The sequence below is a fragment of the Fringilla coelebs genome, assembly GCF_963513975.1.
Source record: "Fringilla coelebs genome assembly, chromosome: 7".
NCBI classification, from domain to species: domain Eukaryota; kingdom Metazoa; phylum Chordata; class Aves; order Passeriformes; family Fringillidae; genus Fringilla; species Fringilla coelebs.
The window spans coordinates 14,493,871-14,638,049 of record NC_140035.1 but is presented as its reverse complement, the minus strand read 5'-3'; the positions used below and the strand labels follow the sequence as shown (position 1 = coordinate 14,638,049).

General features: G+C 47.7%; 2 protein-coding genes across 2 annotated transcripts; one reads left to right on the top strand and one right to left on the bottom strand.

Moving 5' to 3' along the window:
• The first annotated feature begins 33,096 nt into the window (after nucleotides 1-33,096).
• On the top strand, nucleotides 33,097-56,158 carry IGFBP5 (insulin like growth factor binding protein 5). The gene is made up of 4 exons (XM_084209670.1): nucleotides 33,097-34,397; nucleotides 50,995-51,221; nucleotides 51,375-51,494; nucleotides 51,883-56,158. The coding sequence occupies exons 1-4, from the start codon at nucleotides 34,067-34,069 to the stop codon at nucleotides 52,012-52,014; spliced, it is 810 nt and encodes a 269-aa protein (XP_084065796.1). The 5' UTR covers nucleotides 33,097-34,066; the 3' UTR covers nucleotides 52,015-56,158.
• Nucleotides 56,159-57,990: 1,832 nt separating this feature from the next.
• IGFBP2 (insulin like growth factor binding protein 2) lies at nucleotides 57,991-115,547 on the bottom strand (the record flags this gene model as incomplete). The annotated part of the gene is made up of 4 exons (XM_084209258.1): nucleotides 57,991-60,536; nucleotides 62,350-62,490; nucleotides 63,909-64,132; nucleotides 115,148-115,547. 4 exons carry the CDS (start codon nucleotides 115,545-115,547, stop codon nucleotides 60,369-60,371), a joined length of 933 nt encoding a protein of 310 aa, XP_084065384.1. The 3' UTR covers nucleotides 57,991-60,368.
• Between the last annotated feature and the right edge of the window lie 28,632 nt (nucleotides 115,548-144,179).

Sequence of the window (144,179 nt, the reverse complement as noted above, 5' to 3'; positions counted from 1 at the left end):
CTTGAACAGCTGCATCTCATTCTGAGACGCAGAAAAGTCCCCGGTGGGTGGGAAGGATGTCTCTTCATTGTGATCTAACCTACTGTTGTCTTTTGACACCTGATTGCTTCTCTTCCACTTTCTAAATGCTGAATCCCAATGGAACTAGCCCTGTACTGCCAGTCATGTCCTGTTCTTGCACTGTTTCACAGACTGTACAACACTGACTTAAAATTTATAATCCAGCATTTAAAAAAAAAATTAAAATAAAGAATTAAATATAGATATGTCAGCATAGGTCTCAGTTGGTTCCTTAATACTTTTTCTATAAAAAAATAATATAAATGTCAAGCACTTGTCTCATACCTGTTTTCAGTGGTCAGCCTATGCTTTCTGTGGGCTCCTAGGAACTTCCATGGTAATACTCTATGAGATTTCTGTGGATAGATGCAGTCCAAGGTCTCTTGCAAGTCTGATTTTTAATGACATCTACTCAGACATGCCTCTGGGACATCAGCAATATTAAAAAACAATCTAGGAATCTCTCTTTCAGCTAGAAGTGCAATGGGAGGGGGTGTTTATGTCACAGGGATATCTGCCTTTCCTGAGCTTCTAAATCAGTTACTCCCATCAAAAATTAAATCACAGCCACCCCCAGTCTCCAACAAAGATGTAGTAACAAAGAACTGTTAGACAGATGTAGTAATAGGACAAATCCTATTACTAAGGATTTATCTGTGTACCAAAACAGGCATTACCCATTATTCTCTGGAATCTATTAAAATTACACATTAGATCCAACTTGACATAACTTTTGCAGATTTCAAGTTTGGAGCCAGAGAGCTAAGAAAAACTAGAGCACAAAGCCCAAACACCTTCCAATCTGAGAGAAGGCTGGAAAGAGGTAGGAACCCACAGTCACACATGATTTTTAATCATTTTTTCCTAGGTAAGGACATATTCTCCTTTATAAAGTAAACTCTGAGTGACTTGGGAGACCAATTCAAGTTTATCCACTATTTTTCTTATTTTGTCTACAATGTTTCTGAGATTAGGTTGTTGGGACTTTCTTCTTTCAAGAGCTAGGGTATCCATGCACACACCTAGTTTTTACACGTAGAAAGGAAGAGCCTGGTTCCAGTTTTATGCTCAGAAGAAAGGCAGAATACCAAACAAATTCAAAGATGTTGAGAAAATGTTGCTTTTTACATCTGACACCTGACTGAAGCACACCAAGGTTTTTTTTTCCTTTACCAGGTCTTTTGTCCTATCAGAGTTTCTCTGTTTCTTGGAATGGGCAATTCCAATATTTGAGAGCAGGCCATTTAGTGCCAATGGGCAAAGGGATATGCTCCATTTCTGTTCCCCTGGGATATCCATTCTCCAAGAGAAGAGACCTGGCCAAGAGAAAACTGTGGACATTCTGAGCAGGCTAGAGCTTCACTTCTGGGGTTCACAGCAATTCAGTCAGCTGCACTGTGAACTCTGCCTGGGAGGAGATCCCTGGAGAAATGTCTTCATACATGGACAGTATCAATGTCTACAGTTTCTGCCTGACACCCTTTTTCCTGGATGACCAGGCACCTCCAGCTCCTCATGCCATCAGTCTTTGGACCCTTCTCCTATCTTTTCCTGAATGAAAGAAGCAAACGAATGATATTATACCTAAAGAAACCAGAGGTGATAATTAATGAAAGAGCAGAAATCAAATCTGTGTGAGGCAGGGGTAACTTCATGTAAGGCAGGTCTAAGGGGTGATCAGCTCCACACTCCAGAAGGGACCTCACAGCTTCTGCAACAACTTTCCCCCAAAATAAAATACTTGAAAACTACACTATATTAGCAGGGGTTAGTCCTTATTTTAAGGTGCTTCCTCTCCCTTCAAAAACACAAACAATCCACACCTTCATAACTTGAAGAGTTGAGTTTGTGGAGGAGAAGTTCAGGTTTTATTTTGTCCCACCTCTATTTGAAGGGTTCAGCCATGGGTTAACCTCCATGCCCTGTAACATTTCAGAGCAATCAGGGAAGACAGACAGATGGAAACACCGGGGGATGGAGGGAAGCTGATTTATATGCAGCTGAAACACAGCCGTGGGGCTGCTGCCAAGCCATATAGATGTGGTGGCAACACAAACAGAGACACGCAGAACAGCCTGTGCAAATATAAACACTGCCACACGTGATGAGGGTTCACCAAGTTCATGCAAACACCAGGGAAGGAAAAGAAAAAAGATACTTAACTGGGGAGGCAAGTGTAAAGATTATGTCAGGCACAGGAGCTCTGTAAAACAAGAAAACAAAAAAAAAGTCCCTCTTTTCTTGTTCTGAAGAAAATCACACTAAGATAATAGGAATTTGCAACAGATTTAAAGGACAGAGACTGCCTTCTTGTGTCATCAGGAGATATTCTTAAGACTCCTGTCAATAACAGTTGTTATCAGTGATAAGTTTTCCTCTTCTGTCTAGATCTGGTGGCCTGGTAGTTCTTTAAATCATATGTCTCAGATCGATCATTATGTTTGTTACTCTGTCACTTCAGGATTGTTTCCAAATGTTGGAGGCTCATTACCAAAAGCTGGCCTGGCACTTTCAGCGTCACTCCAGTGAACTGGCATTTCTTCTCCAGCTTTCCCACGTGAATCTACACCAAGCTCAGCAGAGAGTAGAAGTCATCATCCTGCTACAAGGGGCCTGCATGGAAGAAATTTGTGGAGCTGGGTATAGTGCCTAGAGGTTATGAATTGCAGGGTAGAAACCACTAAAGTAATTATTGCTGACTGCTATCCTAGGACAGAAGGGACATGGAAACTAAATACTCAGCCATATCTAGGACATCTCCTCCACCACCACGAATCCTCCTGGCCACACATGTAATAACAAACCGTATTCTTGCTTTGGGCTATCGTGTTGCAGAGATGCCAGTGCAGCATTTTTTAGCAGCACTAAACTGCAGAAAATATTGTATTCCAGATAATTTGTCTTCTAAGATAGTATGCCTTTCTTTCACAGAAAAAGCAAATCCAGCACTTCTTCTTCTGCGCATACCCCCTCTTTTCACATCCCAATGTCCCTCTAACGCCTGCCTCTTTGCTGCCATCCTTTGGCAGCCTCCAGGTAGAAAAAGGGCAGAGAATCACAGACTGCCATCTGTGAAACCTTCAAATATCCCCATCAAAAGCTAAGCACTCAACAAACAAAGCTGTGGTGTCTTACCAAGGGCCCAAAGGGACACCGCAATTTCCTCTGGGCTGAGAGATTAGATGGTTAGAGTGCAGGACTGCAAGCCAGAAGGCTTCCATCCAAGCCCAGCCACTGACTCAAAGTCCATAACCACCTACAGGCCTTTGCCAAATACAGCTGCAAGCAGAAAGTTATAACCATGAGACTGATGAGACACAGTGTCCTCTTGTTTATTGCTGTCCATAATATTGACCTGAACAGACCACACTGGTTAGTTGAAACTGGTTGAGATAGCCTTGAACAAGGGGCCCTCCCATCATACCCATAGCTGCAGAGACACTCTTGGCTGTTGGCACCCTCTCTTCACCCACAGGAGTCAGCTCCAAGGGCGCTGAGAATATTCCAGCCTTTTAGTGAGCCCTGCCCTTTCCATGGAGTGAATCTCCTCTGGAAGAAAAAAAAGGGTGATGAGATTATGATGCTGAAATTCCACCTATTTTGTATCCTATAGTTTCTTGTTTCAATGGAATGTTTATATCCATATGGGGTTAGTTGGATACTAACCATTTGCATTCTCTTTTCCAGATGGATGAGGCTGTGCTGGAATCTCTCATGTGCTAATCAACCCACCTGCAATAATATATAAACACACGCTATTTCAAGATCTTGATCCATCATGGTGCTTTCCTTCACACTCTTACTTTCTTGATAATTCTTTCCCTTTTCTTTGGTGTCCTAACCTCTCCAAGTCTTTCCCAACAGTTGTTAGACACTGTTGTTAACTCATCTACAAGATGACTGTGCCTTTTGCTCTCCAGACAGATTGAGAAATGGAAATGAAGTGACTATTGCTTTTTGCATCATATTTTTGATAAGGAGATGGGGTGAACTCTAAAATATGGCAGCATGAAAGTCATTTGTCTTTTCAAAAATGCATCAAAATGTCTCCACATCTGTTTACATTCTCCAGTTCTACATCTCATCTCCATAGGGACTGAACAACTCTGTTTGGTCTCACATTGAAGTCTGGATATTTGTTCTGACTCCTTGTGAAGGCTGTACAACCCAAAGCACAGTCCTTTTGGATGCCTCCCCATTCCAGCAAGATCACATTTCACTTTTTTTTTTTTTTTTTTTTTGCATTTATTAAGTGCTCTCCATAGTGTGAAGAAGGTTCAGTTGACAGCCCTGGAAATGGAGGTTCTCTGCTCAGATGTAGTAGATGCAATATATGTATCACCACTCCACCCACTGGAAATGAGACTTCATCTTGAAACCTCAGCAAAAAGAAGCAAATTAAGTTCACTCTCCACGACCAAAAGTTAGCTCTTCTGCTGTTGCAAGACATAAAAGTGGCAGTTTTGAAGAAAAGGCAGATCTGGCCAAGTCTTGCTTACCCTCTTTGGATTAGATCACAGAATCATAGAATCATTTCAGTTAGAAAAGTCTTTTAGATCCCTGCTAACTCCTGTGCAAAGATCCCTCTACCTCTTTGAGACAGGTGTACCTTGGGTTTACATGACATCAGCAGGCCTGATGTCATGTAACCTGACCCATTATCAAAAGGGGTCAGGCTCAGAGCCAGGTATTGATCTGCTGGGCTCTTCCAGTTTCTTTCCTCATCATTCCCTCCAACTGGAAGGATAAAGAACACTAGTTGCACTCCTGATCTCTTAACCAGTCACCCCAAGATCCTTAGGAATCTCTTAACATCACCTATTCTACCTCTTCCATTAACAGTCAGCCAAAACCTCACATTTCACCAACTTTCATTGGCTCCAGACAGAAACCCTGCCAGCAATGAATCAGATTTGCTTCCAAAATAATCACCAGCATCAACCTCAGCCCATGCAGTACTTTGAAGATCTGGAAGGGCAATATGAATCCACATTTCTCCTGGCTGCCTTATGCATACTGTTCAGTTCTTGCAATTCCCCAGCTCAGCTGGAATTCACAGCCAAGCCAAGACTAGTGCCAGGATGCACTGGGCACATGGGAGGGCCAGCAGTGAGCCTGGCAGCAATCATGGCCTCAAATAATTTAAATAAAAAAAAAAAATATGAAAGAGGATCAGCTGCTGTATAAAGCTTTTTCACATTTTCAGCCATCTCCTTCCATATTTTGCTCCCACATATATTTAAGGAGTCCACTAAGAATATACAAATTTGTGATGTTATCCTCCTTGAAATCTATCTTTAAAGCTTCCCTTCTTTATGACATGGAAGGCAGTCTCAGCACTTGTTAGAGCTCTGAACTCCCGAGGCACCTGACAGTTACATTTCACAGTTCTCACTGCTCAGTATCTCTATGCATTTTTTCTATCCCTTCTCTTTACAAGGGTTATCGTTTTGCTTATGAAGTTTATTGAATAATCTAATGTTGACTTATGAAAGAACTTCATGAACACCAATTAGTATAAATAAACCCATCCATTTTAAACGTGATGCACTTTTATTCTCTGTCTCACTTTCAAAAACAGAAGATCCATTCTGTGGAAAAAGGAAGGCTGGGAAATGTCTTTTAAGGAATAAAATGGTCAGATCAGGTTGGGAAACAGCTACAAGTTACTCCCTCTTTCCTGGAAATGGCCTCTAAAAGGCACTAGTGTTAGCACTGATGCTACAGTTCAATAAAAGGAGGCCTTTGATTGCCCACATCACTTCTCTTTTTTTAAGAATTGTGTCTCACACATAAACCATAGAACAAAATAAAAGCTGAAGGAGGACTCTGAGCTGTCCTCCTCCTGCTGTATAACTTCTGAAACCCATTGGATCTACTTCTCTCTCCCTCCCAGAATCATTGTTTCAGTAATCAGAAAAGAGTGAGGATGGTTGTGTGGTATTTACAGCTGTCACTGATTTCATGAGCTGTTGTAAACATCCCTGCCACTTAAAGCATGTTGAGAATATATACATATTATATATATATATATATATAGTGTTGAGAATATATTGACCATATACTGTCACGGTCAGTGCCATTTTAATAGAAATGAATTGTACTTAAGACCCCATGGCTGACTGTGAGAGATTGGTTTCCATCATAAAAACTGAAATGCTTTATTGATAACATGTTTTATGAGCCTAGCTGTTAGCCTAGGGGGTGTCATCACACTGTAACCTTCCAGCTCTTTCCCTCTGGAATGAATCGAAGGCGGCTGGGGCACTAATTTATTACAAAGACAGGTGCTGGAGCAACAGGAGAGAAGGCAGACAGCAAGAAAGCAAGGAAGAAAGGAAGAAAAAAAGCACAAGCAAGATGGAGAGAGCGACAAACTTAACTACAAGACAGTATTTGCCTGGGCTGTAATTTGTTTGCATGCCAGATGTCCACACGGCTCAAGCTGACAGCCTTGCAGAGGGTGGGAAGCCCAACACTGCCCAAAGCCAAAACCAAGAAAATTTAAAAACATAAAAACAAAAATTACTTTGCTGTTTATTTCCTTCACCAGTGAAAACTGTGTCCCTCCAGATCATAGCTGACCATCCCATGCACTAACACTTTCCCCTGCAAACGTGTGACTGGAGTCCTCCTCTTTAGCCAGACCAGCTGAAAAAATGGATTTTAATGTAGTAGGGTGAGGGAATTGAAAAATACACCTCTCTAATTAGTTTATGAGTCTGAGAGCGAAGGACTTGGGTGAAGAAATGTCATGATGTCACTTCTATGATATTTGAACAGGCTTATTTATATTCCTCACCTTAGATCTTTTCCTCTTGCACCCATCTTCCTTTCTTCACCTCTCACTCCCCCCCACCACCACTGTTTCTCTCTTGCTTCTTGCCAAGTCCATCACATAGCCGAGGTCAAACAGACAGTTCTGCAGATGGGTTGATGATACTGCAAAACACTCAGGATGAGATGTTTCTGTCTGGCCTACAGATGGGAGACTCATAAACACTTGATACACCCAGTCCCCCATTACTGGTTTAACAGCTTTTCTACTGGAAAGCCAAGAGCTTCCCCAGGCAGTGCAGGGAGTTGCCATGTGTTCGGAATACTAATAATTCCTCTAAAAGCTCATGTGTTTTCAGGCTAACAGAAGAACTGAAATTCTTTTCTTCTTAGTATGTTTGCAGCCGTTGCAAAAGGATCCATCTGGATGGGCTCTTGTGTGGGTATTGGAAAGCCCCGTCAATTGGATGTGTGTGAGTGTGAATGATGCTTTTTGTCTTAAGTTGTAGATATTGATTGCATTTAAAATGTTCTTCATCAGGATCTTCTGTCCCTGATGATTCCCAGCTCACCAGAGACACCACCACTTCATCTGCCTGATTCTGAGCACTGTGTTTCTGAGAGGTGCATATATCCCTGCAAACACCAAGTGGGAAAAAGAGGCTGTTCCATACCTCCAGAGCGCTACTCCATCCTCCACAGAGCAATGTACCTCTTTGAAACCAGAATGTCCTGGAGCAGGACATAATTAGGAGCTTCCTTTTTTACTGTGAGATTCAAAGTTTGATCTTAAGGCATCCACATCTGTCGGAAAGTCACAGGAGATTCTTCCTGGGTGAGGCCTAAAAGTGTTTGAGTATCCTACTGGAAGAATCAGTCTTCTTGAATTCCTTTGGCTAGCCTGAAATGGAGATGGTCAAACAGTGATCAGGTGCCACGAGGAGCAGCGAACATGATAAAATAATCCTTTATCTACCCTACTTTTTCATGAAGTGCTAGGAAGAAAACACCTTGCCTCTGTCTGATGACACCCGAAGGACTGAGGGCTTAAGTTTAGACCACATCAGTCTGCAACAGTGAAGGATTCCAGTCTGCATTTAGTAGGAAAAAGCTCATTAGCCTTGCTTGTCTGGCTGAGCTATTGAAAAGAGAAATTGCATTCTTCTTCCTGAATCCCTTTTGTGGTTTGAGATTGACAGAGCATCCTTCTTTCCACACCAGAAATACTTAAGTAGTGTTGTTCTGTACCACCTCCTGTCCTAGCTATAGTCATATTTTTTGTATATTATATATGTAAATCCCTAAAGAAACTGTAAAAAGTTCAGCAGACCTTGGTGAAAGCAAACTGGCTTCTCAATGAGACAGAAATGAGGTGTGCTGAGAAAAGAACACCTCTAAAGGGAAATTCAGAGAGTTGTTCCCTGTGTCTTGTGCCAAATTCCTTTGTAGCCTCAAAGTCTTGGTGTCCAACAGAGACTACATCACTCTTAGGAAGAGGCTAGAAAACATAACTGAAAGTGCTAAAATGCCATTGTGTACACAGCCTCTCTCCCTGACCTCAAACATATTTTGAATCACCAGCTCTCAAAAGATGTATAACACAAGCAAGAAAGATCTAGAGCAGAAACACGGAAGGATTTCCTCATAGAAAACACTCAGAAAGAAACCCTCTGATTTAGATCACTGTCAAATAAAGTACAAGAAAGGAATATAAAACTATGACTAAAATGTACCTAATGCCCTCATCACACTCCTAGAATGAGGGATTTTCACCTCTTTCTGCAGCACATGTCGGGCTTGAAATATGCAAGCTGCTCTTGTCACATCTTCATGCGAACACCTTGGACTACTCATAAGGTTTAAATGTTGGCACCCTGCCTCAGTATGTTCCTGAATCAATTCCCCAGTGTGAAGAACTGCAAGAGGACAGGACTGCCCTGTTCAAGGCAGTGAGGCTCTGTGGAGAGCAAAGCAGCTGTTGTGATATCCAATCCCACTAACTCACTCATCCTACCTTCATTCTTAGAGCCATAGCTAGTTCAAACCAGAGAGTGTTATTCCTTCAGCTGAATTCAATCCCTGTGACACTGGATCCAGGCCATGTATGCTGAGGATGCCTCTCTGTCCTTCCCTCAAGAGCATTTTAGACAAAGAATAAAGTTCTCTCTAGCTGTGCTACATTGAGCAAACTAACAGCCCTCAGTTGCTCCAGACCGCACAGTGGTCCCCGTCACTGACGTGAACACTTCCAGAGAAAATCAGGGTTTTATTCAGAAGAAGCTGATATTTGCTGTAGAACTTACACAAAAGCCATTTGTGGTGAGATATTTGTATATTGAAGCTGCTTTTAAAAATCTTAGTTTCATAAAAGGCTTTGTCATCTCCAAAAAAAATACTGACATATTTACATTAAAACCAGAATTCTTGGAAAACTGTTTCGTCTTCTGTTAGCTGCAAATGAAAGAAGAAAAAGTCCACATTGGTAATTCTTTTGTCAACAATACAACACAAAGGCCTTGGTGTCTTCTGAAGTCTTGTCAAGTACTTACTGTTACTCACATGGTGGAAAACAATTTTTTTTATCTTCTTTAATGGAGTACAGAAGAATATTTATGTAATTAATCAGATGGAGAAGATTGGAAGGGCTCATTCCTATCTGCATTGATGTTCATCCCACCAACTTTAGCCATTTGTAAATTAGATGCTTAAATTAAATACCTGACTAGATTATTCTGTTCATGAAGAAAGGTAGACATTTTCAAGCAGGAATAGCCTCCATCTTTGGGACAGGCTGGGATATTCCTTAGAGACACACATCTTTCCCCAGTGCCTAAACTGGGATCTGTACAGAGTGCTACAGCAAATACCTAAACACTAGACAGTTTAAATCTAGAGGAGATAAACCACATCTTGAGACTGCCCTCCAATATAACATTAACCAGACCACTCACTGGAGGACCTCCTTCATTTTATCCTGCTTTTTAACCTTCTGGGTGGTTCTCTCTCTGGTAAAGCTGTACCAGACACTTATGGGACAGCCAAGGGATTTTGCCAGCCTATCACTGTGTTCATAGATCCTGTTGTTTCATGTCACCACAAGAGCACCCTTTCTACATCTGTCCCTTTTGCACTCTGGTTGAGTTCTGGGGACTTTCCCATCCTGTGTCACTTCATCTGGTCACTAAGCCACAACCCTGCCACAGCCTCATTTGCCAAATATGTTGCATAAGGTTCAACTTTGTGGGTTTCCTCCAGAACAAGAATACAAAGATCTTCTGTGGCAGCAGAAACAATTTTCTCTCTCAGGGTGCACTAGCCATGGGCTTTGGCCTCTTAATTTCCAAGTGAAAACAGAGTTTAAACTTGAGCAGGATCCTGGAACAGGAGAAAGGTGCTCAGAAATCCCTGAAAGCACTAAAAGGAGATTATTTCAGTACTAAGTTCTGAGCTAAGAGCCAGGGTATGCCCGGAGATACTGCCAGCAGTCTCTCCTAGCTGCCACTCCAATAATATCACAGATGAGGGGGTCCTGACCCTTGCTTGGTGCAGGTCACATTTCCCATCACCCAACACCTAAAATCCCTGCTGTGTCCCCCGACTGTTCTCCCTGTACCTTTGGCAATCCCAGTGGTGCCTCTGCATGGCAGTGACAGGTCCAATAAACGAGCCAGGGTAACTTATTAATTTGTGTCTTGCTCCACACCTACTGTGAAGTAGGAGACTCTGGATTAGACTCAGCTGTCTGGACAATGGACACATCTAGTCTGGTGGGAGCACACTACCAAAAAGGTACTGAGGCTGTGCAGTCACAGCATGCCATTCAGCCCATAGCAGGAAACAGCCTTTACTGCACACACTTTGGATGTGAGGAACCAAGGGAGAGCATTTAGCTCTCATGGTTAGCTGTGTTCCCCCAGTGTGTTCAAGAAACAATGTTTTGAGGACAACATCTAGGCTTATCAATGAGCGACATTTCTCCCCCTCATTCTGTTATAATGGCAACCAAGAGGGAAATATTTGGTATTCTCCATGAGCACCCATGGCAGTTCCAAGAAGGGCATACTTAAGGTCTGTGGCCTACCCCAGGCATTGTTCAGCTTAAGGCAGCTGCCAAAAAGCTGGAAGATTGTATGAGAACATTTGGCAGCTGGGCTGGGTCTGAACACATCTGGCACTGCAACCTGGGGAAAGTAAGAGCAGGATAAGTAACTATGCTGTTTCCCCCATGTTATCTAAACATGTTACCCTCTGCAAATTTATTAATCACTAGGGAATTTCTTCATTAACTCATCCAGAGTTCCCTGGAAGCTCGTCTCCATCCATGTCCATCTGACAGATCAACTCCATGCCACAGGAGGAACTGCATACTTTGATTCTGACATGGACCTCCCAGCCCCATTTGGTGTGCACCTCACAAGTGTCTTCCTCTGTCCTCCTGCATCCTCAGGGATGGTTTTGCATCCCCCTGCACCAGTACCCTCACATTTGGTAGCTGTGACCAGTGAGCAGGTGGCTCCTTGTCCATCCTGCTCCAGCCCCTCTTTTGCAGAGTTAACACTCCACACATGGTCTGTACCAGACAGGTATTTGAGACAAGAAAGCGATCCGCTGATGCATTTGGAGTCACAAACTGGCTGGGAGTGCTGGTCCCTGGGCTCCCCTCGAGTGCACCAGGAGGAGGAAAGGCACTGAGCAAACTGGCTGGGAGTGCTGTTCCCTGGGCTCCCCTCGAGTGCACCAGGAGCAGGAAAGGCACTGAGCAAACTGGCTGGGAGTGCTGTTCCCTGGGCTCCCCTCGAGTGCACCAGGAGGAGGAAAGGCACTGAGCGTGAAGGGAGGGGACGGCTCAGCATGTTGGAGCATGACGTCTGCTCCTGCTTCTCCTCGGCACCACTCAGGAGGAAGTAAGAAAGTTTTCTTCAGGCTTTCCTAAATCAAAAGTGTGTGAATAGCTGAGGCTGGGGAAGAACTTGTCCCCTGCCAACAAATACTTACATACATAATCGTTTCTTCCATCCATATCTCCTCAGGGCAACTGAGTTTCTGGTTGAGCCCAGTGCTGAGTCACTGAGGTATAAATTCAATGAATATAAAAACCTTCCTCTGTGACAGCAATCCAAGAAAGCACAAATGTGCAGAAGAGATGGAAAGAAATAAGAAAGCTAAGAATGTATCAGGGCTGATAGCCCTAGAGAAAGTCCTACAGAAGATAGCTCAGCACCCTCTCTCTGCAACAGCTTGCCCCAGCAGCCCAGAGTCATCCCTTTCCTGAAATCTCCACAAAAACTAATCCAAAAGATTAATGCTTGTTCCAGAGTGGTGCCAAGGAGCCCTCCTACTTATATCAGGAGATTGCAGAGAGCTTTGCACCTGGCAGGATGAGGTCTTTTGGGTCTTGGAAGGGAGATCCCATCCCTTTATGGCTGGAGGTGAATGACAGCCATCTGAGCCCTGGTCCCACACTGTGAAGGGTGGCAGGGCTGCTGTCTGAGCTGCTCTGGCCAATTTTTACAATGGTACCATTATCCATCAGCCATCTGGCAGGCGTAGCCTTTATTTTTTCTGCATCCAGCCCTGTGTTGGCAGATGTTAGGTGGAAAGGAAGGTTGGCAGGGGGAGATTTGACATCTTGTCCCTTCTCCCCTTTGCTAACATTCCTTTGGCTTGTAAGTCTGATAAACCAGTGATGGGAGAAGATTGTTATCAGATAAGTTCTTTGCAAGGGCACAGTTTTTCATTTCTTTTAAGACTTCAATGGCAACATACAAGCACATTTCCCAGGAACCAGCAAGGAAAAGCCTGACATGAAAAGCAACTAGGGAAAACCCTGGGTTTAGGGTTTTTGTTCATTAGTAGGTAAGAATGTCACATCCTCCAAAATATCCTTGAGGGTCACTGATGTTCTTGGTTATTAAAAAACCTCTCACAAGTGTCAAGGGCAATGCAGGGGGTGTAGTGCAGAGGGAGGATGAAGGTCTTCAACAAGTTACTGTCACACAGGTTTTACAACCAGCGTGCTGACAGGGGCTAACCTGCTCCACAGACTCATTTCCTGGAAGACAAGAGCTGCATCCTCCCCAAATATGGCTTGACTGCCTCAGCTGAAGATGCTGTTATTCATTACTCCAAGACCCAAAGCAGGGACTGAGGTCCCATTGTTCTCGGCACTGCATTAACAGAACGAGGACGAGACGGGCTCTGGTAAGCAAACCCAGCAGGAGAGGGGCTCCATCACACCCAGCCCCACCACTGGGTGGTCTCAGCAGAGCTTGTGCTCTTCTGGGGTGACTGGACTTGAGTGGCCAACATTTCTCTGAGTGGCTCAGTACTAAAAAGTGAAGACAGAAGTAAAAACCAGCAGGCAGAGGAGCTGCCCAAGGCACTTGCCTGCACCACAGAGCAGTGCTCCTCTCCAAACGGGCTCAGTGGCTTCTGCCAAGGGCAGACTCATCGAGAAACTTGTCCAAAGACAGCGTGTCTCGTTCTCCGAGTTTAACGTGATGCCTTTTGGTCTCTGCAATTCCCCTAGCACCTCTCAAAGGCGAATGGATTTGATTTTGGCAGCTGTTCAGTGGGCCACATGTTCAGCTGATCTGGATGATGTGATTGTTTTTGGGAGGACTTTCCAGGAACATTAAAATTGCCTGGAGGATGTGTGTAGCTGGCTGGAGCAGGCTGGTCTGAAAGCAGGAACCCATCCAACTGTGACAAGTTACAGTCCCAGGTGCGGTCGGTTGGTCCTGTCGTGTCTTCAGCAGGGTGTGCCTCCACCTCCAGCCAGGACAGACACCCTGGACACACACAGCCCCTGGGAATGGCAGCTGAAAGGAGACACTCTGGCCCTGCATGAGCTGTGTGAGTCCTGACTTTGCTCCGCATTAACAAGTGAAAGAGAAGGAGCAGGGCTCGGTTTTCAGATGTGGGAAGGAAAGGCAGGCTGTGTCCCTGCTGGAGCAATTTCAGAGAGGTGGCACAGAGCTGCACACCCAGCACTCAAAAGAGCCCAGAGGAACAAAACATGAGGATTTTGTTTGAGTTAGCTGATGGTGAGGAAAATAAAGTGTTGCTCTTTGGAGTGAGATGCAGGGCACTTTTCCAGCAGAAGGATTTTGAGCCTGAACCTCAGCCCAAGGATCCGTCGTGAGTAATGGTTGGGTGTCACACTGGCTACCGGCAACCAGAGGCACTGAGACCCCTGGTCTGGCAGGAGCACATTCAGATCAGACTCTGCTCCTTGCAGCAGAGACTTCAGTAGATAATGCAACATAGAGATTTCCACTGTCATATTTATCTGATAACACACCAAAAATAGGTCTCCCTGTCAGGATACTTTTTTGTCCTCAGAAAAAATAAAAAGCAGACAGTACTACACCAGCTTCTCTAGACAGTATGGAAAAACAAATTTTAAAACCTTCACATCTGACTTGTGAGATTTAAAATGACCAGCAAGTGAAGAACTTCTAAGTAAGGACATCTGAGTAAAATGAACACAGTCCCAACTGCCTGATCCTTTATCTCACAGTCAAGTCCTTCCTTCAGGAGACTTCTTCTCAGAAAGCTCCCTCCTGTCCATCTCTCAGCACCCACCTACAGAACTGTTCAACTGGCCACCTCAAAGGAGAAGCACAGACAGACCTTTCAGTGGAGGAATACTGAGCTCACATGAGGATTAGTCTTTAGTAATGCAAACCTTCTTACACAAACACTCAACACTTCCTTGGAGCCTCGTCACATTTCTTCCTTATTTGTAATGGGCTTCAGCAAAACTCATTGTCCATCAAATCCATGTGTCCGAGATCATGTAGTAGGAATCCCAGAGTGTGTGTGAAAGCAATTGCATTTTGCTGCTGGATGTCTTAGCTAAAATGCAAATTAGCTGTCACTCTTCAGTAAATTATGTGGTACTAGGCTTTACTCTGCTTCCCTTTTTTCCCTTGAGTTACAAATAAACACGAGGGAAGGATGGCCTCTCCTACACATCTAGAGATGCTGATAGCTCCATCAGGCAGCAAGATTTGGCTGGGCCTTTCTGTTTATAATAGCTTACAAATCTTGCAGCTTAAAAACTACAAACCACATGAACATGCAGCTTAATCACTCAGCTCCACATGACTGAGGGAACCCACCAAACCTAAGCACAGCAGAGGAACCCAGCAGGAAATGGACGTCAGGTGGGATATGAAAAGAGAACTGACAGTCTGGGGGGAGCTGATCCCTCTACAACTAGAAATCTTTTCAAAACTGCCTCAGGTAGGAGCCATAGCCCGTTTCCTTAAAAGTCTTTGCTAGAGAGATGTCAACTCTCATCTTTCTTTGTTATCACATGCTGGTTTTAGCACCCTCAACTCCAGGGGCACTTGAATCTCAAATACTATGTTCTTCTCTGATGGGTTGCCACAACTGCTACAAAGACTGCTTGCATCTTGCCCTGTGACCTTCTGATGAGTGGAAATAATGTTTTACTACCAGCAATTACAGCAAGAGAAAACGAATTACTCGTCACAAGTTTGAACTACAATAAAACAGTGGATGCTGGGTCTCTCGAGACAATTAATACAGCTCAGCTTGGAGAACAACATGACTGTGAGAGCTCAAAGCCAGCTGGAAGACTGCAAACAGACCAGCAAAATGGCAAAGTCAGCAGTTACTACCTTTTCCTGGCTAGTTGTGTATCTCATGCCAAAGAGAGGTGACAACCTGCGGTCACTTTACGGGCTTTAATCACAAACAGTGCTCTCAGCAAGAGAACCCAGCATCCCACAGCTTCCCTGCTGCAGCCCCATAAAGCACCAACCCAACACAGACAGCCTGCCAGCACCCCGGCTGCACTAAGTGGGTGTATCAAACATCAGCTCAACACTGTTTCTGTGCACAACAGGACATTTGTTCCGAGGTTCAGTCACCTCTATAGCTTGATCCAGCCTTTGAAACACATGTGAATGTGGTATTATCACTTGGGCTTGAGCATGACCTCAGGCACGAGGGAATCTGACTGCTGGAAGGATGACCTGGAGCCAGCACCAAAATCAATGAGAGCAAATGGCTGCAATAGGCCAAAACTCCAGAGAGAGGCTGGGAAAAAAGTATCAAAATCTTGGGCTGTCTCATGCATATCAGCCAGCAATTGGTGGGCAAAGCACCATTCTCCAAGGCTACTAGTCCTTCTCTCTGTCTCAGTGTGACTAAGTGCTTGCTGAGGAACTCTGCTCCTGGGGTCAAAACCTGAGCTATAACACAAGGCAGAAAGAAACATAACACACGGCACAACTGTCTACCAGGCACATCTGGATGCAGTGTAAACCTCACCTCGCTGTCATTTATTGCTCCCTCTGGGAAGTTCAGATCTGTGCAACAACAACAAAAACCAAAACAAAATTGTGATTAGTGATGTGGAAATGCTGCTGCAGGTTGAGACCCTGCAAAATGTGGACTGGTTTAGATAATGCAGGTGAAATGCCCAACTCTCTCCAAAACAGAAGACCTCTTCAAGCATGTTTTCCTTCCTCCAGAGGAAGGAAAAGCAACGCAATGAACTGTGAGACTTTTCTCAATGGAGATTACCCCACCTGCTCCCTCCTGGATAAAACCCTGCAAGTTACTGTCTTTCATAGTTTCAATGGACTTCCCATTCTCCTCTCTCCCATCCTTGTCACCTGTGATGCAACAACTGTGACAGCTCCTCAGGTCTCAGCTTAGGAAATATTCCATATCCCCACCAATATATCTTCTAAGATTCCCCACTGTGTCCTTTCCCAGCTGTTTTGCTGGACATGATGTCACTCATATGACACTGTCCACTCTCACCCTGCCATAAGCATCCCAAAAGTTTATCCTGCTCTCCTGCCATCACAGTAGGTTTCACAAGAGGCTGACACCAGGCTCTCCTCTCCTCACATGGCCCATATCTAGCAGATTATGTGTAAGCACAGATGGCTCTGCACCGGCTGCGAATTAGGGATTGTTCCTTTTCATCTGGTCACTGGGGCTTGTCATGGGCAGGGGCTGCCTGACTCCTTCCTCTTTGATTTCAGAGGGTTTTGTAAGAAGTTACCAGGCAGAACTGATGGTGGATGAGGTTTTCATGAATGCCTCCATTTACATGGCCTGCAGGGTGATCTGTAGCTGAGCAAACACACCCATCACTCTTCAAGGAAATTTTCCTGTTTACACCAGGCAGCAGGGCTAAGCAGAATGTCCAGAAATGTGACCCAAGTCTCCAATCCCCAGCACGAGGATGGAAGTGGATTTAGAGCAGGGATGGCTATGTTCCTCCTACCAGCTCACTGGCTCTGTCAAGTCTCTGAGTACAGTGAGTGAACAAGCTCAGCATGTGACACAAGTCACTGCAAAATTAGCCATTTTTATCACCCCCTTCTCAGAGGTACATAACATTCAGGCACCACTCTGCCCTGCTGGGAATGATGCACAAGAAAAGTTCGGCACAGAGCAGCTTATGGCTCCATATAGGCACTTTCTGCATCACTGCCTGCCTGTGGCTGTAGAGCATGGGCCAGACTGGTGCACACAGATCCCTCCTGGGTGCCTTTGAACAGCCTTTTCAAGCTACTACAACTTCTGTCTCTCTGCTCTGCTTCCCTCCCTCCCCACTCAGCCTCTGTGGTTGAGGTAGCCTAGGCCACAGAGATGGGGCAAACAGTGGGCAGCAGGAAAACCTAAAGGACACCACCTATATGGACAGAATGCCAAGAGTGGACACTGCACTAGAAAAGCTTTTTTGGAAGTGTGGGGAGAGCAAAGAGAGTGCCCCAAAAGCCATCAGTGTCACAGTGATGGAGCAGTGCCTCCCACAGCAAGGCAGATGAGAGGAGGAGATGATTTCAAAGCAATGTCAAGCTCCAGCTCCACAGGAGGACCAGCTACAGGATGAGCAGTCTCCTCATGCATGTTAACCCCATAGCAAAGAGCAGGCTTCACAAACTCCTCAGCACATCTGGTCACGCTCTGTAATCCAGCATGGCTCATCCCACTGCCTCCATTCCCCTCGGGAACATGGTCTGCTGGCAGTTCATGGGAGGGCTGAGCTGAGGGTGTGATTCTTTCCTACATTAGCCTTTAAGAGGGAAAATAACCCTCAACTAGGACATCCAACACCTAATAAAAATTACCTTAAAGAGACTTCTGACAATATTCCTTAGACCTTACATTTCAGTTACATGTTTAGTTATTTCTGGTGGCAGGGGCAATTCCTGTGCAAGTGAGGCATTTTCCAATGTGGAAACACCTCTGTGGGCAGAGGAATGAACTGTCTGGTTGCAATATCTCACGCACATATTCCTTAGATGGCCATGACCAAGCCCCTGCCGACTTGGAATACGTGAGACAAGCAAACAGACCTTCAACTCAGCTGTGGAGTAGCATCTCAGCAGGCGAGTGCTCCTTTGCCCTTCCCATGAGCATCCTGGCATCTTCAGCATCCCTGGCCTGCAGAAATTCCTCCTCATCAAGAACATGACCTCACTGTTTCAGCGGCTGCACAAATGCAGGAAGGAGATGGCCTCTGCCCCCAGAGAGTCCATAATAATGTGTAAAATGCTGGACAGGGAACAGAGTTTGATTGAAAGAGAGTGTGAAGGAATAATAAGATAATACTGTAATATGTCCTTGGCCTGACTCCCTTTCCTCAGTGCGTTACTCTCTCAACCCTGATGATGTGGTGTCTCATTTACAATTCTGGAAATGCAGGCCATATATATCCTTGTAACTAAAAGATCAAGGACCGTACTCCGAAGTCTGCCTGGCACAAGTCAGTCCAGCTTGGCTTATAACTAAATTCTCTTCCCTCCTCCATCCTGTAGTAGTCACCTCTAGAATCCTTACTGGGAATGAGACATGCTGTTCCCCAGGCCAAGCTTCAGAAACAGAGGTATGAGCTAGCCAAGTAAAAGGACATGTTTATCATGCCTAGTGTCTAAGACTAAGAAGTTGAAGCTAACACTTGTCTATGACTGTGGGGAAAGTCAGTGTCAGAAACTAGGCTTTCCTGTCCAGAGACCATGCCAGGAGATAAAAAGAAGTGGTTTTTCAGGTTAGGATTAGTCTTTACTGTATACCTGTTACATTTTTTAGCACACCATTCAGAATTAGTTGTCACCTAAGGCTCAGCTTTGTGAGAGTGTGCAGGCACATACATAATAATGTCCTGTGCTGTGTGCACTTGTGAGTCTTGACGAGGTGTGAGGCGTGTTGGCTGCACATGCAAACAGCCACCGTCACGCACAGGGGAAGCCTTTCCAACAAACATAAATGTTCTTTTTCAACCAGTGCGTGGCTGGTGCTGCATACAGTGTCCTGGCAAAAATGACCAGTAGAAAATCACTGCAGCGTTCAGCAGAGGGCTTCTGGTACTGTGAGCTTGAGGAGGATCAAGCTGGCTCCCACTGAGCCGCAGATATTTACCCACAGCTTCTTATCCTACACTCACTACCAAGCTGGAGAGAAGTTGATATCTTCACCAGTGGTGTCTTTGACCACTTTGGAGTTACAGCTTGAAGTTAATCCACTGGAGGCTTTATCTTCAGTGCCATGGTGCGTAGTCTGAGGAACTTGGACCTGGGAGGCCTGGATAGCCCAGGGTTCCTGTGAGTCACTACTCCTCTGAATTAGGAGGTAGCAATTATAATTAGCAACTTCCAGTTACATGATCACATTGCCCAGACGTGTCTTTACTGTGTGAGGCTGCAATGGCAGAAATGTCACGTTTGTTTGCTTGCGCTTCTGTCCTTCCCCTCTGCTGCCGTGGAGTATCTGCAGCAAGAGCAGGGAAGGGGGTTTATTTTTTTTGGGTGATATAAAGTGAGCGGGGAACAATGAGACCAGAACTGCGGATTTGACCTTGAGTGCTGGGAGAAAACATAACACACAGTCTGTATAAAGTTTCCTCTTGAAGAAAAATAATAATAATAATAAAAATCTTTTTGTTCCTCCACCAGAGAAGACTGTAAAAATTTGCTCCTGCAAAGCTGAAGTGGATTTCACAGCCAGATCGAGGTCATTCAGAAACTGTTGCCAGGTCAAGTTTTCACTTTGAACATTTTCACAGTTAAAGGATGATCCAGAACGTGTGAGAAAACACAGCCCCAGATTTTCAACTTTAAACTGCTTGTTGCTTTAACTATAAGACGCAAAGAAGAGAGGAGGACTGGGGACACTGGAGTGGCAGGGCTTGGGTGATTTGTTTATCTAGAAAATTTGTGCATCTGCTCTTTTGAGTGAAGTTCTCATTGGCTTTTTTTTTTTTTCCTTTACTCAATTTTCCAGCTGTGTAGCACAAAGCACGAGCAGGTCAACAGCTTTGCCGAAGATCACAGAGTGAGTCAGTGGCTCTGGAGAGATCAGAGCCAGGACCCCACTGTGTGCCAGCTCTTTGTGCTTCTCTTCTGCTTTTAAAATTCATTTCAACCCCAGGTGCTAAAACAAGGTGAAACAGGACAAATTCCAGACTCTGACTTTGGCAGAAGCTTAAGAAGGACACAGCGAAAATGCCACCACAATGCTGTGACACCAGACACCACAGACTGAATGGTGCACAGTCATATTTATTCTTAAGTGTACGGGCATTTCCACGTCCCCATGACTTTACAGTAGCTTTTCAACCCACTGGCCCATTTCAACTCAATCTGACAGCACTGCAGGGTGCTCCAAGATGCAACATTTCTACAGTTTTCCTGAAAACTGGCAACCAGATAAAGAAGAGAGCTGGAGATTAACTACCGGCTATAGGAAAAAGTGACTCGTTCATAGAATTGGCCACCAGCAAACCATCCCAGAAAGAGCAGGGAGGGTGCAGGGGGCACAAACCAGAGGTTTGTGACTGCACTTGCACTAAGGAAGCTGAAGAGGGCTGGGGCTCAAGCACTGGCATGGAACTGTGAGCACACTCCCCAGCACAGCTGTCACAGCATCTCCTAAGCCTTTGGATAGAGACCTCAGGCAAGAGACAGGCCCAGGCACAAGATGGGTTACATCCTCCTCTTCTGGGGTGGGGACCACACTCTGCAGTTCCAAAGGTGTGATTTGTGACTCGGATCCTCCAGACTGACACTGAGTGTTCCTTCTTTTTCCTAACTGGACAATTAATCCATTAAAAGTGATCTCTGCCTTTTCCTCCAAGTTACTATTTCTTTGTGCTCAGGTTAAACCTTTTAATTTCTGAAATGGATAGGGAAAAATTATTTAGAGAGCCATTTTGAGGTATTTGGGGGTGGGGGGGGGGGGGAAAGCCAAGCTTGACTATTTTGCCAGCAGTGGATCTCGATTTGTTATTGTAGGGTCACTTGAAAGTAATGGCTGGCAAGGGTGAAAGTAATTTGCAAGCCCAGAGCTACGCTGATTAATTGTGGCCAAGCTGCGCAGCAATAGTGGGGTCTTTTATTGGGAGGTCACCAAAGGGTACAGGGCTGAACAGAACGGATCATTACTGGAGGGCTGCTGGTTAATAGGAACTATAGAGCTGTTTATGAACAGGGGGCTCGGCTGGTCTGAACAGGATATTCATGAAGACTGTGCTACAAAATGGTTCGTTGTTGTGGTCATGCGCTCTGGGCTGCTCATATTCGTGGGTGCACTTGTGTGGGCATGTTCGGTTTATTTAGAAAATAAGGGCATTGAAGCACTTGTTTTCTGAGGAGGAAAAAAAAAGTACAGAGTAAGAATTACTCCAACTGTGCAAATATTGAAGAGAAAGAAAGGAGAATGTCTCATTGTCCTTTTTACAAGTCTTTAAATGACAAAGCAACGATGTGAAACACTGGGCAGAGCTGTGCTTGCCATCGCCTGGGGTCCCCAGCACAGCAGAAGGCTGCTAAACCAATAATCTTGCTTTCCTGACCTTGCAGCCTCCTAACAAATCTTTTCTACTTTAGCAGAATTGGTTTCAGAGAACTAGGCTGTGTCATCTGGTACTCTGGTAATGTCCCCATTTAACAGATGCAAGGCCAAATCCTGCTCATGCCTTCACTGGCAGAGTCCCATCACTTTTGGTGAAAATGCTCTGGCTGAGAGCAAACCATGACACTTTTCCCATTAATTTCATTCCCTCTTCCTACTGTGTCTGATTTTACGGTGCCCTGGAAACTGAGAAACCTGTATGTCCTCAGACATTTGATGTACAGGAAATATAGTCACTTTGCTAATCTTTTCCCTCAACAGAAAGGTTTTTTTGGCTGGTATGTTTTGGTTTTTGGTAGATCTTGCCTTTCAGTGCTTATGGAAACTGGTTAAGGCAGAGAGGAAAAAGACTAGTGATTGGAACGCAGCAGCCACACATCATGCTTGGTTAAAATGGTTGCCAGGCAGCTCCAGGGACAGAATTCCCAAGTCCAGGCAGAAGTGGCCCTTCTGGTTCATCCACCAGCTGGAACAGATGCAGTCATGACTGAGCCTAAGACATCCCGTGCAGGCTGCAGCTGTCCCAGGGTGACTGCAGCCACCCGCTCCTGCCTGGAAGCTGAGCAGCCATCAGCCAAAGGGCTCACAAGCCTGCTGGAAAAGCTGTGGACTCCAAGGCACAAGAGCCAGGCTGTTTTAGAGGAACACTGCCAACACTGAAGCAGTCACCACTTGGTCAACTGACCCTGGAAAGGGCAGGATTTCTCAACATCCACCAAAACTCTCTCAGATCTGGGAACATCTCAGATCTTCCACACCTAACTTTAACCACAAAATAGCTCCACAATGACTTTCAACCAGACAACCAACTTTTAAACATATAAGGACAGATGGGATGGAGTCTGCAAGGACAGGCTATTGCATTCATATTTTTCATTTCTTCATGACAAGGGTGGTAAGGCTGCCCAGAAAAGTGGTGGCTACCTCATCCCTGGAAGTGTTCAAGGCCACAACGGGGCTTTGAGCAACCTGGTCTAGTGGGAGATATCCCTGCCCATGGTAGAGAGTTGGAATGAGATAACTTTAATGCCTCTTTTGACCCCAACAATTTTACTGTGCTATGCCTCTATGAATGTCAGTAGAGGATGAGGTGAAGGTCTTATACAACTCTAACTGTGATCTCCTCCAAAATTTTCCACAATTAGACTTGAAATATGTTTGGATTTTGGAAGGTTTCAGCAGAGAGTGTGACATACAAGATCTGAAAACTCCGGCCATGCTTTGGAAAGATGAGATTTTAAGAGGCAGACAAGAAGGACATCAAGAAAGAGATGGGAAATCAGTCAATGTGCTATTCACAGACTTGGAGACCTCAGAAAAGCACCAAAGATCTGGCAACAAGTAGTGACTTCAGGCAGAGCTAGAGCACAGAGAATAGCTACAGGAGCCAGTCACCTGGGAAAGCTGCTACAGTAAAGTTTATGTTGGATCAGACTGTCCTCAGGGATTTCTGCAGGAAGATTGAAGAGGCTGCTGAAAACTCCGGAAAAAGAGTGCAAATGGGCCATAAAAATGAAGGCACGTGGGAGGAATGATTTTTTTTCCTTTGGCCGAAACTTAATGCAGAGACTTTTGTTCACAGATAAAGTTCTTGTCCTGAGGAAGAATCCATCAGTCTGGTACATGAATGCTGGCAGAGATGGCATCATTGACAGAATGCCTATTAATTGTGGTCCTTCCAAAGGTGACCAAAAAAGGGTTCTCCAGTTTCCTTGTGTGACAGGAGAGGGAGATCTCTGCTCCACTTCCTAACTGTTACAAATTGCCTGCTCTTCATGGCACTGTCTGCTGAGTCTACCCTGTCAAGCTGGTCTACATTTGACTTGAGCCCTCAACCACCAGTTGCCCATTTTGTACTCACTGGTTCAATCTCGTGTTCCAATCTGAAATATGAAAATTAACTGCCCTAGAGGAAGCCAAATATTTTAAGGCATCATTTATACCAGACTTGTTTCAGACAGAGGGATGGTGACCAAAGTCCACAGATCCCAGTGGAATGTGCAGCCCACAGCTATGAAGCAGGTCTCCCAGAATTTTCTTTTGTAGGAGGGCTGTGCTTTCTTGCCCTGTTGCCTTCACTGTCCTCTTGCCAAACAGCACAGAGTTGGCTGGCATTTTCCCGGGACCACTGCGAGAAGTGGCCTCAAAGACGCGATGTCACCTGTGCCGGAGCATGCCTTCGGTCCGAGCGAGTTCCTGTCAGCCTGATATGCAGGGGAAAGGCTGAATTAATTCCTGAGGCCGACACATGCTGATCCCAACACAAAGATGTCACCCACTGGCACGAGTGTGTTGAGTCACAGCATTTCCCCAGGCTGCAAAAGCACAACACTCATATGCTCCTGCTGTGAGACCCGTGTGCTTCACTCAGCCTCCCAGTGACTCTTCTGAGGAGTCAGGACCAATTCAAGGCATAAGTGGCTCTGACTTTCTCTCTCCCTCTCTCTTAGCCTACCACAGGCACAGGTGTGAAAGGAAAACAGGAGAAGTGCAGAGAAAGCCACATGCCCCAGGTTGTGAAACTTGGTTCATAGGAGGCTGTGGAGATTCCCTCCTCAAGAAAAGAAAAAGGGAGGAGGGGAGGGGGGAAAGAATAGAAATGATGGCTTGGACCAAGTTCAGGCCTTTCATGTGTGCTCTGAGTCTGAGATCCCAAGAGACACTTGTACGTTGAAGGCCTCACTATTTCTGTGCTGGGCACAGACTCTGCCTTCCCTCAACTCCTTCCTGGATTGTTGCATCTGCTCTAATTTCAACTGCCTCTTTAGGCATGTGCTCTAATACTACTTTTTATGCATCTAATTTAATACCACTCATTATTTCCTTTACCATGGAGTGAAACAATCATTAGGGCCAGTCTCAACCCTATGGACCAGTGTGTCCCACGGCTGTTCATCAGATGGTGGCAGGGACTCTGCTGGGCTATCCATGAGCAATGCCAGGCAGCAAGAAGGGCAGAAAAGGGAGTCGGGATGCTTCCTAGGGAAAACAAAGGGAAAGGATGTGTTGTTCAAAAGGTGAAAATTCCTCCCCTCACCAAGGAGGTAAGGGAGTTGAGGTGGCAGACTGGCAGTGAGGCCCTTCAGCTCTTGCTCTGTGCACTTTTGCAATTACTGCCCAAGTGAGAGAACAAGGGGACCACTGCTGCAAGCCATCTGTCGGAAGGGCCAGGGAGATCTGTCCCTGGCTCACAAACACCACCTGTGTCTCTTTGCTGTGATGGCCATGCCTGTCTATCTTAAGGGAACCAGCAACTGGAAAGCAGAGGAGGAAGATGGAAAAGGGAGGTAAAAAAATCTGTTGGTCCTGGGTGGACAGACGGACAGAAAATTATTGCCTTTAGAATCCTGGGGGACAGGTAAATTGCAGGGGAAGTTATAATAGGCCATAAAATTAATATCTCTAGTTGAGGCTGTGATTTGACACAGGCAGGAGATTTATGAATTTTAGTCCAAGAGTCAGTATTACTTTAGTTGACCCTTGAGGATCAGGATTCACAGGCAGGAGGCAAAGTAGATGTTGTGCAAAAACGTTTCCCCACTAGTAAGAGGGTGTTTCTGTTCTTCACTGAGGGGCCTGCGTAATACACAGTTTTAGGTAGCGCATTTGGTAGAAAACATAAAATGTATCACATTACAGGTGAGACTCTACGGGATCCAAAGTTTTGATGTGTCTGAAGTAAGACAGCCCTGAAAATTAAGATAACTGGGTCAATGACAAAATGTGTTTAATGCCTTTGAGGTTTTGCTTCTGATGAGTATCTGGGCCCTCACCCCTCTGACTTTGGATAGGAGAGGGGGTGTCAAGCAGGAAATGTCAAGCAAAGGCAATGAGAGCAGGGAATAACCTCGGCTGCAGCGCAAGGCAGACACTAGTCAGGGATTTCAGCACTGCAGGAGACTGGGGAGGACAGTGGCCTCAGAAAGAGGCACCAGAAGAAGGAGCTGGTTGGAGAAAAGCCAAGTGCCTTTTGACATCTCTGTTCTCTTCCCTAATTGCTATACCCCTTTAAATAAATAAATAAATATCCTCTGACACATGAGGAACAGTCTGACTTATGAGAGCTACTCCAAATTGCTCTGTTTATCCACTAGATCCACCCATGCAAGAGCATGTTCCCAGGAGATCAGGAGGCACAGCTCAGTCCAGAGCCACAAGAGAGCCCCCCTCAATACTTCTTTGCCTTGAGCAACAGCTTTAGACAATTATCCGCAGTCCTGTGTCCTGCACCCCACCTCTGCTGTGCTCCAGACCATCAAGATTAACAAAACAAGGCACTGAAATTCAGCCTCAGAGGAGGTGGCAAATGGGCAAGCCAAGCTGGGACCTGCTTGTGGGAGCAAGCTCTGTCATTGAGGGAGTGAAGCCATCCACCCTCCCTGCACACACACGTTGTCCCCTCCATCACACTGGGGACAGAGGTGTCCCAGCAACAGCTGCAAGTCACAAAGGATTTGTTGTAGAGGAAAAGCAAAGGCCAAAATACACACACAGGTTGCCCTGCAAGAGCTGATCCTCCTACTTGTCAGCAGTGTAACCGTCTGGAATAGTATAATTATTATAAATGTAATTAATAGTGATCTGGGAAGATTATAACTTTCTCTCCCTATTCTTCTTTCTCCTTCCCCACCCCCCCTTCCAAACTTTCTGGTTGTGCTTATTTTGGCAACCCTAAAACAGTAATTTGATGCAAACTCTGGCCACAAATCCAATGGAGCTTGATAGGCTTTAAACGAGGGGAGGGGGGATAGGCAGGGGTGATGGCTTTAATAACTGTTCTTGGAGAAAGGCCATTGATGTGTTTTCATTACTCGGAAGAAAAAGAAAGCCAGAATGAAAACAAGTGGTAGGACAGGCATTAGAAAATAACTATGAATAATTATAGAGTGGGGGTAAGGAGAAGTCCAGGGAATTACTTCAGGGATATAATCATGAGCCCACATCCAGGCCAGTTACTGGTGGCTGAGAAGAGGATGTATCCAAGCAGGGTTTGAGGGCCTCTCTGGTTTGGGACCATTTCCATCCAGTCTTGCATGAGCCCGCACACCCATCACAGAACCTGCTGTCCCCAGAGTTTCAGCAGGACCCTGAAATGCTTCATGCATTTCTGATCTTACAGCACTCTGCAGACCTTCAGGGATGAGGCTCCATGCACGTGTCTGGGATGGGACAGCGTCAGGATATACTTTCCTTTCCCATCAGGAAAGCTGAGGCTCTAAGCTGCAGCCTGGATTAATTTGGGGAGGACCTTAATCGTCCTTTGAACAACAGAACTGCTCACTGTGGGTATTTAATGAAGGCAGCTGCACACAGGCATCCCACCAGCAGAAAGCTCTGCAAGAAATCAAGGTGTGATAGTCACAGGCAGGAGAGTTCTCCCTATTTAAAAGAGCTATAAGTGGTAACAGCCAGCACTTGCTATCCACAGATCCCAGAGTAGTTTGGGTGTCCCTGGAAACTTCTGCAGCACCTCAGCAGAGGAGACAGGATGGTTTCTGAGAACTCTTCAGAATCAGGCTATAGGGATGATGTTTCCTCATCCCTAGAAAGCCTCCTAACCATCCATACTCACTCCTGTCAATGGTGCAGCCAGACACCCATCCATGAGTCTCTCCATGACAATCAAGGTCCCTGCCCTTCAGACAGGGGATTTGGTGTGTTCCTGGTGGTAACACTGATTAAGGGAAGAACACTTTCAGGCACATGGCATCACAAAAAGAGATGAAAAGCCTATATCCATCTTGGCTCATGCACAGAGCAGAAAGGAATCCAGAGTGGTTGAAAGATGAAAAAAGAAAAAATGAAATCAGCAGGGCTCCAAGAGGGGATTTTCATGCCAGCTCCTCAGGCACTATGCAAAGGTTCAGGAATGAACGTGCACAGAGCAGGCTTGGAGGGAGGTCACAGTCAGGAGTCATCTCCTCAAGGTAAAGTACTCCTCACTGCTGTTCATGGGGCCAGCAGCAGGTACATGACCACAGAGGCAAAGGACATCCCACCTCAACACACCCTGTAAGGGACTTCAAGATTCTCATTCAACTCCAAACATATTTTCTACCTTGAATCATTATCCAAATACTCAGAACATGTAAAACCTTACACAGGCAGAAAGGAGTATCCTTCTTAGGACAACTCCTTCTTCCAGGAGATGCCCCTCTCCTGCCACAGCAACAATCTATTGTATTTCTGTGTCACCCATCACCATGGCACCCATGTGCACAGCAAGGTTTCTAGAGCACCTGAGTCTGTGCTAGAGAGACAAGGCAAGCCCCTGTATTTTATTTCACTACAAGGTAAATAATTAGCCAATACCTCCAGAAGACAGCAGGCTAGGGCATCTGTTCAAGTTTCCCAGAGACCATCTGAATTTATACTCTTTCTTTATTTACACTACTTTTTCTCCTGGTTATTGATGATGTTTCTCATTTGTTTTTATTAGATGCAGGTGTTTTCTGCACTTCAGCTGGGAGCACTTTCCCTTTTCAGCCAATTTCAGATCTACTTTGTGTCTCAGTCACCTTTTGACTGTGATACTGGAGAGGCAGAAAAAGAGAGAAGGAGATACTGAGTTTTGCTGCCTCAGCAGATGTGTGTTAAAGTGTTTTAGTGATTCAGCCAGTGCGTCTGCCTGAGGCCAAAGGAGAGGCATTGTCTGAATCTAAAACAATTAATAACAAAAAAACAATGTGGGCAGCAAGAAGCGGGGGAAGGTGGAGGTGGAAAGCGAGTGAATCACATGGATATTTCCAGCCTGCAGAGCACCTTGACAAGATCTCCAGCCACTTACAAATACAGCCCTTTAAGTTCATCCCGTCCCCTCCGAGACACAAAAGCCTCAGCAGTCCTGTCGCACAGATAAGGGAAATTGAAGCTTCTTTTGCAACTCACCCCAGTCATGGAGCACCTCTCCCCAGAGCCAGACTGCACTTTTCCAGTGCCCCAGGGAAGCAGGTACATATGTGGCACCACGGCCATGGCATGCATGGCCATTGGGGCAGGAGACTCACAGCCCCACTTGTTGCTGGGCCATGCACGGTGCTGCGAGGGGCACCGAACTGCTCACCCCACACTCAGGTCCTTGAGAGAGCCACCAGCAACACAATGACCTCTGCTCTCTGTTCCAGCCAGGAAGGTGCAAAGGGGAACCTGTGTTGTCTGCTCACGATAAAACATCTGTCTTTTCCCTCTTAGCAGAAGAAATTAATTTTATCTGTGCTCAGGCAAGAGGAATTTGTCCCCTGAGCTATTTCTGCCTCTATCATTTAAACATCCAGTGCAGCCTTTATGCTTCAGTCCTTGTGGAAGTCTCTGAGGAAGGACCTCCTGTTGCCCAGGATCTGATGTCCCTTGCTTTCTGAATCCCCCCACTTTGCACCCCAAGCTGACCCGTGTGGGCCACTGGGAGGCGGAGGCAGCCAAGTCACCCATCACCACTGGAAATCTTGGCAGCTGAGCCCTGATAATGTGAAACAGAGCCAACACGGCCCCACAGAACACCCAGGCGCTGATCTGGTGGGGGGAGACTCCATTCCTACATGCGGTTTAAAATTGATACCCCCATGAGGCGTGTTAGAAAGCAAAACATTGATGCTGTCTTCACTGGAAGCATCGGCTGCTTTGTTTTTTTAATGACACAGAAAGCTGCTTGCAAAGAGATAATTTCATTCAGCCTAGCCCTTGCTGGATGTGGAAGGAAGTCCTTAGAGGTGACTCTCCAACGTATCCAGTATGCCACCTAGCCCTCGCTAGCTCTACTACATCCACTGCTGCGGGATGGGCTGCGGGGTCCTGCTGGAAAGGGGCTCCCAGCACGAAGCTGCAAACACTTGTTGGGGTTATTGTCGCAAGCAAGAAGGCACTGTCCAAGGGAAGAACAAATATCTTGGGAAGAAATCACATTTTGCTTTTGGCACTCAACGCAGTCTCCATGCAAAGTGAAATACTGTGTCGATATCTGCACCTCCTGCTGGTGTTCATCTCTCCTTTCCGCACTTCTGTCTCAGACTTGTCCCATCAGTTCTACTTCTGTTGCTTGTCGTTTTTCCCTCCAAGCTTTGCAGAAGTACTGGCTTTTTCTTTTTTTTCAGAGTGATGCTTCAGATTTCACAACTATTCACTGTTTTTTAACACTTGTTCATGAAAAAAAAATTATACATCCTCCTGTATAAGCATTATTTTGCTAATGAGTTTCAGATCTACAAAAATCGGACAGTGGTTTTGGAGGGAGAAGAAAAAAGTACCTTAGTTTTGTATCTGTCATTCAGCTCCTAATCTTTCTAGACAGCCTGAACTTTTTTTTATGTTCTAAGTGCTTCCAAAACACACAGATTAGCCCAAACTGATTAAAGTATGTGTTCCATCCTCTTTATCATACCCAGGAAAGTCAGTGCTTTTGCATATTACTGAGGTTATCATAATGAAGTGTAACATATCTGATATGTTAAGAACAGTAACTGCTTTCCAAATAATTATTTCTCTTTTTGCAGCAGAGCCATATGTAACACATACAGCCTATAGCAATGAAATACTCTAGAAGACACTAACAGAAATGTTGGTTTCCTCTGAACGCTCTCTGTTCACTCCCTCGAAATAAGAGAGCATGTCTTATAAACATAAAACATGATTGTGATCTCCCCTGAAGAGCACAAGCCAGGAGAAATGTGATCTTTGTTAGCTGCAGGCTCTCCTACAGCTCACGGCCAGCCATACGCTGCACGCTGTCCCGTGGCTGTCTTATGTTGCCAGGGTAGTGGGCGTTTTTTGGTGTCAGCAGAAGATGCCATAAAGACAGACCTTGTGAAAAGCACGGAGAGAGCACAGACCAGGGGTCGCCCGCAACTCCATCCCAGCTGCTGGCCTCGGTGGTTCAGTACAGGTGGCAGCCCTAAGATCCCCATAGCTGAGACCTCTTTCATAAAGTGGGGGGAAACCTGCCAAGAGGGCACCTCTCGCGGCTAAAATATTGTCATTTCCTGGCTGAGGATACAACTCAGTTTCCAGGCAAGCTTTTGTGGATGAGCGTCCTCGCAGGACAGCACAGGAGTGAAATGAGGGTGGCTGCAAGACAACTTCATGTGACCTGGGTTTGGCCCAAGAGAAATTTCCCGGACAGCCCTGAGTTAGAGCAGCTTCCCCTGGGATCCCTCGCAGGATCTCTGCCCCGTGGCAATCCAGCCGTGCCCAAGCCTCCCATGCCAGGGCTTGCAGCTGGGCTTGATGGAGGCAGTTCTCTACATGCCTCACCATTTTGTGTCTCGCAGGTAGGAGTGGGAGTGAAACCTCTCCTCCACCCCTCAGATACTCTCACTGTCTCTGTACCAGGTAATACAGGGCACTCTGTTTCTTACAGAGCAGATGAGAGAATGAGGAAAGCCATTTTTCTCCTGCCCTAAGCCCTCTCACAAAGTGTTTCCAGATCTCTAGGTGAACAGTGCTCACTTTCTGCCTGGTGGTATTTTCTGCAAAGCACCCATTCAGACCAGTGGCAGATTCTCATAAAAAACAGTGGCAGGATGCAATTAATATGCTGTAAAAGCCCTAAGTGTCAAATGGAGAAACCATTTTAAAGCACTTCAAGATAAAACCCCTAGGGTTTTTCTTACCTTAAAGGTGCCTCTTTTTTTTTTTTTTTTTTTTTTTTTCCAGTTAACTGTGATCTAAGCAGATATTCAGGTAGTAATAAAACCTCTGGAAAAAGCTCTTGGTAGAAGGAAAAGCAAAAAACCACCCAACCAAGCCTAGCAATGTTGTTTTCTTTTTTGAAGGGCAAGGGGTAAGAACAGGAGGCATTTGATCTTTACTACTGAGTCCACATGGGGTAGAAAGGCTGTAAAACAAGGAACACCTGAGAGGTGCAAAGAAAGGCTTAAGCTGGAAATTTTGGAGAAGAAGGAGTTAATGCTTTTAAGCAACCATCCGTCCTCTTACCATAGATAAGGGTGCATTCTAGTGGCAAAATCCATGCAATGCAGCTGCACAGATGACTGATCTAAAAAGAAACCTGGGGAATATGAAGCTTTGGAGGAGTGTGTGCCTGTGTGGAAGGGGGGTTGACTTGAATCGCACATAAACCTCACTCAGAATTAGCTGATCCCTTTGAATTTCCCCCTGCCCTGGTAGATACCCCCGTGCTTGAGCTTCTGAGCAGACTCCCACCCTTGGTTCTGCTCACCCCCGTGCTCCAGGTGTAACCCCTGAGCACAGCTGCGGGGGCTGCACACCCCGCTTTTGGAGATTCCCTCTCCTACGCTTCCAGCTTCCTTGCTCCTAGAGATGAATGAGAACTGAGGGAGGCAAGTGAGAAGGACCAGGGCCGGGAGAACTGTAACCCTGAGGAATGCAGCGGTGGAACAAAAGACAACAAACCCCAAGCTGCCCAGGACAGGGGATGAGCACTGCAAAGCGCCTTTTTTTTTTTTTCCCTTTCTTCTCCCTCCCCATCTTGTGCAGGGCAAGAGGCAGAAGAATGAGCTAAAACGTGCAAATTGGACTTCATATGGCAAAATTCCCCTTCTTTTCTGGCATGCCCTAAGCAACAGCGAACTTTTCCAAAGAGGAATCTAACACAGGGCTTACAAGCAGCCCAGCCCTCCCTCTGCTCACTGTCCGGCCGTGTTAACCCTTGCTGTTTAGGGGTGTCAGGGGCGCACCCCGGCACAGGGCAAAGCCTCACTGCGGTTTTAAACCTCGCCCAGGGGCAGAGGGAACACGAGAGGAGGGCTGGGCACCCTGCACACACAAAGGCTCCTTCCTGGGCCCGGGCGGGGGACAGTAGCTCCCTGGCAAGCACCCAGCCATCTCCTCCTGCGCTCACCTTTGGAGCGCACGGGCGCTGCGCGGGCTCCCGGCCCGCGGTGGGGTCCGCACCCCACCAGCACAGGGTGCATACAGCACGTAACATCAGGCCCTGCTAACTCAGTCTCCCATTTCCTCCCCAAACTCACAGCCCTGACCTCTCCCATCCAGACTCCCCGCAGCCCAGGCTGCCCTGCAACCCAACGGCAACCACTTTGCTTTTTTTTTTTTTTTTTTCTTAAACCGTGAAGATCTGAACTTTCCCCCCACCCACCCCCCCCCTTCCAGTCCTCGGCTTCCCCTTCCCCCTCCTCCTCCCCTTGTCTCTCCTCATAATATTATCCTTGATCACTGCCCGGGGTTTGAAGCCCAGAAGTCAGGAGCTGCGCACCCCACCCCCACGGCCCGAGCGCGCACTGATAGGGCCCTCGCTGCTGGCACCTAGTCAAGCTGAGGTGTCATTGGGATCTCAAATTGCAGCGAGGGGCTGGCAGGCAGCCAGAGGCAGTCTATTTAAAAGACAGCCTGTTCTGCAGTATTCAGTCTCTTTAGAAACTTCTCCAGGGGAAAAGTGTTGGGAGATCTACAAAGTGGATTTTTTTTTCCTCTTTTTTCCTTTCCCCCTGATTTTTTACCGCTCCTCTGCCGACTTTGCAACAAAACACTCCAACTTTGCAGAAAACTTTTTTTTTTTTTTTTACTCTTTTGGTCTTTTTTTTTTCTTTGCAAATCTTGGAAGAGGAAAGCGGGAGAGTTGAACTGAGCCGATCGAAACACAACTTTGCTTCATACCAAGCTTCCCAGCAGCTCGCTGCGTCGGGATAGACTTTTCCTCCTGCAGAAGAAGAGGAGGGGAGGGGAGCTTTGCATCCCCTCTTCCTTCTCCTGCGTTTTCTTTTTTTTTTTTCTTTTTTCTCCTGACTGCTTTGATGCATTATTAGCAGGACACTGGTTTTCAAGGAACTTTGCTCCCTTCCCAACCTGCCTCCTCCCAGCCCTTTGGGAAGAGTGTGTGTGTGTGTGTGTGCGCGCGTGAGTGAGCGAGTGTGTGAAATCGCCGTCCCACCTCCCCAAACACCCCTGCTCCCCCACGCCTCCCCCTGCAACCTGTAGGCTGTGCTACCCCTGCAGGCTTCTCTCCTTTTCCCCCCTCCTTCCCTCCCTCTTTTTTTGCGCTCCCGCGGATCGCGGTGCGAATTCCCCCTTTCGAGGCGAGAAAAAGCTGAAAGGAGAAACGGGGGGGAGAAAAAAAAAGACAAAAAAAGGAAATCTAGACGTCCCCCCTCTCCCAGCGCCAAAAGAAAAGCAGGAGGGTCTCGCACCCCGAGAATAACCCCCAGAGTGGGGCGCCTGCAAGCAGGGGCTACGCTTTCCTTTTTGAATTTAATTTTTTAAAATTCTTTAATTTTTTCTTTCAATTTTTTCCTTTTTTGTTTTTTTTTTTTGGCCCCCGAAGGGGCAAGCGGAAAGCCAGCGCCGCCCGCTCCCGGCAGCCCCCCACGCCCCGTCCCGCAGCATCCCCGCCGCGATGCTGCTGCGGCTCCTGGTGCTGCTGGGCGCCTGCCCGGGGCTGTCGCGGTGCCTGGGCTCCTTCGTGCAGTGCGAGCCCTGCGACGCCAAGGCGCTGTCGCTCTGCCCGCCGTCGCCGCTGGGCTGCGAGCTGGTGAAGGAGCCGGGCTGCGGCTGCTGCCTCACCTGCGCCCTGCCCGCCGGGCAGCCCTGCGGCGTCTACACAGAGCGCTGCGCCCGCGGGCTGCGCTGCCTCCCGCGCCAGGGCGAGGAGAAGCCGCTGCACGCCCTGCTCCACGGCACGGCCGTCTGCCTCAGCGAGAAGAGCTACCGCGAGCAAGCCAAGGCCGGTGAGTGACCCCGATCCTCCATCCGCAGCTCTCCCGGATGCTTATCCGCTTTGCCGGCTCCTTTTCCATCTTTCCGCCTGCTTTTTCCACCCCAGCGCCAGCTCCCGGCTGCGTTTTCCCTCGTTCCGGGTGCTCTTCCATGACCCTCCGCTTGCTTTTCCGTCTTTCCGGCTCCCTTTCCATCTTTCCGCTCGCTTTTCTGCTCCCTCCCACTGGCTGCCCTTCCCTGCCCCCGCCGCTGCTTTCCCATCCCGCCGGCTGCTTTTCCATCTTCCCAGGTGCTTTTCCATGCTCCCACTTACTTTGCCGCCTTCCCGGCTACTTTTCCATCTTTCCGCCCGGTTTTCCATTCCCCCTCCCCCCCTCCCCCGCCGTGTGCTTTTTCGCCTTCCCGGCTCCTCCATTCCCCTGCACCACCACCAGCTGCTTTTCCATCTTTGTGGCTACTTTTCTGCCTTTCTGCCTGACTTTTCTCTTTCTCTCACACAATTACACACCCTGGCTGCTGTTCCATCTTTCTAGCTATTTCCCCATTCTATCTCCTCCCCACCCCCTCCACGAGCAACTTTTCCAAGCCCCCGGTTGCTTTTCCATCATTTCTGTCTGCTTCTCCACCACCAACACTTCTCCCGCTGCTCTTTCACCCCCCCTATTGCTTCCACCTTTCCAGCTACTTTCACATCTTTCTCGATGTTCTTCCACCCACACCCACAGTTGCTTTTCCATCTCTGTGGGTACTTTTCCATCCCCCTAGCTGTTCTTCCATGCCCCCTGCCACTTTTCCCATCCTTCTTTCCATCTGTGCTCTGGTCAAACCTCCTGTTGCATCATCTCACAGCCCCCACCCTGCCTTCCATCATCGCCTCTTGATTTTCCCATCTCCAGTGGAAGGGCTTTCTTTCCCCACTTCCCAGATGCACCCTTTTAGTCACAACTGCATCCCAGTCCTTCCCCCATTGCATCCTTTACATCTTTCCTGCATCCCTGTTTTAAACCCTCTCCCTGACAACTTTCTATCACCATATCCTCCACCTTGCTCTGGGGCCCGAGCTGATCTCTGCAGATTAAAGTACAGAGGAGAGCAGGGCATCTCCTTTCAACCAGCAGCCCATTCCCAAAGTCCTCAGCCACCCCCAGGTTTGTGCTCTGCCTCACACTTCCTCCTTGGAATCACTACAGCCTGCTCTTTCTGTCTGCCAGCTGCTGGACATCTTTGTTGGGCGATGGGCTTTAGCTCAGGGAGATAAGAGAGCAGGTGCATTAGGGACAAGATACGCGTTTGCAAAAAATAACGGTGGTGTGGCTAATAAGGGGCAAGAACAGGTTAAAAGCAAGCATGAAGGCGAGCATGGCAGCACCAGTGCAAGGCCAAGCTTCTGAAATGTTTGTACCTTGCACATGACAAAAGCATGAAAGAAAGTGCTCCTTCATTTTGACACTCATTTGACTCCCATTTCTGGATTCTGTAGCTCACATGAGGACAGATTCCCTGTATTCCTCCAAATACATCTATACTTCTGCCACGGTGTGAAGGGAGGTAGGGAGCATGTCTGCATGGCCGGGAGACCACTTGGCAAAAAAAAAAAAAAACAAACCAGAAACCCTCACATTTTTTGGTCCATGAAACAGTCATTTCTCCTTGTTAGCAAGCGTCTCCTTATACCCATGCAACGGGAATCCGTTTCTCCTTTCTAGCACCTAATAAATTGTGATGCTTTTATTATTTTTCCCCTTTGCTGCTTGCAGGCAGTGGTTGCGTTGCTACGCACCATCCTTCAGAGCAAAACCAAATTCTGGGTGTAAAAACTTCCCCCCTCCCTTGAATGACATCAGATGTCCAAACTCCCTTTAATCAGCTAGAAACAGCAAAGCTGAGCTTGGTTTTTTGAAGGGCAGCTGTAAGATATGAGAGATGGGAGCTGACCTGCACAGGGAGCAGAGGGTGAGGCCAGGAGCCACGTTCCTGCTGGGGAGCCCGGGAAGCTGGGCAGTAACCACTGTCAGCAGAGATAGGCCAAGTATCCCGGAGTGCGTCATCCTGGTGTTTATTTACTCTGCACGTGTGCGTGCGTGGCCAGGGGCAGGCAGTGTGGTCGGGAAGGCAAAGCCATGCAGCTAAAACCCAGCAGGAGAGCAGGGCCCATTCCCTGTGCCTGTGCTGAGGGTGCCCCATACAAACACCTGGAAAAGCTTTGGCACTTGGCTCCCGGCATGAATATCCTTCCGTTTCACCTGCCTCGCGCTTCCCAAGGAAACTGGTCCTTTAGCAGGTGCTTTGTGTGAAAACTTCAGCCAGGGCCCTTGTAATTCCGCTGTTTTTGATTGTCTTGGGATTCAACACCCATTGAATGAACAAGGAGAGGGACAGGAAAGCGGTGGCAGGTTTGTCGTGCAAACCAACCCCGTGGCACTACCTGCGCTTCCAGTTTGGACTCCCCAAGTGCCGCAGGGGCCTCTTTTCAACAGGTTTTGTTCACAGACAGCAGATGAGCCTGGATTGGAAAGGCTGCTGCAAGAAGCCACAGGAGACCAACAGGCTCCTCTTGAGATTTATGCAATTGCAAATAGAAATAAAAAATAAATCAGGAATTCCTGAGGATGGGAGAGGGGAAAAAAAAGTCACTTGGCATTCAACTGGTAGTGTGTGAGAACAAAGTATATTTTCATAGGCATGTTTCTAAGCAACAGGGCAAGAAAAGAAATTAAGTTTGACTTGAACTTTCTGGCCTCTGCCAGTTTGGCCAGCAGCACAGGGACTGTGCACTGGGGAAGCTGGCCTGGCCCTCCCATCTATCAATGACCAAAATTGGTTCTGAGCTGCGAACCGCTGAGAAAAAATCAGCACTCTGCAAAATAAACTATGTGACAGTGGTGAGGACTAGATCAAACTGCATTTCTATCTATTTCTGCCCTCGTGCTGGCCAAGTTTAAAATTGCAGATGCTTTCCTCCTTATGGACAAGGTAGAAATGCATTGAGCAGCACTGCAAGAGCCAGAGCCTGGGAGGCCAGGCTTAGCTCTCCTGTAGAGCAGATGTCTTGCCTGGGGACAAGATGCTTGCAGGTAGCATGCCTCAGTTTCTTCATATGTATGCTGGGCAGTGGTACTGAGGAATGCTAGAGGTAATGAGCTGAATGTCCTCCTGGTTTGTTCAGAGGTCTGAAAGGAAAGCAAGCGTGGGATTAAAGAGCCTTAGTAGGACTTGTTTTAAGTAGATGGATATGTAGGTACTGACAGGATGGTCCCTGTAGTCCTTCCTCCCACAACAGTCAGACACTGTCCTTTACAGAAAACCAAACATCACGTCTGCAATTGACTGTTCCTGGTTAAAAAAACATGAATGAGCTTCATTTATGGCACAGGCTGCAGGATTCTGGGTTTTCTCTGTTTTGTTTAGGTTTCCTTTGAAATATACCATGTCGTTCCATTTTTCTCCCCTGTGCTCCTGGCAGACTTCCTCCTGCTGAGACAGCAAGGTCAGGCTGAGCACCAGGGAGCGGAGGGCACAGATTGGAGCCTGCTGCCCTAAAAATGCTCATGGAAAAACAAAGGTTGTCAAATATTTCCTTCTCTCTCATTCCTGCCCTCTTTCTAGAAAGCGAGCAAGACTTGGCAAGTTTCCTTATGAAACCGTGAGCCAACGATAACCAGGAGGGGAAAGGGGAGGGTTTGCAGAATTAGCCCTAAGAAAATCATCTTTGCAGCGTCAGCTGAAAGGTGGAGGAGGAGAAGTGCTGCTGAGCAGAGATTTCCTGCAGCTTGTGTTTGATGCTGTCCTTTGTTGCTCCCCAACATATTTTCCCCCAGCCCATTCCCCCTTCCCGTACTCGCCTGCTCTGCATTTGGGGATGCAGGGCTTCAGGGGTGAGCAAAGGGGATGTGGTGAGGCAGTGGGCAGCTCCATGCCGAGCTCGGGGTGAGGGCAGGGGTCATGGGAGCAGGGTGCTCGGGATGCGCTGGCTTGTGCACATGTCCCTGCGGGAGGGACCCGGCTGGTGTGAGCCGCAGGTCCATTGTGCAAAGCAGCTCCGAGCTGTCAAGGCGAAAGCTAGTATCAACAGGCCTGCAAAAACTCAGACACAAAACAGGAAAATCTCCATTTTTCTTTTGATCTGGAGTTTCAATAACAATATATTTAAAAAAAAAATAAGAGTGAAATCCATCAGGTGCCAGCAAGAGAGCTGGGTTTCTGCGGTGTGTGTGTGTGTACGGGGGAGGAAGGGATGGGGTGGTTCAAACAGGAAAGGAGGGGCCTTGGCTGGAAGGATTTTTCAGCAGCCTGGTTTCTAAGGAAGGAGAGAGAATATTAAGTAGTTGATCCAAATGAAATTCCTGCCGAGTGCCAGCAGAGTTCACGGGAGAAAAGACGTGGCTCTGTGCGTGCGTGCGTGCATGAGTGATAGAGCTGGCCCCGAGCTTCCACACAGCCCTGGACCCACTCCAGGTCAGTGCAGGGAGCCCCTCCAGAGCTTGCACCACACAGCGGAGAGCAGGCGCTGGTCTCAAACAGCAGGAGCCTCTGCAAGCTTGAGGGATGCTGGAGGAGGCCATTGTGCCTCCTTGTGTCATACTTAAGCAGCAGCAGCATCCTGAGGCCAGATGATCGTCGCGGCTTTGGCACGTCAGTGACTTGAGCACAGTCGTGTGCGACTGGAAGCGTTTGCTTCGCTGCGGGGTGCCCCTCGGGCCTGACAAAAGGGGGCAGGAAAGACTGGGCACCTTCTGTGCCAGCTTCAAGACATCCCCCAGAGTCTCCTGTCGCTTAGTTTGTCACACGTGTCGGGGCGGAAGAGGAGGAGAGGCGGCACCCGGCGCTGCCGCACACGGAACGCGGTGCTCTGCTTCCTCCTAACGACGGCTGGAAGCGCTGCTCGCCGCCGGCCCGGGGAGGCGCCGATGCGGGAGCAGTTGCGGGAGCCGCTGCAGCAGCAGCGCTTCCCTAAATTCTTCATGCAAACTGAAAATCCTGGGAGCAGCCTGGGGAGGGTGGCGGGAACCTCATCCCCTCCGGGCTTGCCGTCCTACTCTCAGCTGGGTGAACTGCTAAGAACGGTTGTAGCTCGTTTCCCTGTGCTCACTCAGAGGGGAGGTAAAAGCGCCCATGGCACAGCAAATCCTGCCCCCCCCCGTTATTTTTTAATTATTTTCTTTTTTTTTTTTAAACCCAAGCACTTAGTAGTGCAAATTCAAGGCCAGACATAAGTAGAGAATTTGGCTGGAGCACACCTGCCCCTCGATGTGGGCTGCAGAGCAGCAGCATTAATATGCACAGGGAAGATATGCGTGTGAGCATATGCACACACGTACCCGTGTTCACACGCCCACACACGCCTGCATAAACATTTAATGTGTGCAAGCACACACACGGAGCATTCTTGTCTCTGGAGGCAGAATGGTTTCCAGGCAGCACACACAAACCTCTCTTAGATGCAGGGGTTCTGGTTATGACTGGCACATCGTATTTTGCCATGAAGATCAGATACTGGCATACAGATCAGCCTACCCTGTCCTCCCACTGAGGGCTCAGAAATGAGATGCACCAGGTGAGCATATCAAACAATGGGAGGTAAGGAAGGAGAGAGATGCAAAATCTATCCTCCTCTCAGCCAGCTGTGTGGATCCAAACTCACCCCCTCTGTTTGGAGGCGGCTTGTGTTTTCTGGCTAGACTATGATAATACACTGAGAGATTTCTTGAGGGCAAATTTTCCCATGTCGAACAAGCAAATTCTTCCCAGTGAAAGTGTGAAGTTGTGCCTTGCAAATGACAGCCAGTCCACCTGCCAGGGCAGTGGTCGCCTGTCATAGGTGGAAGGAGATGATGCCAGGGGCACTGAGGTCTCTGGGATCCTGCAAACTTCTCCATGCCCAGGCAGCAACAACTGGCCTTCAGGAGGGTGTGAAAGAAGAACTGAATTGGGAAAAGATGGCACATTTGCTGAAATGCAGCAATTGAGGACAGGAGAAAGAGCTTCCAGCACTGAGCAGAGAAAGCTACAGGACCCAAAGACATGATGCATGCAGAGGTCAGAGGTGATCCAAAGATCATCTTTAGCCTGTGTGAACTCACTGGTAGCCAGCCTGATAACCACCTAGTTGTTTTTAAGGAGGGTTTTTACAGGGAAAAAGTAGATACTTTCTGTATACCATCAGGACTGGAATAGCCAAAAGTATGAGGAGGCTCTGCTGGTGAGGAGAAGGATACCTAACCCCCCATGCTGGAATCCCCTAAGACCTGGCCCACTGGGTCCAGTGAGCATCAGCCTCCACACTGGGTATCCCCAGGGTGATACACCTGGCAAGGACATAGAATGGGGTAACAGTTGTGCCAGCACTCCTGGATCCTGGGCTGCCCATTTAAGAACACTGGGCACAGTTCATGATTCATGCCTCAGATCATCCTGGAAGGGTCCTGTCATATCTGGTGACATCCCCCATCCCCTTACCACTCAACCCCCACAAGACACTGTGTTCCTTCAGCTGTGTAGCCAAGGCAACTCTCAGCAAGATGTTGTTATTGAGGTGGCTCTTTGATGCTAGTGATCTGAGAGGACCCCTTAGTGTTCATGTCAATCCACTGCTTGAAGTTAATCTCAGCAGGAGCCAGCATAATGTGTTTGCAGAAATTTGGGGCTCTTGGTGATTTGCTGTGAGCAAATTTGCTCTCAAGGAATCCATTTCTCAGCATGTTTTGGTAAGTCTTCTGTCTATGATGTTTCCAGGACAAGTTTGAGAGAGAGGCTCTGGTCAACAGATTAAACTTTGAGATGGCATGTTAAATTTATCCTTGTGAAGTCAGTGGGCATTTCTTGTGTGCAAGTGCACAAGGTTTTGCTCTCACTATTGCCCTTATTCTCCAGACCCCTCTGATATTCCCATCATTTTCCATTGTAACTCCACCCCGGTGGTCCTGTCTCTTCCATGCAGAATGTGGGAATGGGGGGTCAATATCTCCCCCAGCAAACTGGCACACTGTTCCCTGTTAGCCTGGCAGACCTTGATCCTGCAGGATGCTGAGCACCTTTCCTCTAGAGCCAAAGAATCAAAGGCTTTTGGGCACCTCTCCCCTCAGTGGGAACCAGGTGCCTCAGTCCTCGAAGGACTGTGGGGCCAAAGCAAAGGCTGTTTGCTCTGGTAGAGCTGGAGAGCTCTTTGCAGCTTTGGGCCTGGAGGGCTGTTGTTGCAGTTTGGTTTGTTTGCTTGCTGGATGGACACAGCTGGCTTGATGATGGAGATAATTGTTATGTTGATGGAGATGACTTGTCTGGTTGCTATTTGAGGGCAAGAAAGTTAATCCTGACAGATACTTAGGGAAATGATTGCCTAGCTAAACAGAAGAAGGAATGTTTCTTAAAGGTAACTTTGGGGGCAAAGTTGGCTAATATTCATAATTCTTTTTTGTAGAAAAACAGTAGAAATATTTCATTTTTCCAAATACAGATGGGATTCATCAGAGGACAATTAAATCAACAGAGCCATTTATTATTCATGCTTAAGAAATCAGATGTTATGTGTTAGACTAATGATGTTAGACTAATGATGAAAATCTGTAATTAAATAAGCCAGTGAAAACTATGGAACCTGGCTTTCACTTCCTAATTTAAAGAACATGCTGGAAAAGAGAAAATTTTTACTAGGGAAGAATTGCAGAAGAATTGTCTTATACCTGTCCTATAGCTGTCCAGCAGTCAACGATGCTGCTGCCACAACTACTATCTTAAGATATTATTACATGTTTTAAGATATTTTATCTAAATACAAAGTGACATACAGTCATTGCTCTTGTGTGTCCTTCTTTCCTGATGAAATAGTAGATGTGGGTGAAATTTTACTGGAAAAATTTTACATTTCATAACCATTTCAGTGGCCAGTTATTTGGTTTTGTAAAAGCAGCAGTGGCTTGAGGTTGCAGGAGAAACAACAAAGTACAACAAGGATTTTGTCAGTCCAGAAAGGCTCTAGATCTGTGGCAAGGTGTGATCAGTTGTTTTTCATGGAATTTCAGACCCCAGAATGGAGGTCTATACCCTTTTGTCCATAAAGAGACCCATGAGGATTTTTTTAAACATTCAAAAGCATCTTTGCATCGTGTTGGACCAAAAGAAATTGCCAATGTATGCAGTGGTACAGGGTGGAAAATCACTGAGAGGCAAGAGTCACCCATTAGGATCAAGCTTGGGCAAATTTCTCCTTATCAGTATTGTCTGAGTGTGAATGTCAAGCTTCTGGTACTTTTTTGTGGTCCTGCTTAGGTGGACTGAGAGATTAAAGAACACCCAGGCCTACTGCAGGCAAAGGCTTTCTGAGAGAAGGAGTCCTGAGGGCAGAGGTTGGAAATTTGATCCCTCAGAGGTGCTAACAGTCAGGATGGACAGTACATGTGATGATGTGTCATCTGGTGCTAACACAGAGATGAGCAATGGATGATCTCACACAGCTTTTCCATCTGGTTTAAGGCAAAACTGTGACAGTGAGGCTGAAGGCCTAGAAGTTAATCCAGGCTAGACTGGAACTTGAAATCACAGCTGCACACCTGAAGTACTTTTGGTGTTGTAACAGTTCTTGTCCAACACCTCACACGGGTGCATCTCCACGCTCCTTTTCCTGTCTCTTTGTGGTGAGCAAGGGGCAAGCATCCTGGCAGCACCTGCTTTTAAGTCCAGATTTCTTGATGTCTCATGTGTATTGGCACCGCTCTTCACCTGAGTTTTAAAGATAAGCCCCATGGAGTCCAGGAGGGCAAATTACTTATTCCATCTCCCTCATTACACTTCATCCACTGCTGATGTTGAGCTACCTTCATCCAAAAAGTTCCCCTGCCTGCTTCTTTTTCATGCAGTAATGACAGTTAGTGGACACATCACACCTCCTTCATTTCTCTGGCCACAGGAAGATTTTTTCCCAAGTCATCTCAGGTGGTCAGATGATCAAACAACCTTTTGTTTTCATTCAGAAAACCTTAAAGCACGTGTGTTCTCATCTTTTTGTCACAAATAAGCCCCATGGAAAAACTGCTGGTAAACAATTCAGTGATGCCTTGCAGAAGCTAAACCAGATTTTCCTCACCCTTAGTTAGGCAGAGACTGTCATGCAGTCTCCTCTGAGTTTTTCTTTTTTAATCTTTCCTGCTCTTAGTTTCTTGGCAGCTTGGTATGGGTTTTGCCTTCTTTATTGCAACCAATGAAATCTGCTGCTCCGGTGGATTTATTGGAAAAGATGCAAGACTAAGAAAGTCTGAATTACTTCATCCTTTCCAGGATGGAAGAATATGTCTTGGTCACTCTGATATTGAAAGATGATTTATTTAGATTTCTGTGGGTCATAATTCAGCTCTCAGCTTCTTCTGCAGTTTCAACATATGGAATGGTGAACATCTGCAGTCTCCAGATGATGTGAAGGAAATACGTTTTATCTTCCTATCATCAGTGCATCAGCAACAGGAGCTTCTTGATATAAATCTAATCCTGCAATACTTCCTTCCCCTCCACTTGCCAGTTCAGTTCTCTGGAAGATGATAACTTTGTTCAGGAAATGTCAGGCTGATATAAGCAGCTATCTAGCAACAGAGTGTCTGCAATTTTGCAAGATGGTGCACATCAGCATCATTTAATTGAAATGGATGTTTGTTCATCATCTTACTGGAGGGTGAAACTCTGGAAAGTTTCCCAATTCTTTTATTGGTTAGATCTTTTGGGCTCTCTGTTGGACATTGGCATGAGAACCCAGAGTCTCTGGCTATGCTGCCTGTTGACTCAGACTGTCACCGGGTCTTGGTGTGTCTTGTATGTGCATTGCAAACTCCCACATCTGCCTGCTTTTCTCCTTGCTCTACAGAGCTAGTCTCAGAGAGTTTTATTTTGTGACTGCAGTAAAGAAGGGCAACTCAGGAAAGTACCATGTGCACATAGCAACACAGATCCTTCCTTAAGCTTCCAGTTCCCATAGCTGTACCTCTCCCACCTCCGTGGCATTTGCTGGCACCGCGAAGTCATGCTGACCCAGAGATCCACTCCTACAGATAGCTCCTGCGCTTCCAGAGCAGACCAAAACATGAGTTGGTTCCCTTGAGATCTCCTTTCCCACATGCTGAGCTGCATTTCTCCCCCATCCAGATCTGTATGAGGACACAGAGGTCATCAGGATGATGATCTTCCTTTCCCATGAATCCTGTGTGAACCTGGGGGCAGCCCAAGCACCTGATATTCACGCTCTGCAGGTGAGCCCTGGCTGATACTGCAGAATCTGTATCCACAGGTTTCTGCTGAGGAGACATTAATCACCTGAGAAAGAGCTGGTCTTCCAGGCTAGTTCAGCAAAGCCCAAACAATTACTTTAAAAAAAAAAAAAAAAATGCCATGGAATAGCACATCCCTCTACCATCAGTGCTTATTCTCTGAGGTTCTTCAGGTATTCTTGAGCTGTTCCCAAGCATCCTCCTGGCTCTTGGCTTAAGGAAATGGAGATAAGTCCTAGCCTTCCAAGCCAACTCTCTGAATGCTTTTCCATCTCTTCTCTGAGCTTGGCCTTACTGATCCATATCCTTCCCTTAAAAGGTGTCTGAGTGGAGCAAGGGAGTGAGGTCTCATCAACTTCCACCATGTTGTCACAGGGGTATAGGATACTGGAATACCCTGGAGCTCCTCTTCCAAAAGCTTGCGTGGCTTTTGAGCCATGGACTGATTGGATTCTGATCATCTGTCTTTGGTAGGTGACTGGGTGTGGTGGGGCAGAGTGGGCGTTTCTGGGAGCACTTCACAGTGCTTTGACAGCTAAAGACTTCCTTCCACACTCTGCAAATCACAAAAGTGTTTTGCTGCTTTTGGCAGCTATTGAAGTTCCTAATTCCCAGGGAATGAAATAGGGTCTGTGTTTTCTTACTACTGCTCCTGTGTCTGTAAAACAGCATGGCCCATGGGAACTACATCACAGGCTTCAAGGGGACCAAGACTGAAGAGGTGATGGGAGTTACCTTTCTTAACTTCAGACCTTTGGAGGCCTAAGTGTGATCACTGGAGTCACAGGAGAGGAGACTGGACTTTAGTTCCACCCTAAAATCATAACCCAAGCCAGATGATGGGGCTGGTCACAATTTGGAGGGTGCAGCATCTCTGCAATGACTTACACATGGAGTTTGGCCATTCAGAACACCTCAGTGTTAGCATTTGGGCGTTATGTGACATAGATTTAAGTGTCTGTTGCACATTGCTGAGACTTGTGAGAGGTGGGGTGGCAGTCCCAGCAGGGCTGCTGTTATTCTGTCCTTCTTGGTGTGCGGTGTCTCAGTTGAGCCTCTCATCACCTGCAAGCATTACCAGCGTGCTCCCTCACCATTCCCTGCCAGACAGACTGCACCGGCTTGATGCCAAGACCCCACCAAAGCACAAAAGTTCGTTCAAAGTCCAAGGCACATTGCAGCTGGCTCTCCAGCAGACAACACCCTGGGCTAGTGGAGGAACTGGCTGGAGCCTCCATGCTCAGCCCTGGCTGCTCCGCCTCCAGTGGGTGCCAGATGGCCTCGGGCTGGGCGGCCGCCTGAGCTCACTGCCTGACCTCACCGGGGCGGTGGTCTCAGCAGTGACCCCAGCACAGGCACAGCGCCTGGGCCGCTCCACTGACCACCCCAGCAGGGCTGGGGGCCGTCACCACCACGCTGGGGGCTGTGCCTGGGACAGGAATGTAAGTGAGCTGTTCTTCATTAGGCGGGTGAAACCTCCTGGGCTTCTGCCTGGGCTGAGTGTTGGCCTCTGGGGAGCTCAGGAATGCTTTTGCTCAGTTGTACTCTCCAGCTGCCAAAGGGTGCAAGATGAGATGACTCTCCTCTCTTTGCATCTCTTCCCTGCCTGCATTATCCCTTCCCTGCCTGCATCTTGAGAATGCAAACACAGTGGCTGTCTCTGTGTGCTGACCAGGAAGGAGGAATTTTTATTTTCCCATCATGGCCACAGGTGCAAGTCCAGGTCAGGGACAAATTTGCCTGCCAGTACTAGGAAGTTTTGATGTAGGTCAAGCATGTCCCCTCCTGCGGAGTGAGCAACAAATGGGAAGGGCAGCTGGGGAAAATACTCAGGGTTTTTTCCAGCCAGGATCCTAAGAACAGAATTCCTGTATAAGCCCCATATGCAATGAGAACCTCTGAACAGAGATGGCTGAGTTTGGGGCAGAGGAAGGACTGGACAAATTCTCAAAGTCTCCACAAGTGGCATTTGTGTTATTCTTGTGCTAGAGGTTTAACCGAGATCCCCATTGAGTCTTTCTCCAACACCTTTCTGCTTAAGTGGTGTATTTTGTTAGTGCCTATGCTGTAAATAATAATGATCGTGATAATAATCAAGAGGGCTGTTTAGCAGGGTTGTGCTGTGGTTGTGCATGTACTTCTTGGTGCATGTGGCTTTTGGGGGTGGTGTTGAACAGGACAGCAAGTCCCGTAGCAGTGGGCTGTGGCTGTAACGAGCACGGTTCATTAGGAGCAGCAGTCAATAGATCCTTTCTGCCAGAAACCAATGAAAATGTGTTACAAAAATTTGAGCCTCCCAGCCATTTGGAAAAAGTTTGTGTTCCACTCTGTAATGTCAGCAGGCAGGGATGCAGTGTTCCCACACACTCCGCTCCCCCATGTGAGTGCACCCACCGCCTTATGGGTCACAAGGCTCCAAAGCATCTGAAGCCCAGGAGCACCAGGCTGGGTTTTGATGCAAGGCAGAATGATGTGTAGTCTGCTCTGGGTGGTATCTCTTAAGGACAGCAGGCAGCCAGACAGGAGCAATTTGTGGCTTCCCAGAAACAGTGCCTGGTATTTTGCTACTCCCCTTCCCTTCTGCAGGGAATAGTTGGAAATGGTTCCTGTTAGGGAGTTTCCACTGGCTAGCCTGGAGTGGGGAAAAGACACTGTGCCTCAGCCCAGGGCATAGGACATCCCATGATCTGCTGTGGGTATTTTCTGTGTCCCAGGGCTCATCAACAGCACAGTCCTTTTGGCCTGGCCTGCCTCAAGAGCCTTTCCAGATGTTTGCCCCTCTTTCCCTGGGCAACAGAGGATCAGACCAGACATGACTCCATGGAGTGGCTCTGAGTTGAGTTCAGTCTCCTGCCTTGGCTGTAGGGTTGACATCCCTTTGAGGTGGCCTTCCTGCCCATGTGTCACCTCCAAGCTAGCCAGGCATCCTCAGCTTGGCTAGCAATGTCATTCTTTCGTGTCATTTTTCTGTGACAGTAAGCTTGGGACCTCTGGTGGGATGTGATCCCCTCCTGAGTTGTGGGGAGAAGGAATGGAGCTGTGTAAGCCACCCACCTTCTGTTTCCCACTGTCCCTATTCTGGGGACACAGTGAGTAGAGCCTTCCTGCCCATGCCCTAAGCCCACACAGATGCAGCGTGTTTTGCCCATGGCTTGTGTCCCCAGACAGGCAGCTGTGCCTCTGCAGGTGGCCACCAGGCCGGCAGGCAGATGGGAGGAGGTGGGAAGGGGCTGTGTGGCAGGCCACAACCTGACAGGGAGGAGGAACTCCAGCCTGATCTCCTTCCTGAATCTTCCACACAAGTAGGGCTCATTTGGCAAAACTGGGCGTTGCTCCTGCCAGCATCTCCTCAGGCATGGAGGCAGAGCGGTGCCAAATGCTGCCTACCGTGAGCCAGCCTGGGGGCAGACAGAGGGTAATGAATGAGCTGGTGGGTGAGGATGGGCAGGTGAGTGCAGGAGCTCTGGGGATGCTGATGTGAGTGTCTGGTCTGGCAGCAGTGGGCAGCTGCAGGTTAAGGTGGATGGGCCAGCCGGGAAGAGAAGGGAGGGGCTGCATGGGTGCTGCATGCCTCACTTCTGCTTTTCTCTCTCATCTTGGCACTGGGAAGGCCCCTTACCAGCTGCCCAGAGCTTGTCAGGTGTTTCTGTTAAAGACCTCTGCCCAAATTGGCTTGTTAGAAGAAGGGGTTGCATCAGCCTTGTTGTTGAAGGAAATTAGGCTATAAAAAACATAAGACGATGGAGGAAAGGGATCCCTTCAAGGCATCCATAGAGTTATCACTGGGATATAAAGACCCAAACTAGACACCACTGCTGAGTCACAGATGAAGGAGCCACATCACTTCTAACCCTTGTTGCATGACATCCCAAGCAAATATTCCCCCTTCAGGGGGAACACATGCATACCAGGGAGAGCAAACGGGGTGAGTTCCAGGTGCTTTTTCAGCCCTGCAGAAAGCACCAGACTTGGGTTGGGATCTGGGCAGCTTTTAGTGCACATCAGTTATCTGCAAGAGCACAGGGCTCCTGTGGCTGCCATCTATCCTTGCAGGAAGGGCTCCACATTAGTCTCCAGCTCACTCTGGCTTGCTGGCAGGGAGAGGAGGGATAAGGTGCTTGCTAGAGGGTAAAGCTGCTGACCATGTGAGCAGTCTGAGCTGCTGCAGACACCCATTGCATGCTGAGTTCTGGGGACTGGACACCCTGTTCTGTTTTTCTGACTGAATCCTCACTGCCTTGTATCCTTTATTTGTTACTTGTTTTTATTTGTTAGGATTGAGCAGCTGTGCCTCATTTATTTGTTACTGTGGAGGTAATGAGTTGTGCCCCTCCTGGGTTACAGGGGGCTTGCCAGCACCAGTGTGAAACTTCCCTTTGTTGCTGTAGGGCAGCCCAGGGAGGTACCCTGGCAGCACCTTCTCCAGCCCTGGACGTGGGTGCCAGAGGGGATTCCTGGGACAGAACACTGCGTGTTTTACTGCTATAAGAAGGGCTTAGTCACTGCAGATGCCTCTGTTCTTCCTTCAGACCTTGAGTTGCCACAATATCTGTTGAGGCAAAGGATGTACTTCAGCTGCACCTTGTATTGTTTCATTCTCTGGGGAGTAATTTCCAGTTTACTCAGTTTCTTCTCTATCCCCTGTCTGTCATCCTCTTAGAGGAGAGGAGCCCTGATCTGTGCAGGCAGTTGAGTCCTGCAGCAAGGAATAAAAACCCAAGCATATAAGCATCATGGGGTAAAATGGCAAAATTATCCTGTCCTGGAGAGCCACATGAGTCCTGGGGCTGGTACAAGGGATTGTTTATGTTGCTCTTGGCAGTTAGGAGGGTGTAGAGTTGGGGATGCTCATCCAGTGCTGTTCTTGTGGAAACAGAAAAAACAAAGGGCCACTTTAATAAATAAGTGGCCATGAGAAACTTTCAATTTTTTGCTGGGAGAGTGCAAGGTCCCCTTGGCAAGGAGGGATAGGAGACTTGTACCTGTAGTTGGCTTGGGCACCCAGTGACCCAGTGACACTCAGTCACCTCCAAACCCCCCAGCTGAGGTGTGTGTGACAGTCTGGCACTGCCATCTGTCATTAAGGATCTCGTCTGTCCCCCCCACTGGGCATCCTCAGGCATCCCTGAGCAGCAGTGGCATCCTCTTCACCTTTCTCCCTCCTGGTGCTGCATCTGGGCTCCAGGAAGCAGTCAGTCTGCAGAAAAAAATCCTGCTTGCCTTGTTGGGGGCGTATATCTGCTTTTATTTTAATCCTGAGCCTTTTTCCCTCCTGTAGGAGGGGATGATCTGGGTTCACTGGCATAGAAACTTCAAGGGATGCTGTTCAGGGACAGATTTCAGCTACTCTGATACTTCTGCTGCAATGAGTTTCCTCATGGTCACTTGCTGGTCCCAGCACAGACTTGTCATCAACACCAGACAGCTGGGGATCCATGGGTCAGGAGACCAGGAACCTCAGGACCTTTAAACTGCATTCAAATTTAGTCAAGAAATAACCCTTTTTCACTCTGGTGGTTGTACTAAATGTCACAAGTCATCTAAGTTTAGACTGTCACCAGCTTGCTCCTATATATAACTGCTCAGGGCTCCTGACTGCATTCTGCCAGCAGAGGTTGTGCTGGGGGGTCTACAGGACAATGGGTGCCATGGACAGAACCTAAACATGCTGCTGTCAGTACCATCAGTGGCAGTCAGGCAGCATTACTTGACAGTGTTACCCTTGGCTTTGCTGGCTTCTGGGTGTGCACCAGCAGATGGGAGCTGGTTTGATCCCATGAGTGGGGCTGCAAGCTGAGGACCCTGGAGATCCTAACACTTGTCAGCCACATCTTTGGTATCACTGCTGAAATGTCTGCCCAGCCACGTGGTGGCTGTGCTGTGTGATTGACCTTGGCTTTGGAATTGTCTCATCTTCAAGCATTCCTGGCTTGTGCTCTTGCCTTCTTTAGGCAGGGTGAAGTATGAACTCGTCACTTAATCCTGTCAGCATGGATAAACAGGGGCTTCTCTGCCTCATTTATGTGTCACCTGGCCCTGGAGGTAGGATGACCCTCACACTGGTCTTTTTCCACAAAAAAACAATGATGGCCCTCATATGTAGAAATACATCCTACACCTCTGACTCCTCCATGCTCTCTAGACACCTTCCTGTCCCGAGCTCAGAGGTCACACAAAAAATTTGTGAAGTCCTTGATAAAGCCAGGGCTGTAGGCAGCAGCTGGGAAAGGGATTCCTTTGGTTATTTGTTTTTATCCTGCCTGGTCCAAAGCCCTCCATGGGGCTGGGCAGGAGGGTCTCTGTGCAAAAGCGAGCCCCACTCATCTCACGGAGACATGACAGTTTGGTACCCCATCCTTTGCAGAACGGGAGTCCCGGGAGCATGAGGAGCCGACCACGTCAGAGATGACAGAGGAGACCTACCCGCCCAAGGCCTACCGGCCCAAGCACGGGCGCCTGTCTGAGCTCAAGGCTGAAGCCCTGAAGAAGGACCGCCGGAAGAAGCTGACCCTGGCAAAGTTCGTGGGCATGGCTGAGAACACGGCTCACCCTCGCGTGGTCATCCCCGAGCTCCGGCAGGAGTTTGAGCTGGTGGGTGCCTTCGCCTTCCCTCCATGAGGCTCCCATGGGAAGGAGGGCTTTTACCCCTGGGAAATGGGTACTACGGGGGGCGACCAGGGGGTTTTTCAGCTGGAAGGTTCTGGGAGGTGCTCCCCTTCTCACATTTGATCTTCCTGCGTGCAGGGCCCGTGCCGCAGGCACATGGAGGCGTCCCTGCAGGAGCTGAAGAGTAGCCAGCGGATGGTCCCCCGCGCTGTCCACCTCCCCAACTGTGACCGCAAGGGCTTCTACAAGAGGAAGCAGGTAAGATGTTCCCCATCCAGGAAAGATTTTCTCTGCCAGTGCCCTGGGTGGGAAGGATGGAGGTTTTTCCTTTGCTGGGTTAGTCTGGGTGGTGCTGCAAGTATCTCCAGGCACATTTGGTGGTGGGTGGCCTTGCTGACGGCTCCAAGTGCCATCTGGCCTGAAGCAAGCATCCTGAAGGAGCTGGTGAGGGAGGGGGAAAAGTCAGGGAACCCTGGGCTGGGGTAGCAGCAGGGACAGGGATGTGCTGAAAGCAGAGAGCAGGAGCCAGATCTTACCATGGGGATTGCCTCGGTGGTGTGAAAGGGCCGAGGCCTGATCCCCAGGGAGGGAGCCACACAGTGTCTGGTGGCTTGCTTCTGATCTCTGCCCTTGGGTGTCTCCCCAGTGCAAGCCCTCCCGGGGCCGGAAGCGTGGGTTGTGTTGGTGTGTGGACAAGTATGGCATGAAGCTGCCGGGGACTGACTTCCTGAGCGGAGACCTGCAGTGCCACGCGTTCGACAGCAGCAATGTGGAGTGAAGCCACATCCCCTCCCTCCACCCCATCACTATCTATCCAGACTCCCTTCCACCCTCCCCTCCGCACCTCCCCACGCCCCGGGACTCCGATTCCTTTCATCTCATGTAAGACGAAAAAAGAAAGGAAAAGAAAAAAGAGAAAGGAAGAAAAATGAAAAAAACAGAAAGGGAAAGAAAGGAAAGAAAGAAAGAAAGGAGAGAAGTAAGGAAAGGAAAAGTAAAAAGAGAGAAAAGAAAAAAGAAAATTAAAAAAGAGAAGAAAAGAGAAAAGAGAAATGAAAGAAAAGGAAAAAAAGAGAAGAGAGAAAAATAAACCCTGAAGAAACTGAGGACTCGGAATCTACAACAGCCTTTTGACAACAAGGACTCAGCAAGGAAAGGATAGAGCCAGAGACAAACCAGCCATGGCCACTCTGCCATCCTGCACCTCTCCCCAACACTGCCTGCACCCCTCTGCCACAAGCAGAGGTCACCCTGATGTAGGAAGCTCTCCAAGTTGCTGATTCTCCAGTACGGGTTTTGGGCAGGTTCATTTTTATTTTTATATTTTTTTCGTGTTAGCTAGTTGATTTCTGAAGGGTCTTAAGAGAAAATCTTGTGGCCGCCGGCATTCCCCTTGCAGTCCTCCAGAGTGTCCTCCCCATGTTGCTGGGACTCACTTGAGTTGATTTCCATCTCAAATGACTGCACCCAATCCAGGCAGATTTCAGCAAGGGAGGAGACGTGGGACTGTTCACTTTGTGTCTGGAGATAAGCTAGGGAGGGAAACACAGATCCTGCAACAGCACAAATACCCCCAGAAAGTATCTGTGGACTTAAAATTATCACAAAAGGAAATACAGTCTCCCCTGTCCAGTTCATCTTGATTGGAAGGTCAGAAATTTTATTGGACAAGCAGGACTGACCTTTGTCCATCCAGGTGTGAAAGTGTTCGTCACCTGCATGCACTTGTGTGTGCATTGATGTGGCTTTCCCTCCTTGCAACGCTTCACCTTGAAATCTGGAGGTTTCAATGTAATATGCAATTGGGGGATATGCTGCCCCTCCCAAAAACAAAAAATGACCTGCTGGATTAAGCACAGAAGCAGAATTATGGAGGAGCATCGGTGCCTGTGGAATCAGGGCCTCATCAACACTGAGGACTGCATCACTGTTCAGACTGAAGTATCCCTACATGGGGACAGGGGAATCAGGGCCAAAACTCTTCACCACCCTTTGCCACCACGAAGACGACCAACTATGGAGATTTTTTTTTTTTTTTTTTAATACAGCTGAAAATGTGGTTTGCTCCAGGGGGAAAAAACCCCCAAACCTCCACTTTGTTTCATCTTGGTTTTTTGTTAAGGCTGGTTTATAGCTTTCCCCATGGGTAGGAAAATGGCATCCTTTTGCATTGAGGATACTGCTCATGTTGCCACGGCTGATTCCCACGACCCTGCAGTAAGATCCTGTGATGGGCCCTTGCCTTTAACCTGGGGCCCAGCTCCTTGTTGAGTGACAGCAGCCACTGCACCATGGAGACCCACTGCCTTGGGCATGCTGGGACAGCCCTCAGCTGCTTTCCTAACTCATTTCTTGTTTTTAACGTTTGCATTTGATTTTGGGACTCTCGCCTCTTGCTTATCCCTGACAAGGGTCTCCACGATGTTGGTGCTGGGAGGAGATCCTGCAGTGAATGGAAGGAGAGAAAGGAAAGGGAGCTGTGGGGTCTGGGTGCTGTGGTGGGGAAACACACCCGCTGGGAACCACATCCCTCTGCCACGGCTGGAGGTGGCAGCCAGCACTGGCCAAAGGACACAGCTGATCTCAGGTGGAAGGTTCCTGAACTCCCATATCCCTTTCAGCTTCCTGGACCTGGGCAGAAAAAAATGGAGGTCCACAGCACCACTGGGGCCCCACCAGTGGGGATGGGACAAGGGGGTTCTAGTGAAGGCTTCTTGCCATCACAGGTTGGGAGCCCTCGTAGCCTCTCATGAGATGACATTACTCCCCTAAGCATCCCGTGGGCTCCCCACCAGGACGTTACACTGATGGAGGGCAGGACTGGACACCTGTGGTTATTTTCCCTCCAAATGACAGCAGGAGCAAGTTTTGCCGATGGACTTCCACAGAGATGCAGCAGAACATATTTTGTCCTGGGGACAAAGCACCTTCCCATGTTGAAAAGAAGGAAGTGTGCTACCAGTGTAGATGTGCCCCCAAAAAAGCCTGTTGGAGTGGGGTAATTCCGTGTTGTTGGAGGGGAGCATGGTGGGGGCTGAGAGAGGGACCTCTTCAGGCTCTGCAGCGCTGATGGAGCAGGGTTGGTTTAACCAGAGTGGTGGATTAACGCTGGGGTGCAAGTGGAGTGAAGAATGGGGTGAAGACAGCAGGAGGAGGAGAAGCTTGTGCTAACCCCAAGGGCCACTGGACACCATTGTTGACACTGTCTGTTTGCTGATCCCTGTGCAAAACCTCCTGACTGTCATAGGCCAGTACCACCTTTCCCAGGACCCTTCCTTCCTTCTCTCTTCCTCTTTCTTGCTTTTTTTTTTTTGGTTTGTTTGTTTTTTTGTTTAATTTCCCAAAACTTGAAAGCCTTTGGCTGCAGAGAAAGGAGACATGCCCCCGGGGTGCAATGGGAAGGGCATCAGACCCCCATGGACCTTGCCTTTTGGTAAGGATGCTTTTGCAGGGTGAGGGTTAGCTCACAGGGCCCCACGGTGGTGTCACAAAGCAGCCACCACAGATACTGGGAAGGGACACAGGGCGATGCTCCATCCTCTCCCTACCAAGCAAGTCTACGTGGCCCTGGGAGCCCAGAGTACCAAAATCCATCCCACACAGCCTCCCTCACCCCTGCACACCCCATTCTGGGATGGCATTGCCTGTCCTGTCCCCACAAACCTGGGGGAAAGGATGATGGACATTTGGGGTGCACCACCCTTACCCCCCAGATCACCTCGGCTCCCAGGATGGGGCACCAAGTGACCCCCCCAGCTGCCCACTCCCTTAAGGATCCCCCCAGCAGGACGAGGCTGTTTACAGGCTGCACTAATACTTAGGACCGGGGTTGGAGCCTGGGTTGGGCTGGGATTGAGAGTGACTCCAGGAGGGCTTGGTCACCCTCTGGGGTGGCACTGACGAGGTGCTCCCATTCTCAGCACCCAGCAGCACCCCTCTGCATTTAGGATGAGAGAACCAGAAGGGGCAGATTTGGGAGCTGGGGAGGGTTGAGGCACACCAGGAGATGCTGGCAATTTGTGCATTGGGGTGTCATGAGGCTCAGGGGTCTCTGGCTACGGTATTTGTGCTGAGCCCACGTTGGTACCTAGGATGCGAGCTGGGAAGGAGAGGACAAGGATGGCTCAGGACAGCCCTTCCACCACATCTGCCCAGGGAGCAGCGCTCAGTGGCTGGGCTACCCCTTGTCTGTACTGCAGTGGACTTTGAAAACCACTAGTACAAGAGCATTTTGCACTATTTCTCCGCTCTCTCCCCCCTTCCCCTTTTCTCCGCCTTTCCCATGAAAATTCTTTGCTGTTGGTTTAGTTTTCTTTTTTTTTGTTTTGTTTTGTTGTCATTGTTGATTTTTTTTCCCCCCAAATGGAGCATTGTATATTTAAAGAACTGTCAGTTCACCTCACTTCCAGACCGCTGTCCTGGCCCTGGCTAGGAGCCCTGCCAGCTGTGGCCCCCTCCCCAGCCCCACCAGCCACCGCCACTGCCACCGGGACAGACGTCACCATGCACGTTACCCACCGTTGTAACACAGTTAAAACACACCAGATTCCGAGTTTCCTGCCTGGTTTTTATCTTTAAGCAATACTCACTACACATTTTACGGTAGCTTTTTATAGCTTTACATACATACGGTAGCTCTGTTGTTTCGTTTTGGTTTTGTTGTTTTGTTTGTTTTTTTTTTTCCAGTAAACAAGAAATACTCATAATCTTACTGGTGGGAAAAAAAAAAAGCAGTTTGTGAAAAACTGACAATGGAAGAAGAGCTTAATGCTCTGTTTAGCATTTTGTACTTAAAAAAAAATCTCACATTTTATTAAAAAGTGAAGATTGCTGTATACTATTTATTCAACTTATAATTTATGTTACTCTTTGATCTTTGTCTTTTCTCATGACAAAGCATTTATTTAATAAAGTTATGCATTCAGTTAGCTTGTGCCTGACCCTCGTGGAGCATCTGTGTGCCAGGGCCTGCCAGTGAGCTGCTCCAGCCCCGAGCATCCCAGGGCCACCTGTGTTGTGTCCCTTGGGGGGCTCAGCCAGCTCCACAAGGGTGCTCAGGGAGGTACAGGGCATGGGGTAAAATGGTAGCAATGCTTTAGGGGAGCTTTTGATACTAGAACAATCTGCCTTGCCAGGTGACTGGTGAAAGTTGACAGCTTAACTTTACAGCTTCCTGCAAGCAGAGCTACAATTGTTAATCTTTTTTTTAGAATTTTCTTTGCATGAATGTGGCAGTGGGGCTCAGCACACACATTCAACCAGTTTACCAGGGCAAAGTACCTAGCAACCAGTGACCTTAAGCCCCTAAATGCTATCTCAAACTGAGCTTCACAGCTTGGGAGCAGACTTGCTCTTTGAGTCTCAGACGTCTTGGCAGATTTGCCCCAATGTCCCAGCAGCAGGAACATCCCTGGAGCTGCTCAGCCCAGCCAGGCCCTGGTCCTCAAACACTCTTGGTAGCTCTTGGTGGCTCATCCCACTGCCCTCCCCGGTGCTGGATCTGACCCTGCCCCACCGCCCGGGCAGCCATCACCCTTCATTCTCCCACACCCCCGATCTCCCTCCGCCTGTGCCCCCCTTCCCCTCCATTCACCTGCCAGCATCACCCCGTGTGCCCAGAGCGGGGCGGGAGGCGAAATCATCCCCTTTGCCCTGCACTGAGGACCGCGGGTTGCCACGGCTCCGCTAACAGTGCATCCCGCAGCCATCTTACAGCACATGGAGCCACCCTGTCCCCGACGGACACCCCGTCCCCCGGACACCCTGTCCCCGACGGACACCCCGTCCCCGGACACCCCACACGGCCGAGCCCGACCCCTCGGGCAGCGCCGGGGGCAGGAGCCGCGCGGCACCGCAGCCGCCACCAGGCGGCGCCACGCCCGCCCGCCTTATCCTCAGGGCCCGGCCGGGCCGGGCCGCGCTGCGGCCGCTGGCAGCCGCAGAGGCCCTGAAATGGAGCTTTCCGTGCAAAAAGTGAGCGCTGCCTTCAGCTACGGGCTGATAAATCACATCCCTAAGGACGGCTGGAGCTGTATACAAGTGTATATGTAGCTACAGCTATGACAGATACGGTCACACAGTTTTACACTAAGGATGTTCTTTATATTAAATATCGTTGTTTATATTGTACTACTGTACAGGTTTTATACTAAAACTACTAGGAATAAATTCTTCGCTGTGAGGCATTGGAACAGGCTGGGCAGAGAAGTTGTGGATACGCCGGCTGTGGCAGTGTTCAAGGCCAGGTTGTCTGGGGCCTGGAGCAGCCCGGTCTAGTGGAAGGTGTCACACACTGTCACACACAGCTCCTGTTTGTTCCCCTCCAGCCCTTGAACGGGAGGGTGGCCCCAGGCACTGCTGGGCTCTGGGCACCTCTGTCACCCCCAGCCCTCTTTGGGCAGCACCTGGCTTGGAGCACCCTTGTGCCCCACCCTGCTACTCAGCATTCCCCCCCATGGCATCACCTGAGCCACCTCCAGTTCACCCCAGAGGCACAGAACAGGAATTTTGCTACTTTTCCCACGTTCTTCAGCCTGCATCCCACCCCCCCATCATGCCAGTCCTCTTTCCCCTCCCCTGCAGCCCCCTGCACTCACTGCCTCCAGCCCCGAGTTTCCTGGTGTTCCTCAGCACTGGCAAGCCCCTCAGCATGTGTCAGTCTGAAAGTCGTGGCAGGGGATAGAAGAAAACAGAAGGGGAAGAAGCCCAGTGCTGCCTCCCTTTGGGCAGTCCGAAGGGAAAACAACAGCCAGCTGGAAGGAGGATGTTAGGGCCAGCAAAGAGTCTCTCCTTCAATGCTGCAATTTTAATTTACTGTATTGTGGGGTTTTTGTTTTAAATTTTTATTATTATTTGCCTCTCCGTGATGCCCAAACACTGAGCTCTGCTGTCACATTCCCTTTGGCAGCAGTTCTCACCTTGGGAGAAGGTGCCAGACCTCTCTCCACAGCCGCGTGAGTGGAGCAGCTCTGGTCACACACAGAGCCTGTACCTCCCTGCACTTCCCAACAGATTCACAAGGACCCATGTGTATAGCAGGAATATAGCCAGGCAAAGGAGGAGTGACAGCAGTTCCCCCCTGCCCGCATAACCAGGGCCAGTAACAATGAAAAGCTCAGCTCCCGTTACTGCCTGTCGGCCACGGACAAAGGATGAACAGGGACAAATCTGCGTGTGATGCTGAATCAGGCAAAGAAACATCCTGGGAGCACTGTGCAGGGGAAAGACAACAGTTTTCTGGCATCCTATTTAATTTATTCCAACTTTATGTAGCTCGGCTTTCTTAAAAGGGAAGAAGGCAAACAAATAAGAAAACTTCCCTATTCCTAAACAAGACGAAGTACAAACTGCAGATGAGAGCCAGCATGTGCAAGTTTTATATGAAAAAGCAGAACACCCTCAGATGTTAACAGACAACAGGTAGCATCATTTTTACAGTCACTTGGTTTTGCATGGAGGTGTGTTTTCTTCTTTCATTTGCTCCCATTCATACACATCCACATATGCCCATCCCCGACTTTCCAAAGGGGGTTCTTCCCCAGTCTCCTCCACTGCCACGTCAAAACCCCTGCAAAGGCACGAGGGCCCTAATTTAACAAAGCCCACCTGCACCCTTCACACTTCAGATCTGAAATGTGGGTCCGAGAAGGGGGACAAGAAACAACAAACCATTTAAGAAAAGCCCGAGATGTTTACTTCAAGGAGAGGGTTTTTCCAATTGCTCTAATAAGGACATCCATATTAAAAAAAAAAAAAAAAAAAAAAAAAGAAAATAATAAAACCTCCTTGCTTAGGCAATGGGGAAGTTATTTATTCTCAGCATCAGTGTGTCCTGTACAGAAAGAAATCAACAGGTGAATTAACAGCAGAGACACATCTCTCCTCAGCATGTCCAGCACAAAACCTCTCAGAGCACCTGGAGTCACTTGGATTTCATCTATACAAATGTGTATATGGGCAGAGGAGTGTGAGAGTGTGTGAGTGTGTGTGTGTGTGTTTGTGTGTGTGTGTGTGTTTGTATGTGTGTGTGTGAGTGAGGGCCTTTACAAAGCAAGATACATACTGTAATTTACTTACAAAAAGAAAAAGTTATGTGCTGAATAACAGATGCTCACTTCAGTCCCAAGCAAAAATGGAGGGACAAGGGCAGCTGCTTGGGAACGCAGGTTTTAGATGTTTTGTTTTGTTTTTTCCTATCTAGAAATAAAGAAAAAATGAATGAGAGAAAGAGAGACATTCCCTGGCTTGTTATCCTAAATCTACAGACGCATCCTTCCACCCAGCCTCGGCAAGTTCATTTTAGCTCCCTCATCATAAGCTGATCCTAAGAAATACTGTGCAAAAGCCCTTCAAATCCCTTGGAAAAACAAGCATTTAGCTTTGCTATCACCCAAAGGCCCCATGCTCCCACACCAGGGGCTGAAGCCGGGCCCCTGTGGAGTTGGCTGTGCCCCAGGACAAGCAAAGGAAGCACCCCAGAGTGTTGCTAGAGGGCAAGGTGGCAGCTGTCTCATCTTTAGCCCTTTCCCTCACTCTGCGTCCTTGGGGAACACATCCCAACTGTGCTGATATGTTCAAGCTGGGAATCCAGGGCCTTTCTTCCTTTCCTCCCTCCCACACCACATCCCATGCCAGGACTGATGGCTAGGCTGGGGCACAAGAGACTGACTGGCAGGACACAAGAGGCAGGTGACAGTATTTACAGTCTTTGGTCTTGGGGAAGAAAGAAAAAGAGGGGAAAAGGCTGGGCTCTTTCAGTTTTTTTACCCTCTCCCACTCATAGCAAGGGGTTTTGTCCCCTGGGAGGGGTCAGGGAGCACATGGCACTCTGTGCTGGAGGGTGCAGAAAGAGGCCGCAAAGCAGCAGGGAGGGCAGGGCTGCAGGGCGAGGAGCAAAAAAGACCAGTTCTCTGGTTTATGTTGGGTGAAAGACTAAGAAAGCAGTCCCTTCTCCTTGCAAACCCCCCACCACCTTCCCCTCCCCTTATCCCTCCCCTCCCCAGGAACCAGGCAGCTGAGGAAGGAGGGCAGCACCCAGTCTCTTCCAGAGCCTAAAGAGACACGCTGAAACCCACGTAAAATCCAGCACTGGGGCCACAGTGAGCCACCTCCAGCCAGCAAGATCACATCTGTCTACTGGCTCCGCAGGGCGTGTGCTCCCCGGTCCTCCTGCTCATGGGCTGTATAGAAGAGGTGACACTCGGGGTCCCCGCGGATGGTGGGTGCACCCTGGATCACCTTCCCATGGATGGGGTCCACGCACCAGCACTCGCCACGCTGCCCATTCACCGACATCTTGCACTGCATGGAGAGGGACAGGACACGTGTCAGAGTCAAGAGAAGGACAAAACAAATCACTTCCCAGGCCACCCAGCCCATAAGCTCCAGCACTGCCGAGCTGGGGTTTCTCTGGTGATCTGGCACTAGTTTAGATTCAGGCAAAATCCATGGGATGCTGTACTCAAACCCCCAGGGCCTATGCTGCACCAGCAGTGTTAGTCCCAGCAGTCCAGGGTGAGGGCTGAACCTCTTTCCCCAGGGGCTGTGCCAGGGACCAAGAGGCCAATTCTAATGAAGCAGAAGGACAAGTGTCCCTGAAATGCATCACCCTATGCAAACTGTGGATGAAAGCATCCAAAGACACAAAGATTCCTTGGCAAAGAGGGATGAGACAGACTGACAGAGGAGCTGTGTAAGATTCTTCTCACCTGCACATTAGGCTGAACAAACATCAGATCAAGCCAGACCCCACAGCAAGACCTAACAGAGATTCACTTATCCCAGAACAGAGACAGGGACCATGGTGCATCTGGACCTGGCCTCTGTCCTCCCAGTCTTGTTAGAGAAAGGTTCGTGGTCTAATAGTTGGTTATTGTCCTCCTCTTGCCCTGCAGTGCTGCAGGCGCTTTGAACCTGATGTTCATCCCTCCAGCCCCGGCAGATACATTTCTGAACAGGCTGTAGTGGGAGATGCAGAGGTTACTCCAAGCAGGCCAGTGCAGGCTGATTTGTTCCTCAGGCACAAGGAGCAGCAGAAACTGTTCTTTCTTCTGTGGCACACAAAGCATGACCACAGTGCCTGGGCCCATTCTCCAGACATGGCTCATCTTACAAGCAATTTGCCATCTCTGCTCCATCTAGCCCTTCCAAGTGTGCTCATGCTGAGAGATCTAGCAGCCCATGGGGCTCTTCAGGGGTGGATGGGTGAGGGCCCACGTGGGACAAAGACAGGAGAACAGACAGAGGGAGATTCTCTCAGAGCATCCTGGTTTTTGGGTATTTTTTAATTTAATGCTTCTGATGAAGTGGTAGAAGTTGCCCTGAGTAAACGGCCTAGCCATGAAAACAGCATGGGTCCACTCCAAAGGCTCAGCTATAAGGAATCCTCAAATCCAAGTACTATTCACAGATTACTCCAGCCAACCCCACACCAGCTGTTGTTCCTGCTGTTTTTCCCGGCAGTTTTTTCCCACTCCTCAGCCACTGACACCTGGTGGTTTTGCATGAATGAAGCCAGAAGTCAGAATTCAGATACACAAGTTTTCTGAGTTCTTCTGGGTCCCATAAATACCTTGAGAAGCATTCTGCATCCAAACCCCCACCCTGCCTGGAAGGAATCCCTCCTGGAGCTGTGGGACCAGCCTTGACTTGTGGAGGAAAACCAGTAAAGTACAGTAGAAACTTTCCTGACTCCCAGAAGCGCCTTCTGCTTTGTCTGTAAGACTGCTCAGTATTCAGTCCCTCTCTGCTTTTCTCCTGCAGCAGGGCCCAGACAAGACAAAATCTGGCTCAACGTTCAAGAAAATAGACTTGGACAGATAAGCAGCTCTTATGGGGAAGAAGAACTAAACTGATTCTCCATCTCTGGTCTGCACAGCCATGTGTGGATGTGGATTTCATCTCCACTTGCAAACTAGTGGCTGCGGGGAGTAACTAAACCTGTCCATGCCACGTGCAGCATTTTCTATTTACCCCACACCCACATCATGCACAGGGTATCAGCCCAGCCCTGACCTATGCATGTTCTGTGTCTGCACATGGTGGGGACAGACAGTGAGCCAAGGCTGCTGCTGGAAGTACAGACAGCCCCAGAGCCCCCACTCTCCCCGCTTACCTGTTTGAGATTGTACAAGCCATGCTTGTCACAGTTGGGGATGTGAAGGGAGTAGAGATGCTCCAGGGGCCCTCGCTCATCTGGCAGCCGCATGGTGGAGATGCGTTCCAGGACCTGATCCAGCTCCTGCTGACAAGGGGTCTGAAAACAGCCCAGAAAGCAGGAAAAAAATGTATTATCAGGACAGTAGTACCATTCAGCATCAACACTGTGGACAATGGTAACACCAGTAGGGATGAACACATGTACATCCCTAAAGACACAGGTTTGCCACTGGGTCCTGATCCAGAGTTCACCTGCAGGCACCCAAAATCAAGAGCTGTGCACAGACATGCACGTCTCCCATGTACCTGACGTGGCAAAGAGCCAACATATTACCAGGTCCCAAGTCCTGGATACAGAGGAAAAACCTCAGAGAGGCTACCATGGCTCCCACTGGTGGTGGCAAGCGACATGAAGCAGGGCTAGTCCGGACAGATCAGGAACGTTTCCATAAGCATAGCCCAGAGCAAACACCTGTGATGCAGTTTTGGCCCAGAAGTACAACTCAAAAGCATGTGAGACTCCATGGGAGTGGAGAGGAAGACCTGGGAAGCCTCTGGAGGCATCCTACTTGCTCCACAGCAGCTCCCAGACAGGACTTTCAGCCAAGGCAGTGTGGTTGAAATATGCCTGATCTGATGTGAGCCAAACTGAGTCCACACCTCTCTGCTTTTGCAGTGGGTGAGGGTTTTTTGTTGTTTGTTTTTTTTTTGCAAAGGAGCAGCAGCAGTGTGTGTGTGTGAGCTCTCAAAGTTGATGGTGCCAACATTTTATTTCTAACTTCTGTTTTGCCTAGTCTTTGGAAGGCATGCGCACTCTTTTAAAGCTCCTTTCTGTCCCTGTGCTCCCCAGATATTAATATTCTGTATGTTTACAGGAATGTATATTGTGGACCCTTCGGGGTGGGTTTCAATCTCCATCCCCATTCCCATCCCATCCAGTTGCCTTGATCAAGCTTCCCACTAGAGGGAAGCCGCGGCCAAGAACTGGCTAACAGACAGGCACAGGCAAGTAGACTGGGAGGTCTTCGAGCACTCTCCCTGCTACAGGACAGCCACACAGGCCATACTCGGGGCTTGTGGCCTCCTTTAACCTGGACTGGGGCTGCCCTGCAGCAGGCAGACAGCCCTGCTTCTGGACCCTCAAATCCCCTTGGGCCATGTCTACTTAGGGAAAAAGGGTGTGAGAAAGCCAGTCCATGGGCAAAGGGCTTGCTTGCACCCCTGCAGAGGTGGGTGTTGAGCCAGCAGAAGGCCCCCTTCCAGAGGTGAAGCTGCAATGAAAATAATGCCTCCTGACCAGCATATCAAAGTCCATCAGATGGTGTGTTCAGCCCCAGCATCAGGCCAGAAATGGTTGCTTCTCCTCTCCTGCTTCTCCCCACTTTTTTCTTTCAATTTATTTTTTCTGTTTTTAAGACAGTTTATTACAGATGCCACTTAGGATTTGCAGTCAGCATTTCCCAGTGAGCCCACAGCTGCCCCCCTTAGCAGCTCCCCACAGCCCTGCCCTCTCACCCTGCCCGTCGACAGCCGTGACTTTTTGGAGTCCTCGTGGTTGTGATGGGCCTTGCTGACTTTGCCCATCTGCCGCTGCTGCTCGTTCACCTTCTCCCTCATCACTGCCAGCTCCTTCATGCCCGTCTTCATGGGCTTCCTGCCTCCACCTCCACTCAGGATCCCCACGGTGCCATCCACGTGGTTCTCAGCAAGAATGCTCTCAGACCGGTCATCACCATTATCTGCAGGAGACGGGGCAGACAAGGAAAGTGTCCAGCTCAGTCAGGCGCTGCCTCACATGTTCATCCTGCCCTGGATCATTTTCAGACGTGGCTGGTTACCAAGCCATAAAATGTTTGCATGCAAAAATTTTAAATTGCATTAGCCCTTTCATCTGGAAGGTGAGAATAGATTCTTTCATTCTGGAGTTATTACCACTCTAAAAGACAGTTTAGAGAGCAGGGGAAATCGCTGCTGGAGAAGTTCTTTCTGGCTTTTCTATGACCTTCTAAATTACTTCCCAAGAATGCAATTTTCCCATTAGAAGTCCAGTTGGATTAGAGATGCCAAGTGTACTTCAGCTCCAACACTTAAAACCACAGTGATTAGTTACAATACCTTGAGTCCATCTGTCATCCCCCAGAGTATCTCCAGGAATACTTACTCAACATTCATGTGCTAAAATAAATTCTCAGCTCTGCTTTCAAAAATACCTCACCTCTGTACTGAGGCCATGTGGCCACCCTAACATCCTTTGGAGATCCTGCCATTTCAGTGATCATCATCCTTGCCATACCATCTTTCCAATTGTTTCTCATACACTGTGTTACTCATTTAGCTTCTACCTACTACTGCATTTGGCCACTTCTGCTGACAGTGGAACAGTCACAACTCTGCCACTGCTGAATGCCACAAGATCCCAGCTAGTTCAGCCATTTCAAAATCAGTTAGAAGAAATCTGGGGATTTCCGGACTTTTTTCATCTCCTCTGCTCTGTGCTTTATGCATTTTCCCAATTCACCAGGAATTTGTAGAGCAAACCGTGCCACAGCAGGACACGATGGTCACAATGCTGCAGCCACCACTCTCTTTGGACTTTGCAGTGGCAATGAGGACAGATCTCAATTCCTCCTGTTTGCTTCCAACACCTAGGAGGTGACAGCTGATCACTCCTTTTTGCCTTCTCTGATCTGGCTGAGCAAGCACATCTAATACTATAGCTAAATGTAATATTGAAGCTGAGCCTGAATAAGCTGGGACTTGAAGCAAGACCTCCAGAGGTCCCTTCCAGCCCAAATAGGATTGATGTGCAAATCACCTCCCAGTGCAATAATCCAGGCTTTTTATGTCTCTGTATGTATCTCTCTACACAAAACCTCTTCAGCAGCTCCACAGGAACCATACCAGGGCACAGACCAGGCTGTTCTGGTGATGGTGACAAACAGGAAGTGCCTTTCAGTATTGCCAAGGAAGAACTGTAGCACCCAACTTCCCAGCATCAGAATGCTCTCTGGCACCTCTAATTTCAGCTTTCCAGCATCATGGAACTCAGGCACTTATCTAGAGGTAAAGAAATCATATCAAACTGAGTATGATGCAGGGGAAGCAATGCTTTAGCTCACGTAACAGTGCTTAATTTATGGATCTCTCCTGCTCCTCAGAGGACTAAGCATACAGAGCATTTACAGATGTTGACAGTTTTCCTTTTTTCAGAATCTGCATGATGATGTTTATCCCTACTGTCAGCATAGCCCTACTGTCATGACAGAGTAAAAAATCCTAATAGAAAGTGTTTTATTTCTGCCACAGCTTTCTAAGCTCTTTTCAGGTATTACAAGCCCAAGCTTACAAAGAAGAAACTGCAAGAAGAGCTTTGTCTGAATTTACTCAGCAAACATGCAGCTGCCTGATGCCAAGATGACCCAGGTGGGCTGGATCAAGGAGCCATCCAGCCCAGCCTGCCATTCATGAGAGACCATCAGCAGCTATTTGGGAGCAGAAGGACCATTCCCAGTCTGTGGTACAGACCAGCAGTAAGAGCTTTCATGGCTGAAGACTGCATCTGACTCACAGGATTGAAAAGCCACCAAAAGACCCATCCCTCAGTGGATTTGTCCAGTATCTTTTTGAACTTCTTCATGATTTCCAGAAATACTAAATGCATTTGGTCTGCAGGTTTTTAGCTGCTTAGGTAGCAGCTGAAAAGCAATCATGGGGCAAAACCAATCTGGCAAAGCCCATTACTTTCCTCAGTTCTGGTTCCAGATGAGAATTGAGACCAGGTTTGATAGCCAGATGGGCGAGCTCAAAGTCTAGGCTGCTGCCTGGTGATTGCCATCTGGCCATCATCCTAGGAGTCAGACAAGCAATATTTTGAGCAGGAATATTCTGTTTATACACCAGTCTCCCCATTAATTAGAAACACATAGTGAGAAGAGAGAAGGCCATGAGACCGCCTTTAGAGAGAATCAACTAAAAAAGCACCATGAAGAGATGGGCAAGGCTGGAGAGGCAAGGCTGGCTTAGGAGAGTTTTAGCCTTCTGACCTCTTTTGTGCTCCTCTCCTTGGTGCCCCCCACATTGTCAACAACAGCAGAACAAGGGCAGTAGCAGGGTTCTCAGACACACTGCAGTCCTCTGCTTCATTCAGAAAAAGATGGTACAAACTGACAGAAAAGCAGCAAACTGGAAGTGATGTCTTCCCCCATCCATTCTCACTCCTTCCTGCCTCCAACTAAAATACACAGACATCTGCCCAAATAAGCACTGTACTCGTAAATGCAGGCGAGCTGGTAAGCCTCTAGTCGGCTGATTCATTCACAAAACCTGCTTCTGATAATATTTTTGTTCATTTTTCTCACTTTCCAATGCTAACAAGTATCAGCCCAAAGAAAACCACTGATGGGAGTGGAGTGTGCAAGTCAATGTGCATGAACACACCCAGGGACAGGAGAGATTGGTCTTGGCTCCCCAGGCACCATCACAGGAGCAAGACTGGATCAGCAGCCAGGAAGGTCTAGCTGCTATTGACTGTAAGCTCTCTTCTCTAAGGCCAAGTCAGCCACAGTGAGCCATGCCTTTGACCCTGCTGCCAAGCCGGACTGGTCCACCTGGGGCTGATGGCAGAGCCCCATCACAGCTTTTCCCTCTCCCAAATCTGGTGCTGCTCTTAAGAGAACTATCCTGACTTGGAGCTTCCAGAGGTGGCTTCATCACAGAGGAAGGGAGATGAGACAGAAAGGTTTGGCCCCATGTGCAGAGCACCAGCATGTCTTTCAGGACAAGCTGCATGCAAAGGAGAAGGCTGAGCACCAGGTGTGATGGACCGCAAAAGGGCTTTGAAAGAGCAAAAGGGCTGGGGAGCAACAAGAAGAGTGAAGAGATAAAGACTTGAGGTCACTACAGCCCAGAGCATGACACAAGCCAAATAACCCCTCTTATAGCCAGATAATGCTTTCTAATGCTGCCCAAAAGCTGCAAGTCGTGCTTGTTTATTACAATCCATGAACTAATGAAGCCACCTACCACCCCCACTAGCATGGGATGGGCAGGTATATAATAGCCTCAAGACAAAGAGCCCTAATCTGTCTGTCATCCTGATCAACGCCTTTTTACTGACCAATTTCATTTCACACTAAATATATCTGTAAGGGAGTGGTGCCAAACTCCAAAACAATTGTTTTACAGTTCTTTCTTACGGCATGTGGAAAACATCTCCTGTGTTATTTCAGATCAAAAGGTAGCAGGGTGGGACAAGTGTGGCAGGAATCTAAGCAGATAGCTGAAGTTCTCCTGAATGCTGATGTAGAGTCCATGAAACACCTCTCTACTTGCCAAGAAAACGATTTCTTTATGGCCTTTTTCAAGGAAAATTCCCATTTGCTTCAATGGGGCGAGGACTTGGCTGAGGAAAAAGCCTGTTCAAATGGCCATCAGTTAATGTCTGTAGGGAGCTGCACCGTCTCGCCAACATTCTCAAAAGCAACTACCAATTTCCAGTACTAAAATTTTTGGGAATCTGGTTTGAGACCTCTAGGCACCTTTGCCGAGACAGCTGAGAAACAGAGGGGCTGAAAAACAACCTGTCACTTCCAGAGCTACAAGAAAAAATGTACCACACAAAAAAAGGCAGCTGCCTCAGGTTAAAAATATATTTTTATCCCTTTGAAGAGCCCTGAAGCGTATCTGGGCAGCAGAACAGGATGGAGCCAGTAGCACTCAGCACAGGAGAGCCAGGCTCTATCACGGGGAGCACACACCATGCCAAGGACTGCAGCCGCCCTCACCAGTGCCGCTCCTGCTCTCTCTGCACTTGCTTTCCTTCATCAACAGCTTGCCCAGAGGGTTTCACGTGTATTTGCTTATCTGCCCAGGGTGTTTGCACAGTGTTTAAATGCTGATTAAGGTCCCAGACCCACAGAAAGTTTCACCCAAGTAGCCTTCAACACCCTGCCTGAAACCCCACTATCTGGGGGTCCCGGCTGTGTCCTGGGCTGGACAGGGCTTACATCTCCCTCCTGCAGCAATCACAGCCTCCATGGGCCAGCACTTTCCTTCTGAAGATGTCTAAGGGCTTTGCAGTTCATTAATTACCCTGAAGACAGAAAGGTGTTCATACTGAATAGCACATGGTTAAAGAAAACCAAAAAAAAGGCACAGAAATATTTAAGAGTGCTGCCCAAAGCCATGCATGGAATATATGGGCAAATCCAGAAGCTCAAGTCCTGGCCTGGCACTGCACCATGTACAGGAGTGAGCACACTTGGGTTTGCAGGAATGCAGCATCCACAAAGAGATTTTTCACCTGAGCAGTGTCATCTGTCTTATCTAGGTTTAGCGGGTTTTTGCATCTTTTAGCTTTTTGTGTCTGCAAGTTCTATCATTTCAAGATAATTTAAATGCCTCATTGCTTGCCACTTTTTATTTTGAAGAGCAGAGCTGCCTGTCCCATGCTGCCAAGAAGCCAGTGCTGTCCTGTGCAGCCTGAGAGCATACAGAGCCTTTAAGCCTGACCTTTCATATGCACAACAGCCCCACTTGTAGGAAGGTAGGTAAGGAGCAGACAAACCCCAACCACAGCCCCGGTGACCTCTGCCTCATCAATCTGCAGAGTACTTCAAGAAGAGCCCTAGGCAAAGGTGCAACAGCTCTGGTGTGTGTGTTATGACTTGGAACTCAGAAACCTCAGGAAAACTTTGCCAACAAGGATTATACTGGCATTGCAATTTCTTCACAGCAGGAGCTGCCAAGAACAAAGCCCACCCCTACACCCAGGACCTCTGGCCCACACCCTACTCCCAAAAAGGACCCAGGGTTTGCTGATTAGCACTGCCAGCCTATAAAGCACAGAGCCGTGGCACAGCATCCATCCACACTCAGCTGGCAGCAGAGGGAAAATGTGCGAGCACCGGTACATGGTCTGGCCCCATCATCATCAAGCCAGTCTGAAAGCAGCTGTCCAGAGGCAGATGAAACCAAAGCACCCACTCAAGTTTCACTCTTCACTTTGCACAAAAGTGCATCTAGAAATGCCACAGAGAGAGCATAAGCAATGGGCTGTGTAGGAGAGGGAGCAATGGGAGAAGGGCACACATCAGAGACGCAGCATCACCTGCCCTGGAACAGCATCTCTCACAGAGGGCAACCATGGATGCTCAGGGGAGGGGCAGAAAAGAAGACGATTACAGAGAAATTCTTCCTCTGCTCTCCTCCTGGCCATCGGCAGCTCAGAAACCAAAGCTATTTCATCCAGACTAGGCTGAACAGCCATTGACAGACCTAAGAGGGAAAAGCTGTGCATGACCCCTTCTGGACTCAAGTACAGGGACACCCCCATATTGCTTGCTGTCCCCTCTCCTCAGCCAGCAGCCTGTTCTGCTTAGCCTCATCCAGTTCTGCACAGGGAACGTGTCATGTTTAAGCTGTTGATTTGGTATCAAAGGTCTTAAAAGTCCAGAGGTGTCTGTGCCACCCAGCTTTTGTGCGGACTGCCCTGAAGATCAGTCATCCCGATCTCTCAGAAACACAAGCTACCATCATGGCACATCGATCACTTCAGAACTTCAGAGCATCTCTCCATCTGCTGAAGAGCTCCCCAGGACTCTCTGCCTGCCTGCACTCCCAGAGTTATTTCATCACACCAACTTGCTCAGTATCAGTGAGGAATTGCACACCACAGCCAAAAAATTCCCACGTTAGTCTCCAAGAGCTTGCTTTACCTCTGTGATAAGCTGTCCACAAAGCACTCCCAGATCTCCTGGGGCCAAAAGCCCTGAGGGCTCTGCAAACATGCAAACACTTTTTTTTTTTTTTTTTTTTTTTGCCATGAGATCTTTTCAGCCCATCTTGACTGGGGAGGGAACTGGGGAGGGAACCGGGAACGGCATGTTCTGGCCAGGGGTTGCTTAGCAAGCTCCTCTCCCTACCCTGAGCAGCTGGCACTGAGGGGTGATCCAAGGGGCACCCAGTGCTTTCCTTTGACTCTGGCATCCTACAGGAAATGCTTTATGCTCCTCCAAAGTGCCAGGGACACTGACTCTGGGCAGCACAGCTCTCAGCAGCTTGCTTTACTCTCTTTTCTCTGCCTATTCCTGGTGGCTGGACAGCTCAACTTTCCCTCCTCCATCCACCTAGGTCCAGAGCCAGAGGAAAACCTCTTACCACTGCACAGTGTCCCGTAGCACACCTGTGCACCTCTGCACACAAAGCCCTCCGGGACCAAGGGAGAAGCAATGTTGACATGAAGCCGATATCAGATGAGGATAGAAGAGGGACCAAGATGTCCCTTCCCTCAGGCTTTACTTCAAACAGCGTTTTTTTTTTCTTTTTTTTTAAACCATGTTTGTAGACTGGTTTCCCAAGGATACAGGACTTGTGCAATTACACAGCCTCTGTGTTTCTGCATGTGTGTGTTTGTATGGCTGCCTGTCTCCCTATTAGTTCTCCTCCCCCTACACCTCTCAATATATCTACAAACACGTCAGCAAATGCCAACTGCATCTCAAACAGGAACACAATTCACAAAAATAGTAAGTTTCCACCATTTCATGGAAATGTGCAACCAGGCTGAAGAGAGACAAAATAGCAGGGTTTGTTTTGTTAGTTTTCTTTCCAAATTATTAGGCTGAAGGGCCGTGTAGCACATTATCAGTCCACTCTGTGCAGACCCAGCAAAGCACAACCCACCGCTGGGGAAGGTCTGCTCCAGCCCTCCTCCTGCCAGCAGTGAGCCTGCATATATTATTTGCAACATCCTGCTCTCTCCTGCACCAGCTGTTCACTGTGTGCCAAGAATGGTGAGAATGCTGTTCAGGACCCTCAAAAATACTTCAAGGAGAATGCTTCAAGTCCCTTCATTTACCAAGCTTCCACTTACAATCCTGCTTTTCTTTCACGACTTCTCCTGAGCGTGGAGTGACTGTGCATCCCAGTGCACACCTACAGCAGAGACACTCTGGACTTAGCTAAAAGCTGAGGAGCCAGAGGGTCTCATCTCATGGCTGATGACAGTGTTTTTGTGCAGGTACTTAACCTCAACATGTGTGAAGGCAGCATGCTCAGGGGAAAGACCTTTAACGCATTTGGAAGGTTTTGCTGAGTGAGGCTCTCCAAGCTCCCTGCCACCATAAAAGCATTCCCCCTTGTTAGTGAACCGTATCTCAGCCTTTTCAACACAGTTCTACAATTAGGCCTCTGCAAAGCTCCAACCTTCCCAGCAGAACCAAATGAATTAACTTGAAAACACTTCCCAGCTTAAATTAATTGCACTGCAGCTTCCCAATCTAACATTGACCCTGTCTGTAAAATCCCCAGAGTAGTTACTATTTAGTCATTAGGGGCTTCTGCCTGAATGAAAGAAGCCATTAATCCTACCAGACCAAATCTCTGCTCTTCTTCCCCGCTCACTCACATGCATCTGTGTGGTCTTCAGGCACCCCAAAAAGCCTGAATCAATTTCCAGTATAAGATCAGCACCTAAATCCTTGGTTCCTATGAACTTCCAGATTAAAAGCGAACCAAAAAATCCCCTTATTCATTTTCTATAGGTTTAACTGCTGTGTTTGAATTACTTGTCTTTCTACAATGGGAACATGGGCTCACCTCTAACCCAAAGTCCAAATTTGTCGGGGGTTTTGCATCCCACAGTCCAGAGTATGCAAGCACAGGAGAGTTTTCCTTACCACAGCCTCCATGAGGGTGCCTGCATGTTCATTACTATCTAGATGATCTCTGGAATTGGGCTGCTGCACCTCTCTTTCCTGCAGGAGAGCCAGATGGTGCCAGAATGACAGGAGCTGTGAATCTCAACAAGGCTGATTCCCAGGTATACACTCTGCAGCCTGCCAGGAAGGACTAATGAAGGACTTACGATCTGATGGACACAATCACAAACAAGAAACTCTTCAAAATCATACTAAATGTTTCTGCTTCCATCACATATTTTGGAAAAATTATAGCATACAGGATCTTTTCAGACTATTCTCCTATTTTTAAATTATTACCTTTATAGGTGCAGGCAGCAACAAGCAAACACCATGATAGCTGGAGACAGACTGCCAAAAATGGACTACTAGAGGAAGTACTCACATCTGTCCATGTCTCTTGAATAGGGTGCTTTAGCCAAATACAAGACGTCTTGCTTCAAGGAGAGGTGGCTGAAGGAAATTTTGTGGGTTCTTTCATGTAAGAAGCTAAGGGAGATAGTCTCTGAAAATGCCGTCTGCCTGTTGCAGCTCCTCAAGCATAGACAAAAGCTCACCAAAAAGATGCCCTATGACTCTGGAAGCCCAACTGCAATTCACTGATTTATGAGTAAGCATTTGGTGCCTGTTCACAACCCCATCAGGATCAGTGGCTGGTGAGGAAGTGGCTCTGGACACATCATGAGCAGAGGAGCCTGTGGCGGGCTGTGCACCATCTGGGAAGGCTGTGTGCAGCACAGCCAGAAGTCTGACCTTGGACCCTCAAGAAAGGTGGAAAATTCCTCAAAACTAGGAATAAAATCCCCCAATCAAACAAAAAACAACCCAAAAATAGAGCAAAAAAACACTTAAACAAAAAGGTGCTTCATCCTGCCTGTGAGAGACATCTCTAACCTATCTCTGGTATTGCTCTGCTCCCTTCTCAGCCACATTGGCTTCTCCAGTTATTATGCATACAAATGGAATGACCTTCAGTCATTTCTATTACCAGTTTTTAAATAACATCTCACTTTTCCAAAGTCAATTTTCCAGACAGCAGCCGAGGCCATGGCTCCCCTCACCACTCACCCAAATCTCATTGCACATTTCCTAAAAGTCTGCCTTTTTCAAAACACACTATTATTACAGTGATTTCTTCCTAACTTCTCAGAAACTCTGCCAGAGCCCAACAGCCAATACCATCAGTGTCACCCACTGTTCCCATGCAGTCCCTGAGCTGTGCACCAGCCCTTAAAGCCAACTCTGTTTGCTTTTTCCCCAGAAACCTGCCTGTTCCTCAGGCACAAAGCACAGGTGCCTCCAAATAAAACCAGAGCACTGAACTGCAGGTAGAAGAGGGAGTATCTGCTGCAATTTAGTTGAGCCTTTTTTGCCCACGAGCATCTCCCAGCTGCCTCCAGCACTCACACTCATTATCTTCCCTCCTCATGAGGGCTATTACTTAGTTGCTATATCCCACATTTAAGCCACAAGTTGAGCTGTTCCCAGATTGTATTTTTTTCTCATTTGACATCCAAGCTAAGCAACACCACAATTGTTTCAGGTTATGTCAAAACACTTTGGCCATCTGTTCTTGGGGCAGTATTTCACTCAGTTTTGTAGTCATTTTGCTTAATTTCTTTAACCCTTGTTTTACCCTTCTCCCAACTAGAGGCAGAGCTGAATTTGAACCCTCGTGTTCAATTAGTCCATGAAAAGGGACTGAACCTGAAGGGTCTTGCATGTGTATTTGTTACGCACATTTACTATTTATCTTAGTATGTGCATTTACTGAAACAAGGCAACTGCCACTCTCTAAGGATACAATCTTCACTGATACAGCACTGCTACTGAAATAACAAGGAGCTCTGACAAAATTAAGACTTTGCAGATTCATCCCGCTGCTGACCGGCACATGCACACATGCAGGAACACAATGAAGCGTTCAAACTCATGGACACTCTACCAGACGGCAGCAGCTTGATCTGTAATAACTGTTTGTGGTGTACAAGGGCCATGCACAGTCAAGTAATGCAAGGCACATTTACGGTCAGTCCCTCAGTGACTTCCAACCTCCAGAGCCTACAGCATGGCCATATCTGTGCCACTTTGCCTTCAGAAGAGGAAGATTTTCCTCCCCACAGGTGTGAGGGAAGCAGTGCCAGACAGCCTGCTCCTTCACTCTGATGATACTGCTTTAGTCTCTTGCCTTTTTTCTATAAAAGGCTGGATCTCATTCTGTTTGAAAAAGACTCTCTATTTTGGGCCACCCATGAAGCTGCCCAAATTCAAACCTCGGGAGTTTGTAGATTCCTGCTGAGCAAAAGGCAGGAAGAGAGAGTCATAAAACTGTGGTAGAGGAAGGAAGAAAAGACAGGGGAACATCAGTAGCTGCATTCCCAAGGAGGATGGAGGCATTGCAAAATTTAAGAAACAGACCACCGCAGAACACAGTGACTGAGACAAACGTGATAACCCAGCTGAACCACTGTAACAGAAGCTGGGATGCACATCAGTCAGCTTTCAGAAAACATTTTGTGTACAGCCTGCCAGCACACTCAGCCCCAAGCACCCTGGTGTGTTTGCTTTACACCTGATCTATACAGCACCCCTTTTCTGGCCAGACAATTTGGATACTACTTAAAGCCTTGGAAGAGATCCAGGCATGTGGCAAAGAGCACTTGAAAAGTGGGATCTGATGATACAGTGGGTATGATGGCCCCCAAATTAGAGAAACACCCCCCCCCCCCGCCCCGGTCTTTGTAAACAATCCAAACAGTGAAACACTGAGCTTCTGCAAGGAAATGCAGGGAATCCCCCAGCTTCAAGAAGGACTGGTGCTCCCATGAAACTCACCCCAAAATGCCAAACACCGTAAGCTGGCTTGTGGTATATGGATGTTTACATCCCAACTCCAAACCAGCCCTGAACATGACGCACACCTGACATGGGTCAGCCTCCCCAGCCACAGCCCAGACAGATGCTCTGCAGCAAGTACGGCTCACACTGTAATCTGCTCATGTTGTACAGCATGCAACAGCTTTTACCCTGGCCTTTATCTATGGTATTCTGGAACACCCGAATTTTCAAAGCAAAATGCAGCAGTCATTTAAGGCCATGTGCTCACCAAGGGGGGCACTAAGCCATCCCCGGAGCCCTAAGGTGGGAGGCTGTCAGGTGGTTTGCCCAGAGTGCTGTAACTACCAGTAGGTAGATTGCCCAGAGTGCTGTAACTTGCTCTGCTCTCAGACAGATCACTGCAACTGGAAAGCACCGTAACCACAGCCATCCCAGAGGAAAAGGGGCAGGAGCCAAGGAGACAGCGGGGAACAGTCCCCAGCAGCTACATACCCCCCTTCAGCAGTCCCCAGAACAAAAGCACTGCTGCACTATTCCCCATCAGGAAGCAACGGGCACCAACCTCCACCACACTTGGTCCATACAATTCCACTTATTAGAGCCACTGTTGCCACATCTGTTAGTGTTTTAAAGCACGTACATCTGGCTTAATTGAGCACTTGACTTTATTGCTGCTTTATCTCCATTTTCTGAACAGGCCTTGGGGTGGCTGAAGTTTGCTTCTTTCTTCATTCTTCCTTTTTAAACTTTTTTCCCACTAAATTCCCACCTGAAGCAGGAACAAAAGCTACTGTGACAGCTGCTCACAATCTCTGGGGCAGCTCTTAGGAAAGTCTCCTCCCTAGACAATAAACCCCATGCTAAATATTCTGGTTTATGTGCTTCAAAGCTGCAGACTTAAACCCCACCAATCCTCCCTTCCCACCCTGTTTTCCCAGAAAAAAAATCAGAATTAGTGGCAGAAGGTGGTGTAGTACATGTCAGGAAGACAGAAAAAGGATCTTGCTGCCCCTGCTGTCTCTGAAACTTTGCCTCTGCCAAGTTACAACAAACAGGAAAAGCAGAATCAAAACACAGCCCCCCTGAACCCCTCAAACCACCCAGTGCAGGCTGTGCTGGTGCCAGCTACCGCTCACAAACAATCACACTGCGACACTCCTCTGGCACATCCTTCCAGGTGGCCTGAACAACAGAAGAGCCCAGCTTAGGAAGCCTGCATTTGATACATGCAGTGCTTGAATCCCTTTCAGAAAGTACAAGGGTCCTTCATGCCCCCAGACTGAGGAGAGGTTACCTGAAATGCCCTTTGCCAGCTCCAATATGCCTGCTTCCCTGTGAGACCAGAAGCCAGGCACAACGTACCTGGGAACATAGAGGAGCACTGGCTGTAAAGTTAGCTGTTTTCCCACCAGGCCACCCCAAGTACTTTGCAGTCACTGGGAGAACAGTTTTGGTGCCTCCTGGGGCAAGGAGTTTGGGCACCTCCGCTGGCCTGTGGCATCCTCACAAGGGCCCATGCCCAGCATCCTTCCACAGCTTTCTGGCCATGATGTGGGATGGGCACCATCCCAGACTATTTCTCTCCCTGCAGACTGAGGCTGAGACTGCTTAGCTGGCCACCTGTCATGGGGTACCAAATGCACACAAATACATTACGCTGCTAAATACTAACACAGAATGCAACCCACACAAGCAGCCTAGGAGCTCTATACCTGTTAAAAGCAGAATGAGCTGCTGAAATCAGGGCTATTGCAGCTTCAGGGTAAGTGGCTGAAGTGATGCTTCATCACACCATCACATGTCATGGCTGTGATGCAGCAATCCCCACAATCTGTTTCAGGCACCCAGAAGGAAGCTCCTCAGTTACACCACCGCTTGCTTTTTATGCCCAGCAGATATGCTCCCCACCCCCAAAAGTCATCTCCCAAATGTCCTGCCCTGACCTCAGCTCCTTGTTTTTCTTCCTGCCATGTATAAGAGAATCCTCTTCAGCCAGTGTCACACCTTGTGAACTCTGTGGCTTTCAACCTTTCCAATGGAAGCAGGCATCATTGTCCTGTCTGACCCCTCCTATGAGAATAAGATATTCAAAGCACTGTCAGCTCTCCCAGTGCTGTGTTCCAGTTTGATTTCATGCTGCAGTGCTAAGTCCAGCCATCCTTTATCCCTGCTGCCTGGTATCTTTTCTCCAATGTCTAAACACAAAAGCCACCCTTGAAGCGAGCAAAAAGCAAGGCATACTAGCAGCAGCTGAATGAGCTCCCCTGCTCCTTCCTGTCCCAGTCCAACAAGACTTCAAACCTAGGAAAAGAAATATCTGAATAGTGAAGTGAAAGAAAGTCAAAATGTAATTAAACTCTGCACTTCCTATCCCAAACTGCCAATGGATGTTCCTGTGCATTTGATAATTACTCAGGCACTCTTGTTTCACTAGAGAGGAAAACAGACCTGTCTTTAACAAGACAAACTTCTGGATTCCTTGGGAGGAAGGCAGTGAGCAAATTACAGTCTCCAAACCTCCCCCTGCCCTCCTCTCTTCCTCCAGCACAGCTTGTATGCACAAAGCAGAGACATCTTTCCTATGAAAAAAATCCCTCTTTAGGCTTTACAGTTGACCCAGCTGGACTCTACCTGTGGGAACACCAGTTGAAATTACCCTCCAAAGGACATCCCATCTTCTACAGTTAGGGAAGGCAGAGAATTTAGGTACTGCTGTACAACCCACACTGACACCCCCTTCAACCACAACAGAGAGAGGGGACAGCAGATCAGCAGATGGCTTCTGCAGCATTGCTTCCCAGGGAAACGGAGCAGTCAGGGAATGAGCTGCTCCTCTGTGACCAGCAGCTGACAGCAAGAGGACTGTAATGACTGATCATCTCCTCTGCTTCGGGAAACCAGTGACACAGGGACTTTCCAAGCCAGAGGCTACACATGGCTCATCACATTTCTCAGCCAGCCAAACATCTATCAATTTCTATACTTCCTTTTAGATGCCATTTATATACCAAGGCCATTTCCAACTTCTTACAGGAGCGACCTTCATAGTTCAGCTCTGTGCCCTGCTTGATCTTTTCACGGAATGCCAAATGAAACTGAAAAATAGTGATCTTCGTGTTCCTGTTTCATAGCTTTCCCTCAGCCCACAGGAACAAGTCAGCAGAAAGACCTAAACACCACAGTGCCAGCCTTTATACTCTGTTGAGACAGGCTTTGAAGACCCCTTAGCCAAGGGGTGACCTTCAGAATGCTAAGTGCACCTGCTGTGTGCCATGTATGCCTCCAAAATCAACCACAGCCCTGGTGAGGGGCTAGGAGCCAGGACACCTCTTTTTTAAAAAGAAAGAAAAATGCCCAGTCTTTTTGCAACTACAGAAGGCCTTGGCATGAGCCAAGGGCACAGGAACAAAGCCAAAGCACATGGAAAACAGCAGCAGCAGTTCTTACTGCTGCCTAAGTGGAGAGCTGGGCCACCACCCTAGAGGAAGGAACTCACTGCAAGCTCCTGATGAGCTGCACAGAGTGCCCTGACACAGAGACCCCTCCAGTGCCACCCCCAGTGCTGCCCCAATGGCCCCAGCCCATCAGCACTCACTGTTGTCACACAGTGAAACACGCTGGCTGAGGACCAATGAAAGCACCTTCTAATGGGATTTTTCAGGTTTCAAGGATATCAGTGTCTGGCACAGGCTAAAGTAATTAAGACAACTTCCAAGAGACAATCTGGCATTGATTAACCAGCTATTTACCGCTGAACATTACAAGTTCCCACTCAAACTCTGCACCAGAACACTTGCTATTTCCTAATTGTTTTCTCCCTTGCCCCATTCCAGTGTCTCACAAAGCCCAGCTGTGGCCTCTCACACCCCTCTCTCAGCCTCACCATGCTTTGCCTTGCTAAATAAACCATGATGGTGTCAGCCAGTCTAAAGCTGAAAGGCTTCCTGAGGGTTAAAGGGAAAAGCAAGTTGCTCTTGGCAAACAAATAAATCCAGTTTTCACTGAACAGGTCTCAAGATGGACAGCCACAGCCACATGTGCTCACAATCATCATATTTACATTTGAGGCTTCCTACTGAATACCAGTAGGAAGAATACCAGAGTAAGAAAAGCCCTAGATTGATCTCATTTCTACCAGCTTCATTTGGCTGATCCCTACACAGCCACAGATCTCTTCATCAAGTTCCTCCAGACCAAAGACATCCCTAATGCCACAAGAGCTGAGTTAACACCTCATTTCACTACTCCCTCCTAAATCACGTAGAAAGCGCGCCTGGAGGAGCAGCAAACCGGTAATGCTGGAGGGAGGGGTTTGCAGTGAGCAAGGAAGAGTTACTGGTGGCATTTAACACCTCACAGGAGGGGTAATGCAAATTTTGCATTCAGACAAGATTTGTTACAGGACCCGAGAAGGTAGAATGGGCAGGTCCAGTTTCAGGGCACTTTTAAACTCTTTCCATGTGTAATACCCCCAGCTGCTACATCATCCCTTCTTTGAAAGAGAATTAGGAAGGCTTTCCATCCCCAGTGAGCTCCAGAGGAAGAAAATACACCCAGCCTCTGCAGTATGTGAGTCCTTCCCTGCAAAGCTGCATCATCTCTGCTTCTAGTGCCTGCACAGCAGAATGGAAGGTGCATGGACAGACAAGAAATCAGCACTCCTAGGATTTTGCCTCTTTTGAGGTCTGCAGAATACTATGTAAACTGATGGGGCAACATAAATATTTATTATTAAGGAGGTGTAAGAGAAGAGGAGAATGGAAACTGCTTATCAATAATGAAAAGCAAAAGTGAATAAAACCTGTGGAGATAATTCCACACAAGCTTTCTTGTTCCTAAAATATATTATGGAGCACCACAGAAGAAAGTAGGACAGATTGGTCAGATAAGACACTAGAAAGGAAAAGAGCAACCAGGTAAAATTTGATTACACCTATAGTTAAATCTAGGAAGACCAAAAGAACTCATAAATATGCAGCTTTTACTGAGATGAAAATTACTGGATTAGAGAAACATGGACAATCCAAATAATTAGTCACTGGTATAGTTTACAAAAGGGTTGTGATAGTGTATCATGTTATGAGTGATTTTAAAGTCAAGACCAAATGTTTTTTGTAGTGTTCTAATCAAAACAGTAGTTCACATAGCAAAAATCTGTGGTCTGAACTGGGCCAGAAAGCAGGCTTGAGAACAGGACACTGTCCTTCTGGCTGTAGAGGTGTAAAAAATTAACCTGGGAGCATCAGAGATGGATGCCCTGAGAGATGACCTGACACTGTGTGGAATGATCCCTAAACCAAGAACCGCCACCAAAGAATAGGGCAGTGCTCAGATCACACCTACTGCAGTGGAGCTGGGATGAAGGTCTCCAAATGATGATTCCTTCAGAGTGGCCTCGATCAGTTACCACAATTCACAAGGTCAGCCTGAATCCTTAAATTGGACAGGAAATGGAAAAGCACCCATACAATGAAACGGCCCCAGAGACAGACAAAGGAACAAACTCTTAATACAGCATCAGCTGGTGGAAAATGTGAGAAGTCATCCAGACAAATTAACTTGGAAAATGGCAGAAGGCTGATGAATATTTTGCATCAAAACAGCCATCAGCCTCACTATGATGTTCCCAGAATGAAACTGTACAACGAGCTGTAAATAGTCTGGAGTGCATCTTGCTCCTTTGCCCCAGAGGCAGCATGGCCATGCTGGGGGAGCTTGGAAGTAGAGAGAAGCAGATGCTTAAAATCTAACCCTCACTGAGTGACAGGAATAAATCAGTCTAGGAAGGCCCACTGTAAGTTGGGGAAGAGCCTTTTGGAGGCCTTAAAGGCATGTGACACTTCTCAGTTTCTCCCCTACCAGCTTTTGTTTCATTTGCAATTAAAGTATCAGAGCTGCCAGCTATCCTTTTCCCTGTTTCTGTCAGAGCTGTTGGCCTCAGACAACATACCTGATACCTTCTCTTGAGCAAATTCTCTATCTCTGTTCCCAACTTTACCACATTATCTGGCATTGGCATTGAATAAAGGCTTTGTTTTAAAGCCTTCTCCCGCTTACCCGTTGCAAATACTCACTTTCTGATGACTTGCTCCATTTCCCAAATCCCCTTTCATTTAAAGTGTAAGGTCACAAAGTACAGATTTCCTCATTTCAGCTCCCCCCAAAGCTGGAGTAGTTTGGCTTGGCTGCAGAGTAAACTCTAGAGCCTAAAGAAAACAAACACATAGGACACTCCTGCTACTCTGAAATGCTGAGCAATAAAATCTAAGTAAATAAATAAATCGATGGAAACCCACTTTGGGTCAGAGAATGCCATGCCACTTGCTTTGCTACAATTTAAAATGAAATCAATTTAAAAACCAGGCAGACCAGGGACCCTCACCTAAAAAAAACAGTATTAACAACAACAGCAAAATGATCTCTCCATTCCCTTTGAAAATTCAGTACAGTAAAACATTTTGTGAAACAGGAATGCTGCTTCAGCCTCAATCCAACTGTACTATGAATGAAACCCCAAACTCTTCTGAGCACAATTTTATTTTGAATTTGGTCTTGATCATCATTTGGTCACACTGATCTTTAACAATCACTCTCCCATGACAAAACCTGCTTTCTGCCAAGCTGAAAGAGCATTACCATGGCAGGGTCAGCATTACGTCCTGTGTGTTGACAAAACCTGCTGGGCTCATGAAGAAAACTAAAACATTTTAGAAAATTCTTCTTTTAAGGAAAAAAATCCTCCCTGATAATTAGTGCAAGGGTCTCCTGAACCACTGGACATAAGACTTGCCATGAGCCACATCACAGCAATCTCCTTGGGAGCAGGGAAGTATCTGCCCTGCCCCTGAGGTATCAGATGCCATATTTTCTAGACAGTCTATTATTAAGGTGAGTTATGGCATGACATCCTCATGCCAACACTATTTTCTCCATCACAGTGCTCTTCCCCCTCCCTGTCTTTGTTTTCCTCCTGTATCTCGTCACAGTAGCCAAGTCCTCCCCATGGCACAAGCTCCCACTCCGCTGGAGCTCTTCCCTGCACCTGTGCCTGCCTACATCCATTTTTTAGGCTCAGGACTGCTGCTGAGGACTTGCCAGCTGCTTTCCAGGGGGCTAACGCTTCCCTCCCCATGGGACATGTCTCTGTGGATACAGAGTGAGCCTGGGTGGTTTCTTCAAAGCAGGATGGAAGTCCCCTTCTCCCCTGGGATCAATTAACACACGCAGGTTTTAGCTCTCCACTGGCAGATTTCACTAGCAGAAATCCCATTCATCGAAGTCTTCAGTCTGGTCTTTCACTGCCCATCCCAGCACTCTGTTTTATTCAGCTTTATCTCACTCCTGACTCTCTCAATCATCTGCATCATTTATCCTAGAGAGTTTTTCTGGGCTTTCTCTCTTCATAGCAATGAGCCTAACAGTGCAACCACAAGTATTCAACATCTTCACACCTACAGTTTCCACCAGGGGTGGTGCTCCTACCCTCTGACTAATTTCAATCATCAATTTGATTTTTTGACTTTCAGTTCTTACCCTCAGTTTCCAACATTTCCATGTCCTCATCCCCTCCAAATGTATTTAACAACAAAGCAAAATTTGGTTAATACTGGATCCATACCTACATCATCTTTGATCTTCCAGTTGGTCCTTGCTGCACAGCAGCTTCAAGTCTGATTTTATTTATGTAGCTGAGAAACCTGTTGCTATTTGTTTTAATTTCTCTTGCCAGACCTAACGCAGCATGACTTCTGGCAATTCTCATTTTATCCCTACCCTTCCTGACCTCTAAGACATTGCTTTTTTGCCAATTAGTCTTTTTTTCCATTCCTTACAGACTCTGTTTAATCCCAGCTATCCCTTTTAAGGTGGCTATTCACCAGCTTTCAGCAAGGAGCCCTTTCCTGCCCTGTTTTCCTCCTCTGCCTAGAACCCCTCGTCCAGATAGTTTCTGCACCTCTGAATTAGAGGCTCTGCATCCTCTGCATTCACGATTCTCTGCCCAGATGACTTCACCCACCAGGTTTTTTCATTTTTCAAAGCTTGCCCTTTCAAAGACAAGTATCCTAATTCCAGATCTACTTTTGTTTAGGTTTCAATTTAATTTAAAAGGAATCCATTTTATGAGCACTAGGTCTGAGATTCCTCTGTACAATCAGGCCCTCTTAACATCAACACTAGTTACCAAAACAAAACCTAAAATAGCACCTCCATTTGCTGGTGCTCTATTTAATGAAAAAGCCTGGTCTACCACATCCAGGCACATCTATGTTTTACCTTATTAATAAAACATATTTGTTAATATGTATTCCTAGATATTAAGGTACATTCCTAGGTTCCCACAAAAATATTATTTTGGAAATTTTTATCTTTCTAATAACATTAGAGACATTTATCCACATGATCACTGCCACCCCATAGAATTTCTTTCATTTTCTTAATTTTCCTGATTTTCATTTTTAATTCCACCTTCCCCACAAAGGTTGCCTTTCTCATCTCTACACTGCTATAGCTAGGACAGCATCACTACCAGTCCATATAGGCTACATGCCAGTGCTTCTGGTATCACCAATTCTGGGTCCTTGACTTCTGATCACAGCCACCCAGACCTTCCTCCTATCTGAGGATACTATAAAAGAAAACAAAACACACCATTACAGAAAAACGCCATCACAAAACCCTGTCAGTGCAGAACATTCAAGTCTGCTAATTGTAGCTTCATATGTGGTCTGTTTGAGATGGGAGTCAGTAGTGTTGGCTCAACATGAGGGACTGTGAATGGACTTGTCATGGATGTCACAGGGTCTGGCACATTTCTTCATCAAAACCAATGTTAGCCAAAAAAAGGGGAAATGCAAATGAAAGAGGATGAATTAGACTAAGACAAAAATGGATTCTGGTAGACTAAGAAAGTCTCAGTGCCCATTCTGTTACTGACTGTGGGACCAAAGACTTTTGTTTTCAGTACTTTCTTTGTTCCTGATCCCACTCCAATTTTTGTGTGCTCTGTTTCACAGTGAGGTCCTTGAAAGCAACTAATGTGGCCCTGGCCATAATCTGCTTAAGGTAATTTATGGTGGTACAATACAGCTGACTTCAGGGAAGTCAATCCTGACACCAGGAAGGTCCCATAAACAGCCTCAGAGCCAAGTTCGTGAACTACAATTCAAGAGAATTGGATCTGAGCCCTCCTTCCCTGCTTCTTGATCCTTAAGAGACCTTGAGGAATTAATTGTATCACCCTATCCAGCAGTACACATCTATAAAAAAGGGACCATAAAAAAATCCCATCCTTCACAGAATGACTGTTAGCATCAAGCTAGCAGATAGAAAAAATCCTTGTAACTATGGCAAGGACAGCCACATAGCTAAAATGAATAGATAATTTAGGTGCAAGTCCCTTACTCTGACACTGACTGTGCTTTTAGTGCCACATAAATAATTCCCCTTTATTTTGCCATGCTATTATCACTGAACATACAGGTTAAAGTAAAAAGGGGCAGGGGACTGGGGGAAACTTTGATTCCTTTCTCTCTTTAGCCCTGCAAAGGCCGGAGGCGTTCAGCAAAATCCAAAAAAGGATTGTGGTAGTTACCTCACCTGCCTTGCTCCAAAAAATTGACTCTTCACTAAAAACCTCATGCACTGCAGCTCCACAAACTAAGACAACTCCAGATAATAATCCTGCATTTGACTTTGTTTTTATCCTCACGCTAAGAAGATTAAGCAAAACTGACCCTATGCAGAAACCCAGGAGATACAGACAACTGCCTCTGAATACTTACCCTAACACACCCCCACTCTGGACCTGGACCACACAGCAGGGTGGGTGGGGGAAATACAGATGTTCCCCCACAGCACCAAACACAACTGACCTCACTGTTACCTTCTTACCTGCTGAAAAATTCCTATTCTTGCTTGGCATCAGGCACAGGTGATTACCAAGCCTGGCAGAGACTGGACACCACTCAAACTTGGAAATTTCAGGAAAGATTTTGGTGCATCTTTTTTTTTTTCCTTTCCTCCCTCATATAACAAGAATCAGCAATTTTGCAGAAGTGATTTGCATTTTCTCAACCCAATCATTTTTCATATCAAGGATGTGTACGTGCCAAAACACATGTGAGCCTAGGCATGTAAGAGGCAACAGCAGTCTGCAACTTGCCCTTGAGAAACATCAGGCAGTAATAAGCTATTCATTCATAGTGCTGTTCCCAGGCAGTGAACGGCTTCAGAAGGGCCAAGATTTGGTTCTGAAGGAACTGGGACCCTGGGAGCAAAGGTCAGACTCCTAGAAGTGATAAATCTAGCTCTGTACCTGAGCCACTTGATCAAATGCTATTGTTAAAACCTGAAATCAGTGTGTTGACCTGAGGTCTCTCCAGGACAACAGAGTCCCAGTATACAATTTGCTCGACAGGCTAATTTAGAGATAATCTTGTCTCCTAAAGACTTCTTCATCAAAGAACAACACTCAGGCTCCAAGGGAAAGGATGAGCATCCCTAATCTCACTGCTTCATGACTGGATTAGGTAATATGGATCTTCAGGTTCAGAAGCTGAACTCCCTCAAATCCACCTGCTCCTGCTGAACATCCTGAGGCCTGACTGATTCCAAGACTGCAATAAGCAGCCACATGATGAAGTCCTCCAGCCCTGAGCCTTTGCTCTCCATAAATTCATCACAGTTTATGAATTTCTCTGAAATCAACACTGCACCATCACAGTGTTTAGCCCTTGTTTGTTCCACAGTGAATAACATAACTCCAGTGTTGGGCAACTTGACTTGCAAAAATCCAGACTGTCTGCTCCTCCCACCCTAAGGAATGCTCTTGCCTGCTCTCCATTGTATGGGCGGGATGGCCATGGGTTTGGAAGGAGGACAAAGCAAAACAAAGGGACAATACAGCAGTTTAAGACAGCAGCCTGGTCTCTCGCATTGCTGTATCACCTCAGCTGGTTATAATCTCCTCCACAAAATGAAATAACAAGCAAATGACTAATGACTGGAAGATGAATGTGCCTTGCTGAGGCAACACAGCAAAGAAAAGGACCCTTGCCAATAGCAGTGAGAATCTTATTTCGGTGCTTCCATGAATACAGCTGCCATTTACCTATCTCCCAGATCCCAGCAGGCCTTCGGGCAGGCTGCTGCAATGAAAAGGAAAAATCCTATCCTCCTCTTCCACCAATTAATGCCCCCAGATCACCTTAGCTGCTCTGAACCCATTTTCCCTTAATGAGCTAGGCCAGCCTGATCCTCATCCCCCACAGCTGTTCACAAGCACCTATTAGAGATCTCTCAAGCACCCAGAGAAAGCAGCATGAACAGGATCAGCCAGGAAATCCCCAGATGGCCCAAGGGGAGGGAAAAAAGGCTGCATGATGCAACCTTGTACTGAAGCAAACCTGCCCTAACCAGTTCCCATCCAGAGTAGTTTCTTCCCAGGGCAAATGAATTTCTTCCCAAGACACCTGTGCAGATGTCCAGGCATCTGCCTCCTTGCCTTGTCTCCACCACTTATGCCACATCATCACTTATATTTGATGTTATTTCACTCCTTGCTTTGAGCAACAGCAGCTCTTGTTGCAGGTAAGGACACACTTCCCCCTCTTTGTTTCCCCATCTCAGACCAAGCCTTCATTGTACCTTCTGAGAGCAATATTAACTTCTGACAGACCCTGCTCTTCCTTACACTCTGATGGAAAAAAAGCAGTAGTTCAAACACATTCCACCATCAAAATTCTCATATGGAACCTCTGGGGACTGCACTTTCTGTGGCAGCTTAATCTGAACTTGAGGGTTGTGTTGTGCTGCGTTATCAAGAAACACTTTGAGAAAAGGACCTGGGCTCAGGGAGCTGGGGAAGGAATCAGGAAAGTCTGACAGACATCAACCTGCCATCAGCAAGGGTGTAAGCAAATGCTTTCAGGAGGTTGCAAACAATAGGAAAGGAAAGGCTTGACAAACCAGAAAGAAACAATTGCATTAAAATGTCAAGATTTTGACCAAAACACTCTGAATTGGGGGAGGATGAGGTCGGCTTTAACGTCTCTTCTGCCCAAAATGACAATGGACTGGAGGATTCTCCAGGGAGCAGAACAAGGAGGTTGTCTGTTCAGGGGACTGGCATGGATGAATTCTTTCCATTTGGCTTTCCAACATCAAATTTGTAGTATTTTAAGTTCAAAAATTAAAAGCCTCTCTGCCAATTTTCATTAAATGAGTAACAAATAGTTTGAATGGCTCCAAAGATTATTATACCAGGCATGAGATGACTGAAACATGGGAAATGTCACCACTTATGTTTAAAAAAACACACTGAAAAAAAATCACCCTTAGGACCTGACTCCCACAGTCAGTCTAGAGGGACTGACAAGTGACTACACATTTGCTCACCACCAAATCTTGTCCAGCCTAGCATGGAAATAACCAGAGACACAGTTGGGCTGGAAAACCTACTGGTGCCAGACAGCATCTGTGTGCCACTGCAGCTGGACAAGGCAGAGAAAAGCACTTGGCACATCCTAATGATGGTGCAGGACTAGCCAGTAAGTCTTCAGTGATTGTCTCTCTTCTAAGAGACCTAAAGCCCACAGGAAACATCAAACACAAGGTTCCCCTTCCAGTGTCCCGTTTTTGTTTTACCTCCTCACACTCACTGTAGAGTGTGTGACCTTCACGAGGGGAGCACAGACAATGCTCATCCCAGAATAAGATCCAGGAAGGGACAGAATACAGACATCTCTGCAACAGAGCCTCAGCAACTCTCATCTCCCAGATCTTGAAACAGTGAGTAATTAGAAACATCTTTAAATCCCCAGCTGGGGAGGTGACTGAAAAGAGACAAAACATAAGGATGATGATGATATGTGCAAGTGCTGTTACTTGTTATCGACTCAAAATGTTGACAGCATCTCTTAGCAAGCACGCACCAGTGAATAGCTTACATGCACTAATTCTCTCTTAAAAAGCATGTGTTTAACCCTCATCAGAGACAGCACTTCTCCATTCCACATAAAACCTCAGAAATTGCCAAAATGATTTAAAGCCCTAGCAAACAAGAGCTCTTGGAAGTGATAATCAACCCCCTCTTGCCCACACGTGACTCTCAAGGTCTGTTTCTCATGCTCTACAGTTTCCAGATGGGACCCATCAACAAGCTATCAGTTCCCCCTTACATGCAGATGAACAGGTAATTAGTTAAATGACCTAATTAATATTAATACACTTGAGTGAGATAACTCACAAAGATTGATTTTTAAGGAGTTCTATGTATCTTTCCTGAGTGTGTGCTTGTGAGCACATTGCCGGTTCTCTGATGTCTAATACTGGCTGAGTTTCTGCTTCAACCCCTAAGGAGACACGAACAAGGTACAGTCCTACCACCCAGCAACTATTTCCATAAAAGCCATAGGAAACCAGTACCTTAGAGCTCAACTCCTCAGCTGAATTTCCGGTTGAAAAGTTTTCAGGGTAGCCATAGAGACAAAGATAATCCACACGTGCCCACACACAGGCTCATTGGAAGAAAGCCAGGATCAAAATGGGACAGCCAGTGCATTGCTTTAAAGCAAGAAAGAGAAGTCTTTACTGAGTGCAAGAGCCAAACAAGGACCATCTTTGCACTTTAATGCCCATATGCCCTCTCAACAGAGTTAATATGGCACGGCACACTGTAGAGGCATTAAAGGGGAAAGACATGCTCTTTGCCATCAGATATTCTGGAAGCATGAAGTATGCACTCATATGATGGGGATTAAAAAAAAAAAAGGAAGATTTGGAAGTTTTAAGGGGTTGGGGAGAGACAAAGAACGGGCACAGTGAACTCAGCCTCGTAAAACACATGCACGCACTCGCCTGCACCAAGCGGGGACGTGGAGCGCTCCGGTGCCAGGTCCTGGAGCAGCGCAGGGGATCCTGCCCGCCCCATCCCCGGGGCTCGGGCGGGGGCACAGGCGAGCAGGGACAGACTCCTTCGAGCAGCCCGCAGGGAAGCACAGAGCCAGTTGCTCAGCACACAAAGCCAGCGGGCAAGGCTTGCTCAGCGCCTGCCCCCAGCTGCGGCACAAGGGGAGCCAGGGGACGCGGCCCCTGCGCGCTCAGCGCAGCATCCACAGCAGCCCCACACACAGGAATGGGGGCTTCTGCTCCAGACACCATCCAGCCTGGAGGAGTTCTGCATCTCCATGACTCCAGCACATCACACATGGAAGAAACCCAGGAATAAGGCTGGATCAAGCAGGAGAAAGAAAGTTTGAATTCACTTAAATATGAAATACAGCAGGCGCAGGGGGCCCTTCTGGCTGGCTGGGCCGGCCTCACCACAGCTGAGGAATTCAGGGGTACCTTCTGCAGCAAAGAACTCCTTCCAACTCCAGGGTCTGCCAGCAGCAACATCTGCCCCTGTGCCCCATGACCCAGGAGACCGTTGAACCACTTAGTAATTCAAATATTCCACAAGTTTTCTGCTCTGTCCAGGCTGGACCAGCTTTCAAGGAACACTGTCAAGGCAGATATATCCCCAAAAACTCCCCACCACACACATCATACCCCCAACCTGAACCCTTCAAATAGTGAGAGAGGGAGAGGAAAGGAAAAAGCTATGTCAAGATGGAGGACACAGCATGAAGGGTGCAAGCACAGGCACATCAACAGCTCCTGGGAAAGAGGAGGGGGCTGAAACACAGCCCAGACCTGCTGCTTAGCAGCTGGGATTTAACACTTGTTGCAGCAAGAGAAATTAGTAACAGAAATCAGCAGAGAAGGATGGGGGTGTCAGGTTCAACACAGGGCTGCACCAAGGGAGAGCAGCAAAAGTGGTCTTCAGGGAAGCGTTGGTTGGGTTTGTTCTATTTTGTTTTATATTTTTTGTGAATAGATCTTCATACTCCTGATCATAGTCCTAAAAGAGTTTACCCTCCCTTAGATCTTCTTATTCCATCTTGGTGCATCTCCAAGGCATGAACACCCTGGAAACATGAACAGCAAGTGAATTTTTATTATTTTCTCTGCTGGAACTCTTAGGGATTTGAAAGAAAATGCCTTTGTTAATGGCGACAGCTAGCTTTATCAGCTGTAATTCCTACCGCTGATCCAAACAGAATATTATGAATGGGAGGAGTAAAATGAAAATCCACATCCCACAAACATTTGCCTCACTAAATTGCTGGTGCTGCTCAGGCATCTCACTGCATGGCTCCTTCAGCACAAGACCACCCCACTGACCCATTCTCCCCTGGGGAGAGGGGAGTGGGCAACATGTGACAGTGAGGGCGAGACCTCAGGAGCCACACTCACCATTTTTACAGGGCAAACCCATCCCCATACTCCTGCTGCAAACACCAGACCCTGCAGGGAGAGTGAGTGGACAGGAGGCGCCGTCCCTGCCATCCCACCCGGGTGCACAGGCGTGAATTCCCTAACCTGAGAGCAGCAGCGGTGTAAGATTGCTCCCTACTCTCATCTCAAACCACAAGCCTTTATTCCTATTTTCTCTCCCCTGTCCAGCTGAGGAGGGGAGCTATGGAGCAGCTTTAGTGGGCACCTGGCATCCAGCCAGGACCAACCCACCACAGATGTGCAGCACAACAGGCTCCTCTTTGAAATTTAACTGGTGCCAGCAGCAGCTCATGTTCCTGTTGCAGGTGGCAGAGCTCTCTGCATCAGGATGAGCAGTGAACACCTCCATCCCACATCTGAAATTGTTTGAGAAAAAGGAAACATTAGCTCAGCTACCAGCCATCTGAACAGATACTTGTGAAGTGAAGGCTCTGAGATTTTCCCCCACACCTGTGCACTTCAGTCACACTTCAGGTTGGAACTGCAGAGGATCACACAGTCCTCTGCTTCCAAGGTTTCTTCCTGCAAGGAATGTGAACCACTTGGCTTTCCCACACAGATGAAGAGAGGAAAGCAAAGACACCAAGCAACCACAAGCTCTCAGAAAAGAATTAATGATGAAAAATGATGGCTTTTCCTCTCAGAAGGTGCGACCTTAAACTGGGAAGAGTCTAGAACCTCACTGTGCACTGCAACCCCTCACTCCATGGAGGGCTGCTGGATCAGGACTGCACCTACACATTAGAACTCTTGCTAAAGCATGTCAGTCAATGAAGAGACTCAGCAAGAGCCTAGTTAGGCTGGTGGACAAAAGGGAGGAGGAAGGGAAAAACTGTGACAAATTGAAAATTCATTGTGAATTGCGTAACTGCATGAATAATTCCTTTCAAGCCAAAAGAGATTCCTGCAGAAGGGGAAGCTTGCTGCAGGTCCCTCAGCTCCATTTAATGAAAGAACTCCCAGACAGATGGGTGGTTTGGGTATTTGGTTTTTTTGGTGGGTTTTTAAAAAACCTACACCCCAAACCAAACTCAGCTGCAAGATACAGCTGATCATCTATCAGCAGAGAAGAGCTGGTGGAACCAACCAAACAGGCGACACTGATAGGTTTCCTCACCCTGGCAGGACAAGAATTTGCTCAAAATTGCAAAGATTCTCATTCCTTTTTGCTAGATACAATTTTTCACTTGTGAAAACAATAGAAGAGATGCTCATCAGGGGAAAAAAGGAAGATATAAAAAATATTTTCTTTAAGCCACTGATGATGCCTCAGGTTTCAGCTTTTATGTTTTTCACATTCTGTACTGCTTTAGTGTGTAGTTCTGAGCTTCATGTTAGGGGATGGTAAGTTCTCTTCACAGAGTAGGGAGACAAAACAATTCCTTCTCTAACTGGGGACCAAGGACAAATTACCCAAATCTCAGGCCCAAGAGCATAAACAACAGCAGAATGAAGTGAGAAAAACAAGAAGGACGGGATTTCATAACCTAAAGCTATAAATGGACAATTAACTGCAATACACAAATGGACCAGAACTTATAAAAGTGAGAGACCTCGTGACTGGTCATCCATTTTGTGACCATTTTAATTCATCTTGGGTGTAGCCCTGGCCGGGCTCTTGTACTGCCCAAGGTGGATCCATTGAGGCCTTTTAATAAATTTCTACTTCATTTTATAACTCCATCTAGCCTCTGTTTTAGGTCAGCCTTCACAAGGCATCACTGAGACTTATGAAAGCATCAAGAAAGAGGAATTGGTGAAAAAAAGAAAGTGATTGAAAAAAAGTCCCAACAGTAAGATATACTTAAGTCACTGAGTGTCATTCCCAGAAGCAGGGAAACCCCACATCTAAAATTACAGGATTCAAATCTGGAACCACCCAGCTCAGGAAGGGTCCCATCCCCTGCATCTCCCAACTGCCATGGAAGGGTTAGGCTTTTTCCATATGCCAAACAGAATTCTGCAATAATGTCTTCTGGCCCTTCTTGTACCAAGCAATAGGACAAGAGGAAATACCTTTAAGCTGTAGCAGGGGAGGTTTAGATTGAATATCAGGGAAAATTTCTTCATAGAAAGAGTTACCAAACATTGGAATGGACTGCCCAGGGAAGTGGTGTCACCACTGAAGGTATTTAAAAGATATGGCACTTAGGGACATGGTTTAGTGGAGAACTTGGCAGTTCTGGGTTTATAGTGGAACTCAATGGCCTTTTCCAACCTAAACTATTCCATGATTCTGATGAATAAAGTGCACCATTTCCCTAAGACAGCCATGCATCTCAGGAGCAGTATTGCCAAAGACTGCATCTTAGCCCTTAAGCACCCACACAGATGTCCTGATGTCTAATATTCCAGTTGAACCCATGCTGCAGCCTTCCTCTCCAAGTGGACACTAACAGGGGTTTTCCTCCTCTATCTGGTAGCTTATTTTTACCAAACTTGAAAGATGAAAATCATTGGTCAGACCTCTGCACCACCCCACCAGCAGGGAGTTGGTCAATGGATCCAAAAACTAGTGGGAAAGAGAAAACCTTTACAGAAAGCCGACTAAAATCCATTCGGTCCTGTGGGATCTTTAGGAGCCAAGCCCACTGGCTTTGGAGCTCCCTCCTTGAATTCCACATATTTTACACTATTTGCCTAAAACCAGATCCCCAACTCTCTGCCAAGCCTTCCTAATCCATCAGCTTTGAGGCCAGGACTGCAGCCCACTCCACAAGTTCCTCCTTTCTTCTGCGCAGCCCCAGCTTCTCCTCCTCTTCCCTGAACACCACTCCCACAACTGCTTATTACCCATTTTTCTCCTTCACCTCAGTTCCCCTCTTCCCTCTTCTTGCTTCCCACATGAACATCATGAGCACTAACTCCCCACCTAGCCAATCTCAGCTCCCATTTTTTTCAGGAGAGCCTACCAAGGGCTCCAGGGCCAGGCAGGAAGACCAGAGAAAAGGACAGGGTGGCAGGCTGGGTAGTTTGTAGGCTGCTGCTTATTGGGAGAGTAGGAGAGCGCTGATCCCTTTTCCCCTGTTTAGGGATAGGGATGTGTGAAAGGGGCTCAGGATTGCCTCCTTCTCCAGCCCCTTCATTGGCATAAGCACTTTGGCAGCTCAGCACTTCACACCCACATTCACACCCAGTGCTCTGAGCACCCACATTCCTACCAGGAGATGTTGCTCCACATGCTCTCACCCCAGCCCACTCCAGACAGTGCTCACGTGGCAGATCCAAGCCTCTGCATCCTCCTGTCCAGCTGGGCTGGGGTGTGAGCAGTGAATCCCACGGCTGGCCCCCAGCTGGGGAGCAGCTGTGCTGCACAAGTGCTGACTCAGGCATGAGCAACACCAGCACAAGGGCATTGCCTGCCCTTGGCATCCAGGGCCAGACAGCCGGCAGCCTCAGCCCAGAACATGCTCTGCCCTGGTGAATCACACACCAACCCCGGCAAGTCCTTTCAAGACCCATCAGTCACCAGAGGGGAAAAAAAATTACATGCACACAAAGTAATTAGAGGTGTAACCCTCTCCCCTCCCTCTTTGCAGGCTTAATGCTTCCTTTGTCCAGGCATGTTTGCCTTGCTAAGTCATGCTTCAGGACAACCTTCTTGACAGAAAACAAAGGTTAATTAATATTAAAAAAAAAAAAAAAAAAGAAACAAAAAACCACACAGAAGCCCCTCATTAAAATGGCCACCCTCTCAGCACAGCTCTCTCAGCACAGCTCTCTACTCACTCTGGTCCTTCTTGGAAACAGAGTGCTGACCCATGGCAATGACCCCTGCAAAAAAGCCAAACCGCACGCAGTCACCTCAGGGCTGTCTCCAGTAATGGAGGGGTGGGAAACCAGCCAGCAGAGCAGATCAGAGACACAGCAATGTTCTAACCTGACGGCTGTAATCCACCTCGCTCCCAGAAATCCCAGCCCCACTGACCATTTGCCTCCAGCTAATTCAAAACCTTCCCCTGGCAGCTCAGTGGCAACACATCCTGTGACCTGCTGTAGTCCTGCTATCCCCTGCACCAGCAGCTCTGAGGAGTACATTACAGAGGAAGGGATAGCAACTCCACAGACACAGATACTCTGCTCCCATCCCTCCTCACCTAAGCAGCTGAAACCACAGTGAAGTCACTTCCAATTTACCACCTGCATTTATCAAATGCTTCACCTCCAAGGTGGAAGTCCCTCATTACAGCACACACATGAGAAAAGCAGGTAGAAGTCTGCTTCAAACCTGTACTCTCCAAGTGTAAAAATATCTCTTCCACATACTCCTCCAGTTCACCTCGGACACGCGTAAGCACTTCTGATCCAGCTGGCTCAAGAGAGGTGGTGAAAGCACACATGCACACGCATGCTCACCAGCCAGCTCATTAAATCTAATTAGACAGTCTTCCACAGGGAATTTTGAAATTCATATCCAGCAATTACTGTGTCCTCTTCTTTCCTGAACCCTCTGGATGTGTGAGCATGATTATTCACCACATAAAAAATAAAAATTAATATGAAACTTCAGAGAGTTGCCATATGTGCACATTATCAGAGGTGCGCTGTAATTTAATCAGTGTTCCTGCTTAGAGACAAATATGGTGGCAGCAACACAGCGAAAGAACACTCAAGCCTCAGCTTTGGATCCAAATGTCTCCAAGAAACTGACAATATGGAACCATAAGTTTTCCCCAGTAACTTTATAAAAAATTTGTCCTGCTGACATTCTGGTGTGTAAGGTGTGAAGCCACACATGCACAAGACCACCAGCAACCATGAAGATAACTAAGCCAAAGTGCAAAGGGACTGATCTTTGATGGACTCAAGGAAAATGTAACAGTCATTTCTATGTGTGTCCAGAATAAGTAAACTGTAGTGTAGGAATAGGAAAATTTGTAGTCCTTCTCTCCAAAACCTTGCACAGGACCAACCTCACCAGCAGCAACAGTTGCAGCCTGCTCAAGGAGCAGCTTGACTTGATGCCATAGAGCCATCAGCCTTGGGAGCCAGCACAGCCCTTCCTCCCCTGCAATGGGATCATCCCATGCAGCCACATCAATGCAAACAGACATTTCAGTGCACACAGGGGGTACAAGTGGCTGTGTGTCTGTCTGGGCATGCAAACCGGTAATTTCATGTCAGCCACTAAAGACAGAACACAGATGTGACAGCACAAAAGCCACCAAAATGCTGAGCAACAAAGAAAATGTCATAATCTTTCTCAGATATACTTTGGGTCAAATCCAGCTGCAGGCAAGGATTATAGCAAGGCTCCCACTGGCCTTCTGGGAGCTGCATATGGTCTTCATGTAGATGCACTTGCACAGGGCACAGCTAGTTCAGTGCAAGGTTGGCACTGTTCAGTGAGTTTGCAAGCTCAGCTAGGGAAGCCAAAGGGTTTGCAATTTCCATAAAGCAAGTTTTTTCACCCTTGCTCTTTCAGGTCTTAAAGACACACACAGAAAGGACAGAAAAAAAACAACAAGCAAAAATCCAAACACAACACTAACAAAAAAAAAAAAAAAAAACAATAAACCCCTCCTATCTCAAAACAGAAAAAATTATGGAATACAGTATAATGGATACAACCATCATTTATATGGATGAATGATGAATATTCACAGCATTTGCCTTTGTTTTCCTTGCTGATTAAGTATCTAACTTAACTATTGACAGAATTGCAAATCCTAAAACCTACAGGATGACAAGTATCCACCTAGGGTGAGTGCACACTGCTACCCTGACCAAGCTGCTTAGATTTCATGATTATTCTAATAGCAGAATTTTGTCATGAGAAACTAAAGTTTCAATTTTAAAAACATAAGAAGTTAACTGTGAACTGCAGCAAGCAAAGTAAGCAAATAGCTGTCAAAACAAGAAAAAAATTAAAACTACCCAAAACAACCACACCCAAAATATTTTCACCACTAAGATCCTTCAGAAAATCAAGACTCCTGCAAATTCATACAGCAAGTAAGTGACAGAAGGAAAACTGTACTAAAAACAAAAACCCAAAAAACAAACAGTTTTCCAGAAGTTTGGTGACTTTACATTAGATGACTTTTTGTTGCTCACAATCAGAAACAGCAGTGACATACTTCCAGCTTTTTTTCCATTTTGGTCTGAAAATTGGGAATTATAGTAAAGACTTTTATTAAAAGGAGAACCTGTAAAAATTGAGACATAATGCAGCTAAATGCTTAGCTGTATTACAAAACTGGCTTTGCTTCGTTAAAGTGTTGTTTCAGCAAGAAAAATAAAAGATAATAAGACATTTATTCTGGCTACTGAAAAATACAGATGTTAGTCCTAGATCATATCCTGTTACAAACAAAAGCTAAGGGAGGGGAAAAAAACTTTTAAAAAGTATTGGAGTCACAACAGCTTTTTCACAGAGACAGAGAGAAGCAACTTGAATATAAATAAGTGTCCAAAATAGGTCAGCACTCTTTTCTTGGCCACTGAAGTCTGATACTTTTCACTTGAGGTTACCCTGGCTGGTGGTGGCACACACTGCAGGGACAGAGGCTGAGGCCAGACGTGGCCCTGAGCTCGCAGTGCCCGGCACAGCCTGCAGCGAGCACTGCCCAAGCACTGCCAGGCACCACCAGTGCCCACATGCTCCCTGGCAGTACCTGCATCCCCCCAAGTGGAGTTGCTTCCAATCTGCCCTCACTCCTCTCCAGGAGTGAGGAAATGCTCTGTGTGCACAGTTTTGACCCCATCAAGCAAGAGGTGTGATAAGAGACAGGGTGTTTTCCACGGCCCCTATGGAGACCCACCAGCTCCATGCATTCAGCCCTGAGCATCCCAGGCACTGCCTGGCAGGAAGCTGCTCTCTGGGCCAGGAGAGGATTAGGCCCTGCACCACCCAGCCATGGTGTGTGGGCAAAGCCACTGGCTTCCCACCAAAGGTTACAGTCCCTTAAGCCAAGGCAGAAAGCAGTTTTAGACCCAAAAATCAGGCCATGAGGTGCAGAGCATGCACCTCAGCTGCTCTGCCAGTGCTTCCATGGGGAAGCTGGTAGGAGCATCAGGCTGCAGAAGAGCCACAGGTTCTCTCTCCCTCTTTAAGGGAAAAAAATGAACAAGTTATTCTACAGCACTGAGAGGCAAGCCTGCCAGTCCAGCCTCGGCAGCATTCCTGTCTAGCTCAGCTTGTTTACCACCAATAAAAAGCCCATTAGTTGCACAATGCGCCTGTTTAAAATAACTCAAAAAAAATAAAAAAAAATCATCACTGGCAAATTAGTAAGACATTAGGACATGCAGACACCTCAGCATGCTGTTATGGAAACCACAGAGGAGTCAGACTTCCCTCAGGAGCTTTTCCCAAGGAAGACAATTCCTAAGATTTCTCTCCCTTTGAGTGGGCCCATCTAGCTCTGAAGGGCTCAGGACCAAAATGCAGCAGTCACCCAGTCAACCGACCCAGGGTTTCCAATCAAGTGACTTCCAGAGAAAGTAAATTTACCAGCCTCAAATGCAGCTGGTTTGCACTAAGGAGAGCACAAGGTCCCCCCTCACACAGGGGCAGCCAGCAGAGAAGGCTGCAATGGCCTGAGGCATCCCCATAACTTCACACCTCCCATCAGGGTCTGATCCAGCAGCAGCAACAGCTGCTGACTCAGCACACTCTCCTCTCAGCCATCAAGAACCCTGATCTAAAAGCACTGCTCATGTAAAGGCAAAAGGAAGCATGAGGTGAATCGTAAACTGCCCTCCTTTAAGGACTGATCACATAACTGCTAAAGAAAAAATCACCAGCTCCCAGCCCAGCCCCTGATCATTCTGCGACACAAACACAAAACCTCTCCCTGCTACCTGGCACACACACCACTGCTCTCCAGCTAAGCCCACAGCAGCACAGCTCACACCTTGCAGGCAGGGCTCTCAGTGCCTCTTCTCAGAACGGCCTCCAAATTAGTGCAATTCAGGGGTCACTCCAAACTAACCCCAGGGCTCAGGCAAGGCAAAGAGTGGGGGCCTGCCTGGCTTCTCACACGCCTCCTCAAGCACCCAAAACCCAGGACACAAGGGCAAAGGTAGAGCAAGTTCAGGAAGGTACTGCCCTGTGGATTTTAGGCAGAAGAACTGAGGATTTTTACAGTACTGTCCCTCTCAGCAAACTTCTCTAGATGCTGAGCAACTCCAGGAACTGCTTTAAACTCAGGAGTAATACTGCTTTTCCTCTTGAGTCCAGCCAATATACAAGGAGGCTGCCTCAGGGGAATAGCCCAAATCCACAGCATCGCCACCAAGCTCACCATTAACTGGCTAAGGAAAATCTGAAGACTCCACTTTGCAAGGATGTAACCTGATTTCCCGTCTCTCCACAAAACAGTGGGGTGTCTGTGACTCCTCTGCAATTTCTGCCTTTCCTCCATGTCAGCACCTGTGTGAGCCAAATCATCCCTCTCCTCAGTCCCTCACGAAGAAGCTCCTTTGGGAGCATGCCAGGCAGAGATATGTGTCAGGGACACTGCATTTGTGAAGCAGGATAAGGATTCCCTTCTGCTGACAAGGGGATAAGAGGGGATTTCAAGAACAGCTGCAAATATCCAAAGTGGTGATTTAACTGTTCACAATAGAAGACTTTCTCTTCCCATGCCCACAAAAAGAGATCATGTATTCTTCAGATAATGCATTCAGTTCTCCAGATTTGTATGAATGAAAATGGGGTCACACAAGCAGGTGAATAAGCACTGAGATAAAGCCTGAGAAAAAGTATAATCTCTGGATATAAGCGACAAAAACATCCATCACCACAGAGGTTCCCCACTATCTTCATTACCTACGTGACAAATAATTCTGCTACAGAGCCCTGAGCACTAAAAATTCCCAGGGAAGACCCAAATGCCACATCAGAAACACTCCCCATCTCTAGACTAGAGGACAACAGCTCACTGACTTACATCCAGGAGAAGAGCTCCTCTCAGCTCAGGAAGGAGAAACTAACAACCAAATCCCTTCCCACCTAAAATAGAAACTCAATTGGGACTTGATGAACACAACAGAGGAGTAAGAACTACAACTAAATTAGTACCCTGTGTTTTGGCTGGGATCATAAAGATGCTCAGTGATTAACTGTGATCACCTCCATCTGGAAATGGATGGGAACCACTCCCCTCCCAGGCTCTCTGTTTCTGAAACCTGCATTATGATTTTTAAAGCTGCACTCAGGAACAGTTTTCCTACTGCCAACAAGCCCCTTCCACAATGGCTAAACCAGTAACACCAGCAAGGTTACAGTAAGAAAGAGCTTAACCTAATGAGGTTCCTACCAGATATGTTTTTTATCAAATTATAAAGGAAGGTGCTTAAAATCTGACACCACAATGGCCAGTGACCCACTCTGCTCTTCCCTACTGCATCTAATGCATCCAGAACAGTTTTGGGGGAGAGAGCAGGAGAGGTGACTCCACTCCAGCAGATCTCACTCCAGATAAGAGTACCACAATTGTCAGTGCCCTGGTGCTGCCAGGCAGCATGCCAGCACAAACAGCATGCAGGTGCTCCAGCTGCTTGGAGAGCATCACAACCACATCCTTGGGGTGGATCCAGACCCTGCCAGCCAAGCCATACTCAACCATCTCATGGCCATGGAAACTGAGCTTCAGTTTGCCCTTGTTAGGCTGGTTTGGGGTGCAGAGCCAGCACAGGGGAGGTGGGTGAGGGTGCAGTCCCCAAGAGTCTGCAATAAAGGAGATCTGTGTGGCTGTGGACTGTGAGGTCTCCTGGGAACAGCCCTTTTACTGGGCTCCAGATGCTGTGGAGTGATTGCTTATATGAAGGCGGGGGAGGCCTCTTAACTGTTTCTCATTTCCTCTTTTTTTTTTTGCTTCCCCCCCCCCCATTTCCTGGTTTTGTTCAGAAGCACAAGAGAGTCATTCATCATTTTTCTTCCAGCACAAGGAGCGCTCTCACCTCCCCCTCACCCCTAAATCCCTCCCCACCAGGAAAGGGCACGCGTTCTCCAGCCAAAAAGGCTCGCAGCAGGGAAGGCAAAGCTCCCCAGCTCCTGCAAGCAGCTCCAACACAAAGGGCCACATTCTCAGCTGGGTTCAGTGGGTGCCAGCCCCCAAAGGGGGAAGGCCAGAACTCAGCAGCAGCAGAAATGCTAAGTCAGAAAACGGATATCAGCGGAGGAGGAGAGCGATTCGCACCGGCTGGAATTATGATGCAAAGCAGAGAAGAATTACATGCTGAGATGACAGACAGCACCTCAGGTAATTGGAGAAAAAGAGCCAAGACATAAAGGTCCACATGAGTCTCAGCCCACATGCCATAATGGTCACTCAACTCACTGAAACCTGGGAAAACCTTACTTGTGGACTTGGCTCCCCCACTCTCTGGAAAGTGGATGGGCACTGGTCCAAGGGCAGTCCAGGCACTGGGTTGGCACTTTACAAGCCACCAGCCTCAGGTTTGGGATGGGCTTACAGCAAAGCCTGTTCAGTTTGCAGGAGAGAAAGGGGGTGGCTATAGATACAGACATTTAACCCATCCAGAGGATCGACAACAGCCCCAGGAAAACTTCATGGGAGGGCTCTGCTCCTAAGTCCACTTTGGTTCTCAGTCACACTGCTTCCTGATGGCTTCTCCTTGCCCTGCCTTGGAGAGAGACAGTGCCAGGATAAAAACATCTCAATACAGCTATAACAAAGAGGATCTCTCTTTGAATGCCTTTAAGAAAGAGAGCGAGTAGGTAAACCCCAAATTCTTGCACACATTTTTATAAAGGAACCGTGCATTTTCATGAAAAGAAGAATAGTGCAAACACCTGGGGTCTGTTTGGGGCTGTTTAGTTTGGCTGATGACCTGGAAAAAAAGGGAACTAAAACTGGACATACAGAAAACATTCCAGATTTTGGTTTTGTTTGGGTTTAATTGCAGCAATAACAGCAATCAAGTCAAAAAGGCTGGCTTATGGTCAAACCCAAGGCTTCTTTTTGGTCCTTTTAGAAGGAAAAGAAATGTAAGACTGTGGTCAGCTCTGGGGCCAGTTGGGTGGAGGGAGCCTGTGTGCCAGCAGCTCCACCAAGGAGGTACGTTTATGGCCCAATTTCAGCAAGAACTGGAGGAGCAATGACAACACAAGCCACCAAGAGTTTGGCCATTTGGGACTAAAGTATTCCACACCCACTGAACCAGAGATCCCACTGACTCCTGCAGTTGCTGCTCAGGAGGTTCATCAGGCCCAGAGAGATCACTGTGCTCCTCCAGGCTCTCCCCAAAACACCACCAACTGCTTTTGCCAAACTGAAATGTCAGAGTTTTGCAAAACCCATGTGTTATAGTGTGGAAGCCCAGACAGCCTGGGTTCAACTCTCAGGCATAGGAAGAGTTTGGGATGACTTTTCACACATCCTTGGATCACTGGTGGCGTGTTCTCTGGCACTGCTTTTGAGACTGTGGACGTTCATTCCCTTTTCTTTCTTTAAAGATGCTCTCAAGTGGTGAACTTCTTTAGCTGCTAGTCTCCCTAAATATCTCTGCAAGCTTGTTTTGAGGTTCCTTTGTGCTCCCAAGGAGAAATGTCAATATTGCAAAGTTGCCAGAATAAAACCTTAGTTTTACCTTTTGTTTTCTTTCAAATGGTTTGGCAGCCAAACCAAAAGGATGAGTCCCAAGCAGGAACCAACCCGTGGCCTCCATCATACTCCAAACCCAGAGAGTGTCACCTCCACAGCTCCCAGACATGCTTGTGCAGAGCTCTGCCCAACCCTCCCACCTGGCAGGAGCGCTCCTTGACGGCTCTTCTTGCTGGATCAATGAATGGCAGGTTTCAGCAGGTCTTCACTGAGCCAGACAGGCCACAATAATCCTGCTAGCACCCTGCTGAAAATATGCAAAGTAAATATGAGACCAAGAATTGGGAGAGAAGATGAGGCTGGCAGAAACGCAGCAAGAACACATGAGGAAGAAAGAAAGAAAGCACAGCACCTCATAGCAGGAAAATAATAAACTCGCTGACCAAAACAAATGCAATGGGAAAAAACTACAGAGTTCTAGAGAAAGAAAAAAAAAAAGCAGCAAAGGAAAAAGGCAAGAGAGACTGGGATGAGCATGCTGGCCTGAATGCAGATGGTCAGCATGGGTATAATGATGCATATTTTCTTCTTGGCACTAAGGGGATCCCAGAGGGCCCACAAAAGACTTTTGCAAGTCAAAGGACCAAGCTCTTGACTACTCCCAGGTGGAGTGGCTGCTGAGTCATTCCTTACCCATCAGGCTCTCATCCCACAAAAGTCCAGACTTCTCCTATTGCAAAGAATATTAAAAGATTTTTTTTTAAATCCCAGGGAATTTTGCACTGGAGCCTTTTCCGTGTTTTCCCCTCCCTGGCATCTTCAAACTAGGCAACACGTGGCACCATCATCATTTCTGTAGTGCTCATCACTGGAGCAACTAGCAAGCTGGTCAGTCTAAGGAACTTACTCCCTCCTAAGGTACATTACTGAATCTTCCAGGACCAAAGGATAAGCATGCCCAAGAACAACACACTCAGCTGTACCTGCCTCAGTTTCCTTAACTCCCAGGTGGAGCTCTCACTGTGTAGCAGAGGCCAAATAGCCAGTCTGTGCCTGGGGGCTGCAGAACCACAGTCCAGGAGGAATGAGATTAATTACATGAATAACAAAAAGCCGGATGCCAGCCACCAGCCCCCACCCCACACAGCTCAGCAGGATGCAGAAGGGAAGCAAGCAGCTCAAAATCCAGAAGAGCTCCCAAATGAGGCCAGTCTTATCCTATTCCAGCTACAGACCTGCATCTTGGCCTTCACAAGGGCCAAGAAAAGCCCTGCACATTTTCTTTAGAAAGGAGCACAACAGTGAAAAGCCCCCAGTAGGAGAGTTTTCCTTTCAGTCTGACCTGGACCGTCCTGTGCATCCGCCACGAGGGCACAGCCACCGGGAGCCAGCTCGCCCGCTCAGAGAGGAGAAAAGGGAAGTTAATTTTTGCAGCCAAAAGAAAATAGGGAATTCTTTTCAGAGGGCAGGAATGTAACCGTGACATTTAGTCACTTGCTATTTCTGCTTCCCGGCTATGTCTCTCCACAGGAAAGCCCCTGGACAGAAGCACCCTCCAGGCAGCATTGCAACATGTGTGTCCTCAAACTCTGGTGTCTAATCCCACTTCTGTGGTCCCTGCTTCAGGTCCTTGGGAAACGGGCAGTTTTGGGGAGATTCAGTCTCCCTCACCCTGTGCCTTGGCTGGCTTAAACAGACGCATGTGTCTGTATGGGAAAAGGGCAAACCTGCAATTCTGGCCCAGGGTCTGACCCCAGCAGAGAACAGCACAGCTCCACTCTCTCCAGGACATGTCAGCCAGGACAGGATGGCAGCACTGCCCTGCACTGGCCCCTTGCTGGGCTCAGATCAGAGGGGAACCAACACCACCTCTCCAGCTCTGAAATGCAGCCATTGACTCTGTCACAATGGGGAAATCACATTTGCTCCGAGTTGAGATGTGGTGATGGGGGAACCTATCTAATGGCTTTGCAGCACACCCAGCCTAACCACCACAGGAGCAGTCTGATCTGCGCTGTCCTAGTCGCTGCCAAGCTCTGGCTACGCGCCCTCCAGGCATAGTGCATGCTTCCACAGCTGGAGAGAGGAGAGCATCCCAGCTGGGGTTACTCCAGTACAGGGCAGGCTGCACACCTTGCACAAGGTACTGGTGTCAGGCAGTCAGCCCAGCTCAGGTCACGATTTCAGGGATTTCCAAAGCTCAGCCCAGTGTGCCGGCTGCTCACAGAGATACCTTTGTTATTGTCTGACTGCTCTAATTCCAGCCTTGCATTGAAGGCTCTTTCTGCCTCACAACCTGAAATCCAATTCATCCACAGCTATTTCTCGGGCAAAACTTTGGTAACTTCCCTCATCTGATGGGAGTCCACTGCTTCAGCAGCTGAGTTGCAAAATCTTAATGCAGGCTGCACACCGGTTGTCAGGATGTGGTTTGCATGGCAGTGTAAACATGGTCTGTAAACATTCCCAAAGGAGCATTCACACACTCAATACTGAGCTTGATATCCATCTTAAACATGATGATGATGGAAGACAAGCAAGATGCATAATTTAACTGCCAAAAATGCCATTTCATCACAGGATGCCATGGAGGGAATGTGCATTCAGTTGTCTATCCACACACAGGCAGGGAAAAGCAAAAGAGAAGAACTGGAAAAAAAAATGCACAGCAAAACACACACCCAGTTAAATATTTATGGGGGCCACTGCATTTCAATTACAAGCAGTTTTTTAGGTCAGCTGAGACATTTTAGTTCTGCTAGGGCAGATCAGCTCCAGGGGACAGGATACTGCTGACAACCACAAGCCAGAGGCTCAACCCTCTTAGCACACCCCGTAGCTAAGGATAAAAACAGATCTGGGCAGGGCTGTTCTTCCACTGGGCACAGCCCAAGTGATGAGACCTCCCTTCTTGCCACAGCCGAAGCCTCAAGACACAGGACTGATGTACACAGACATCACTGTGGGCTTGTCCGCCTCCCCCAGCACTTGAAATCTCACTGCTGGAAGTCAGGGCAGCTCACCAAATAATGAAGACACCTCTGTGAGCAGCCAGCAGACCAGGCTGTGCCTTGAAAATCCCTGAAATCGTGGGCTGAGCAGTATCAGCAGCATGATGGGTTTCTATAGCACATTTCCCACCTCTCAAGGCTCACCCCATACTCTTTTCTTAAGTTCCAAATTTGTGCATTGCTGGCTGTCACCCAAGGCCAGATTATGAATGTGACAGACATTCGGCCAGGTTCACCTACTGCCCTGTCATATCTGCACTGCTCAAGAACCTTCTGTACAGTCTGAATTGGCAAAGGTCAGTTTCAGCATGTGCAGGACCAGCCTAATGGCCAGGAGTAAGGTAACAAATCCTTGAAACCAGCGGGATAAGCAGAATAAACAGAAAAATGAAGGAAAGAAGCGAAAGCGACTGAAATCCACAACAAACATTACTAGAACAGAAGCTTTCCACTCATCTGAGATTAGAAGAAACTGTCTGCATTTTTTACTCTTTGTACAGGGCACATTTTGCTAATGCTGGAAATTCTGCGTTTCAGGCTTGTTAGCTCATTTGGCCATAGTACAGCATGAGGGTCACAATTCTCAAAAGGACTGAGCAGAAACCATACCACTCTGTGCTGTGGGACCCACAAGAACTTTACCCCTCACTGGTCAGCCTTCTCATGTTGAACTCACTTCATCCAAAAGAAACAAGTCAAGCATGGGTCACAAAGGTGGGACTGAGCAGAAAGGAGGGGTCAGATTCAAAATGAGTCTGTCCAACCACATTATGTGAAGCAATGTTCATAAAGCAAACACTGGAATGACCAGCAAGCAGTACACCTGCCCTTACCAGCAGGGCAAATCTCAAGACAACATCAGCACTTCTAAAAAGGGATTAAAATAAAAGCACACTGAGTCCACGCACAACATTTGTTTAAAAGCCATGTGAGAGGTGGTAAATTTCTGCAGGCTGACCCCCCACAAACGTAAACAAGGAAAAATTATTGGCTCTGGGCTCCCAAAATATTTACTCAGTCTAACATTACTCTGACTACACTCAATCAAACATTTCCAAAGTCCCATGCCACCACAACTCAAGTGCAGAGCACCCTTTCACAAGGGTATTTCCAAGCACTTCACTACCATAAAAGCCAACAGTGTCCTTGCAAGGTAGGAAACCCATTCTAATGGGGAGAGGAGGCTGAAGTGCACAGCCTTCACTATGCAACATCCAAGGGTCAGATCTGAACACTGCATCAAACTGAAATTGTGGGAGTAATTACGAAGCCTAGATGAGCAGCCTAAAATGAGCAGGGAATAAGAGGATGAGAGAAGACTGAGTCGTGGAGCAGGCAGGGGCGTTTAAGCGGCTGCAATTGATCTAAAATTAGGGTTTAGATCTCATCTGGCCAAAAGCCACAGTTTGGGAAGCACATCTGGTGGAGGATGTCAGTATACTCTGTGTGTTTCCTCACAAAGGCTTGGAATACCAGTTCTTATTTTTAGTACTATTTCCATTTCTTCATGTAATGAGTTCAGTGTTTCAGGCAGCCCTGGAGGAGCAGGAAGGACAAGTCCTGTAATAAAACTAATTAATTCATGTGGAATTTCTAGCCACTATTGTGAAAGTGGACTAATTCCTCACTTCTGAAAAGCTGCCCAAGTGGCCATTAATCTGGCTGTGGTCACAAGCAGGATTCCTGTGGCCTCCTGCAACACCCAACCAGCCCCCAGGACAGAGCCTGCAGAAACCAAAGTGGATGTTGTGATTTCCTCACACCAACTCCCACAGCCCGAGTTTTACTAGACAAGGCGGTTGCTTCAGAGGGCTCCATGCCAAATTCCTCCCCATGCCCACAGACCAACCATGCCTCACTTATGTACAGAGAGATCTAGACCTTCCTAAACCTCCAAAGTCAGCCCAAAACAGGCATTTTGGCTTTATTCAAAGCTCGGTAGACCAGTTGCTTTCCACTTGCCCAGTCTTGGCCATGCTCTCAGCAACAGGTGCCCTGAAAGGAACAGGGCACCAAGTTTGTCCTGAAGACATCTGAAGTTGTGTTCCCACCACCCAGCTGGGTGTGTGAGGAAGTTGAGCTTTACAGGTCCCATCTGCAGGCAGTGGGAAGCTGGGCTCCTCTGCAGAAAAAGAATCCAATCAACCAAAATCCCTGGATGATGCATAAGAATTAATGGAATCTGAAAGCTTGGGGTGACAGGGTCTGTGGGGTCTAGCAAGGAAAAAAAGGAGACAATACATTGATTTTAGTTACTAAAATCAACAACAACAAAGTAACTCAAAATTGCCACAGTGAGCTGACCTGTAAGAAGGCACCCTTTTGCTCTAGTCTCACTTTTTTCTCACAGTTCCAGAGTGCTCTTTAATTTCAGTGATGGATTGGTGGGTTAGCCTCTAATTAGTACCTGTACTGCTGACCCAGCATCCTGTCCCAGGAATGGCAATATTCCCTAAACACCACTAGAAAACCAGATCTTCTGCTCCAAATGATCTCTGTAATAGTCTGCAACAACCTGGATCTCTGCCTAAACAAAATCCTACCCAAACCACCCCTGCAGAAGCCATAGAAGCAGTCCTGTTCATTATAGCCAAAAGGAGAGGAACCCTACCAGTCAACAACAACTCACCGGTCACCTCAGACTGAGCAGCACGCGCTCTTGAAGAAATGGATGTCAGATGCTCACCCTTTTCTAGTTAGAAAACAGCAAGGAGAAAACAAGGGAAGGAAAGCTTCAATCTCCTCACCAAGCCAAGAGAAATTCATCAGCTTGGACTAAGCCTTCTACAATGAGCCAGGAGAGCTGAGACCAGACTTCTGGCTGAAGTCTGACCAGCAACATCATACCAGAAATCTTGCTGTAGTCTGGAGCAAAAACACTGGGCAAAGCTTTATGAATTTGCATTATATTACAGAACATGTAATCCCACACATGTTGTTATGCAAGTGAGTGCAGTGCACTGTGTGTCAATGTTGTAGACACCCTGCATCACAAGGACAAGCTGCAAGGAGGCACAAAGACCTCTCTAAAACTGCCTCCAGCCAGTAAGGTGTTGAAAATATTATAAATTTCAAGGGCAGAGCATTAGAAATACCCTCATCCCACCTGAGCTGTTTATCTTCAGAAAACAGAAAAAGCAGGGATTTCAACACAGTCCAATTCCCACCAGTGCTTTGTGTCACTCTCAATTACAGTCCAGAATGAAATACCAAGAAATCATTCCTTGCAGCCGGCAGAATTAATGGGATCTTTGACTACAGAGAGCACCAGGCAGTGAACTTGTTCCCTCACCAGCCAAGAGGCACAGTGCAGCTTTCTTCAGAATAAAAGCTGCAATGTCAGAGGACAGTTCAAGGCTTATAAAAGTGACCTGATGTCTCCCAGTATTTCAGTCCATAACAAGGGCATATAATTCCTGATCCTTTCCTTTCTTAAACAATTTATTTCTACCATAAGCTGATGCAACAAGAGACTTCATCTTTCCACTGGTATCTCACTAAATGACATGTCTGGCAAAACACCAAGCAGAAATCAATCAATAATATAAGTACAAAGAGCAGTCAAATGCTGGGCTGCAGCAAAGCTCTGGTAACTATTCACTAACCCTTTTCTCCTCAGCCTCTGCCTAGGATAGCCATCACATCACGTGTTATTGTAATTAGGTGTCAATTCAACATTTAATGAGGTCACGCTTGGCCAGTTTGTGAATGAGAAACACCTTCTGACTGCTAAAAGTAGGCAGAGATGTTTCAGTCAGACTTGGTCTATTGAAGGTAATTTGTCTTTGTAGAAAGAATAATAAGACTAGATTTGAAATCTGATAAATTGGCAGAAAACTCATCCTTCCAGAAAAGTGAAGATTCAATTGGGTAAATTTCTTACCATGGCTCTGCGAGTCCAGACAAAGACCAAGACCTGTATGACAGAGCATGAAAATGTGCATGGGGAATAAAGTGGCACACGGCTGCCACGACATCAGCTCAGCAGTATGATCTGCACAATATGTTAGAACCACTAGCAAGGATTTTTCCTTTTCTCCCAAGTCCACAGCAACACCATGCATCATGGTCAGCCTCCCAGTCCCACAGCACACTCAGCACCCATGAGGCACCCCGTTGTTGCACACATGTAGTACAGCTCCCTCCCCGGGGAAGACACCTCAGGACAAACCTGCCCCTTCTGGCAGGCGCAAGCAGTCAGAGAGGACAAGTTGGAAAGCCAAGCATGATGTGTTCAGTATGTGCTGCTAGAGGACACCGTCACAGGGACACTGATTCTGGCAGCACCTCCCCAGGAGAGAGCTGGGATGAAGATGGGTGGAAGCCAAAGTGGAAGTGCAAGCAATTGCAATGGATTTGTATCTCTCTAGTACAGAAAGGGTCTGCTAAGCAGACACTTGATCACAGTTACATATCTCACCCCAATTTAAGGAAAGAAAACAGGAATTCTTATGCCTGTAAAAACTCAGTACACCACCAAGCTCAGCCCTCCTCCCGTAACAGAAATACTTTATACAGCACCTTTACATTCTACCTTGGCCTTCCTCTTACTCTGTCTGCTTAGAGCAAAAGATCCTCCCTGAAGGAGTCCAAGCAGGAAAGGCAGATGTCACCATGTTCAGAAAGCTTCGAATTGTCCAATCCAAATAGAAATGCAAAATATCCACCAAGGAAACTACTGTTTCTCCTAGCTCCATAGCTCAGAACATATGACCAGGAAAAGCAGGTACAGGAATGCTGCTGGTGGCTGCTGGGATGAAACCCTGCCTTCACAAATCCAGCTGTGTTTGTGGATAACGGCAACAGCTGCCCATTGGGCAGATAAATTAGACCCAGATGACACTGCAGCCAGGTCTAGTACAGAGCCATACACAAAGACACCTCTCACATTCCAGTTTTCACTGTTTTGCCTCCTGAATTGTTTATCTCAGCTCAATTCCTGGATGTGGATAAAACAAACGACATGGACTTTCTCACAGACGAGGCTTCTTGCTGTTCCCTTGACAAATACCATACTCAGTGAGTATAAGCCTGAAATCCAGAGGAAAGGAAACAACTGCAAAGGGCAAGAAGGAAACAGATCATTTGCCAAGGGACAGCATGAAAACACATTTCTGCTTTGGGTCAGAGCCTTGAAATCTTCCCAGGCTTCCCTCTCCCTCCAAACCACCATTTTCACACCCGCAGCACTCTCACCACGGCAGACTCCAGTGGGACTGTGGAAGGGGGTGGCATTATTTTCAATAAGCTGCTTCACAAAGGTGTTATTTATTGTCTTAATACTTAAAAGATGACCAGGTTAGCTCTTGACCAGACACAGCTCCCACAGAAGAGCATGAAGACCTGATCCACCTACTGGCAAAGCCCCAGAGGCAATGAGGACAGATGAACTGTGTGGTTTTCTCATCCACCTATAATCCCTACAGCTGTTACTAATTGCATTTCACTTTAATAATTTCTTCCAAGGCGAGGAGCTGTGCAGATGTTCAGCTTACCCTGGGCAGAGCCGCTGTAGTGGCTGTGGATACATTAACACACTCCTGTGGCTCTGGGTCTGGTACTCAGCTTCCCTGGCATGTGGTAATGCCCAAGCTTGCACAAGCCAGGCTGAAAGCCCGATTGCTGCACTGGTAACCAACCTTCCTCTTGCTCATGTGCTTCCAGCACAGGATGAGGGGGACACTCACAGCCTGGCTCTCCTCTGCTCCTCACCCATGTTTTAGCAATGCAGTACTTTTAGGACATCCACTGCTGCACTGGACCCACCAACTTGACTGACAGGGTCAGAAGTTGTGGGGGTGGAAGACAGATACACACATGCACATGCAGATCATGACGGATGCTTCATTTCCTTATAAAAGCAAGAGAAAAGCAGAAGTCTTCCTGGCAATTCAGTAGAAATGAAAAATGCATTCATAGCATTACTGGCATGGTTTTCAAGTTGCTGTTAAAATTCCAGTTACATTATGCTACCTCCAACCTCAGAGTCTTCTGTGTTTTCAAGCAATACATTAAACTGTCTTTTAGCAGCTGCCTGCCAAGGGGAAATGAAGGTTTTGACATCTGACCTGTAAGGAAGGATGTGTGGCATTTGGAGCTACCCAAATAAGGATTTTAGCTGGATGCTAAAACAAGCTGTGTTTTTAACAGTTAACTATTTTGACACTGTTTTTGTGTCATGGGAGTTCAAAGTGGAGACCTTGGTCAGGTGAGCAAGGCAACTCCAGCCCTTTAAGTTCAAGTTTGCTTGCAGCCACATTATTTTCACAGCTCTCTTTCCCTTTGGAAAGGTTACTCTGCACTGGCATGGACTGAAAAAACATATTAGTTTTAATAAGTAAGTGAGATTCCAAAGCAGGACTCATTAGCTAGCAGCGGGTTCTGAGACAGATCCCACTAAATTAGTACAAGTATCCCAACAACAAAGTAATACTACAAACACAATTAAACTGAATTGGCAAAGGGGAAAAAAATTTCTCTCAACTGGTCAGCTTTGAACAGTGGCTCAAGAAACATTTTTTCAGAGTGGACTAAGTTTTATTCCTAGGTTCTTGTTTCCATTAGGAGAAAATACGTTCTTCAACTATTCTCATAGCTTGGGCAAGACAATCTAGGGCATTAATTGACATCATTGAGATCTGCCCTGCTCCACCTCTTAGCATAAGTTCCCACCTGGAAACAGCGCTTTGCATCCTGCTGGGCACCCTGCTGCACCTTGAGCCAGTTTGGGTCATTGATCTGACACTTGTTTTCTAGGGCTAGCTTGCAGCAGGACTATTTCCTGAACCACCCTGCTCTGACATAAGGTAAGAGCTGAACCAGCAAAAGGACATGGGAGCTGAGAGCTGGACAACACCACAAAAGCCCCTGATTCCACTTCATCTTGGCTAAAACAGAAGGCAGGATCCCCAGCCTCTGGCTGCGATTGGAGGGTTTGAAAGACCCCAGTGCTACCTAAAATGCTCTCAAATCATACTGTGTCTACAAGACCTATATGGCCACCTTAGGCCTGTTCTGAACAGAAGGTGGCTGCAGGGACTAAGATATTTCCTGCTGGGACACAGACTAACACAATGAAAAGACAGTCCTCACTCTGCTCCCTGTGTCCTGGAGGACCTTGAGCACATCATTTACTCCATCTACAAAACACTGTGATAATCTTGCTGAGGTGCTGAGAGAATAAACACACTCAAGACCAGCTCTGCGCACACAGTAACAACCCTGTCCCCAGGTCAGGCGGTTCCAGTCAAAAGTACAGGAATTTGTTACACCATGACCTGAAACAAACTGCAGTGGAACGTGGTCCAGAGGCACCAAAACTACCTAAAAGGCCCTGATCCCTGTAGATGCTGAGTCTCCACCTCACTCCCACCACTGATGGGGGTTGATGCACTCGCCTCCCCGAGGACGGGAAAAGTTCTCAGACTGATTTCCACAGAGTGCTGCTATTTTGTTCCAACATTCCCAACATCTCCAAAATACCCAAAGCCTCTTGTGCAATGAGCAACATCCCTTGCTCCTTAGCTACATGGTGGTTTATGTTACTTTCCGCCTACAACCATTTCAGGATTGGCTTTACAGACCTTAGTGGAAGACTAAACAATGCTGGAGCCATAGCAGGAGAAATTGCAGAGTTTTATTCCTTGTTTCATTTCGGCAATCCTTCTGCCTCTCATCAGGGACAAAAAAACTTGCCAACCTCTTAATTTAGGAATAGCACGAGCTCTGCATTCCAGTCCTGAATCAGCCAAAGGAGCCTTTTCAAGCTGGAAAGGGGAAAAAGGGTAAATACCTTTGAGCACATTTAAAAAGGAAAAAAAAAAAGCACCACAAAACCAACCACACCAAAAAACCCTCAACACCTGCTTTTTGCAGGCAAAAACTTGCTCTTGGGGCACTCTTGAAACTGGCTTAACATCAGCATTTGAAAGCAAATTCCAGTCCCTGCTCTTTTGGGTGCCAGAGTGCTTTCCTTGTCACTGCTTAAAACTAAAAGCAAACTCAGCTCCCTCATATATGTGTAGCAAGCAAGCGCAGATGGGATCACAGATAACAGTCTAAAGGGAAGAGTATCAAGTGAAGCCAGCAGATTCGGATCTTGTTTTTGTTGTAGGTTTGGTTGGGATTTTTTTTCCTAATGGCTACAATAACCTGTTAAAAATTTTGTAATCTGAAGAGCGCAAACCCTTTTCTGGATGTCCAAGCTCCTCTGCCAAGACATGCTCAACTGTGAATATTCCAGCTGCATGTTTCACATCACGCTGGTTAAAGATGTGCCAGTATTTTTATTATTCACCCCCTATGGATATTACAGAACACCACATACATTATAGGGTTCTTACAGAGTGCTATTTATGTGTGTGTGTGTATTATCCACAGAGATACAATCAAATAAATCACACCCATTGTAAAGGAATAAAGATATTCCAATCAAGCAAAATGCTGAGTTAAGTTAACATAATTCTGAATTGAAGTCTGTAAAAGAAAAAAAAGAAGCACTAACTCAGAAAATCACCTCTCAGCCCATCACTGCAATGCCCTCCACCCACCCCAGCTTTTTGTAAAAGCGTAAGCCTGGAAGTCAGTGCCAAATTCCTTAAATCTGAATGCCCTTGGCTTCTTCTGGAGAGTCTAAAATTCATTCTCTTGATGCTTATATTCTGTAGTCAAGGAAGATTTTGCATCAACATTGTTCTCCAGAGTCCTGGCTTGCCCAGTCTTTCACAGCTGGGCAAGGGAGAAAGGACAGGAGAGGGGACAGGAGTGAGGACAGCAGCAGTCACAGCCTGGCTGTGCAAAGCAGCAGTTTGGAACATGCAAAGTTCTCCGTGCTGCTCTTTTTCCTTTACTCCACTCTCTCCATCTCTCCTCCTCGAGCGGAGCAGCGTGCACAGGTACCCTGAGGAGCATGCACAGGTACCTGGCTGCATTCCCATCCTCACAGAGAGGGAAGCCAAGAGGTACAGCCTGGTTCAGAGCACTCTTAAATCAAGCCTCAAGAGGGAAGGGAGGGAATTCAAAGTCGTGCTGCTGAACTAGTTATGCAAACAGGGTCAAGAACCCAAGTCACAGCCAGGGGAGCAAAACCAGCAAGGTGGCAGAAGTCAAGGAGGGGTGATTACCCTCCTTTTGGAGGAGAAAGGAGAAAGTGCAAGTGTCTATTTCCAGAGCTGATTTGTCAATTCTCAACATCCCACGGAAAGGGAAAGAGCTTGCAGTCGATCCCACGGGAGAGGAGGCATTAATAAAACCCAGCACTGCTATACCGGCAACCCGAAGAGCGCTCCCTCCCACGGCAAGCACAGCAACAGGTCAGGAGCCTGTTGCTGTCCCTGTCCCCGGGCTGTGCTCCCGGGAGGCATTCCTCTTGTCCCTGCACCCAGTTCCTGGAGCGGGGGGCCCTGAGGGGGCCAGGACCCCCAGGGGAGCTGGCAGAGGTCACCTCATCTCCAAGGGGGACCCTGCTGCAAGGGCGGCCGTAGGGAACAGGTTCCTCCCATAGCAGGGCCCCTGCAGTCCCCTCAGCTTCCCCCTTCCCACCAGGCAGCACATGGTCCTCCCACACCACCTCTCTCCTTATCTTTGGGGCATCCATCACCCTTCAGGGTGGTTTTACTCCTCCACCAAACACAAACCTGAACGTTCACTTCTCTCTGCTCCCCAAAGGACCCTCCCCATCCCTCAGCTGCATCTCCCCAAAGTTCACCCTTATCTGCTCCCATGATGGGTTTTTTCCCCCTAAAAGACCCCAACGTCCAGCCTAACCCCCGGGAGCATTTCTTGCATTCCCCCGTTCCCCCCCACCTCGTCACATTCCACCCCTGGGGTTCTTGCCCCATACCAAGGAAACCTCTCTAACCCCCGAAGTAAACTGCACCCACAAACACCCCATTATGCCCACCTCAGGGATGCTCTCATGCTTTGTCCCCCCTTCCCTCTTTGTGCTTCCCTGGACTTACCCTCGCTTGCTTCTCTCCCGCAGGGATCCCTCATGTCTGCCCTCCAGCGGGGTCGCTCTGCCCCGGTAGGACCCCCTTGATCCCCCTTTAGGATTCCCCTTGTCCCCTAGACGTTACGGCACCACGGTGCTGCCCCGGCGCTGCCCCGGCACACGTTCCCGAATACGCGGTGTCCAGCGCCCACCTGTCCCCAGTGCCCGGTACGCGGTGAGCGATGCACGGTGCACTGTCCCCAGTGCCCGAAGCCGGGACGGCGGTGCCCAGTCCCAGGTCCCCGGCGCGCAGTGCCCGGTCCCTGGCGCGCCGCGCAGAGCGCTCGGAGCCCCGTCCCCGGTGCGCGGCTCTCGGCGCGCCGTGCCAGACCCGCGGAGGCCGGGGCCGGGCGCTGCTCACCTGCGGGGCGCTCGGCGCTGGCGCCGTACTCGGCCGTGTCGCGGCGGCGGGCGCAGGTGCCCTGTCCCTGCACCAGGGCTTGCAGGGGCAGCTCGGCGCCGGGGTCGGGATAGCAGCGCAAGCCGGCGGCGCAGCGCGGCGTGTACACACCGCACGCCTCGGCCTCCAGGCGGGCGCACACCGGGCAGCAGCCGCAGCCCGGCTCCCGCACCAGCTCGGGGCAGGGCGGGCGAGCGGCCGGGGGGCAGGCGGCCAGGCGCTCCGCCGTGCAGGGCGGGCAGCGGAACAGCACCTCGGGCAGCGCCGGCCCCGCCAGCGCCAGCGCCGCCGCCGCCGCCGCCAGCAGCAGCCGCGGCCAGGCGGCCCGCGCCGCGCCGCGCCCGACCCCGCCGAGCGCCATGGCGGGACTGACGGGCGGCGGGGCCGGCAGGTGGACGCGCCGCTCGGCCCCCCGGCGGGGCGGCGCAGGGCGGAGAGGAGAGGAGCGGAGCGGAACCAGGCGGCGTGGCACGGCACGGCCCGGCGAGGCACAGCACGGCCCGGCGAGGCACAGCACGGTACGGCACGGCACGGCTCGGCTCGGCTCGGCTCGGCTCGGCTCGACTCGGCGCGGTGTCGGGCTGAGCGGAGCTGAGCGGAGCTGAGTGGAGCTGAGCGGGGCCGGGCGCGCCGCGCCGCCGCTGGGTCCTAGAGCCGCCCCCGCGCCCGCCCCCGTTCCCCTGCGGGGGTCGGGGCTGTCCCTCCCGGTGGGGAGCGGCGATCAGCCCCAGAATGGGCTGGGGCCAGTCGCACACAGGATGGGGGATGACCCGGAGAGGAACTGGGGAGTCTGACCGACACGGGGCGAGGGCCTACTGTAGTGGGAGACGCTCTCGCTCTGGGGATGGGGGTCTGCCCGCTGAATACGGCGGGGCTAAACACGAAGGGAGTCAAGATCCGCCTCACAGAGACACCTTGAACAGGGAGGGATGGAGATCGCACTCCGCCAGAGGGCTGGGGACGTGCCTCACAGCAACAGCCAGTGCTTGGAGAGTGGGAACTGGGTGATCTCCACACCCCCAAAAACGAGGGGAGCTGCGGGGTTAAGCAAGGGCCCACTCACACCCTGCTGCCACAAAAGTGCCAGGCCTGGCACAAGCAGCCTCATTTCAGTGCAGGTGCCACCATGGGCATGAGGGCCAACACCTGGACTCAGGGACAGTCCCAACACGCAGTTGCTCACCAAATGTTGGTCCTGGGAGCCACCATGCCTTCATGGGAACAGGACCCTGCAGATGGGAGAGACCTCTTGGAGACCCAGGGCTCCATGCCCATAGGGATGCCCCATGTCTTCAGCCTGGCTTTCCACAGGGTATTTTGCCTCCTGATCAAATTGCAGCCAACAAAGCACCTCCCATGTCGCACTGCCTCATGAGGCTGACCAAAAGTGGGGTACAACCAGAGGCACAGAAACAGAGGTCTCTGAGCTTTGGGGTTTTGGTATGAAATGCCCATTTTCAACCCTGTCACACTCCTTTTCCTGCTGCCCGACTGCCACAGGCTACACAGAGGATTTTAACTACAAGCGGTATTACATAGAGGTGACTTTTTTTTTCTGTAATAAAAAAATAGTAACAGCAAAATCAAGGGAATGCAACTGAGCTAATGAAGCTGGAAAACTCAGTTAATATCTTTGTGGTGTGTATGGTTAAAGTCAGGCACTGAGGCAGCCTGAGTTCCCTCAGCCACAGGAAAAATGACAACTTTGGAGCATTTAAAATTTGCTGCTGTAATTTTTTGTTGTTCTGGTTTTATTTTTTTCAAATTAAGAAAAATGCAGAATGCTGCTGTTGACAACTCACACGACACAACTTTTGGCACAGGATTACTCACAGTTCTGGAGTTATACAACAACATGTTTGTTTATGAGATTGATGACTGCAGGGTTGGTTGATGGACTGCAGCGTTCAGCGTGCTCTGTGAAATCTGTGATACATCCTGGGACTGAGTATGCAGTCCCATCCCAGTCCCTGGGTCTTCCCAAACAATAACTCTGGTTTTACAAGAGCTTAATCAAGCATGGTCAATTTCTCTGTCTGCCCATCATGCTGCAGATACCTTGCCGTAGAGGACCTACCCACTTGGTTTAGTTTTTAAAACACACCATTGCTTGTTTGCACCTTGCTTAAGCTGGACACTGATGTTAACCAGCCCCGTTTCACTTTGGAAAGTATCCACTTGGTTTTGGGGTCCCTATGGCAGCAGCACTCATTGCTCTGAGTGCAGGGGACTCTGAAATTCCAAACCAACCAACATGTTCCCCTGAAATTACAAGCAAATAATGGGGAGATTTTTTATTCTACTTCATGTTACAAAATATCTTTTTATATTACAGAACCCAAGTTTTAGCCTGGGTGACTTGAGAAAGTCTCTTCCAGAAGACAAAAAGAAAAAATAAATGCAGTGAAAAAACCCAGCAGAAGATTTGCAATTGTTACTCCCACAAATCTCGAAGTGGGAAAATGGGATGCACAGCCCTGCATACCAGCAGCCCTTTAAAAGCCTCCCTTTTAAACAGATTTCCCAGCAGATGTTCAATAGAAAATGGAGCAAATTATTTTCACTGCACACTTACAACTTCTCGGGGGTAGCGGGAAGGAGGCTCTCGGTACCGTTTTTATGATCTGCTGTTGACTTCACTAATGACTCACATTTGGTTCCAATGAGATATTTTCATATGACTAATGAATCTATATTTGGAGGCGTAAGAGGGTTTGGCTAATTATCTGTTGCAGTCAGTTAAATATTCCAAGTATTCAAAGTAGGTTTTCTTCCAGTGGTAAATGTTATGCCCTCACAGTCTGTCTTCTGGTGCTTTAAAAGAGCCCAGAACTTTGACTCGCACCAAGCTGACATCTGGGTTTCTGTATGTGTAAGCACAAGAGATGGCCTGAACTTAATTATACAGCAAAACAATCCTGTGTTTTTTAGGTGGCCAATAGGTCATTGCCCAAGGGACGATTTAAACCCGATTTTTCAACACGCACTTGATGCTTGCAGCGGCCCATTTTGCTGGGGGCATTTACTGGGGTGCCATTAATAACTCCTGGCAGGGGCAAATTCCTTCTAAGCACCGTTGTGTAGGCTGCTTGTGCGCAAATCATTTTTCCACAGGGAGGGCTCGAAATCTGATGAGAGAAGGGAAGGTAGAGAGGAGGGGGAGGGAAGGGGCTGCGCTGGCTCAGCTGCCTGAATTGCAGAAGGACATTAAACATAATGATCCTGTAGGGAAAGAAACCGTGTACTTAGCTCAGATGTGGGAACGAGCCAGGATTTCCTGTTCATATGCCTCTTTAGTAGGTGCTCGGGCTGTTCTCCTTTTATCACCGTCATTTTCTTTGTCTGCCACTAAAGCAATAACACCGGTGCAGATACAATGGATCAGATGTTCCCCCTGCCCCTGCTGCTGCAGCCCTGGGCTGGGAGACCTCTCTGTGCTGCTCTCCAACTCCAGCAGAACAATAAAGAAGATTTTACAGCTGTTATGGGGATGGGGGAGGTGGGGAGGCAGAGGGAAACAGCTTGAGTGCCCGTGGCCAGCTATAATTTCTCTAGTGGGTCTTTGCTGACAGTTTTAGGATTAACAAGTGAGCTCTGTTCCCAAGAATTTACCCCTCTGGATAAGCTGGCCTGTTTGTTCTCAAGGGTTTATTTTACCCTACAAAATATGGCATTGCCAAACAGATGTAGGCTTGTTCCTAGAAAGGCAAGTTATAGCTGAAGCTGCATCTCACAGAGGCTTTAGTCCTTGGAATTGTTTGGAAATGCTACAGTATTCCTCCGACCCTTTTCAGGGCAGTTTTTTCCCACAGACGTGCTGGTTGATTCTTTTATGGCTCTGTCCTTTGTCAGGGATGAATTAGGAAAAATAAACTCACAAACAAAAAGTGGAGGCCCAGCACGGAGATCCTCTTGCTACCAATGATTAAGAAGTATTTTACAGCTCCGAGTGCGTGGGGGGAGAAAACAAAGTGCCCTTCTGCCGTTTTCTTTCCCTCATTTTTTCTTCATGGGTAATGGGGCACGGGGAAGGGGGGGAAGAAAAAAAAAGTCAAGAAGATTAAAACAGTGTTTTAATTATTTTTAAAGTCCTCTTTTTCAGTAGACTGACACAAAGTGCTTTATGGTAGGTGCTGGAGAAAGTCTCCCGAGTCCCAGAGCTGCTGGCATGGTGAGGGGCAGGTGATGACAAAGGGGAGGCCTGTGAGGAGGAAGGCTGGGATTGATGTATTTGCACCTCTGCTTTCTGTTTGTGAGTTTATTTTTCGTAGTTCATCCTTGACAAAGGACAGAGCCATAAAAGAATGTTGCCTTCTCCCTGGAGATGAAGTGAAGCTTCTCCCTTCAGTGAAGCTTGGCCATGAGTAAAAGGTACTGGGAGGTGGGAATTGCCTTTCGCTCACAGTGAAGCACATCAGAGTGGGATGACAGGGGGTCTTCCCTCCTTCATCCCCATTCCTTCCCAGGTGGTGCCAGGGGAACATGACCAAGGCCAGAGTCGGTAGCAGGGGCAGAAGGAGCTCTGCCCTGCCCTCTACCCCTGGAGAGGGGACCCTTACTCCCCCTTAAAAGGAACACTAAGCCTTAAAATCCAGGCTGTTGGATCCAGCCATGGAATTGGCTCTCTGTCCCTCCTGCCACACTCCCCAGGACTGTAGGTCCCAATGCTCCAGCCCCATGCTGCCTTGACCTGCCTTCAGCCACCCCAGTTCAGCAGCTTTGCTCATTGAATTCAGGTGGTGCAAGTGAGTTCAGCAGAGCCCTGCAGGGAGGAGGGAGGCACTGGCAAGACCCTCTTGTTCCATCCTGCCCACAGCTGCTCCCCAAGGCAGTCACAGTGTAAACAGCAAGCTTTCGAGGAAGTAAATGAATGGCCCAGAAATGAGTTCCCAGCATCACATCTTCTCCCCCAAAACTCATCAGCATGTTTCACACTTCCATCAGCACTTGTTCTCTGGAGCCTTGTTGGCTCCTGTGCAAGAGTTTCAGGTGCCCCACAAGCTTCTGCAGCTCCGATCCACACCCATAGCTCTGCTGCTCCACAGGTCACACTCAGAGGTAGGTCTGGGCCTGCCTGATGCCCCAGGCACCCCTCTCCATCCTTATATTGTTTTCCCCAGGTGCATCAGCACATCCAGGGTTCAGATGTCAGCAGAAGGGTCAATTATAGGCCACTTTATTTACATTCACCCTATCTGAAATGTTTTTAGAGCAGCCCTAAATGCATTATCTTTGAGCCTGATCCAGTAATTATGAATGCTTAGGAATGGTCCAGGCTAGTTTGTTTAGGTTTCTCCAGCACTGATTAGAGATTAGCAGAGTTGAAACCACCCATTAGCTGGAAGGCATAAAGAGATGGTGATTCTCATGCTAAGGGCCAGGTGCTCGGTACTTACCCATGTCCCAGGCACCACTGCTCTGCTGCAGGGCTGCAGGGCACAGAGGCAGGGTGTCACAAGTTTGTCTGGTCTGCAGTTGCCATACAGAGCAGAGGCTTGTGCACTTGGACATCCCAGTAGTCACTCCTCACTCATCCTAAGCTTCCCTCAAAGATGCCTTCATTAGTTGCAGGTGTTTAAAACACTTTGAAACCAAGCAGCTGACCAGGAGGAGGTAAGGAAAAAGGATTCAGTATTGACCTAGGCAGATCAGGCACAGTGACTTGGCTTATAGGGATGATCAAACAAAAGCAGTGAGGATTTATGTGGAGACTGTCCTTGATTTCTGCAGGTACCAGGGCTAATTGCTCTTGGAAGGGGACCTGGCAAGGAGATGTAGCTGAGGAAGGGGAAGGAGGAGCCAAGGTAGCAGTGCGTCTTTGCAGAGATATTCCTACTTCAAACAACTCTGTTTGAAGTGGGCCTTGGGTGGCTAAAGGACCTAGTACTGTACACAGCTTCTTTATTACAGTTTCCCAGTGGCAGTTCTCAGGATATCAGCAGAAGGTGACTTGTTTACAAAGATCTAGATTCTCAGTGGCTTTACAGACATCTCAAAAAGTTAGATTAAAAATCCCTTTGTTTCAATGAGTCCAGATGCTAAAGGGTCCAGCTTCTTGGAGAGGGCTGGGACAGCCCCCCCAGCCCCTGGAATAGCAAATGGACAGTATTCCCCTGACAGATATAAGAACCCAAAGATCCTTTTGAAAGTTGCATTGACAGGCTTCCCATCAGTGCCTGGTACCCTTTGAGCAGGGCAGCGGGATGAAAGCATTTCAAAGCACACATAGATGCTTAAGAATTTTCTTAGCAGCATCAGCCAACATTTCCACTTGCTTTGTATTTGCTGTTGGAAAAGTAATAACAGCTTTGGAGAACCTACTCAGGAGAGAAAACAGCTCTTTTCTAGGCACCATGCTGGGATACTGCTTTGAGTAACAACATTGCATGCAGGAATGGAGTGGAAAGGGGCTGCAGCCCCAGGGAGAGAAGGGATTGCTTACATGAGTCCACAGAAAGTGCTTGGATGGAACAGGATGAAGGAAAGGAAAGTGTAGTGTGACTACATATTAAGAAAGGACTCCAGCTGCTGGTCTCTAGCTGCCTATGTCAAAGCCTCCTCAGGGAAGTAACTTTATTCGTCTCATGGGACAAATAAAACAAGTACTGGAAGAAACACAGGGAACAGTCGTGTTTTGGCTGGGGCAAGACAAGCCATTCAGATCTTGACTCAGAGTACAGAGCTCTCCTAGGGCAAGAGAAGTGTTTGAAGGTACACTGGCATTTATGTCTAGCACAAAGGAAACCCCAGCACTAAAAGTCCCTGGCTGTTGAAGAACAGGAGCTACTCCAGGACTAGGGAGCACACAGGACTGCAGTGCCTTTAACCCCCTACCAGCTTCTTAAACAAGAATTTCTTCAGTCCCATTTCCCTGGCCGTGGGTCTACACCTCTCCTGACTCATTTCTGGATATATGGCCAAGGCAGAGGAAGATGGAGCCAAGAGCTGAAGGGACAGAGCATCTTGCAGGAACAGGTCCTCATCCTACAGCTCTCCATGACCTAGGTAAACTCTATCCCACTTTTGACCCTGCTCAGTAGCACTTGTAGAGGACCTTGAGGCAACACCAACTCTGCCCTTCTGCCTCCTTGCCCTCCTCAGCAACAGCATAGGAGAAAAACTGAGGAACCAGCCCTGTAGAAAAGTGTCCAGGGGCCAGCAGAAAAGCACAGGGCCTCAACTCACAGTATTTAATCATGTGCTTTAAAGCACACTACCTGTCAAGACAGGTGTGGGAGGGGATGATCTGAATGATCTCATCCCAGGGTAGCACAATGAGCCCTCCTGCACTGGTGCAGCCCTGCTGAGACAGCCAGGCAGCGTGAGACACTCCTACAGCAGTGATTCCTTCAATTTCTTCAGTCTGTTTATATGTACCAGCCTAAGAACACAAGCACTGACATGCAGCCCACAAGCAAGACCCCTTCTGCAACATTCTCTCCAAGCGTCACTGCTGGTTTCTGGCTTGCTTCGCTGGACCCTCGCTGTGACAGAGGAGGAGCTGCACTAACAAACTCTTCACTTTCTTGCTGATGTGGACACCCTGCAAGAGAAAAGGCATAACTAAAGTAAGAAGGTTGGGCTGCCACTGCCCAAGGCTGTATATTCCTTCCATCCCAAGAAAAAGTCCCCTAGTAACCCCACAACCCAAAGCTCCAGGAATCCCCCACCTAAAGCAAACAGGTGCTGTGCAGAGTGCACTGTTCAGCTAGAGATGTAGAGTTCCCCTTCAGAGCTGTAAAAGGTTGCTCAGTATCTGTTCTGATCCAGTGTTGAGTATCTCCAGCCTCTCTGGGCTAAACCACTCTCCCTCTGAAACGATTTTCTTTTTATTGAGACAGAACTTCCCTCACAGCAGCTTGTCCCTGTTGTTTCTTGTCCAATTGTGGTGCCTCTCTGAGGAAGAGACCTGCTCCATCCTCTCTGAACTCTCCCTTTGGAGAGTCAAATACAGCAATTGGCTCTTGCCCTCTCTTCTTCACGTAGAACAAACACAGCCCACAGCCTCTCTTCATCACTTGCCATCACATGCTAGTAATTAACCAGACCTTTTATTAAAGATTCTTGTATCTCATTCAGCAATAGAGCATGATTTTAGGTTTATAGCTCTATGTCTAGTTCCAAGAATATTTTACTGGCCTGATGTACAAAGATGCTTAAACCTTAAAATGAAATAATCTCTGCTGCAGAGCAGAGCTTGCTAATTAACCCTTCCCACAAAATCATTACAGCTAAAATCTCAACACATGAGCACCAGCGTAGCTCAGTGGAAGTGCAGGGGGCTTTTAGGAAGAAAGCAGGAGGGATCCAGATCACGGGTTTGCCTGGACATCAGAGCTGCATGAGCCAAGCTCTATCATGTTGCTTTGAAAGCAAGCAGACATTAAAGCTGAGGACGCTCCCACTCAAATAAACTAAATTTGGATTTTAAACACAGCCCCACTCTACAAAGCAGCTCTATAAAAATGTCATTGTGGGACATCCTGTTTATTGTCTCTCACAGATTCCAGATGAAACCCACCCCACCAGAGAGAGCTGTTTTCTAATGAGCTTTCTGCAAGCACAGGTTCTCCTCCCTCACCCACAAGCTCTAAAATGGAGGAATGGAGGGTCCAAATCTACCTCCCCTCAAACCCTATGCAACATCCTGGCTTTTGGGATATCCACCCAGCCAGAACCCGATCCATTTTCTGGATCCATGTTGTATCCATCCTTCTACTGCATCCAGCTCTCCCTCCTGTCACTCTGTCCCAGTGGGCACTGCTGGTGTGGCTGCAGGGAGGAACAGGGAGCAGTCAGGAGCAAACACACCCTTGTCTAAGGCAATAAACCAGGTACTCACTCTTACCTACCAGAACAGCTGTGAGCTGGAGTAAAGCCTACTCACCTTTGTTACTGGGATTTTCCAGAAGAACCTAAGAGAACAAGGAGCCTATGCACTACAAGCATTCAAAGAGAAATGAGTATATGATTTGCTTCAGCATTTTTAACTCTCGCAGCAAGTACAGCCCAGTGCTGACCTTTTACAGGAAGCAAATGCACAGCAACTGGTGTTGGTTTCCCGCAGTGTCTTTTGAGAGTTGAACCACATTTTAATTCCTTTTGATGATGCACACACACTAACTTGTGCTGAGAACAAAGAGCATCCCAAAATAAAGGACAGGAATATCTGCTTCTCTTCAAACTTGCTTTGTTTATTTTTTAATTTGCTGATTAAATCTTAAATCTTATCCTTAGCCAGGTGTAAGGGTGAACAGTGCACATTCCCAGAAAGGAGAGGACTTGATTAGAAAGATTCTGTCCTGCAGCACATGGGACTGTGAAACTGCCAGCTGGAACAGTAACAGGTAACATGAATGTCTGGATGTACTATAGCTGTAAAGAAGCAGCAGGAGCCATTTGAGTAGTGTTTGTGCACACGTTGGACAGAACTGCTCCTTGCTTTTAGCAGGCTGGGGGAACAACAGCTTCTCTAGGGAATCAGCTTTCAAGACCCCAGGGCCTGTGATCCACAACGGACCCAAAAAAAGAGGAAGATGTCTTCTGAAACTGCAGGAAATAAACACAGGAAACAAAAAAAATTAAAAAATACTTCCTGTATCTAGTCAGACTGAAAAAATAGCTAAAAGTTTGGAATAGAAGATCATGCCACTACCTATCAGGACACCAGTGTAGAAAGAAATAAAATATGGTGTTACTGGCCAGGAGAAATGGAAAGATGCAGGCAGGCGAAGAGGGGAAAAAAGGGGTTGGATACTGTGATTTTTGTCTGCAGAGAGCCCAGAACAATCCCAAAAGATCTTCCCTGAGCAGGGAGCATTGTGGGGAAGGGGGAATTGCAGGGACAGGATCGCTGTCTTAGCTCGCTTGCCCTCTGCCGGATACCATGAGCTCCTATCAGTTCTTTACAGTCCAGTGCTGCCTTTCTGCAGGGCTGCATGCTCTGGGAATGCAATGGGAGTGGGCAGGAAAAAGCTGAAGAGAGAGCTAGAAACTGCAATGGATACAGAAAATTATGGAAGGTGAACTAAAAAAAAAATCACAGAAGGATAACTCTTGCCACTTGTGGGTTTTTTTTAATTGGTCAATGCTCAATGAAACAAGATTTTTCTACCTCAGGTTCTCAAGATTTGTGCATCTGTCTCCATGAAGGACACTGCTTTACCACTGCTTTCTAATGCTGCATCAATATGCCTAGAAGAGGTTGTCAGGAGGATACTGCCAGCCTTCTGTGCAAGCAGGACTACCCTGCCCCATGGAGAGGAGATGGGGGTACAGCTAGTGTTATAAAAAGATGTCCAGCTTTCAAATTCCTCCATCCACTGAGCCAATACAGAAATAACCCCAGCCCAATGGCTTTTGTGGGCCAGCCTGACCCAGCAGAGCATAAACACAGAAGATCTCCTAGGAAATAGCTTTTGTATCTCTTAATTTCATGGGACAGGTCAGGGCAGGTAGCTGCATGGAAGCCAGCCAGGATTCCTGTATACCCACACCACCAGCAGCCTGCACATGAGCTCCAGCAAGGTTTAAGTCATGGTCTGTGGGAAAATGTCAGCCTCTTTACACAAACTATTTACGTCCAAAAAAATCAATGCCAGTGATAAGCACCTGGAGAGGTTTGAGAGCAAGCTCAGCATGATCCACATGCCACTGAGATATTGCCTGCATCCTCCCAGGGAGGTAGAGTCTTTCTTAGGACACCTTGAAAATCCCCCACTGCTGAGAATTTACTGGAAAACCCACTCTGGTGTGGCAGAGACGGGACTCAACCATGTGGCTTCCTATACTCAACACTGCTGCTTGTAAAATTACCACATTGCCCTCTCTACCCACTTTTCTCCCACAAAAGCAAGTAGATGTTTCCACTCCAGCATGACAGTAACCTCTCACATGAAGACAAGGGGTGTCACTTCATGAAAGGTTGACATTGTGCCAATAAATACAGTCATTACTCAGAGAAGGGCAAAAGCACAGTGTACAGTATGAAGTGTTTGGTAAACCAGTTCACCACATTGGTCTGAACTGGGAAGAACTGTGAGAGATCAGCCTGCCAAAACCTCTGCTGGAGTCCTTCCAAATTACCCGAGCCAGCCAGGAGAGCACTGGCTGGGAAGCTGATGGGATGGGGTGTTTGCAGGCAGCTGGACTTCACTGTGTCTAGACTGACTTGAGGGTGGGGGGGTTTGTGCTCTGTGACTCACCCACGCACCTGGCAGCATGGCAGTGGCCTCCACTCTACCCAGCAGCTGGGCTGGAGGAAGTTGTGTGTGTGATCCCAAGGAGAACCACTGTGGAGCTGGGCCTGGGTGCTGCAGTGCTCTGGCTGGGCACCAGGCAGTCTGGCTGCAGCTCCATGGCTGGAGCACACAAACCTGTTCCATCACTGCTTCAGTCCATGTCCAGTTCTGTGCCTAACTCATGGGATCACAGGGGACATGACTCTTCTACCTGAGCTTGTCCCCAGAATGGGACTCTTCTGCTAGCCACATTTCTCACACACCCACGCATGTCCCACATAAGGTCTGGAGCTCTGCAGCCAAGATCCAAGCTCACATGCTCTGGATCATCAGAGACACTGCTCCAAGACACCCAGAATCCTTTGGCAGGCCCCTTGAACGTGAGCAGGTCAGAGCTTTAGGTGTCTGATTTCAAACCCACTCTAGAGCATGGATGTCACAGCAAGCTTGTGGCTGCCACAGCCAAGTGTGAGCCCAGGAAGACTCACAGAGCTGTACTTCTCACTGGGACAATAAAGCCACTATCCCTGGAATGACAGTGAACTGTCCCCAGAAAAGAACAGTTGTGCTGATGTAACTGCACTGGAGACTCCAGTAAGCTTAGCTAAAGTCACTCACGTGTCACATCATGTCCCACCCCTGACCCACATAGCTCTGTGGGTATGAGTCTGTACCAGTGCTCTGGCCAGAAAAATTAGACATAACAAATGTATTTTTAAAGAAAGGGAGAGGAACATTTTTCAGGCCTGCGGGGTAGAGGGTGTTGGCCTGAACTCCAGGAGAAAGTTCAAGGTCAAATCCTTCTGTATGCAAACCAGCTCCTCCAGAAATGCTTTGCAGCTCTTCCAAGTATCAACCCCTATTCTAACATCATCCATACAAGCACCTCTCTGCTTTAGGCACATTCTTATATCTGAAAAATTTCAGGCTGTAAATCAGTTCTTCTCCTAGCTGGTAAAGTCCTCCAGGTAAAGGCAATGTCCAGATAATACCTGAAAACCATGTGACAGAAAGGCAGGTGATGCTGCCTGGTGATGCTGCCAGGTGATGCAGATGCATCAGTCCATGCTTTTCATTCAGGATCTAAATGGAAGGTTTGGCCCTCGCAGTTCTTGTTCTCTCTTCCAACACTGGGACAGACAGGTGGACAAGCAGCTCATAACTGAAAGACCCTGGACCACTCTCAAGGGACACTTGTCCAAAACCCCTTTCCCAACACAGATTGCCCAAAGCCTTAATATAGGTAGTAAATGTCCCAGCCAACCAAAGGGCTACTTTGTGGATTGACCTTCAGTCAGATGAGCTAAAACCAGACTGAAGTCTGGTTTGGGCCTCACTGCCAACAGATGGAGTTTTATGAGCTGGTTTTCTTGTTTTGTTTTGGGTTTTTTAAAGTATTTCACTCTTCTCATTGGAGGAGGCAAGTGGTTTACTGTAGGGAAGGAAGAGATAAAGGCCACCCCACTCACAACGTTTGTTGATCCCACTCATCTCTCCCAGCCTCCACCACAGCAGACACTGCACAGGTTAGATTTGCAAAACAAAGTTATCTCTTCAAATATGCTGACAACTCAGCAATTTGGTGAGCAGTATTTCCTGCAATGAAACCTCCTCTTGTAGGTATGATTCCTCCCCTGGAGATATGTCCTTGCGTACTGCAGATTAATCTCTGTCCCATGGGCATGGTATTCCTTCATTTTGTATTATAGCAAATTATTTTTAGGAAAAATACTGTCTAAGGAAATTAACTGTGCTATAGATGCTAAAAAATGCATCCTGTATGGCTCAAAGCAGTCAGCATGGTCATTTTTCTACTCTACCCATTTTCAATTCCTTGCCACCCTTAAAAATGATTGAAGAAGTTGTATAATAGAGGTGCAGCAATTTTGCCTTGAGGTCTTTACCTGTACTTTAATTGAGTTAAATCCTCCACAGAATATTTTTCCAGTACCCATGACTTCAAAGCGCTCTTGTTAAGTGCATCTTTCATAGTGTTCCTCACCACACAGGTGTCTCATGGACTTCACAAAGATTTTGGGGAGCACTTGGCAGCCCCTCCGCAGGGTTTAGCAGAGCCACACAACTGGAGGGGCAGCTCTGGCCAACTCACAGGAAAAAGCCATCAGCACAGCTGCGTGCCAAAAATTCATGCTTCAGTTCCAAGCAAGAAAATCCCATTACAGAAACAGTGCCATAAACATCTGTGCTCTCGCCTTGGCCAGGTGAAATGGGCTTCTAATTGGCCTCTCCCTGAAAATGGGACAGCAGTCCTGAGCATTGTGCAGTACAGATGGAGCAGTGGTTGTGTTCCTCAAAGTGCTCCCATCCAGGCAGTCCTGCTCCTATGTGTTGACTAGTTTGGCTTGCAATGGGCCACCTTCAGGCCTCCTAGATCAGCCAGGGTCTCCCTATCTCCACTGAGGTCATTCAGCCCAGGTCTCTCTTGGAGGAGATCTGATGGGCTGAGCCATTTGTCCTCCTGGCTGCCCACAGAGACCTACCTGGGGCTGTCTGGAGTACAGGGAACAGATCCTTCCCATGATGGCTCACCTTGTCCTGCAGACACAGATCTCCTTTTGCTGGGGCCTGGTGATTAGAGAACTGCTCCCAGTGCCAGCTTCTCCTTTGTTTCCTGGCTGTATGCTGGGACACGCTGGCTTCGTGTTCAGATTTTTCAAATATTTTGCATTGTGGTTTTCCATGCAGTGCTCAAGATATTTTGCAAAAGGCACCTTATAAATTGACTCAATAAATACACATAAAACACCATGTTTAATCCTTCCTTTCACATTCTTCTCTTCATTATTAAAATGTCCCAAACCTACCAACTCCTTCCCCACCCTGTGTTTAGGCCAGCCCTGTCCAACTTAAAATACTTTTGGCTTCCACAGGAAGACTGGAAAATGACTATTTTGTTTCAAGAAAGCTTGTTTTGGACTAAAATCAGATCTTGTTAATGGTCAAAGCAAAGAATGGCTGTACGGACTCTCACATCAGGTGCACAAAATAATCGCAGCATTGGTGGTGTTTTCATGCCAAGGGACATGCCAGTGCCATACAGCAATGCCTCCTCAGCAACCCTTCCTCATTGGGGCTGAATGAGAAATCATACATGCAAAAGAAAAAATTTTGAAGGATGGAGAGGCTAAAGGAAACACAGACATAGAGTGAGCAGTGTGGATACAGTCTTGGGGACAGTCAGGGCCTGCCACACCTTTGGAAGCGTCAAAAGGTGAAATGGCCTGACTGCAGTGCATGAGTCCTAAAAAGTGGGTTCACCCACTCCAAAAAGCAGCTGAGATGGGCATTGGTTTAGAATTTACTTTAGAGGAAGATCCATCAAACCTGCTTTTGTTTCCTCATTTCTGTGATGTTTGCACTTTATCCAGCACCACAGATGTTCAGCCATCCAATTCTGCTTTCATCAGCCTCCAGGGCCCATTTTCTCCTTGCAACCCAGCTCTGCTCAGCACCAAGAGCCTATGTTTCAAGCACCAAGGGCCAAGGTTCTTCATGCATTAAAAAATGAATGGGCTGAGGAAACAAGAAGTGGTGAAGGTCAGATTGTGCTGGTGGCACTTTATCCTGCACTGACCTGTGCTCTGCACCGCAGAGGTTTTCTTCAGCAACTGAGAGATGGAGAGCTAAGTATCAGAAGAGCATTTTGTATATCATGGGTAGTACCTGAGCATTCAGGATTTCCCCTGTCACCAGGGGACAGAATCTCATCTGAAAATATGCGAGCTAAGCTTTGCTATCTGCAGCACAGCCACAGGGCACAGTGGGAGACTCACACCATCCATAGAGGCAGGAGGGCACAAGTCCCAGAGGATGATATCTATGCTCTTTAAAAAAAACTGCAAATAAGGTCTCATCAGGTCACAGGTCTCTCGGAACAGCTGAGAGACCACACTAGCCCAGATTTTGTCCAGGAGCCTTAACCCTGTGGTTTAACTTTCTTAAGAGATTTCTCTAAGGATCACAATGTTCTGGACAAAAGACCTTTGGGACCTCTTGGGTAAATGTGGGCATTTTTTGTATTCACTACCAGCCTCTGGCTGGATTAATACCTTAGCTATTTCATCACAGGCCTCTCATGCCTGTTAATATGTCTTTTGGATTCATTTCAGCCCACAAGCCATCCAGTTCCACAGTTCTGCTGTACAGCGTTGCCCTTTTTCAGAAGAAGCTGAGTGCTGTGGTCTGGAGGTTAAGGCCCTGGAGACTAGTGCATGGGACAGCTGGCTTCCATGCCTGGCTTGCTGCAGCCTTTTACCCTTTCCATCCCTCTGAGCCCAATGGAGGAATTGTGGTGTTTGCAGGAGCGGGAATTGCCTGTGCGTGGGCACATCCATCCGTGTCCAACGTTCTCGCTTCTTCACGGATAACCCCAAAACGTCATGGTAGCAGTGAGGCCAGGCAGAACGCTGGCTCAGCCAGCCATATCCAATACTTGTAGAGCTTTAGTGCAAGACCTGAATAAAAGAGATATCAGGCTGTTTTGTTTGATAAATGAAGGGACGGACTCAGCTTTTGACACAGCTCTATTTAATAATGGCCACAGGCCCAAATGGAGGTTTGTCTTCAACATCTAAAAGGGAAAGTCCTTTTCACAGTATTTTTCTGGACTTTTCTTTGCAGAAATATCTTGGTCCAGGAGGTCCACTCAGGAGGGGCCTGTGTGTAGGGCCAGAGATAGCAAACCCAAATCCATGCACTCAATGAAAAACAAGCCTTGAGGAGTCAGCATGATGATGACCTTCAGTGCCTTCTGTGGGAGGAAGATGCACAGAGCAGCCAAGAACCTGCTCCCTGTCCAGTACAGTCCCTGCTCCATGAGCTCCTGGTGGTTTCCCTGCCCATCTCTCAGGACAGTTGGAGATGATGCATGGAGGTTTTGTTCCTCTTCAAGGCTTTTAACAGCATTTTAATGAACAATTAGCAAAGCTGTTCAGGAAGAAAGGTTATTAAAATGTTGCTTTTTGCTGCTAAAAATTGTCATTATCCTTGACCTCTTTTTAACACGTTTCTCAGGTTTAACATGAAGAAATAAAACCTACAAGGTTTACAGCAAAGACCCATAAATTTGATTTAAAAGAAAATAACCTCAGAGTTGGGTTATTTGGTCAGTTTCCCATGAAAAATCTATGGGAAAAGTCCTCAGAGAGAGATGTACCCTGTTGAAATACTTAGTTTCACAAAAAGGACTGGTTTTCATAATAGGAAAACAATTTATGTAAGAAAATAAGAAACATATCTGATGAGAGAGTTCATATGGGTTTGGCTCAATAGGAGCTACTGGATCTGGTATTCTTATATTCTTACGCTGTCACACTCTTTCTGAAACTGTCAGTAAAGGATCTTAAATCCTATAACCAGGTAACTAAACAAGATTGACATGTCTTTGCTCTTTCCATTATAGGCATGGATTCGTTGTTGTTCTGGAAGACCTTCATTTGTAGTATTCAACAATTTAACAATTGCCCCATGCCTTCTGCTCATTAATTACATCAATGAAAGGAATGTATTTGATTTGATGTAGATTATATCCATCTACGTCAAAAAACAACATGAGTGACACTTCCTAACATGAACAATGTATTCAGCAATAAGAAGAATGTCACAGTCCTTTCCAGGATGACAATAAACTGATAGATCTTGGAGCTTTTAAAGCAGAGATAAGGTAAATTAATTCAGATTGTTCCTCCCAGTGCCAAGTCTGAAGCTGATGCCTTGCCAAATCTACTATAGAAGTGCAAATTGATGAGGAAAAGCAATGAGAGATATGAACTTGTCACTTGTTTTCCTGTTGCTCCAGACAGTATTTCAAACCACCTACTCCAAAACAGCTGCCTCTGTGGCACACACATCCTACCAACAGAAAAATTCTTGAAGGAAATCTTCCAACAACCCAAGCACTCCTTTTTTCCTCAGCTTCCACCAAGGAACAAGTACAGGTCTCTCCTGAGAGTGAGCTGCAGGTGATGACTTCAAGGACCTTACCTATGGGTAGTAGCACAAGGAGGGAGGAAAGGAAAGGATGTGGAGGTGCCTGGAGGCCCGATGAAACCTCTCACAGGGGCAGATAAACTGACTTACTGCTATCCAAAATGTAAAGCACTCCTGCCCTCACTTTTCAGGAAAGGACCAGAGGTGGCCCTAGGCAGACAGTGTCTGGTTCAAGAAAACTATCTGACCATGCTTTTACCTATCAGCAAGCTCACAGGATACCCCTATCTGCTTGCCTGTCTTCCCATAAATGTTGTTGTTCAGGTCCAATCACAGCAAAGAGTTTCACAGTGGTGGCTCTGGAAACTTAATGCATTTTTGCCTAGAGGAGAAGTTATCCAGTTGAGCCAGCAGAAGTTTCAGTGCAGCCAGGAACAGAGAAAGAGGAACCTGTCTTTTACCAGTGCCCTCTGCAGACACATTTGTTGGGCTGAGTTTTGAAACTGGGGCTTAAGTACATGGGAAAGAAAATGACTGAGGACAAAAGATGGAAGGGGAGGAGAGATTCCTTATGAGATCTACTCTTACAGTCCTGAAAAATTCTAGCTCTGGAGCTGTTGAGAAGACTGGATTACCAGTGTCCCCTTCATCTTACCTGAGCCGCTGCTCAGCCAGCTGTGGTGGGCCACTTGAGATGACCAAGACAATCAGTCCATTAAAAATAAATGGTCATCTACATTTTGGTGAGGGACTCTGATTCAGCACCAGGCTCCTGAACAATGCAGCTTGCATTGTCCAGGTATTGCTCTCCCTCTGCCTAACTCATAAGCTCAGAAACCAGCCAGAAGAGACTAGAACAATCACTGAGTCTGAACTCTTACACAAAACAGACCACAGAGCCCGCCCCAGTAATTCCTGCATGAATACACTGCAGTCCTCTGGAGCCACTGGGAATACAGGGATGGAAACAATAGCTTCGAAAGAACAAATCAAACTTATAAAACAAAACAAAAAGGGGGGGGTGGGGGTGGGTGAGAGCAATAAAAGTCACGATGAGTCAAGGAGGTAATTATGTGTGATAGCAGGGTTCCTTTGGCTGGGGACCAGCAAGAGACACTGTCTGCATCCAACCCCTGGGATGAGCATGACAGAGCAGTTTGTGCTGCAGAGAATTAAGTCTCCAGACAGGAGAAAGGCAGCCATCCGAGACTGGGCCAGGCCTAACTCAGACACGCACAAGTCATTAAGCTAATGTCTCTTAGCTAATTGCACACACAGAGACATATCCTGCAAGGAAAACAGCCTGAGAAACAGCCTCATGGAATGGGCATTAAACAAGCACATTAAGCAGGGGAACAGTAATCCCTCCTCGGTGCCAGCAGGGTGTGAGGCATTTCTCATCCACAGGACCACAGCCATTCAGTCATGCTCAGCCCACAGGAATCCCACAGAAGCAAGAAACTGCAAGAAGCTACAAGCCCCCCATCACTGCTTTGTGTACAAAGGCTCAGGGCAAAGAGGAAGAGATGTGGCTGATGATACATGTGTGCTGTTAAACACACCTCCCTGGAAGGGACTGTGAGCCCCAGGTTTAGATTTAGTAATGAAATCATGAAATGTGAGCAGCAGAAGGAGCCCAGGACTTCTGGGTATTTGCAGCTCTGCCTGTTTGCTCAGTGATTCAACACAGCATTACTGGGCTTCTTAGAAAAGGGCCATGAGTCATCCACACCATTGGTTCCTTCCGTCTCCAGAAAGCCCCCAAACCAAGAGGGTGAGCATGGGAGAACAACAGTTTTCTGAATGGAACCAGTTGGCCTCCCAGATTCCCCCTTCTTTTCTCATGCCGGTTATCTGTGAGCCCTAATATCCTCCAAGCAGAAGTGGAGGATGCATAGCCTGATGCCCTCAGATGTCAGTGCTTGAGAGTTAAGAGCTGGTGGTTTTTAAAGCCAAAACCAGAAGAGACATCAGGAGGACATTCTGCTTTCCCTCCTTCAAACGCTGACAGCTCTCCCCAAGCCACTTCTGACAAAAGCTTGCCTAATCTCCAACTTGGAACTTCCAGACGTGACATTACCATCACCTCACTTCATCACTGTGTGGCCATCCTTATTGCAGGGAAATTGTTCCTATCACAGAATTTTAGAATTTTATTGGTGGAAAGGACCTCTGGAAGTCTCAGTTCCAACCCTAACTCAAAACAAGGCCAACCAGATCTGCTTGGCCAGAAGCCGTCCAGCCAACATTTAACCCGCTGCTAGAGTTTCAGTCATCACTTCTTGTCAGGTCTGCAGTGAAAACAGAGAACCAATGAGGCCATTTCACCTTACAGCAAAATATTTTGTGTATTTAAACACAAATGTTTTCAAAAAGGCTTTCCTTCTTCAGATACTTTAGCCTTTCCTCATAGGTCATGTGTTTGGACTGATGATCTTTTATGCCTACTTCCCACAAATAATTGCCAGTCTCCAGCCACACAGATCCTGGAGCTGCCAACCTCATGAAGGCGACTGTCACTGTAGATGGGAAAAGTCAGATGGCTCCATGGCTTCCTCCATGGCGAGGAGAAACAGAAGAAAGGCTGGCAAAGCAGAAACAGCTCATCAGATGCTCTGAATACCGACCTTCCCTTGGCTCTCTTCTCTCTCACATCTCTGACAACCTCAAGCATGAAGATGTGTGAAAACTCCACGTGCTCACTTCAGCTGTTGTGCTTCTTGCTGTGCCAACATTCCATCTTCCAGCTCTTCCCCAGGGCTAACATCATAAAAGAGTGGAAAACCTAACTCATGAGACCATACTGTTACTGCTATCTAACTGGACCATGCTAAAAAACCCTCCACCCAGAGGAGAGCCCTTTTGTGTCAGGAACAGGCCCAACACGGGCCAAATGCTGACCAGCAGACTGGGAGGAGAGACACTCCTGGCAAGATGTGTTCCTCAGGATCCAGGAAAACTAGGACCAGGTTTCCCTTTGCTGTAAGCCCATTCTTGGGTATCCCCTGCTCTGCAAATTCCTTTGTGGCATCACCCCCATCCTCTTCCCAGTCCTGTCCTGGGAGGTGTGCTTCACCATCCCTCCTTGCCTGTCCCTATCCCCCAGAGCACTTGTTACTTTCCCGACCATGAGTAAAACCCTCACTGGACTTCTCTTCAACCTGCCCTGTGTACTCCTCACATCCTCCCCCTCCCCAAACACATGCATTTTAGGACCAAGAAATTCCTCTGAAACAGGAGGTGCTTGAGGACAACAGGACTTTGAAAAGAAAGGGCCTTGCCACGTTAACTAGAGGTGTCTGCCAGCCAACAGCCCAGCCCCTGAACACACAAGGAATTTTGACCTCACATAGTGAAATTTCCTAGAACTTTAAACCTTTGTTGTTGTTGTTGTTGTTGTGTCATTGTCATCCTCTCTCTGGCTCTCTCTTGCTTTTCAATTTTCCACTTGGCAACCGCGTTGAAATGATGCAAGGGAGCAGCCGCTGCTTAACTGCAAATTATTAATTAGCTGCCAAGGAGTCTGTGCATGACTGCACGCAGGGCAAGGGGGGCTCTGTCCTACATTACAAAATCAACCGACTGGCTTGGCACTGCTTTTCTGCCCAGAGATATAATTTAGTGGTGAGTCTCCATTTGTTCCAGAACTGATTCCTAAAAGAGAAGGGACTTGCATGGTCTGCTGAGGGGGAGAGGGGGAGGATGAAACCAAAACAACACCCCGCCCTTGGTGACCAAGAACTGATCCTTTAGCTGTTGAAACTCTTTCCAAAGAGCCTCGGTTGATGTTAGAACAAATACTAATTGTTTTCAGCTAGGGGCTGGCTATATATAGCCTGAACAGGCCATTCTGCTGAGAAATATCAATCTGATAAAATTGGGAACGACTTCAGGTGCTCAGGGCTACTCAGGTCTCTAAGTTTTCCTAAGACTTATTGCCACCCCAGTAGGGGCAGACACTCCTCTGCTGAGACAGCATGTCTGGCCACATGTGCCCTCCTGAACTGCTGCAACACAACTGAGAGTAGGTTTGCACAAGCTGTGGCTGAAGGCACTGAGGTTTTCGGTGCTGTACATACACTTTGCCCTAGACACGTCTCTGCTCACAGAACCTCATAGTTTAAATACTGAAGACCAACAAACATCCCAGGGGGGATCTGCTCCACTGGGTAATTGCCCTTATTGTTAAAAATTAACAACAAAACAATAATCGTAGACAGCTGGGCCTTTTGTGACTTTTATAGCAACATTCCCACAGCTCCACAAGAGACATTGTTTGGGATTCACAAATAAATTTTCACCCCAAATCAGGATAAATCTTTAGTCAACCGTTTCAAATACCTTCCCAAGAGTTCCCCATGGGACACTTCCCATGTGGCTCACCATGGCATATCTTTGTGGCACGCACATCTCTGGCAGCAGGGCTGGGGGCTTCAATGCTTGTAGGAAACATTTCTTGCACCCCCAGATGCACTGCATCCCTCATTTTCTTTGTGTTTCAACTCACAGCATTTCCTGGCCTTGACACTGACAGACACTTGTGAGCCTTTGGTCACCCCCTCCTTCCAAAAGATCCTCTGGTGGCAGATGGCCCAAAGCAAAGGGAGGCTGAAGGGGAAGCTTAAGCATACAAAAAGCTGCAGCCAGTTCATCTTCAAGGGGGCAGGCAGGGGTGACCAGGAGATGGACTAAAACTGAGTAGAGAAACAACCCCAGCTCCTGCAAGCCAGGCTGATACCTAGGAGAAGACTGATGGGAAGGGTGGAGAGAGGTTGGTCAGCTGTCATGATCTGCATCCTACAAAGCCAAAAAAGCATCCTTCGCTTGGAATGCTCCGAGTGCCAAACTTGAAGTGGTCTTGAGACTGTTATTTGCAGGCAGACCTCAGCTGCACCCTGCTTGTCTCAGGCTTGGGTGTCTCCTTCTTCTACCACTCATAACAACTTGTATTTCTGTATGCCAGGAAGTGCTAAGCAAGACTGAGGGTGCGGGCTTGCAAAGCCTCCTGCAGCTCCCCGAGATGCTGTGGCTGATGTCTGACACTCCACAGGCTGACATGAAACCACAGCAGGGTGATGCAAACCATCACATAGACCCTGTCAGGATCAGCCTGAACACCCAGTGCTCAATCCCTGCCCTGAGAATCAGAAACTTGGTAGTCCAGACCAAGAAACATCCCTGGGGAATCTGCTCCACTGATTAATCAACATCACACTTAAAAATTAATAACAAAATAATAATAGCAGGCAGCTGTGCTTTTCCTGCCTTTTATAGTAACATTCCCACAGCACAATGAGGGACATTGTTTTGGGTTCACAAACAGCTTCTGGGACATTTACACATCTTTATCTCTTATTCCATGGCTTACCTCTCACCTGCTGGACCGGCTTGCAATAAATCTAACTGTCTGGCAGAAAAGTACATGGGTTGGCAAGGCAAGGGTTTGATGGCAGGGGTGTCTTCTGTGATAAGGTTCCAGAAGCTTCTCCTGTGTCCAACAGAGCCAATGTCAGCCGGCTCCGAGACGGACCCACAGCTGGCCAAGGCTGAGCCCATCCACAATGGTAGCAGCACCTCTGGGATAAGGGATTTAGGAAGGGAAAGAAGTTACTGCACAACAGCAGTTGCTGCCAGAGAGAGGAATGAGAGGAACAGACACCCAGCTCAGTGAAGAAGAAGGGGCAGGAGGTGCTCCAGGGCTGGAGCTGAGATTCCTCTGCAGCCCATGGGGAAGACCATGGTGAGGCAGTGGTGCCCCTGAGGCCATGGAGGAGGGAGAGAAAATCAGGAGTGGAGTGCCTGGGAAAGAAGCAAGGTGTTTTCAGAGTTTGGTTTTCATTTTCTCATTACCCCACATTGATTTGATTGGCAATAAATTAAATTAATTTCCCTGAATCAAGTCAAGCAGCTTTGGTTGTCACTTGGCAGCCAGCCAGAGTTGGACCACCACACAGACAGCAAGCTTGGTCCCAGCTTGGGTGAAGATTAGCATTCCTTCACATTCTGGGATATGGAAAGAGTTGCTCAAACCAGGCTCTTAGAAACCTTTTAGACGTCGCACTCAGAGTTATGTAAAATATTTTTCCTGCTTTGGTAGCTGGCAAACGTTGTTTTATAAGACAAATGGAATTTATTAATGCAAAATATTTATCAAGTCTTTTTACTTTTTTCCCCAAGGGAGTAGAGAGGTTGACCAGAAGTCTTTCATCTTTGTTGGCTTCTGAATGTTAAAAATGCAGCTGATTTAGAGCAAAACCACAAGTCAGAGTCTGTCTCATTTCTATGCAACCCCTTTTCCTGCAAGTGATGGCAAGTTTTCCCTTTGACAAAGGTATCACCTTCCTGCTGTGATGGCAGGGAGTGCTCCTGAATTGTATTCTCAAAGGCTTGGGTGATCTCCATGCTCTAGATGAACAGAGGTAACAGGCAGCATGCAGGATCCTCTGTGCTCAGCTTACCCCAGTGGGCAAAACAAGATATTCCATGCCTTCAAGGCCTCACAGCATGGAGAAGGGCCCATGTAAGGTGAGAACACACCAAAGAAAGAAGGGAAGCAGTGGGAAAGGGCAGGAAAGTACATTGACCAAACAAAGTAGCCTGATTACCACGCACAATCACTCTCTGCCCTTTGAGAGCAAAACAGTAACACAACCATCAGCTCTGCCATCACTTCTTATGCCTCGGGTTCTCCAAGTGAGCAATGTGAAATGACTTATCAGTGATTAAGGGATATGTTGTAAAACCTTCTTCACCTGTTAAGCACTGGTGCAGTAATAATAGTCCAAACCAAAGTAATGGCCAGGCTGCTGATGGGCTCAGATAACAAGCCTGTTTTTAGGGCTGTGAATCTTCCATATCAGTTTGATTGCTTTGTTTTGACAGGTACCAGCACAGTCTTCACCTGAGGTCCCCAAGGAGCACCACAGCAAACACAGCATTTCTGTCAGAGGTGGACCTACTTTGAAACAAGCATCTCCTGCTTGCTACAGGCACTCGCATTTCTTTGTTTCATATTCCTCATGCAAAAAGAAAAATACATCTTCAGCTGACTAAGGTTAAAAATTGTTTAATGCCTAGATTATTTATTTGTTCCTCTTCTTTCCTTGCATGACTTGGATCTGGTTTTCATTTAAGGATTTTTCCAATGTTCCCTTTACAGATTTGCCTTTTAATCTCAAATCTAATCCATCATAGTAATAGTAGGGACAGTTTCAAATGCAACTGCTTGACTGGAAACAGACATGACTGATAGAGCCTAAGATCCTATCTTCAAGCAATCAACTTGCCCTCACAGCTGGGATATTAGAGACAATCCTTCCTTGCATCAGAACTTCTTCCTTCAAAGGTGAGGCCCAGTAGTGGGTGGCAACTTGGAAGAAGTATATTCAGTGAAAAAGGCAAGTGCCCTCTTGGCCCATCACTCAAGTATATTTACTGGAAGGAATCAGGTTCTCTCTCCACACTTGCAGAGAGCTGAAGCTGTTCCAGAATTGCCTGAAGAGCAGAGCAAAGCTGTGACTTGCAGGACATTTGTGTCTGGGTGGGGAAGGACTGCAATATAAAACTCTGCTCTTACAATAGGAGGTTTAATCAAAGAAATGGAGAAGGGTCACAGAGCAAATTCCTGAAACTAAACTCATGAGTTATAAATAAATATTCCTCAGTGTGAACAGAGGTCCCTTCAATAACACCCACTGCTCATTCCAGGCTGCCGTGTGATGCACTCAGGCTCTCTGGCCCCACAACTCAGTTCCTCTGGAGCACCTTCCTGCATCCCACACGGAGCTCTTTCCATGAAGAGGAGGTAGGACTGAGCACAGGGAGGGGAATCCAACATCCCACCCTGAACACAAAGGCGTGCTCCCAAGGTGTGTCCATCAGATGACTGAAGGCCAGGAGAGCAAGTCAGGGGCAAAGCTCTCCAAATGCTTATGCAAGATTGTCTGCAGTGAAGCCAAAGAGAGGTGTGTAACCTCATGCTGATTGATGAATGCCGACGTCCTAGGGTAAGGTTTCCTGTAGGGAGACATTGAGGTTTTCAGAGGTGCTGCACTGGCTTCTCACTGCTTTCTTTGCTTTGTAAATTCCAGATGCCGAGCTGCTCTTTGCCTGGGGCAGAGGGAGAGGAGCAGCCCAGTCTGAAGCTCTAATCTCTGGGTCCTGCTCGGCTGCAGGCACCACCTCCAGGGCTGCTTCTGCACCCGGATAAGCGCTGGGGAGGAAACAAAAGGGGAGCATGACAGCCTCATTCACTTGCTAATAGGCTACTGGAAGAAAGACATCAAATCTACAATTACCATGCAAGGACACAGTCCAGCTTGCTAAGAACAGAGGAAAAGCAAGAATGGCAAAGGAGGAGAGGAAATGGATTGGGTTTTCCACAAGCACCCCGAAATCCACGCTTCCTCCTCAACAGGAGCCCGGGAGGTTGAGCAGGGCTGTGACACCAAACTGTTGAACACGAATCAAGCACTTTTTTTTGGCTCTGGTTAGAAAAATCCTTTCTTGCAGAGCTGCCATAGTTCATGTGCTTAAAGCAACAGCGTACAAAAAGAAGGGTTGGGGTTTTTTGGGAAGGAAGGTGGAAAAAAAAGAGCACAAACCCTGCACTGGGAAAGCCACACCGATGAGCTTGTTAACATTTGAAGAGACTGCTTGGCATGATTCCTTACACAGATTCCTGCCAAGAATTTGCAAGAGGAAAGTATATTTAGCAATCCAAGGCATGCCAAAGCCTTGACAAGAGAAAAAAAAAACCTTTTTGAATATGTGGAATAGCAATTAGACATTTTCTAAGCAGCCATTTTCAAAATGCATCCAGGCATCTAATAAGGGCACCTGAGGCATATCCACAACTCTGCCACACTCCATGGCTCAAAAGACATCCGCTAAGATCAAATACTCAGAGGAAGGATGTGTTACCGATGGCAACTGCCCACTTCCAGAGCACTGGGGCCAGTTTCAAGCAGGCACCTCAAGCGGTTGGAAATACAGTCTCATGCCACTGCAAATCATTTTGTAGCATCCTTTAAGGAACCAATTCTCCAAGGAAAGCTGGGAGCCCTGCTGCATAGCTGAGTAGCAGAGAGATGTCACCCACCCGTTTCATCCATAGGAGCTGGGCCAGCTCTGTATGCAATTTTTCCCCAAGTGGAGCAGCTGAAAATCCAGGTAGGATGAGCAGCAGGTGGAAGCTAGGATAATACATAAAATCAGATGGTGACTTGCAGCCCATTAAAGAGGTGCTCACATCATTCTCTACATCTGGCTGCTCCATAGTTGTCAATACAAATTTCTCCTAGTATACCCACAGCATTTGGACTGAGCACTGACACAAATTCAGCTTTGCGAGAGGTGACAAATGACTACAAAGTCCTCATGTGCAACCTGCCCATTCCTATTTTAACCTCCTGATGCCTTTTGTCCCAGACAATCGAAAGGCTGCCACGGTCCGTTTTAGGGGGCAGCAGGAGCCGCTGAGCTGAGCAGCTGCGGCAGGAGCCCCGGCGCGCAGAGCCGGGGCCGGGCGGCAGCGGAGCCGAGGGGATGCGGCGGCCTCGCAGCAGAGCGGCAGTGGCGCCCGCTGGCCGCTCGCAGCATTGCCAGCGCATCCTTCCTCCTCCCCGCCCTCACTTCGGGGAGGTGGCACTGCAGCCTCGAAGATGCAACCACACAAAACGCCTCTGCCGGGGAGCACGCTGGGGTACCACGGCACAAGAAGCCCAGGGGATCGGCGGGCACAGCCCATCCCGCAGGGATGCAGGTAGGACAACACAATCCTGGTCAAAAAGAATGCCTCACATCCTTATCTTCTCTTTGTATTTCTACCCTGCCCAGCTTCCACCCTCTGCAAATATAAATCCAAAGGGTAACTAATAACCTCCTCAGTAGGAATGGAAGTCATCTCAGATAAGATACCAGTGCAACCATCCTGGGATATCAACACAGTGAAACATATCCTCTGCACCTGTCAATGAAGAGCCATTCATGCTTCAGAGCAGTTGAGCAAGCTTCATCAGAAACCTGTACTTCAGTTACGACCTCTGCATGAATGAAAAAGGCACAGAGGTGTACAGAGTCATGTCTCACCACCTGGAAATGTGACCCAAGCCCACTAAATGAAGAATAAAAAGCAATATGCAGAACCAAACTGTCCTGCCCAGGAGAGGAAGCAACATTCCCACAGGGCAGGGGCTGATCTCTCTGGTGGTCAGTAACAGGACCCAAAGGAACATACTTAAGTTGTGTCAGGGGAGGTTTAAGCTGGGTATTAGGAAGAGGTTCTTCACCCAGAGAGTGGTTGGGCACTGCAACTGGCTTCCCAGGGAAGTGGTTACACCAAGCCCGTTGGGATATGAGGATATGCAAATTGATATCAATGACACCAGATACCTGAATACATTAATTGACTTTGGTAAAGGATAGTTGAAGCAGCGAATTAAAAGGAAAAACAAGAAGTTTGGAAAACAAGTTCAGGGTTACTGAAATGAACTTGTGAGCCACAGGTATTTTGCAACTTGGGAAAAAGTTCCTACTTAGGTCCAGCTTTGAATTAATCTTTTGAAGATGTCAGGCTTATTAATGAATCATTATTGCTATGGCTACTCCCCAAATCCATGTAAATCTTAATTTGGAGTAAAAATAAGCAACCTTTCTGCTACTTCCTTGCTATTTTTCCTCCAGCATAAAAATTTGTCTATAAATTTTGTTAATAACCAAAGTTATTAACAAGACTTTTGTTTAGGGATGTATTGTTTAGGGATGGGAGATGCACTCATTAAAAAATCCCCTGACAAAACCAAATTGTAACTCACAAGTCAGACCATAAAAGATTTTCCAGCATCTTGAGAGTTTAAATGGATTATTTGGAGGCAATTATTAACTCAAACAGCAGCTTTTTTCACCAAGACTGAATGTCCAAGGATTGGCCCAACATGAAAATTTATTGTTGCAACTCAGTGTGGATTAGGCGACTCAAACATCCAGACATGAGAGTGCTACCAGAATAGGGAGCAAAGTGTTCAGGTGGACTAACCCCGAGATCTGCACACACCAGAACACTCCCCGGGCTGCGGTGCACAGCTATCTGTGGGTGGTGCTGAAGGATTAGCAGCACCAGCCAGCAGCAGAGCACGGGTTGCTTTCACCATTCCAGTCAAAATGCTCGTTTTCTCTCCATCTCACAGCACATGGCCCAGTCCCTTGAGGAAATGGGAAAAGGCAGAGATGTTTTATGTCTTCTTTCCTCCCCCTCTTACATCTGCCCGTTCCTCCAGTCATGGAGCTCTACTGTATTCCTCGAGGCACAGATGTGAAGGACATACCAAGATGAGCCAAGCTTCTTCAAGTTATTTAAGCTTTCCTCAGATTCACCTCAGTGCATTCAAGCAACAAAATGTGCTATTAACTAGAAAGTGGTTTGTAATGGCTTCACCAGTAACCAGGGCCACTCAAACTCCTGGATAGCACTGCTAGTGTCTCCATAGTTACACCTATAAATACAGAACAGTGCACTGGGTTTGCATGGCAAGGTTTGGCAGTGGGAGGGCTACAGGGGCAGCCTCTGGGAGAAGCTGCCAGAAGCTTCCCCTATGTGTGACAAAACCAATGTCAGCCCCTCCAGCACAGACCCACCACTCACCGAGGAGGAGCCCACTGGCTGTGATGGTAGTGTCTGGGGTAACAGATTAAAGGAGAAAAAAACCCAAACAGCAATTGCAGCCAGAGGGGAGTGAGAGTATGAGAGGAACAGGTCTGGAGGTACCCAGGCCACTGCAGCAGAAACAGAAGATGCTCCAGGCACC

What these genes read in the sequence shown, in the direction of transcription:
- IGFBP5 (XM_084209670.1), top strand. Translation starts at nt 34,067, where the DNA reads ATGCTGCTGCGGCTCCTGGTGCTGCTGGGCGCCTGCCCGGGGCTGTCG. An exon ending in CCGCGAGCAAGCCAAGGCCG is followed by an intron (nt 34,398 to 50,994) that starts GTGAGTGACCCC and finishes CATCCTTTGCAG; the next exon opens with AACGGGAGTCCCGGGAGCAT. An exon ending in TCCGGCAGGAGTTTGAGCTG is followed by an intron (nt 51,222 to 51,374) that starts GTGGGTGCCTTC and finishes TCCTGCGTGCAG; the next exon opens with GGCCCGTGCCGCAGGCACAT.